At 46.6% G+C, this 139,599-nt stretch overlaps 10 protein-coding genes, 1 long non-coding RNA gene and 5 other non-coding genes across 26 annotated transcripts in view; 6 read left to right on the top strand and 10 right to left on the bottom strand.

Moving 5' to 3' along the window:
- Window positions 1-682, top strand: part of LOC120681204 — a 954-nt gene extending 272 nt beyond the window's left edge. The window contains exon 1 of the mRNA XM_039962726.1: window positions 1-682. This exon is cut by the window's left edge and continues 272 nt beyond it. Coding sequence (XP_039818660.1) covers window positions 1-682 — 682 coding nt within the window.
- Window positions 683-20,678: 19,996 nt separating this feature from the next.
- On the top strand, window positions 20,679-23,344 carry LOC120680594 (myb-related protein MYBAS2-like). Its single transcript, XM_039962092.1, has 3 exons — window positions 20,679-21,029; window positions 22,113-22,242; window positions 22,400-23,344. The coding sequence occupies exons 1-3, from the start codon at window positions 20,885-20,887 to the stop codon at window positions 22,971-22,973; spliced, it is 849 nt and encodes a 282-aa protein (XP_039818026.1). The 5' UTR covers window positions 20,679-20,884; the 3' UTR covers window positions 22,974-23,344.
- Window positions 23,345-45,573: 22,229 nt separating this feature from the next.
- LOC120681851 (glutaredoxin-C6-like) lies at window positions 45,574-47,939 on the bottom strand. The gene is made up of 4 exons (XM_039963486.1): window positions 47,710-47,939; window positions 46,787-46,875; window positions 46,059-46,157; window positions 45,574-45,911 (listed from the first exon to the last, which is right to left on the bottom strand). Exons 1-4 carry the CDS (start codon window positions 47,808-47,810, stop codon window positions 45,814-45,816), a joined length of 387 nt encoding a protein of 128 aa, XP_039819420.1. The 5' UTR covers window positions 47,811-47,939; the 3' UTR covers window positions 45,574-45,813.
- Window positions 47,940-49,168: 1,229 nt separating this feature from the next.
- On the bottom strand, window positions 49,169-54,954 carry LOC120681850 (isocitrate dehydrogenase [NADP]-like). Its single transcript, XM_039963485.1, has 15 exons — window positions 54,573-54,954; window positions 54,417-54,460; window positions 54,191-54,300; window positions 53,422-53,459; window positions 53,270-53,347; window positions 53,082-53,135; window positions 52,905-53,006; window positions 52,729-52,814; window positions 52,557-52,660; window positions 51,190-51,258; window positions 50,996-51,111; window positions 50,786-50,820; window positions 50,421-50,563; window positions 50,163-50,285; window positions 49,169-49,514 (listed from the first exon to the last, which is right to left on the bottom strand). The coding sequence occupies exons 1-15, from the start codon at window positions 54,805-54,807 to the stop codon at window positions 49,421-49,423; spliced, it is 1,431 nt and encodes a 476-aa protein (XP_039819419.1). The 5' UTR covers window positions 54,808-54,954; the 3' UTR covers window positions 49,169-49,420.
- Window positions 54,955-76,547: 21,593 nt separating this feature from the next.
- LOC120684205 lies at window positions 76,548-76,692 on the bottom strand. The gene has a single exon (XR_005679179.1). It is a non-coding gene; the product is annotated as a small nucleolar RNA snoR136 (small nucleolar RNA).
- Window positions 76,693-76,785: 93 nt separating this feature from the next.
- LOC120684097 lies at window positions 76,786-76,881 on the bottom strand. The gene has a single exon (XR_005679080.1). It is a non-coding gene; the product is annotated as a small nucleolar RNA SNORD25 (small nucleolar RNA).
- Window positions 76,882-76,966: 85 nt separating this feature from the next.
- Window positions 76,967-77,055, bottom strand: LOC120684099. The gene has a single exon (XR_005679082.1). It is a non-coding gene; the product is annotated as a small nucleolar RNA SNORD25 (small nucleolar RNA).
- A 72-nt stretch (window positions 77,056-77,127) lies between these two features.
- LOC120684093 lies at window positions 77,128-77,246 on the bottom strand. The gene has a single exon (XR_005679076.1). It is a non-coding gene; the product is annotated as a small nucleolar RNA SNORD14 (small nucleolar RNA).
- A 1,307-nt stretch (window positions 77,247-78,553) lies between these two features.
- Window positions 78,554-78,619, bottom strand: LOC120684098. Its single transcript, XR_005679081.1, has one exon. It is a non-coding gene; the product is annotated as a small nucleolar RNA SNORD25 (small nucleolar RNA).
- A 3,540-nt stretch (window positions 78,620-82,159) lies between these two features.
- LOC120681203 (protein trichome birefringence-like) lies at window positions 82,160-84,934 on the top strand. The gene is made up of 5 exons (XM_039962725.1): window positions 82,160-83,448; window positions 83,545-83,737; window positions 83,815-84,008; window positions 84,092-84,250; window positions 84,327-84,934. The coding sequence occupies exons 1-5, from the start codon at window positions 82,160-82,162 to the stop codon at window positions 84,667-84,669; spliced, it is 2,178 nt and encodes a 725-aa protein (XP_039818659.1). The 3' UTR covers window positions 84,670-84,934.
- Window positions 84,200-92,918, bottom strand: LOC120681462 (diphthine methyltransferase-like). 7 transcript variants are annotated; one of them, XR_005677878.1, is made up of 6 exons: window positions 92,262-92,657; window positions 90,875-91,671; window positions 85,838-86,395; window positions 85,147-85,454; window positions 84,933-85,049; window positions 84,200-84,799 (listed from the first exon to the last, which is right to left on the bottom strand). XR_005677878.1 is itself a non-coding variant. In XM_039962960.1 (2 exons), exons 1-2 carry the CDS (start codon window positions 92,578-92,580, stop codon window positions 90,956-90,958), a joined length of 1,035 nt encoding a protein of 344 aa, XP_039818894.1. In that variant the 5' UTR covers window positions 92,581-92,918; the 3' UTR covers window positions 90,407-90,955. The 7 variants fall into 7 exon arrangements, 1 of the variants encoding a protein (XP_039818894.1); XR_005677877.1 differs by having other exon boundaries at window positions 84,933-85,454; XR_005677876.1 differs by lacking the exons at window positions 84,200-84,799; window positions 84,933-85,049; window positions 85,147-85,454 and having other exon boundaries at window positions 85,582-86,206; window positions 86,316-86,395.
- On the top strand, window positions 92,679-94,962 carry LOC120681463 (2-phytyl-1,4-beta-naphthoquinone methyltransferase, chloroplastic-like). The gene is made up of 9 exons (XM_039962961.1): window positions 92,679-92,901; window positions 93,019-93,083; window positions 93,182-93,272; window positions 93,404-93,492; window positions 93,635-93,768; window positions 93,857-93,918; window positions 94,088-94,187; window positions 94,372-94,501; window positions 94,626-94,962. The coding sequence occupies exons 1-8, from the start codon at window positions 92,734-92,736 to the stop codon at window positions 94,470-94,472; spliced, it is 810 nt and encodes a 269-aa protein (XP_039818895.1). The 5' UTR covers window positions 92,679-92,733; the 3' UTR covers window positions 94,473-94,501; window positions 94,626-94,962.
- Window positions 94,963-95,078: 116 nt separating this feature from the next.
- Window positions 95,079-98,518, bottom strand: LOC120681461 (GDSL esterase/lipase LTL1-like). The gene is made up of 4 exons (XM_039962959.1): window positions 98,052-98,518; window positions 97,679-97,921; window positions 95,743-95,995; window positions 95,079-95,625 (listed from the first exon to the last, which is right to left on the bottom strand). Exons 1-4 carry the CDS (start codon window positions 98,424-98,426, stop codon window positions 95,390-95,392), a joined length of 1,107 nt encoding a protein of 368 aa, XP_039818893.1. The 5' UTR covers window positions 98,427-98,518; the 3' UTR covers window positions 95,079-95,389.
- A 3,898-nt stretch (window positions 98,519-102,416) lies between these two features.
- Window positions 102,417-108,618, bottom strand: LOC120681202. The gene is made up of 4 exons (XM_039962724.1): window positions 108,490-108,618; window positions 108,121-108,194; window positions 107,414-107,595; window positions 102,417-102,469 (listed from the first exon to the last, which is right to left on the bottom strand). The coding sequence occupies exons 1-4, from the start codon at window positions 108,616-108,618 to the stop codon at window positions 102,417-102,419; spliced, it is 438 nt and encodes a 145-aa protein (XP_039818658.1).
- A 6,786-nt stretch (window positions 108,619-115,404) lies between these two features.
- On the top strand, window positions 115,405-124,445 carry LOC120683165. 5 transcript variants are annotated; one of them, XR_005678689.1, is made up of 12 exons: window positions 115,405-116,273; window positions 116,376-116,475; window positions 116,629-116,718; window positions 117,043-117,252; window positions 117,650-117,748; window positions 117,927-118,386; window positions 119,061-120,585; window positions 120,687-120,730; window positions 120,831-120,960; window positions 121,710-121,849; window positions 123,893-123,990; window positions 124,064-124,445. It is a non-coding gene; the product is annotated as an uncharacterized LOC120683165 (long non-coding RNA). The 5 variants fall into 5 exon arrangements; XR_005678690.1 differs by lacking the exon at window positions 117,927-118,386 and having other exon boundaries at window positions 115,406-116,273; window positions 120,867-120,960; XR_005678691.1 differs by lacking the exons at window positions 119,061-120,585; window positions 120,687-120,730; window positions 120,831-120,960; ... (1 more) ...; window positions 123,893-123,990; window positions 124,064-124,445 and having other exon boundaries at window positions 115,424-116,273; window positions 117,945-117,987.
- A 1,982-nt stretch (window positions 124,446-126,427) lies between these two features.
- Window positions 126,428-136,979, top strand: LOC120683060 (CLIP-associated protein-like). The gene is made up of 21 exons (XM_039965075.1): window positions 126,428-126,923; window positions 127,646-127,801; window positions 127,920-127,982; window positions 128,383-128,451; window positions 128,584-128,746; window positions 129,367-129,528; window positions 130,050-130,147; window positions 130,313-130,387; window positions 130,463-130,531; window positions 130,618-130,703; window positions 130,785-130,902; window positions 131,428-131,526; window positions 131,654-132,011; window positions 132,418-134,222; window positions 134,309-134,407; window positions 135,069-135,173; window positions 135,262-135,336; window positions 135,417-135,485; window positions 135,585-135,653; window positions 136,224-136,325; window positions 136,500-136,979. Exons 1-21 carry the CDS (start codon window positions 126,588-126,590, stop codon window positions 136,656-136,658), a joined length of 4,335 nt encoding a protein of 1,444 aa, XP_039821009.1. The 5' UTR covers window positions 126,428-126,587; the 3' UTR covers window positions 136,659-136,979.
- The last annotated feature ends 2,620 nt before the right edge of the window (window positions 136,980-139,599 follow it).

Here is a 139,599-nt window from a genome sequence, read left to right as displayed (position 1 = left end):
GAAATTTATTAAGGCATCATCTAATTTACCGTGGGTCTGTATCGGCGATTTTAATGAGGTCTTGCATAGAGATGAGCACTCAGGGGTGCAAGAACGAAGCCGGGCGCAGATCGAGGGGTTCCGGGAGATGGTTGACATTTTTGGTTTGTACGACCTCGGTTTTGTGGGACGGAAGTGGACTTTCGAGAAGAAAGTGGCGGGAGGAACTTTCTGCCGCGTGAGGCTGGACAGAGCACTAGCGACTGTAGATTGGTGTTCTCGTTTTCCTCTTGCACAGGTGTCGCACCTCATTGCTGCTGCCTCGGACCATGACCCCATCCTCCTCCGCTGGGATAGGGAGGTGGAGCGGGGAAGAAGGAAACACAGGAAGAAGATGTTCATATATGAGGTGATGTGGGAGTCTCACGACGAGTTTGAGGCCATGTTGGCTCGAACTTGGCAGGGCGCTGGGAAGGCGCATACTCTTAGAGAATTGCATGACAAGTTGACATCTTTAGCTGGGAGTCTCAGTTTGTGGGATACACAGACATTTGGCCATGTCCGCCAGGAGTTGAAGGCGCTAAATGAGGAACTCGGCCGTATGAGATCAGTTCCTTCGCGCGTGGGGCCGTCGCATGCAGAGATCAAGGTGGTGGAGAGAATTATGGAGCTGAACTACAGGGAGGAAATCATGTGGAAATAGCGATCCAGAATAATGTGGCTGTCAGTGAGCGACAAGAACACACAATTCTTCCATCTTAGGGCCAGCCAAAGAAGGAGGAAAAATAAAATATCAAAGCTCAAGAAATCAAATGGTCAGTTCACTGAGAATGAGGACGAGATGGGAGCTATGGCGACAGATTTCTATAAGACGCTGTACCGATCAGAAGGCACGACTGATATAGACCGTGTTTTGAACACAGTCCCTGTTAAGGTGACAGCGGCTATGAATGAGGGACTGTTGGCGCCCTTTGAGAAGGAGGAAGTAAAAATAGCTCTTTTCCAAATGTTTCCAACCAAGACGCCTGGGCCAGATGGCATGCCAGCACATTTTTTCCAGCGCCATTGGGAATTATGCGGCGATGAGGTAACTGCGGTTGTCCTCAGAGTACTAAGGGGGGAGGATGATCCATCAATATTTAATAACACCTGTATTGTGCTCATTCCAAAAGTCGATAGCCCGAAGGAGCTAGGCCAGTTTCGACCAATAAGTCTTTGCAACGTGGTGTATAAAATTGCCTCCAAGGTGATGGTCAATAGGCTGAAGAAGGTGCTCCCTGATCTTATTTCAGATGAGCAGTCAGCCTTTGTGCTAGGGCGCTCGATTACTGACAATATAATTACAACTTATGAGTGTATGCATTTCATGAAGAAGAAGAGAGCCCGCGACAGCAGGTTCGCTGGCCTCAAGCTGGATATGAGAAAAGCCTATGACCGGGTAGAGTTGAGCTATTTACAGGCTATTATGTTACTGCTTGGCTTTCATCGTTTGTGGGTCGACACCATTATGAGATTGGTAACCTCGGTTTCTTTCTCTGTTCTTTTTAATGGGGAGTGACAGGAGAGGTTTGTACCTTCTAGAGGGATCCGCCAGGGGGATCCAGTCTCACCCTATTTGTTCTTGCTAGCAGCAGAGGACCTTTCGTGCCTCTTGAAGTCCAGAATCCAGTCATCGAACCTCAGGGGAATCACAGTGGCAGCCTCGGCTCCGATGGTTAGTCACTTACTGTTCGCAGATGACAGTCTGCTGTTTTTTAAGGCAAACAAGGAGAGTGCGGATCAGGTGAAGGATGTGCTACACATCTACTGCCAAGCCTCTGGGCAGCGGATTAATATGGATAAATCTTCGATATATTTTGCAAAAGGTGTCAGCGGGAGCATTCGTGAGGCTGTCATGGACTCCTTACAGGTCCATAATGTTGCATTGAGTGAGAAGTATCTGGGCATGCCCTCGGATGTTGGTGTCTCAACAAATGGGGCGTTCAAGTATCTAAAAGATAGGGTGTGGAAGCGAGTTCAAGTCTGGCTGGAACAGACTCTTTCATCTGGAGGAAAAGAAGTCCTGATCAAGTCTGTAGCGCAAGCGATCCCAACTTTTTCTATGTCATGCTTCAGACTACCACGGGGGGCCATGCCAGCACATTGACAATCTACTCCGGAGTTTCTGGTGGGGAAGCAAGGAGGGTAAAAGGAAGACATGCTGGGTCGCATGGGAGGAGATGGCCAAACCAAAATACATGGGAGGCATGGGTTTCCGAGACATAGAGATTTTCAACCTTGCACTACTGGCACGACAGGCGTGGCGGATCCTGCAAGATCCTAACTCACTTAGCGCAAGGGTTCTCAAAGCAGTGTACTTCCCGAGCAACTTATTTCTGGAGGCAGACCTGGGACCCTCTCCATCTAGAGTTTGGCGGGCTATTGTCGATGGCAAAGAAGTTCTCAAACAAGGCTTAATTCGTAGGATTGGAACCGGGGAAGATACGGAGGTGTGGCACTCAAATTGGCTTCCGAGGGATGGGCAGCTACGACCAATATGCTGCATCAGTGACACACCACCGGGAAAGGTCAGTGAACTGATTAACCCGCTGACGTTTACATGGGACTTACAGGCGGTGGAGACACACTTTCTGTCGATGGATGGCGAGCTGATCAGAAGCATTCCGCTGTCTGGGCAGAGGCAGGAGGATTTCTGGGCCTGGCATTACGAGAAGTCCGGAGTTTTCTTTGTTAGATCGGCTTACCGGATGCTGGTCATGACACGGGAATGGCGGTCGAACTGGATTGAACACAACCCGGGGAGATCAGATGTCGAGGCGGACCAGAAAGACTGGACGGATCTGTGGTCAGTCAAGGTCCTGTCGAAGATCCGGGTGTTCCTATGGAGGCTCGCTAAGCACTCTATTCTGACAGGCAATGTGCGGCATCGCAGAAACATGGCACATACAAGCAATTGCTCTATCTGTGGCGGTCAGGATTCGTGGAAGCACTCGCTGCTGGAATGCAATATGGCCAGGTGCGTTTGGGCTTTACAATGTGATGAACTTGTTGATTTCATCAGTCAGGCACAAGATGACAATGCACGCGGGTGGATCCACGAAGCAATAGCAGGTCTCGCTCATGATAAGTTGGTGAGACTTGTTGTAACTTTGTGGGCAATTTGGCATGCGAGGAGAAAGGCAATTCATGAAAATATTTTTCAGAGCCCGTTGTCCGCTCACAGCTTCATAGAGAGGTTTATTGCAGACTTGGAGACGGCTATGCCGACAGTGGAGAGGAAGGGGGACGCGGGTGCGGGCTGTGCACCTGCTGCAGCTCCCAAATGGATTCCGCCCCCACAAGACCTGATGAAGGTAAATGTCGGCGCCGCGCTTTCGAAGAATTCTGATATTGTGGCGATGGCGGCGGCGGCGAGGGATGGCATCCCCTAGTGATGAAGGGCATATCCGACCCGGAGACGACGGAAGTGCTGGCGTGCCGTGAAGGCCTAGCCCTTGCAGCGGACCTCATGATCAGGAGGGTGCGGATTGCCACAGACTGCGCCTGTGCTATCCGAAGCATGGCAGGGCCTGGAATGGGTCGATACGGCCATGTAATCAGAGAGATGAAGGCTGGTATGGCGAATTTCGAAAGAGCAGAAGTTGTCCATAAAGGGAGGGCTTCGAACACTGATACACATGCTTTAGCTAGAAGCTCGATTTATGAATCATTAGGAAGACATGTTTGGTTTTTTGATCCTCCTGATGGAGTTTGTACTAGCTACGCTGTTTGAGTAAAGTTGGCACACCCCCCTCAAATTTTTTTTTTGCTTACTTGGTGTCAGGAAGACAACCGGGGGCTTGGGGCAACACTCAGCTCTTTGTGAAGTGAGATGCATGCAGCCATGTTTAACAGTTTGATCGATCTCTCCCGACAGCAAGATTCCCTGGCTTCTCTTTACGCTAAAAGCTCGAAGGGCCATGTACTCGTGGAAGGATCAGGCTGCTACGTACAAAATGGAACAGATACCACTAGTTTGTTTTCCACTTTCACGTCGCCTAGCTAGCGGCAAATGCCCCACAACAAGAACTCGGTGCCTCCTGGCCTCAGAATGTCAACCTAGCGGAAATGGTTTTCCTTAGCTCCCCTTGAAAGGCCTATAGATTCGTATCCAAGATAAAGATGTTTCCTACAATCCTGTTTTTTCTTTAAATTGACGCACAGAAGTACACATTCTGCAACTAACCAAGCATATGAAATTATATTATAAGAAGTTAATTATCCAAGATTTATTCACTGTTGGAGAAAGGCACATTAGTGCCGGTCACAGGACGGCTTAGTGCCGGTCCCTGTGGCCGGCACTAAATGGCCGGCACTAACGTGACAGACGTTAGCGCCGGCTACTCTGCCGGCACTAACGTGCGTATGTTAGTGCCGGTCCGTAATACCAGCCGGCACTAACGTGCCCGCCCCCGCCCGAGTTCTGACATCAAGGTTAGTGCCGGCTGATATAAATAGCCGGCACTAAATGTTTTTTTCTTCTTTATGTTTCTTTTCTTTTCGTTTTTATACGTATGGCTATGCGTATTTCTAGCGTATGTGACTACATAGTCGTACTCTTTGCATTGCACAGTATTATTAGAACAGCATATTACACTAACATTATATATATATATATATATATTATATGTCATGTATGGAACACTTAGGAGTTCAAAAGTACATGAGATATTACATCAACTATAATAACGTATCAGCTTCCTCGTCGTCGGATCTTCTTGGGCGACGCTTAGACGGAGATCGCCATGAAATTCGCCCTTAGGATTTATGACTTCATCGAGTAGAAATCCGCATATAGCTTCTTGAATTGCCCTGATCCGAGCGATTTCAATGAGTTCTTCTTTCATCCGCCAACGCTGTCACATTTTTCGATAAAAACATGAGAATAAAAAATAATGAATTAAAATAATGAGCAGATGTGATTGTGCTCACGTACATTGAATGCCTCCACTGTCATTTGCCCTTTTTCACTTGCAAAAGAGTTGATCCACTCGCATACGTAGTATCCACATAAGTTGTTTCCTTGGCCCTGTCTCCAACACTATGGACAAATGTGGGTTACGATATAGAATTTTTTTGATGTTTATTGCGAATGACATTAGTAGCGAGAGTATATTCATACCGGAAAATCAGTCACCCAATGAAGAGGCTCGATTTCACCTATGGGCAAGCCTATGTGTTTGTGGAGGTAGCGACTCCATGCAGTATTTACCACCTCGATGATATCTTGGTACTTTGATTTATCTTGCCTTAACGAGTCGTACACCAAGACCTTGTGCTCCTCAATCCGAATACAAAGCAATATCCAATGAAAGCTGTGCATATACATACGCATAACCAATTAATGTTGATTATAATAGTTATTAAATGGTATTATTAATACGAAGGGATTGAAAAAAAAGTCTAACAAAGAACGACTCACTGATGGTTGTATGGCAATAGAATGAAGGGACACATGCTATTTTTACGCAACCCCCTGTATATAACATTGACTATGTCTCCAGGATTTAGCGCTAGCGATTTCTCGTGTATAATATCGGGGTCGAAGAACCCGACGTTATGAAAGTTCTTCTTTCGGCAAATTTGAATTTTTGACCTACGGGACACAAGAAAAACGGGGATCAATCAACACTCAAGGCTAAAATAATGAAATGAGAGACAATACTTACATGCACCATACACTGACGAGGGACTTGTGAAGGGCATCTTGATGGTATAAATCGTAGAGTGATGCAAACTCGATATATACATCATCTGCCCCCCGCCAGAAATGCTCATCTTTAATCCGAGCTGGGAACATCTCTAATTTACTAGCTTTAGATTGCACGGCATACCATTTGTGTAACTCGGCCATTCTCGTTGGTAGGAATGGTAGCAACTCTGGCCATATCAAAGGTTCACCAAGTACAAACTTTTTCCTGCCGCGGGCATTCTGTAGGGCCTCCCCAAGCAATTGAGCCCTCGTTAGATCAGTTTGCAATATCATCCCAGCCATGGTCAACGGATCTCTTGATTCATCGGGACAGTCTTCATGCGGCACTATCAACGGAGGGATCGATTGTTTGGACTGCTCTCCGAGCTGGGGAACGGTCTTTGCATTAATCAGGCGATTCTTGGGGTTGCTGTAGCACTTTCTGATCTGCCGATCATAATCCGACTCTCTTTCTTTCTCCTTGGTGGGATCTTTAATGAAGTGTTTCACAAAGTGTGCCTTTGCAACCGGATCTATTTCTGGCTTCTTGTTCGCAGCCTCCCTCAGTAGCTTGCGCTTCAGCAAGAAGGTTTGAAACGATTCTTCTGCCTCTTCCTCTTCTGGCGCCTTCTTTTTCTTCTTTCTTTGCTGCTTATGAGATGGCTGGACCGAAGGTACCGTGTATGACTTCTGTCGCTGACTCTGATTCTGTTGTGCGGCTGGTGATGATGCCAGAATTGGCTCGCTTTGTGCGGCTGGTGATGGCGGATCCATGCTGGGGTCCCGTGCAGGCGGTGGAGAAGGTGGGCCAACACTAGGATTCCTATCAGCTGGCGTTGGTGATCTTTGCCTTGAGCACCGAGCGGAATCTGTGTCTGCTTGCACCAATCTTATATCGCGCTTTGGCCACGCGATCCATGTGTGTACGGCATGTTGTAGTTCTGTTTCTTCAGGACTTATAGGGATCGGGAGGTCCATGTCTTCCCAGCGTTCTTCAGTAATTCGGTCAACAAAGACTCTGGCGAATCCTTCAGGAATCGGCTGGCAATGTATTGTCCCGCCCTGTTCTTGGACTTCCGCATAACCCTCAGCACAAACTTTAAGCTTTTTCCCATAAAGAACCAGAAGCTCACATTGGGTCCTAACGGTGATGTCGTCAATGGGGTCCCTCGGCCTGTCGGCACCCAAATTAGGGTGCTCCGTGGAAGCAACACTGCTACGATGCTGAGAAGAGGGGCTGATCTCCACATTGGCAACTGGTTGGTCCGAGCGTTGCCCAACTGCTGCCTCAAGTGACATTATCCGGTTTTCTAGGCTATGAATCTTCTCAGCCACTACTGCCTTGCTTCTGCATCGGCTTCGGTAGGTTTCGAGATCTCCGGAAAAGCCATATTTCCATGGAACTACGCCCACACCTCGGGTCCGTCCAGTGTGTTCCGCATTCCCAAGAGCGTAAGTCAGCTCGTCATTCTCTCTGTTGGGCTGGAAGGTTCCTTCTTCGGTACGCCTCATTGCGTCCTCGAGTCTTTGGGCAGCCTCTCTTAGTACGTCGCTAGTCACAAATATTCCAGTGTCGGGGTCTAGTGTGCCTCCATGAGCATAGAAGTAATACCTTGCTCGTTTGGGCCAACTCAAGGTTTGCGGTACGATTCCTTTTACAATTAAATTATTTTCCATCTTTTCCCATTTCGGAATGGCAACCTTATAACCTCCGGGCCCAAGTCTATGGAAGTTTTTCTTTTTGCTAGCATTCATTTTGCCTTGAATCGAGGCTGCCATGCTGTCAGCACTGTGCTTGTAATTCACGAATTCATTCCACCACTCTCGTTGCTTCTTCCAGACTTTATCAAAATCTGGTGTGAGGCCCTTGTTGACAAAGTTTGCCACCAATTTTTTCTTGAATGAGGCGAACTGAATTGCCATCTTCTTAAATGCCCATCCCTTTATTTTGTCAGCTTTGCCTGGGGGAAAGTTGAAGTGCAACGACACCTCTTTCCATAACAAATCTTTCTCTGAATCTGGCACGATATCTTCAGGTCGATCAGAGACTTTATTTCTCTTCCAAAGCTTATACTTTATGGGGACGGATTCCCTAACAAGATATCCCAATTGATTTACAAATGTTGTCTTAATTTGACCAGGAGCTAGTGGCTCGCCGGTTGCTTCGTTGATCTCCGTGATGGTCGTACATCCTACCATCTTCCTCTTGGAGCCACGTTTCCGTTTAGGCTTCGTCGATCCTGATGCCTGAAAGAATCGCAAATTTATCAAGCGGGTTGCTAGCAACTAGTGGACGTCGCGGCAGGTATGCGTAACCTTCATAACCCGCAAGCAAGGGTTCCAGATCGAAAATTATCATGATATTAGGTAACTTATTGACTGAAACATTCATAAGAATTTTTAGCTGGAGCACGACTCCTTACACAAGGACTGAAATCATCAACAAAGCTAGCAACATAACACAAATAGTTCGCAGCTGGGCCGCATGTGTCACAAACAATATCTTGCTCCTAACATATATATTGACAAAATATTTATCCTGATGCCTGAAAGAATCACTAAACTTTTATACCTCGGCTTCCTCGACATTTCCTTCTTCCTCCCCACTAATATCTTGCTCCTCGTCGCCATGATAATGCAAGTTTAAAAATTGGCTGCCATCGTTCTTGTCCTCATCAAACTCTGGAGCTATGTGCCCAGAACTACCACGAATGAGCTCGTGCATTAACTCGTCTTGGTTGTCCGTAGGATCCATTTCCACTACCTGAAACAATAAAAAACAAAGAGAGTGCATGAGCCCAGTTGTCAACTGCCATGGATAATCTCCCATTATCTGTCACCCTTTGGAGGTCTACTGTTTCAGCACATGGTCTAAATGTTGAAGGAAGCTATAAGTACACTGTTAACAGCATGTGGTCGCTGCAGACAAGTAACTAAAATTGACGCAATCCTTGCAGCAGCAAAGTCTCGAGCGATCGAACTAAATACAGTTGCTTACAACTCAGGCAATGTGAAGCCTACTCATTAGTGGATCATGTAAATTGGGAAAGTATGCAGAATCTGTTAAATTTTTTGAAGAAATGATGGACCTGAAAATTCATTTGACCAAGGAAGTCTACTCGTCTGTCATTTCTTCATATGTCAAACAAGTAAGTATTACTGACATATATGCTGTGAACACATACATCAAAGTAGACCTGAAATAAGGATACTGATAAACCTGAAATCCTTCTCCCTACTACCTGTCCACAGCTACAGATCTGTCCTAGAAAATTTAGAAAGACAGGACACACCTAAGATGATACACTATTGGATGGAAGGGACTGCTAGCTTATATTAGATATGATTATTAGAGTTCAAGTGGATTTCCATTGTTATTAGTTGATGAAATTAGCAGGAATGATGATACTTAACAAGATAGGACCATCTGAGTGGAATGTTTCAGTTCATGTTTTGAGTACATTAATTGTAGGCCCCAAGAAGCTATGACTGTCAACATGCATGCAGCAAGTAGATACTGAGCCATTGGCAATCAAGTTGCTGCCATTAGTTGCTAAGGCCTTTAGATTATTTTGTATGCAATAGCAACATCCAGATTGTGAAATACTAAATGAGATAAGCATATATACTGTGATAATGCCGCAAGATAAAGAAAAGCTCCATTGGAGTGCATGACCAAGCAGCATGGGAGAAATTGGCAGTAGATAGGTTGCATAGCATGGGTATCCTAACACAGTTCAAGTATTTAGCTATAATCCAAATACAGTTCAGGTTATCAATGATTTTTCAGTGATGGTTTTTTTGCTGGATTTGTTAACTCTGCAGAACGTTCAGTCAGATATATCATTGAGCTGTGATTGTGACACTCCGTGCAAAGTTCATACCATTCAATGATCTTTCACAGAAAAGGAGATAGAACACATTACCTCGGTGGAAGCAGGGGCGGCGTGGTCGGGGCCGGGGCGGCGTGGGGGCAGCCGGGCGGCCGCGATGGCGCTGATGACTCGACGGGCGGCTCCACGGACCGGGCGAGGACGCCGAGGTGTGCGGCGGCGCGGGCCGGGCGAGGACGCCGAGGTACGCGGCGGCGCGGGCCGGGCCGGCGAGGACGACGACGAGGCGTGGGGGCGGCCGGCCTAGGGACGACGAGGAGGGACGGCGGGCTGGGGAGGACCTCGAGGGCGGCCACGGTCGAGCGCCGGCCGGGGACCCACGCACGGCCGGGGAAGAACGCGGCGGCGCAAGCAGGCGAGCGAGCCAGGGGCGGCAAGAAGAAGTCGGGGCGGCGGGCAACGTCGATCTGAATTGGGCGGCGAAGGGAGTAATTTGTTGGGGGTGGCTCGGTTAGTGCCGGCTGGTATTACCAGCCGGCACTAATGTGGCTCTGTTAGTGCCGGCTGGTATTACCAGCCGGCACTAACGTGCCCCCGTGACGTCAGATGGGACACATTAGTGCCGGCTGGTAGTTCTAGCCGGCACTAACGTTCTCACATTAGTGCCGGCTAGAACTACCAGCCGGCACTAACGTGTCCCGTCTGGCGGGAATTGTAAATTCGCCACGCCAGTTACCATTTACAATAAATTTTTAATATTCATAAATTTATTCATAATAGGCTTAATAATTAAAATAATAAAACAAAAATTTATATCTTAAGTTTTTTAGCTACACAATAATTATAGTAATTATATCTACACAATAACAATAGCAATTGAAGTAAATTAACAAATATGCTACTATTATCAATTATGTGTAGCTTATAGGGTTTATATGTTAGTATACTTCTATTATTTGTAATAAATCGAAAAAATTTCAGATTGATCCATGCAAAAATATTCAAAAGTCTTTTCAGTAATAGCCAATACAATGATGTAATCAATTCGCAAATTACTTGATTATTTGTTTGTAATTTAATGTTTCAACACTCCTAGTAATGCAAAATTAGTGAAAGTAAATAATAGTTATACCATGCAAAAATATAATATTATTTGAAGATGATATTGTGTCCTAATTGGATGAATAGTATCGAGAATTGAGATAAATACGACGCGGTGCGTTACATTACATCACTTAATGAGAAAATATAATATATAATTTATATAAAAGTACTACTCATCATCATTATCTACTGGAACATTGATAATCTTCCTTTTGATGAAAGTGCCTTGGACGTGATCACGGCGTAAGTAAGGCGTGTCCTCTTTGGATAAGAGGATGCTGGGGTCAACGTTAACTGAGAATGGAGGAAGGTCATCAATCTGGTCATAATCTTCCGAATTGTCCGAAATATTCTCGACTCCAACAACTTTTCTTTTACCTGGAAGAACTATGTGTCGTTTCGGCTCATTTCCAGCCTTGTCTGCTTGAGACGTCTTATCCGACTTTTTCTTCGGTTTGCTCGACATGTCCTTCACATAGAACACTTGTGTCACATCCTTGGCTAGAACGAATGGCTCATCTTTATATCCAATCTTTTTAAAATCGACTATGGTCATCCCATACCGGTCCTTCGTTACGCCTCCTCCAGCCACCCATTCGCAACGAAACAGAGGGACAACTATGGGTCCATATTCAAGTTCCCATATCTCCTCTATGACACCATAGTAGTTGTTTTTTTCTCCATTACTGTTTACTATACACATACGGACACCACTGTTTTGGTTGGTGCTTTTTTTATCTTGAGCTCTCGTGTAAAATGTATACCCATTGATTTCGTACCCTTGGTATTGCTGGACGGTTATTGATGGTCCCCTGGCCAGCCATTGAAGTTCTTGATCAACTGTGTTGTTGCCCGATAATTTTCGTCTGAACCAGCCGTCAAAAGTTTTTATATGTTGGCGTGTAATCCAAGCAAAATTCTTCTGTGGATTTTCGGACCGTATAATATTCATGTGCTCATCAATATAGGGAGCCACCTTGGATGAATTCTGAAGAACCGTGAAGTTTGCTTGGCTGAATTCACTACAAGAGATGTTCATATTACATTTCTTTCCTAGTGTGCCTTTTCCCTTTAGTCGCCCCTCATGGTGTGACACGGGGAGCCCAATCGGATTGAGATCAGGAAGATAGTCAACGCAAAACTCAATGACCTCCTCTGTTCCATAGCCCTTAGCAATGCATCCTTCTGGGCGAGAACGTTTGCGCACGTACTTCTTCAATACGGCCATGAACCTCTCGAAAGGGAACATATTGTGTAGAAAAACAGGACCCAGGATAGTTATTTCTGTCACAATATGAACTAGAAGGTGTGTCATAATATTGAAGAAGGAAGGTGGGAAGACCATCTCGAAGCTGACAAGACATTCGACAATGTCTTTCTGCAGCTTTATTAGATTATTTGGATTAATTGCTTTTTGCGAAATTTCATTCATGAACGCACAAAGCTTTACAACTGCCAATCTCACATTTTCCGGTAGAACACCCCTCAGTATAACCGGAAGTAGTTGTGTCATCAGGACGTGGCAGTCATGTGACTTCAAGTTTTGGATTTTCTTCTCTTTCACATTTATTATGCCCTGTATATTTGAGGAGTACCCAGACGGGACCTTGATACTGTTCAAGCAATCGAACATACTTTCCTTCTCCTCTTTGCTCAGATTATAGCTGGCAGGTTTTAAATAGTGGCATCCTTTGTCTCTCTTTTCGGGTTGCAAGCCTTTTCGTCCAGCTAGCTGTTGCATGTCGCGCCTTGCTTCCAATGTGTCTTTTGACTTACCATACACTCCCAGGAATCCTAGTAGATTTACGCAAAGATTCTTCGACAGATGCATCACATCAATTACGTTGCGAACCTGTAAGACTTGCCAATAAGGTAGGTTCCATAATATAGACTTCTTCTTCCACATTGGAACATGTCCCTGGTCATCCTTGGGAACAGGTTGCCTACCGGGACCCTTTCCAAATACTACCTTCACATCCTTGATCATCGAGAACACACGCTTTCCATTACGAAATAGAGGCTTAGGACGAGTTTCGGGCTCTCCTTTGAAATGCTTCCCTTCGGTTCTTAGGGGGTGATTGGTTGGAAGAAATCGACGATGGCCCATGTATACGCACTTCTTACAGTGTTTCAAATAAATGCTATCGGTCTCATCATAACAGTGGGTGCAGGCCATGTATCCCATGTTCGACTGTCCCGAAAGTTTTGCAAGTGCAGGCCAATCATTGATGCATACAAAAAGCAAAGCTCGGAGGTTGAAGGACTCCTGTTTATACTCATCCCACACACGTACACCTTCTTCTTTCCAGAGTAGTAATAGATCATCCATCAAGGGTTGCAGGAACACATCAATGTCGTTGCCAGGTTCTTTTGGCCCTTCTATAAGCACCGGCATCATGATGAACTTACGCTTCAGGCACAACCAAGGAGGAAGGTTGAACATACATAGGGTCACAGGCCATGTACTATGAGCGCTGCCAAACTCACCGTACGGATTCATTCCATCAGTACTTAGAGCAAATCTTATATTTCTTGGGTTGTTGTCAAATTGAGGATACTCTCGGTTAAGATTTCTCCACTGGGACCCATCTGCTGGGTGTCTGATCATGTGATCCTCCTTACGGTCTTCTTTGTGCCACCGCATCAACTTAGCGTTATCCTTGTTTTTGAAAAAGCGCTTCAGACGTGGTATTATAGGGAAGTACCACACCAACTTTGTGGGAACTCTCTTCTTTACCGGCTGCCCATCAACATCACCTGGATCATCTCGCCTAATCTTATACCGCAATGCGCTGCAAACAGGACAAGCTTCCAAGTTCTCGTATTCACCGCGATACAGGATGCAGTCGTTAGGACATGCGTGAATCTTCTGCACGTCCAATCCAAGAGGGCAAACCATCTTTTTAGCTTCGTATGTTGTTGACGGCAGTTCATTACCCTCAGGAAGTATGTTCTTTACAATCTTTAATAGCTCACCAAATCCCTTATCGGTTACACCATTAGTTGCCTTTTATTTCAGCATCTCCAGCGTGGTACCCAACTTCTTTTGCTCCGGTTTGCAATTAGGGAACAACGGCCTTTTGTGATCCTCCAACATCTTCTCGAACTTTAATGCCTCCTTCACAGTCTCACTGTCTTTCTGTGCATCAAGTAACGCCTGACCTAGCTCGTCAGGTGGCTCCTCTTGTGCAACATTTGCTTCACCCTCGTCCATTGGTTCATCTTGAAAGCCACCTGCTTCATGAACCCATGCCCAATCTGGAAGATTGTTATCACCATCGTCATCTTCTTCATTATCTTCCATCATAACTCCAACTTCGCCGTGCTTAGTCCAAAGACTATAGTTACTCATGAAACCATTCAAGGCTAGGTGATTCCATAGAGTATCTCTTTTTCGGAATTCCTTTTTATTTTCGCAAACACTGCATGGACAACACATTAAACCCTTTGGCGACCTATTTGCCATTGCCGCTTTGAGAAAAGAATCTAAACCCTGAATCCACGCCGAGGTGCTCCGGCTTCCGTGCATCCATTGCCGGTCCATCTGTACAAATTAAAAAAAATCATGCTCATTATCCCTAAAAACAGGTTACTATGAAGTAATTCAAAAAAAATGTAAATGTGTCATAGACCACCTATCTAGTAAATTTAAACTAAATAGCAAAATAAATTGGCACAATAACATATAGACATGTCACCATGAAATAATTCAAAAAAACTCATTCTAAATGTGTGATAGTCAAACTATATAGTAATCATTCTCTAAAAAACAACAAATCAATTCTACCTTGCTCAAATTAATGAACAAATTAATTAATCATGCTCATTTTTCCTCATCCTTAAAATCCTTAGAATTTTGCATAATAACATATACACATGTCCCCGTGAAATAATTCAAAAAAATTACTCTAAATGTGTCATAGTCAAACTATCTAGAAAACCTTCTCTAAAAAGTAACAAATCGATTCTATTTTACTCAAATTAATGAATAAATTGGAAAATTATGCTCATTTTTCCTCAACCTTAATATCACTATTTTCTTTATCTAGAAAGCATGAAACAAAGAATAAACACCGTGAAAGAAGAGTGGAAGAAGCTACTAACCTTTGGTGCACTTGGATGGGTGAAATCCTCACAAATTTGGGGGAAAATGGGCAGCACCTCCCCTCTAACACGCCATGAGAGAGAGGAGGAGCTCGGCCAAATGAAATGGTCGGGCTGGGGAAGAAGGAGTGCCTGGCTTATACGGGGCAAGTTAGTGCCGGCTAGTGGATTTAGCCGGCACTAAGTGTGGACATTTAGTGCCGGCTAGATTTACCAGCCGGCACTAACATGCAATTGACCAAGTTAGTGCCGGCTAGAATCACCAGCCGGCACTAACGTGTATTTTGACCATTGTGGCAGACGGGCTGACCGTTGGGGGATGGCACGTTAGTGCCGGCTGGAGTGTCTAGCCGGCACTAACGTACCCGCTTTGTACGGTTCATGCACGTTAGTGCCGGCTCCTATTTGACCGGCACTAACGTGCTGGTACCAATGTGCGTTTCTCCAACAGTGTATTGAACATTTGCTCAGCATTAGGGGTGGACTAGGACTATGGTTTTCTCGTAAATTTAATTTATGCAAGAACCTTTTGATAGTTTGTATTGTTTGCATTTCTTTTTTTTGTTGAACCAAGCTTTAGAAATGTCATTGTGGATTCCATATAATTTAAAACATGTGAGGAACTTAACAAAGAAAAAATGGGCATAAAAAGATCGCAACATACTAAATTTTTTTAACATAGAAAAACAACAAATTTAAATATTAAAATTTCCTTGTGGTATCTGCATATAGACGAATCATTGTCACCATAGATAATCTACTAAATTGTAGATGGCAAGGATATTCTAGGGAATTGTTTCTGTACTCATAGTGAATCTTTACTGTATTTTTTCTCAATGACCTTATGCCAAGTTCATTTAGCATGCGCACATGTGATGTAGAGCTTGGAATAAATTCTATTCTACTATTGAAAAACAGAAAAAAAAACAAAATTCCATAACTTTAAAAACCATTCCAGAAGCAGCTAAATACTGCTACTCCACTTGCATCTAGAATTGATAATCATTTCCACAAGCAGTAGGTTCTTAAGATCGCTGTCTCTATAGAAACACCACCCCCTAAATGTTGTTGGACTCAATAAGTATCAGCCATATGCACCGTATGTAATGTAAATGTTAGAATAATCTTTTATTCTATTATTGAAAAACAAAAGGAAAAGGTTCTACAGTGTCTTGGAAAAAACATTAATTGCTCCTCACATCACATTGATCACAGTCGTAAGCGAGAAGACAAGTTTTTTGTTTTTGTGAATCAGCCCAAGATAGTGCCAATTTCATTGAATGGTGAAGAGTTTTTGGTGCAACCGTAAGGGCAAGGGGCAAATAATTGTAGAAAAAAATTAGATAAAGGATTATACCAGCCTCTATATCCACCTCGTGGATATACATGGCTAGTACACAAATTAGACAAGACATATATGGGTTAGCATATATGTGGCCTTTACACGTACAATAATAATAAATATATACGGTATAATAATAAAGCATTTTGTTCTTATTTGCAATCATGCACGTAATAAGATATGTACAATTGAAAACATGTACATGACGCATAGCACTACGGTGACCGAGTATAGTAGACAGGGACACATAGATAGTTTTTTTTTCCCTCATTATTACTAGTACTAGCTATAAGAATGGCAACTTAATTTGCAAGCAAAGAAATAAAGTTTGTTCTAGTAACGTAACAATCTGAGGGTAAAAACAACGCACGCGCCGAGAGCGTGGAGGTGAGGAAACGTGCGCTCGTTGGATCTCGAGACCAAATGACCAAACAAAGTTACTCCTCGCTAGTGCAATTTACCTGCTTTGTCCTTGAGCTGTATAAAGCAGGCCACGATCGAGAGCGACCTTTTAGTGTGCCCCTAGGGGCCCCCGGCCCATCACTTTAGCACACGCATCCCACAATTCTCGCGCACCATTTGGCGGTCGTGACTGTTTGCCGCAGAGCTAGCTAGTGCAGGTGCAGCAACTAAGTAGAGACTAGCTAGAGAGCCAGCCGCTTTGTTGTCGGCCGCCGTATCTTGCTTTCTACTTTTAGCTCCCGAGTCCCGTGATCCAGCATGACCGATGGATGATGAGCTTGCTTTGCTTGCTTGGAGTATAAACATACCACCCATCCAGATACACACACATACGCCCAGCTTTTGGGGGGGGGGGGGGGGGGTGATTTGTATACTTATAAACATGGGCTTTTCGAGACCCTTCCGGATGGCAAAGTTGGCCAGGGAGACTTGTCGACCAATGCTGCTTCGTCATCACACCCATCGATCGCATAGAAATATATACGCGGCGGATGCTTCGTTTCACCGCACGCACATTAACATAGTCCCCGGCGTCCGCCAGATCACGCCGCGGAAACCACTAATCAAAGGCCCGAATAATGGGATGCCGCCTACGTGCACCGGCCTAGAGTAAACGACATGCAACCAGACACGGAAAGCAAGCTCACGCCGATCCAATAGGCCGTAGCATGTACTGCAAGGCTTAGCACATATAGCTAGCTAGCTAACCGGAGATGATATATATATATATATATATATATATATATATATATATATATATATATATATATATATATATATATATATATATATATATATATATATATATATATATATATATATATGCGCGCCGGGGGCGGTCGAGCTGGCCTTGTCCCGGTGGTCCGGGCGCCGGGCTTAGCTTTATGCGCTGCCGGAGTTGGCGACGCGACTAAACAAGGGGGGCGGCGTGGTCCTGGGAGCGGGCGCGCGACACCTGTCGCCGGCGTGAGCGGCCAAAGCCGCCGCACCCACGCCAGGCGACGGCGATGCCCGCATAAAATAACCCCCCGGCGGCCCTGCGCGCCGTACGTGCTCGATCGCTTGCCCGAAATAGCAGCCACGTTATTATACGGGCGACGTCGCTGCCCCCGCGCGGCATCCGATCGCCCGGGGCGCCGGCGGGTGGCGCGTCGCCATTGGCGGGGTGCGTTGGGCACACCGTGCCCAACGGCGCGGCGCACCATGTACTGCGGGCACATCAGCAACAAGGACGTCTACTAGTTGTTTAATTAACCAGCCTTGCTGATGCACCGGGTGATGCGATTGTTTGGTGCTAATTTTCGTTGGGTGATTAGTAGCTAGGGTGACGAGGCGATGAGGTCGTCGATCGATGCCAAAGATGGAGCGCTCTATACTACTAGTACTACGGCTGGCTCTACGCGATGGGATGAGGCGTGTACGTGGAGGGGCGGGCGGGGGACCGTGCCAATACTTAAATCTCGGGGGGATCTAATGATGTGCTGAATTAGCATAAGCGCATCATTCTTTGTTGGAAGTCACGACGAGGAGGTCTCTCGAAGGGGGTAAGCCTCCAAAAGGGTTTTGCCTGATTATTCCCCTTGTTAGGTGCGGTCTTCCAGACTTGCCCTCCGGCAGTAGTAGATCTCTGGCATACATATACTGGCGCTGGCGCCCCGCCGCCGGGGACTTTATTTGACGGCTGTACGCCAATATTTTACTTTCACCAAGGGTGCGTTTAGTTCTCAAAAATTTTCACCTCCCCTTTAAACACATGTATGAAGTACTAAATGTAAATAAATAACAAAACTAATTACACAGTTTGGATGTACATGACGAAACGAATCTTTTAAGCCTAATTAGTGCATGATTAGCCATAAGTGCTACAGTAACCCACATGTGCTAATGACGCGATCAAAGGCCTCAAAAGATTCGTCTCGTGGTTTCCAAGTGAGTTCTGAAATTAGTTTTTTAATTAGTGTCCGAAAAGTCCTTCCGACATCCGGTCAAAGTGCTGATTTGACCTCCAAAAAATTTTGCCGGGGGAACTAAACGCGCCCCAAGTTCGCAATAGCTCGTCATCAAACTGTCACTTATTATGGCCTGCTCGGCTGCAGTATACGTACTGCAGGTTGCCCCTGGCTCTATCAAAAATAATCACGTTTCTACCATCTGGCTAATCAGGCCAATTAATTATGCCGTCAGGCAGGCCCATCACGGCATCACCCATGGATATGTTTGACCGGTCAACCGAGCTAGCTGGACGGACGGACTAGACCTGACCAGCGCTGATCCCCGGCCGATAGATATATATGATCTCGATCTGTAAGGGTGTTGTTTGTTTTCTCCACGCTATTCCATTCTTAAAAAAGAATCTTGTATGCATGGTGTACTAAATGAGGTCTATTTGCAAAATTTTTTCAGGGATGGGTGTAACTTTTCGCGACGAATCTAATGACGGTAATTAATCGATGATTCGCTACAGTAACCATCCTCTAATCGCGCGGTCAAAGGCCTCGTTAGATTCTTCAGGGTCACTAGCGCGGGGTTCTGAAGTTGGTTTTGTAAACTGACTTTGTTTGACATCGTAATTAGCGGTCAAACTATCATTATTCACTAACACGCTGCAAACCAAACGAGACCAAGGATTTCTGGCACGCGCGCCGCAGGACATATATGCCCACTACTATCACTAGTTGCTAGCTAATGAGTAATGGATAGGGGTACGTGTATTTAGATACCACTCTGCTACACATGGACAGAGCTGCGCTAGTGTCGTGTGCTACTCTTAATCTGTCGCCTTTTCACCCCGACGGCGACACAGCAGAGATCGACCAGGCGATGATCGGCCGGAGACACAGGAGCAAGCGACATCGATCCGTCCCGGACAGGGCCCTTTCTTTGCACCAAAGAAAGGGGACATGCATGATCGCAGATACATGTATGTGCCATCCTATATATATTAATTATTTGTTCCAATTAACCGCGTGCCAGCTCACCAAAATGTTGATCGTCGAATCGACCAGGTACGGCGCACGCGCGCGCGTCGATCATGTCGCCTGTGTCATCGTGTGCAGATTAGCCTGCTGGGAGAGATTAGTTTAGTCCGTTTGTGCGTCGGAAAGCGTGACCACGATCGCCATCGCCATCGCTGCTACAAGTACGATTGCCATCATAGCTCGAGCGTCAGTTTGTTCGCACTTGATGCAGGTGTGATCCAAGTGCACCACTTGTTGAGTTGTTGGCATGCAGAGAGGCAGTTAGCCACGCGTCGGCTTTCTGGAACCCTCGGCCCGGCCGGAAGATGTGTATTTTGTAGTGTGGTTCTGGCGCCCAGGGGACACAGAGGATAGATCAGGCAGCCAAGCTAGCTAAGATGCTGGATGGAGATGGCAAAGGTGAAGCTGTATGCTAATACCTGGGTATATGTTAGTTTAACTATGCTAATGCCTCTATGTTTTGTAGATGCTTGTTTGGCCTGTGGAAATAGCCAGTTGATTTCGGCTGACTTAATAGTATTCTGTGAAAGAAAATAAACTAAAATAAATCTAAATAAGTCGAAAGCAGATAAGTCGGAATAAGGGCGACTGAGGTGCTTAAGGCACGAATCTTGTAGTTTTGAACCAAGAACTAGAAAGAAAAGGAAATTAAACTAACAATTGTTAAGGAGTTGCGCCAACATACTATACTACAGGGTACACATATTGACATACATACAGTAGAATTTTTCATTCAGGCCTCGATCAGACAGCCGTTTTTCTTTACTACGTACACATCTTTGATTTGTGAATGATCGAAAGAGCACACTAGCTATCTAAAATTCTAAGGCACTCTTTTACTCCTCACTTCTCTTTACACCTGGCCCTAAGGGCGCGCTTTCGCGGCAAGAAATAATTAAGCGCGCGGTAACTCGCCCGTGCCCGAGCCGAGGTCCAAGAATTTACCGCGGGTCCGGGCCGGGGGCAATTGGGGAAACCCGGCTCGACAGCCGGGCTAGTGCCTAGTGGAGCATGGAATTCCCCCTGACAGCGACGCGCGGGGGGTCTTTGGCGAGCGACAGGGGAAGCGGAACGGAGCCCCGCCGCGCCGGTGCCCGATATATACGCGGCAGCGGCTCACTCGCCCCGTGCCCTCTCCTCCTCACTCGCCGCAGGACAGGCAGAATCCGAGCAAAGGGAAAGACTTTGCTAGCTCTGCCCCTCCGGCCAGCGTACGATCGAGCTACCTGCCGCGGGCCTGCCCGCACAAATATCTCCAAGGAAACACCTAAGAACAGCGCCCCTTCGAGGCAAGAATCAGCAGCAAGCTCCCGGCGAGCTGAGCTTTTCGTATTGCGCTAGCTAGCTACCAATGGAGGCGGCGCCGCTGGGCTGGGGACGGCTGGAGGTGGACGGGTGGAGGAAGGGCCCGTGGACCAGCCAGGAGGACACGCTCCTCGTCGAGCACGTCCGGCAGCACGGCGAGGGGCGGTGGAACTCCGTCTCCAAGCTCACAGGTACGCTACTGCCGATTTCAAGAGCAAATTCGCCTCCTCCCTTTTGTTAGTTTAATTTTCTTATTGGTGATCGATCCACTTGATTTCAATTGTGCGGTTTTTTATTTTGGGTTCCCCAAGTACGAATGGAACCCTGGCTCTTTTCACCAACAAACAAGCTAAAAGCAGCTAAACTTATTGCAACTTGCGAATGATTGAGCTCGCAGCAAGTTGCGGCGGCGGCCGTCAACCAGGCACAGTACTACCGGTGTACGGTGTTGTACTTTTGAGCTTGTGTTTTGCCAGGACCCTCAACTGGCAACTTGCAGAGCTGTCCCAGGATTCCACCATGCACGATGCTGTTTGTCCCCTGCAATTTGCTGCTACTGCTATTGCTGCGAGTGTTCAGCTCACTCGCGAGTTAGCAAGAGGGAGCCTGCATGATCTATCTGTGAGCACTGAGCACAACGTAACCAATTATACAAAGTTCTATATGTCCAGTTTTTGGAATTCCGTCCAGTTCCATGAACCAACCAACTAGCTGTAAACATGTACAGTATGCGCCGTGGGCTACTGATCTGAACTGTGGTGTGGAACTGTGGATGCATAGAGTAAAAAGATACCCATCGTCACGACGTCACCGTCGTCTGATTAAGATCGTCAGATTACGGCGATCTTAATAATCATATGATGGGCGCATCTTATGCGTATACTTTCGATTCAGTTATATTCCTGTGCGTACACGTTGCAGACTTAAAAGTCTTATGAGAAGAGTGACGTGAAAGTGAGCGTATAATGGTAGTACAGGGTCGAGTTGTTATTGGATGCCCATCTCCGATCCATAACGACACTGTACCTGGGTTCGTATCAGTCCATTTTCAAGGAAAACTACAGCTATCTCATGCAAATCTTTTTTTCTCAAAAAAAAGTTGTGTTATCCTTCGAGTGATCGAGTTGGTTATTAGAATGATACTTAGATCATGAAAGCCGTCACTTGCTACCACTCAAAGTTAGTAAATTGACCGGCACCTGTCGGTGGACATGGGTGGCTGGAGCTGTTTGTCTGAGATCCTCCATTCTCCTTTTGGCCTTTTTGTGCTGCAGGTCTGAAGAGGAGTGGCAAGAGCTGCAGGCTCCGGTGGGTTAACTACCTGAGACCAGATCTGAAGCGAGGCAAGATCACGCCCCAGGAGGAGAGCATCATAGTCCAGCTCCACGCTTTGTGGGGAAACAGGTATAGTAAATTAGCACACCGATCAGGCGCCATGACTTTATTAGATATTGTGCACTGAACATGAAATAAACAAAGTTCCTCAACTAATTAAACAAGGTTCCTAGCCAGTGTTGATGTACTGAAAATTCTTTGCTTGCCACACGTGTATCGTGAGCAGGTGGTCGACGATCGCGCGCAGCCTGCCGGGCAGGACGGACAACGAGATCAAGAACTACTGGAGGACGCACTTCAAGAAGGGGAAGCCGTCCAAGAACATCGAGCGCGCGAGGGCGCGGTTCCTCAAGCAGCGGCAGGAGATGCAGAGCCAGCAGCAGCAGCTGTTGCAGCTGGCCGCCGGGCAGGTCGCCAAGGACGAGAACCAGGACGGCGGCGGCGCGCGCACCGGGGCCGATGATGACGACCGTGGCAGCGCGGTCGTCGACGACGCGTGCGCGGCGCCGTCATCGCCGGCGTTGGCAGCCGAAGCCGAAACCGCCGCCGGGCACCACCACCACGAGGACCTGATCATGCACGACGCCATGGACTTCATGTGCCCCATGTCGTGCGCCCTCCTCCTCCACGGCGCCGTTCACCAGGGCGGCGGCACCGGCAGCTGCTGCGGCTCCACGGCCAGCGACGAGTACGGATCCGGCGAGGAGGACGGCGCCACGTGGGGCAGCCTGTGGAACCTCGACGACGGCGTGGTCGTCGACGACGTCACCACCGCCGCCGGGGCGTGCACGTTCTGGTAGAGGGAGATTTGCTAACCCTGCTGCCGCATGCCTTCTACCAGAGCTAGAGAAGCTGTGATCGTCGTGTAGCGGTGGTGGCCTGGTGCTGGTGGATAAGGACGGAGCAACCGCTACCGTACGCCCACTTTGCAACAGCGGCACAGCTGCCGGCGCCTCAGCCGATGACACGTAAAAGCTCCCGGACGCTTTCTTTATGGGGAAACGTACACAGAACAAGTTTTTTTTCTCTGTCTCTCGCTACGTATAGCTAGCAATTAGCAAAAGCTCTCTGATCCATACCCTGAAAGACCGAGGGGATAAGAGGGTGACAAATTACCAAATTTGATATTGATTATTTGCAACCACGCATCATGCATGCAGCATTGAGTGTAAAGTGTGTATTACGTGCAGGGGCGGAGACAACACTGGGTCTAGGGGGCTCCAGCCCCCCTAAACCCCAAAAAAACCATGGAGCCCCCTTGAACCCCCCCCCCCCCCCCTCAATTTTTTGAGAAGAAAGGATGAGGAAGAAGAAAGTAAGAGAGAGGAAAAAATTAGCCCCTCTTCAACCATTTCTAGATCCGCCACTGATTACGTGTAATGAACAATATGATCTTCAGTTGTCACTAATGAGTCAGTCGTTATCTAGGAAAATCACTAATGAGTCGGTGTATCTGCATTATTATTCTGTTTTAGCAGTGTGCTTACCTTGCATGTGGAGGAGGTCTTTTCTGCCTTCTGGAGCGTATGACCGCGGCCACGCGTCCGAGTTCCCTCTTTTGTTCCGTTCGTGTGGGCGGCTGAAGCCCATAGCACAGAGCCCACAAGGCGTCAACATTTCAGGAAAGAAGGCTGTCATTTGACACGGCCCAGCTAGAAGAGCAGCCATCTCCTTTTCTCTTTTCATCATCTAAAAAAAAGTGAAGCGTTTGATCGATGAAGAGTTGATGACAAAGATCAACACTCTAGTTTTTTTCCGTTTGAAAAAGAAAACTCTAGTTTTTTGAAAGGGTTTGTAGACCCTTTAAAAAGATAGTAGTTTGCAAAATTTTCACAAGGATAATTTATTTTAGAGAAAACTTTCTATATTTGTATTTTTTTTCTAGACAGCTCATACACATAAAACTTATTAAAAAAAGAAACAACTCGTTCAAGCGGGTCTTGTAAAAATGTTAACTTAAACAAATACCATCAGCTAAATTTTGCATAAAAATTAAGTAATTCAAACACACGAAAAATTTTGTCTAGAAAAAAAAGAGGCTAAATGCATATCCATATGAATAATCTATTTTAAGTAAATATGATGAAGACAACTACAGGTGGCAAAATGGAAAAAATGATGGAAGTGAAAAGGGAAAAAATAAAGATAAGGGAAAAGGAGGTAGGCCCACAGGGTAGACAGATTGGTCTAGACTAGTATATTATCCGTGCTAATATTTTCTCCTAGTATATTGCTTGTCTTAATTGTAAGTATAATGCATTATAATACAATTATTGTGATGGACATATAGAAAAAGAAAAGTTAGGTTGATTTATAGGGGTAGATGTGTCTCATCATTCTTATATTTTCAAATTAAATGTTCAATAAAACCATTCGAGGGAGCGTTGATCAACAAATTCCGGTGCGGCCTTTATGAACACGAATTTATCAACTCGGTGTGAAGAACGAAGGTACACTGAGCTTCACCAATTCAAGATGTGCCATCACTTTCCTTCTTGTTCTATCGAAACGACCTACCATGAGATGCACGGAAACAGGGCACTGACGTTCCGCCTTCTCGCCGTGCAATCCTTCGAGGAGGAGGAGACAACACGATGTTCCTTTGCGCCTGCGTCTTGCCGTCTCCGTCTTCAACAGGGGCGGACACGCGTGGCCCCTGGTGGCTGCGCACGCGCGTCGAGGATGGCGAGAGGATGAGCACACCGGTGTTCAGACAGACGGCTGCTGACGGCCGGGACTGGAGGCGGCGCATCTCCGGCTGCTAGCGTCTTGAGAGAGCATTGTGCGTGCGAGACGCCTGCCATGCCGGCCGTCGCAGCGTCGCGCGGCGCCCAGCACTCGGTCGAGGTCGCCCCTTCTGCCTTCAGGAGCGTGGTGGCGGCTAGATGCAGGAGGGCGAGGCTCCCAGACGCTCACGAGGAAGTGGACGGAAGCAAGGGAGGCCCTGAGTGCTGCGGCGCTCCGACGAGCCGCGGAGGAGGACGCCCAAAGGTGGACGGTGTTTGAGATACCAATCGGGGGGACGGTATTTCATATACCGTCCACCCCCTTGGGCACCTACCGTCCGTCCGATAGGACGTGTGCGGCCAAGATTGGGCGCGTCGCAGGGGCGGCTTCCAAGTCAGGGGCTCGCGCAGCTTGCCGGTGGCCGCGGTGGGTCGGTGGCTCGGAAGAAGGGAGAAACAGTGGCTTGCTCGCTTCTGCGGCGATGACGGCCGGCAGGGTGGTGCGAGCGCGGCCAGACATGTTCGTCGAAACGCCGCACCGGTGTCCGACGAGGCCTGGTGCTTGCCCCGGTGCCGTGCGGCGCGCTCACCGGACGCGCCGCCTGAACTGGAAGGCGACCAGAAGCTGCCCGCGCGCGTGGAGTCGGGCAATCGGCAGCAGCTAGCCGTGAGCCTGTCCACAGCGCGGGCGCGCGGCTCCTACGAGCAGGGCGTGCCGTCGGGGGAGCTCTGTAATCTGTGTGCAGGGAAGACGTACGCGGGCGCGGGTGGGTCCAATTGGCAATCTGCCAAATCCTGAATGCCCTGACGAGTCTCACAGATCTTCCAGCTAATCAAGAACAGGGCGGTGCAGCTCTGCAGCCACGGTGCTCCGTGCAATGCGGCCATGCACTCTGATTTGCGAGGCAGAAAGATGACAAGTGTGAGCAGAGTGCCTTGCACCTTCGATCGGAGAAGCATTGCACCTTCGGTCTGATTTGCGAGGCAGAGAGATAAGGAGGAAGAGGCGACGAAGACAGCTGCAGGATATGGCCGGAACGCGGCGCTGCACCGGGCCCCCGGCCAGCCACGGCAGGCGTGCGGCATGAAGCAGAGCAGGCGGCCTTCGATTTCCCTGCGACCCCCCGCGGTAGTCGTTGTTCGATCACCATCCTCGCGTGCAAGATCCCGCGGCACGAAGCTTCCAGGATCATGGGGAGGGTCGCCAGGGACAGCCAGGGTGCGGCGACGCCCCGGCGAGCGGCGGCGTGAAGCGGCCACGGCGTTTCATGCGACACCGAGGGTGGACGGTATTTGAAATACCGTCCACCCCCCGGGTAGCATTGCAGCCGTCCGATCGTATTTCCGCGGTCCAGATTAGGCGTGGCATCGTCAAGCTCACCTGGTCTGAGGCGCAGGGAAGGCGGTAAGCAGAGGGGCCTGCTCGCCCGATCACTTGGTGGCGGGGGAAGGTTGACGGCGGCGGCGACCCGACGCGTGCTTCTAGAGATAGGTCACAGCCGCTAGCCTCGGCAGGCCTGGTTCTGCCGCCGCCGATGCCGGGAGCTCTGGTCGCCATGGGTGGGGCACGGATGGTGTCCATCCATCCGGTCCAGGTTCGCCGAAATTCTCTGGCTTCTCTACACGAGCGAGCTTTGAAATGCTCCAATCCCTTCTGCACACGAGCGATCAGACCTGGCAGAGCCAGTCTATACGTCTGTTTCCGTGGAAGAAGAAGAATTGGATGCTCTCGTCACCTTCGGCACTCACGCGGGTTCTTCTTCTTGGTTGCTCAGCCCGGGCGTGCCGCGTGCTCAGGTCCAACACCCTCCTCTCGCAGCTGCAGCGGACGGCGGGCATGGCGACCGACAACGACAACCCAGCGGCGACGGGCGACACTCTTCGGGAGCTCGTCACGGCCTGCCGGAAGAGCAGCGCCATCCGCCGCCTCCTCGCAGGGGAAAGGAAACAAAAAGACTTTGTTTATACTTTATTATATGACAAAAAAACAAGAGGTTAAATGCATATCCATATGACTAAATCTGTTTTAAAGCAAATACGATGAAGACGACCACGCGTGGCAAAATGAAAAAAAAAATTGATTGAAATGAAAAGGAAAAATAAATAAAAATAGGGGGAAAGGAAAGAAAAGGAGGTAGGCCCACAGGGTAGACCGGTCTGCACATTCTTCCTAAGAATCGTCTTGTGGAAGGGGCGCAGTCGATCACGTCCCAGAACAGAAGGACGTGTTTCGTGCAGACCAGGTAGAAGTTCTTGTCAGGTGGTGGATCCCAAGTTGAACGTAGAAGGGCGAGTGTAAAATCTGAATTCAGCGGAACAAGTATTACACGTTGTGATCTTTCAAAAAAAAAAAAAACAGCGTGTTCGGTTGGACTGAAATGGGTAGCTGATTTCGCACTGTAGCTACAGTATCCTTGTGTGATAACTGTCACAATCTGGGCCTGTGCAACGGCCATCCGCCCAGCCAACGCCCATCACAAGCTGAAATATGGCACGCTGTATGTCGCATGTTCACTAACCATTTTGTTCACCTAATCATCATGATTTGAATCCTCAACTCCAATTCGGGCGTCTTTTTCTTCTTAATGAAAAAGCCACCTAATTCCTTATATGTTGGACATAGTTTTCCTCTCTCGTGCACCCGGCTACGCTGACAAAAAAAAGAAAACCATCTCGGCGCACGGTCGCATGACAAACTGGCAACCGATACGCATCGGGTCCTCAACTCCTCATGGGATCGCACATTCGCACGTTTGGATGCCACCGCCGCAACGAGATTTGCCTGGCGCGCGCCATGCCAGTTCTGATCTTGTCCCTTCTAAAAAAAAACCTGATCTTGTCCGTCCGGGATACCTTTTGCTTGCGGAGTTCAGAACTCCAGATGACGAGAGTCCCTGACCGATGGAGCCATGGCGGCGGACGCAGTCGCTTCGGCCTCGGCTCAGCCCCTACTCCGATCATGCCTTGCCTTGGCTCCTCAGACGCCTCGGAAACCAGCCTCGCGCGCTCCATGAAACTGTTAGGGATCGAGAAGGGTAGCGGGGAGGAGGAGAAGAACTGGAGTTCGGGAAGGCAGCAAGAATGTCGTGGCGGTGGAGGTCGGATTGATAGAGGAATAGGGTTTAGTTTGTTACATCAATTTCTGTCCATTCTCTCCTCATCTCTCAGTACATATACTAGCCTAGTGTACCCATTCTGGGCCGGTCACCTTGCTATTGGGCCGCCTGGTTCTTGGGCCGGTCTCCTGTGGGCCGGAGCTGCTGACACCCCCCTCTTCTTGAGAGCCGACTTGTCCCCAAGTCGGAGCCAGTGGGAAACGCTGACGTAGGGCTTCCAAATCCTCCCATGTGGCGAGAGACGCCGGCATCCCTGACCACTTGATCAAGCCTTGGAGCACGGGGTGATCACCAGCGGAGACGCGGCGCTGGAGAACACGTTCCGGAATGGAGAACGCTGCTTGTTCGTCAGGGAGGGAAGAAGAAACAACTTGATCGCCAACTGCCTGTTTCAGCTGTGAACACATGGAAAACAGGGTGAATGGTAGCCGAAGCAGGGAGATCCAACCTGTAAGCCACCTTCCCGATGCGCTGCAGGATCGAGTAGGGCCCAAAAAATTTGAAGGCAAGCTTCTGATGTGCTCGTGGCGCCAGTGAGGATTGGACATAGGGTTGGAGCTTGAGGAAGACTCGGTCACCCACTTGGAATTCCCGTTCCGAACGGCCCTTGTCAGCTTGGCGTTTCATGCGGTCCTGAGCGCGGGACAAGTGTTGGCGCAGCAGGCCGTGCATAACTTCCCTTTCTTGTAGCCAGACGGAGAGGTCAGGAGTGGTGCAAGCAGATGCCGCACTCAATCCGAAGTGGCGAGGAGCATGACCGTAGAGAGCCTCAAATGGTGAGCGACCCAACGAAGAATGCTTGCTTGTGTTGTACCAGAACTCCGCGAGAGGCAGCCAGGAAGACCATTTGGTGGGACACGCGTGCACAAAGCAGCGAAGATAAGTTTCCATGCATTGATTGACACGCTCGGTCTATCCATCGGTCTGGGAGTGGTACGCCGAGCTCATACGTAACTGAACACCAGCCAGACTGAACAATTCTCGCCACAGAGTGCTTGTGAAAATGCGGTCACGATCAGATATCAGGGATGATGGCATACCGTGAAGCTTGTACACGTTGTCCATATAGACCTTGGCAACCGTCAGAGCTGTAAACGGATGCTTCATGGGGATAAAGTGAGCGAACTTGGAGAACTTGTCAACCACCACGAGAATACAATTGGCAAATCCAGACCGAGGCAACCCTTCAACGAAATCCAAGGAAACCATATCCCAGGCACCGGCAGGAACAGGCAACGGCTGCAGCAAGCCGGGGTAGCGTGCACGGTCAGGTTTGGCTTGTTGGCACACTGTGCATGCACGGACAAATGCCTGAATAGAAGATTTCATCCCCGACCACGAGAAATACTGCTTGAGGCGACTGTAAGTGACTGGGATGCCTGAGTGGCCCCCCAAGGCTGAACTATGCATAGCTTCAATGATCTGGCGCTGCAGGCTACTGTCATGACCCAGCCAGACTCGGTTCTTGTGACGCAATATACCAGATTTCAGAGAGAAGTTGGGTACAGATCCTGGTTGGACAGCAAGCTTTTCAATCAATTCTGTTGCTATCGGGCCCTGTGCATAGGATGCAAGCACAGCTTCAAGCCACTGCGGGGTGCAGGATGAGACAGCAAGCAATGAGTCGGCAGAGGTACGCCTGGATAGAGCATCGGCGACCCTATTTTCAGAGCCTTGCTTGTACACAATTCTATACTGCAAACCCAATAATTTGGTGAAGACCTTCTGCTGCCATGGAGTATGCAAACGTTGTTCGTTCAGGTGAATGAGGCTCTTTTGGTCAGTATATATAATGAATTCCCCACATTGAAGATAATGGCGCCACTGATCCACTGCAATCAAGATGGCCAGATACTCCTTCTCGTAGACAGACAGACCCATGGTACGGGGGCCTAAGGCCTTGCTGATAAATGCCAAAGGGTGGCCCTGTTGGGTCAGTACTGCGCCCACACCAGAAATGCACGCATCAGTCTCGATGGCAAAAGGAATGGAGAAGTCCGGAATGGCCAACACAGGTGCAGTAGATAAGGCAGTCTTGAGGGTATTGAAAGCGCTGTCATGCTCAGAAGTCCATACAAACAGTGTGTTCTTTTTGAGCAAATTGGTCAGCGGTCGAGATATGATGCCAAAGTGTCGAACAAACTTGCGGTAGTAACCAGCCAAACCGAGGAAGCTACGAAGTTCCTTGACAGAAGTTGGCGGCGGCCAAGAAGTTATCGCGTGGACCTTAGCTGGGTCAGTAGAGACTCCCTGTGCACTCACAATGTGGCCTAAATAAGATATGGAACGCTGCGCGAACTTACACTTGGACAACTTCAACTTCCATTGGTCCTTGGACAGCCACTGGAACACTTGCCGAAGGTGATCCAGATGTTCTTCATAAGAGCGACTGTAAACCAAGATGTCATCGAAGAAAACGACCACAAACTTGCGCAAACCCGGTGCCAAGGTGTCATTCATAGCTCCCTGGAATGTTCCTGGAGCACCAGTGAGGCCAAATGCCATGACACGAAACTCATACTGGCCGAAATGCGTCTGGAAGGCAGTCTTGAATTCTTCCCCGGGCTTAAGTAGGATCTGATGAAATCCTGCCCTCAAATCCAAATTGGAAAACCACGACGCATTGGCTAGTTCGTCAGTCAACTGATCAAATATCGGCACCGGAAACTTGGACTTGGCTGTGAGTGCATTCAAGTGACGAAAATCCACACAGAAGCGATAAGACCCATCTTTCTTCTTGACAAGCAACACCGGGGACGAGAACAGACTGACACTTGGTTGAATTAACCCTTTATCAAGCATCTCGGCCACTTGCTTTTCAATCTCATCACGAAGTGCAGGAGGGTAGCGGTAGGGTCGAATGTTCACGGGTTGGGCACCAGGGAGCAGAGGAATCTCATGGTCACACGCCCGAGAAGGAGGAAGGGAAGTTGGCTCGGCAAACAATGAGGCGAACTGACCAATCAAGTGCTGGACCTCAGCAGGAAGAGTGGGATCAGAGGACTGTAATTGCTGATTAGAATCGCTGACCACACAGAGTTTGAAAGCATCTAGGCCCCTAATTCGAGTTTTGGTAATTAATGACAATGGTTTGTGGATTAACGATTTCATTTGAGAAGATGAGTATAGGTTGATTCACGGATGAAAGATATTTGGTTGTGAACGTATGGAGTTTTGGAGATGATGAGCAAAGCTCGGGCTCAAGGCAAAGGTATAAAATAGGGCTTTTATATTTTACCGGTCACAGGGCGTTTAGTGGATGAAAAGTGACCGGATTTGTTGGATAGTTAGCCGTACTATCAAGAGGGGTTATGTACTCATGCTTGACGGGTCTTTAGTGCCATTTTGCTCAAAATGTCTAGTTGCATGCATGAGGGCTAACGGCGTTTTGAAAAGTTTTGAAATAGACTAAGTTCGAGAGCTTACTGAGTAACGGCGGACAGTCCGCGCCTGTGGGGCGGACAGTCCGCGCCCGTTCCAGAGAGCTTGCAGAGACTCTGGTGGGCTGGCGGACAGTCTGGCCCATAGCGGCGGACAGTCCGCGACCGTTCCAGAGAGCTTGCAGTGTCTCTGGTGGGCTCGCGGACGGTCCGGCCCAGGTGGGCGGACGGTCCGCCACTTTTTTTCAAATATGTACCAGAGAGAATGTTTCTCTGGTTTGGGGTCAAAAGTTAAACTGCGGACGGTCCGCTCCTGAGGCGCGGACGGTCCGCAGGCTAAACTCAAGTTTGTTCCAGAGACGTTGTTAGTCTCTGGTGGGTTGGAACTCTTAACTGCGGACGGTCCGCCACTGGGGCGCGGACGGTCCGCCAGGGCTTAACGGCTAGTTCTGACATGCATTTATTGCACTCTGACTCACTGGTTTATAACGGCGGACAGTCCGGTTTTTGAAACGCGGACGGTCCGCAACTTCGCAGAAAAGAGTGTAACGGCTATTTTTTTGAGGGGTGTCTATATATACCCAATGCCCGGCCATTGGGAGGCTCTCTTGGCCATTTGGATAGCATTCTTGACACATTAGAGCTAAGGCATCCCTCTCTCACACACACTTGCTTAGAGATTGCATTTTTAAGAGTGTGAGAGCTTCCTAGTGCATTGCATCAAGAGTTTGAGCTTTGTGGCATTAGGGAAACTTCAAGCAAGCGTCATCAACTTGTTACTCTTGGGAGTTGCCGCTCCCTAGATGGCTTGGAGAAGTGGATTTCGTGGAGCACCTCCAAGGAGATTGTTGAGGAGCCCCGATTTCGGTTGTGAGAGGTCTTGTGCTCACCTCACCGGAGTGGTGAAGAGCAACTCTAGTGGAATCGAGGTGTGGAGCGGTTCCTTGATTCAAGCCGGCTCAAGATCAAGAGGTTCTTGATAGAGGAGCGGTTGATTCTTGGAATCCACCTCAACGTGGATTAGGGGTGACCGGCAAGTCATCGACACCACGGGATATATTCTTGTGTCAAGCTCGGTTACTACTCTTGCTCTCTTTTATTCTTGTCTTTACTTTGAGCAATTTACTTTACTAGAGCTTGATTTGTGTCTTGCCACCCTAGGTTGCAAACCCATCTAGAGATAGTAATAGCATGACATAGGGCTTTCCTTTGTTACTAATTAAATTTCTCTAGTGTTATTGGTTTTAGATTTTAAACCGCCTATTCACCCCCCTCTAGTCGGTGTTCTTGATCCTACAAGTGGTATCAGAGCTAAGTACTCCTTTAATTGCGGATTTAACCATCTTAGAGTAGAACAATGACTAGTGATCATGGGATTCATGTTGGGAAGCCACCATTCTTTGATGGGAACAACTATGATTATTGGAAGACTAGGATGTCGGCTCATCTCAAAGCCATGAGTAGAAACCTATGGAGAGTAGTAAATGATGGATATGTCATTTTGGACCCAAAGAGTTTGACACCCCTAGATGAGGAAAATGAGACACTAAATGATCAAGGGGTTAATGTGCTCTTTAGTGCTCTTGATGTGAATGAATTTAATAGAGTCAAGAGTCTCACAAATGCAAATGACATATGGAAGAAGCTCATGGAAATTCATGAGGGCACATCAACCGTGAAGGAGGCCAAGTTATATTTGCTCAAAGGGAATTTTAGTGAATTCACCATGAAGAAGGATGAGAGTATAGCCGAGATGTTCAACCGGCTAAATGACATTGTGAATGACCTCAAGGGACTTGGATTTGAGGTACCGGATGGGGATTTCAACCACAAGTTTCTTAGATGTCTTCCGGAAAGATATGACACAATTGTGACCTTACTTGTAAGGTCAAATGTGAAGACCGCAACTCCCACACAAATATTGGGAGAAATTCTCACCCATGACATGTTCAAGAAGTCTCAAGATGAAGCTCATGGTGGAGAAATTGATGTGAAAAAGAAAAGTGTGGCATTCAAAGCTCAAGATAGCAAAAATGAAGAAGAAAGTGGGTGCCAAGAAGAAGAATCGGATGAGGAGATGGCTCTCTTTGTCAAGAGATTCAATAGAATGATGAGCAAGAAGAACTTTGGCAAGAGAGGTCAATCATCAAGAAAAAATCCTTTTGTGGACAAGACTTGCTTCAATTGTGGTGAAGTAGGTCATATCATTGTAAATTGTCCAAACAAGAAAAAGGACAAGAAAAATGATGAAAAGAAGAAGAAGAAGTTCATCAAGAAGAAAAAGAATGGCCAAGCATATTTTGTTGAATGGGATTCCGATGCAAGCTCCGATGATGATGATGATGATGATGATGATGATGATGATGATAAGCCATCTAAGGGAGTTGCCGGGATCGCCATCAAGGAGGCTCCATCACTCTTCTCTACGCCACATTGTCTTATGGCAAAGGGTGGTGCAAAGGTACAACAAGATGGTGAACTTGATGAACTTTCATATGATGATCTTGTTGAAATGCTTAATGATGCCGATGAATTCATGACAAAGGAAAAGGCTAAGTTGAGGGACTTCAAGTTGAAGTTTACTTCTCTTCAAGATTCCTATGAGGAGCTAAAGACTTCTCATGAGAATCTCAAAGAAACTCATGAGAAGCTTGAGGAAGCTCACAATACCTTGCTTAGTCATGAAAGAAAAGCAACATTGAGCATTGGTGTTAGTTGTGATTTAATTGATGATAAATCTTGTGGCTCTAGCTCTACTAGTTCTTTGTGCACCAAACTAGACAACTCATATTGCAATAAATCTCTCATTATGGAAAATGATTTGTTAAAGAAAGAGGTTACTTGCTTGACTAATGATTTGAGAAAATGCTATGATAGTAGAGCAAAATTTAATCATTGTTGGGCAAGCCAAAAGTTCACCTTGAACAAGCAAGGGTTTGGATATATTCCTAAGAAAGGGAAGAAGGCTTTTGTGCAAACCAAAACTACCTTTGTGAAGAGTAGTGGCAAGCCATATTGTGAAAAATGCAAGAAGGTTGGCCATGTTGAGAAGAATTGCACCAACAAGAAAGTCATATCCTTTGATTCAAGTTACATGCTTATGAAAAATTCAAATGGCAATGTTAGTGCAAAATTTGTTGGGATACCTATAAATGGTGCTAAAAAGAATGCCATTTGGGTGCCAAAAGTCTTGGTCACTAATGTGGTCACTAACGTTCAAGGACCCAAAAAAGTTTGGGTACCTAAAAGAGTTACTTCCTCTTTGTAGGTGAATTACAAGTCCGGAGGAAGACATTGGGTGCTTGATAGTGGATGCACTCAACATATGACCGGAGATCAAATGATGTTTTCCTCTCTAGATGAGAATGTGGGTGGCTATAGTGACATCATCTTTGGTGACAATAGCCGGGGCAAAGTCAAAGGAGTTGGTACAATTCCTATCTCAAGCAATCATTCTCTTTCAAAAGTATTGTTGGTTGATTCTCTCAAGTTTAATCTCTTAGCGGTCACTCAACTTTGTGATTTTGGATATAAGTGTAGTTTCACTAAAGATGATGTTGTAGTGACTAGCTTGGATGGAAAAGATCACATCTTTACGGGATTTAGACATGAGGATGTATATCTTGTGGATTTTGCTACTAAAGAGGCAAACTTGTCCACTTGCTTATTCACTCAATCATCCTTGGGTTGGTTATGGCATAGAAGGCTTGGTCATGTTGGCATGAAGCAACTCAACCGTCTTTTGAAGCATGATTTAGTAGTTAGCTTGAAGAATGTGAAATTTGATAAAGATAAACTTTGTAGTGCATGTCAAGCCGGAAAGCAAGTTGCAAATACTCATCCCACTAAGAGTGTCATGTCAACCGAGAGACCATTGGAATTATTGCATATGGATTTATTTGGTCCTACAACATATAGAAGTATTGGTGGAAATTGCTATTGTCTTGTGGTAGTAGATGATTACTCAAGATATACATGGGTTTTCTTTCTTCATGACAAGGCCGATACATATGACACTTTCAAGAAATTCTTTACAAGGGCCGAAAATGAATTTGAGCTTAAGGTGAAGAAAGTAAGGAGTGACAATGGAAGTGAGTTTAGAAACACAAGAGTTGAGGAATGGTGTGATGAGAAAGGAATCAAGCATGAATTCTCAACCAAGTACACTCCGGAACAAAATGGTCTTGTTGAGAGAAAAAATAGAACCTTGATTGATATGGCAAGATCAATGCTCTCCGAGTATAATGTTTCAGATAGCTTTTGGGCCGAAGCAATCAACACGGCTTGTCATGCCTCTAATAGATTGTATTGCCATAGATTTCATAACAAGACCCCATATGAGTTGCTCATTGGAAGGAAGCCAAATATATCATATTTTAGAGTGTTTGGTTGCAAATGCTATATTCTCAAGAAGGGAACTCGGTTATCAAAGTTTCAAAGCAAATGTGATGAGGGTTTTCTTCTTGGATATTCATCTAATAGCAAGGCTTATCGGGTCTACAACAAAACACATGGCATTGTTGAAGAAGCATATGATGTTGAGTTTGATGAAACCAATGGGTCACACAATGAACAAGAAAATCTTGATGATGTGAGAAGTGATGGTTTGAGAAATGCAATGAAAAACATGTCAATTGGTGATGTTAGACCAAGAGAAGAAGATGAAGATGAAGATGGTTCTTCTATCTCTATTAGAGTTAATCCTTCAACTTCAATCTCAAATGATCAAGCACAACAAATTGTACAAGATTCAAGTAATGATGATTCTCAAGTACAAGATCAAGTTGGTTCATCTAGTGCACCTTCTTCATCAACTCAAGAACCCATTGTTCCTCAAAGAATTCATCATGTTCTTGCAAAGGATCATCCGGTGGATCAAATCATGGGTGATATTAGTAAGGGTGTCCAAACTCGATCTCGCATTGCTTCATTTTGTGAACATTATTCTTTTGTATCTTTTCTTGAACCTAACCGTGTAGATGAAGCATTGAAAGATCCGGATTGGGTGAATGCTATGCATGAAGAATTAAATAATTTCACCCGGAATCAAGTTTGGGATTTAGTTGAAAGGCCCAAGAATTATAATGTTATTGGCACTAAATGGGTCTTTAGAAACAAGCAAAATGAAGATGGAATGGTTGTGAGAAACAAGGCAAGATTGGTCGCTCAAGGCTTCACTCAAGTCGAAGGTTTGGATTTCGGTGAAACTTTTGCTCCCGTTGCTAGATTAGAAGCTATTAGAATTTTATTAGCTTATGCTTGCTCTCACAACATAAAACTTTTTCAAATGGATTTGAAAAGTGCTTTTTTAAATGGCAAAATTAGTGAACTTGTTTTTGTTGAGCAACCTCCCGGTTTTGAAGATCCCAAGAAGCCAAATCATGTATACAAGCTCTCTAAAACTCTTTATGGTCTTAAGCAAGCTCCACGAGCTTGGTATGAAAGATTGAGGGATTTTCTTATCTCTAAAGGCTTCAAAATTGGTAAGGTTGATACTACCTTGTTCACTAAAGATATTGGTAAAGACTTGTTTGTTTGTCAAATTTATGTCGATGATATTATCTTTGGTTCAACTAACCCAAGTTTTTGTGAGGAATTTGGTGAAATGATGTCTAGGGAATTTGAGATGTCCATGATTGGTAAATTGAGTTTCTTTCTTGGACTTCAAATCAAGCAACTCAAGGAAGGCACCTTTGTGTGTCAATCAAAATATGTGAAGGATATCTTGAAGAAATTTGGAATGGAAGATGCAAAACCAATCAAGACTCCTATGGCCACAAATGGGCATCTCGACCTAGATGAGGGAGGTAACCCGGTTGACCAAAAGCTTTATCGTTCTATGATTGGTAGTTTGCTTTATTTGACCGCATCTAGGCCCGACATCATGTTTAGTGTTTGCATGTGTGCACGATTTCAAGCCGCACCTAGAGAATGTCATTTGACCGCCGTCAAAAGGATCTTGAGATACTTGAAATATTCTCCTAATATTGGTTTGTGGTATCCCAAGGGTGCTCATTTTGATTTGGTTGGATTCTCGGATTCGGATTATGCGGGGTGCAAGGTTGATAGGAAGAGCACTTCCGGTGGTTGTCAATTTCTTGGAAGATCTCTTGTATCATGGTCATCAAAGAAGCAAAATTCCGTGGCTCTTTCAACCGCCGAAGCGGAATATATCTCGGCCGGAAGTTGTTGTGCTCAATTGTTATGGATGAAGCAAACTCTTCTAGATTATGGTGTGAAATTTGATGAAATTCTATTGTTGTGTGATAATGAAAGTGCCGTGAAGATTGCCTCTAATCCGGTTCAACATTCAAGAACCAAGCATATTGATATCCGCCATCATTTTCTTAGAGATCATGTGAACAAGGGTGATATCAAGATTGATGGTATTGGCACGAATGATCAATTAGCCGATATCTTCACCAAGCCTTTGGATGAATCTCGGTTTTGCAAGTTGAGAAATGAGTTAAATATCATTGACCTCTCAAATGTGGCTTGAAAACTAGCACATGTAGCATATGGTTCTTTAATGCACTTCTTGTTTCATTTTTATGATTTTTTGAGGTATTTTTGAGCCATTTATGAGTTTTCATGATTCTACTCGATTTATTTTTGAATTCTAGTTGAAACTTGCTCATATAAGGTGTTTGAAGGTTTTCATGCAAGATTTGAGATTTTTAGTTTTTTTATATGAGCAATGATCCCAAATTGGAGTTAGAATTGAGAAATTTGGCAGAATTCAGACTTGTCAGATTTTTAGTAGCGCGGACAGTCCGCGAGTTATGGGCGGACAGTCCGCCGTTCATGAGAATTGTTTACCAGAGGCTCTGCAGAGAAGTTGTCAACCGCAAAAATTCATTGCGGACAGTCCGCCAAAAGACCGCGGACGGTCCGCACATGTTGGGCAGAGGCAGTTCCAGTTAGTTACAGTGTAAAAATTTTCAAAGGCGGACGGTCCGCCAGATTACCGCGGACAGTCCGCGACTGGACAGAATTGTGGGGTCGGCCAGACTTACTTATATTGGACGTCCCCCTCACATCCCCCACCAAACCGAACACATACTCCAAAAGTGCCTCTCTCTTTCTCTCTCAAGCTTGTGGGGAAGACGACAAGGTCAAGCCCTTTTGGAGTGATTCCCGGACGGTCCGAGCACATCCCCGGACTCTTCTCAAGATAGTGCATCATGTCCTCGCGGTATTTCAATGAATCCCTAACTCTTGTTCTTGGATTTCTTAATTGGAAAGAGTTAGGGTTAGATGCATGCTCCGATCTATTTTTTGGCCATGGATTCTTGAAAATACTTGGGGGATCTTATTCCTAGTGATGAGGAGATGCTATAGTTTAATTTTGGTTGGTGGATTTGAATCGAAACTCAAAATGTGGGTGAATCAAAGATGAGGGCGATTTTGTGTTCCTGCGCAGAACAGATGGGTCGCGGACAGTCCGCCTGCTGGACGCGGACGGTCCGCCGTGGTAGTTCATGAACCGCGGACGGTCCGCGTTCAGAAGTGCGGACGGTCCGCTAGTATCAGATTTTTCAGATCAGTGCTGAATTGAGTTATATCATTAAGGATTCATTCTATTGCTTTAGTAATTGTTCTTATGGTTAAATCTTGATCTCAGGCCACCCCGGAAGATCATCAAGGTAGCTTCTAAAATCAAGAAGGCTATGTCTTCCAAAAGACAAAGAGACAGTGATGACTCGGATGATGTGGACTATGCTCCAAATGTCAGTGAGATGGCTGCAGCTTCTTCAGTAGGAGATGCAGGTGATGAGTCTTCAGAGGAAGAGACTGAAGGGGTTGATGATGATATTACAGATTTAATGGGGCTAGATCTACCTAGCCGTCAGTGGACTGCAGAGAGCTATGCCAATGCAAGAGCAGTGGATCAATTCAGCTTACCTCGTGACACCAACATTCTTTTCTTCAAAACCGAGGTACAAAAAGATGTTTACTTTGGTCATCTAGTTAAGAAAAATGTATTCAAACATCAGACCATTGACATAGGCTACATGAGACAACAACAAGTCATGACTGATCTAGTAGATAGATTTCAGCAAATGGGGTTAGCTAATTTTCTGCAGCATAGGTGTGATTGGAATGAAACTGTGATACGCCAGTTCTATGCCACCCTAGAGATCAACATGGTTGAGGAAACTTTTAGGTGGACAACTGGGAAAGGAACCTATGGTGCTACATTTGCACAGTTTGCTGAGGCAAATCAATTGGATTATAATTTCATCAATAGTGAGCAAAGCATGAATGTTGTGTTAGAAAACCCACTAGATGAAAATGACTACCCCATGTTCTATGAGCCTGCACATCTTGGAATTGCTAGAACTTTTGGGGGCACTCAGGGTCTGAGGCATCATCCTGCAGTGATCAATAAGATTGCTAGAGTCACATTCATGCCTAAGAGTGGCAACAAGGACAAGATTAGAGGACACTATTGGAATGTGATATCTCATGTCATGAATGGAAATAGAATCAATGTCATTGCTCTTATCATGGATCAGCTTGCAGATTTGAGGCTAAACATGGAAATGAACTTATATTTTGCTCCATATATTATGTCCATCATCAAGGTTAAGACTAGTTTCAGAGGGTTATGCGAAAGCAAACACACACCTTTCAGGCCATTCAAGAATGACAATGCTTTTCTCTTGAGGCCTCTGACTCCTTTCCCTGGAGATGATATGAATGATGAAGCACAGGGGCAAGATGATAGTGATGATGATGCTCATATGGGAGCAGCTGCACCTCAGCATGCCATGCCACCACCGCATCATCCAGCACAGCAGCAGTGGGCTCCTCCAGCTGGCTATTTTGACCCATACTTTGCATCAATGCAGGAGAGCATGTCCTCTCAGATTGCGGGGTTGGCTAGTCAGATGCAGAATCAGATGAACCTCAACTTTCAGAACATGCAGCAGCAAATGTTCCAGCCTATGATGGCTCAGATGCAGGGGTTTCATGAGAGTTTACACTCGGATATAGCAGCTCTTGACTCACGTTTTGAGGATTTGCCCTCTTCTGAGCAGTTTGAGCAGCTTGAGCAGAGACAGGAGCAGCTAGAGCAGCGCTTTGATGTCTTCAGCACAGCTTTCACAGGGTTTACTGACCACTTCTACTCAGTGTTTCCAGCTCCAGTGCCGCCTCCAGAGTTCTATCCGCACCAGCCGTTCTACCCACCGCCACCTCCTCCACCAGCCGTTTGACTTTCTTGGCAATTGATGCCAAAGGGGGAGAAGGAGCTTTGGAGTGCTTGGATCTAGGGGGAGCTCATGGACTTCTTATGGAGATCATTCGTTTTCGGCTTCCGCTTGCCTCTCATGTTTTATTTGTGTCTTTCATAAACTCTATTTGAGACTTGTGTTTGGATTTGAACCTTGGTTTGTAATGTGTGATGAACTATGTTAGTTTGTGCTACTCTTATCTATTTATGTTCATCTTGTGGTTGTGAGGTTGTGCTAACCATGCTAAACTTTCATATCATATATCTATTGTATCTTGTATGCCTCGATTTCCACTTGTAGGGAAAACTCTGTCAAAATTCTCATATATATATATATATGTGTGCTCTTGGTATTCATGAAAATTTATATGCACATATCAAGGGGGAGTTCTCTCTACTCATCGAACTTGGTGAATTTATTCATACCATATTCTGAAGTTTTCAAGAAAATGAGTAAGTTCTTCCAAAGTTCAATTCCAAGTCCACCTTATGCCTAGTGTATAAAGTTGACTTGAAAACTTTTATCACTCCAAAATTTAGTGTTGTCATCAATTACCAAAAAGGGGGAGATTGAAAGCATCTAGGCCCCTAATTCAAGTTTTGGTAATTAATGACAACGGTTTGTGGATTAACGATTTCATTTGAGAAGATGAGTATAGGTTGATTCACGGATGAAAGATATTTGGTTGTGAACGTATGGAGTTTTGGAGATGATGAGCAAAACTCGGGCTCAAGGCAAAGGTATAAAATAGGGCTTTTATATTTTACCGGTCACATGACGTTTAGTGGATGAAAAGTGACCGGACAGTCCGCGACCGTTCCAGAGAGCTTGCAGTGTCTCTGGTGGGCTCGCGGACGGTCCGGCCCAGGTGGGCGGACGGTCCGCCACTTTTTTTCAAATATGTACCAGAGAGAATGTTTCTCTGGTTTGGGGTCAAAAGTTAAACTGCGGACGGTCCGCTCCTGAGGCGCAGACGGTCCGCATGCTAAACTCAAGTTTGTTCCAGAGACGTTGTTAGTCTCTGGTGGGTTGGAACTCTTAACTGCGGACGGTCCGCCACTGGGGCGCGGACGGTCCGCCAGGGCTTAACGGCTAGTTCTGACATGCATTTATTGCACTCTGACTCACTGGTTTATAACGGCGGACAGTCCGGTTTTTGAAACGCGGACGGTCCGTGACTTCGCAGAAAAGAGTGTAACGGCTAGTTTTTTGAGGGGTGTCTATATATACCCAATGCCCGGCCATTGGGAGGCTCTCTTGGCCATTTGGATAGCATTCTTGACACATTAGAGCTAAGGCATCCCTCTCTCACACACACTTGCTTAGAGATTGCATTTTTAAGAGTGTGAGAGCTTCCTAGTGCATTGCATCAAGAGTTTGAGCTTTGTGGCATTAGGGAAACTTCAAGCAAGCGTCATCAACTTGTTACTCTTGGGAGTTGCCGCTCCCTAGACGGCTTGGAGAAGTGGATTTCGTGGAGCACCTCCAAGGAGATTGTTGAGGAGCCCCGATTTCGGTTGTGAGAGGTCTTGTGCTCACCTCACCGGAGTGGTGAAGAGCAACTCTAGTGGAATCGAGGTGTGGAGCGGTTCCTTGATTCAAGCCGGCTCAAGATCAAGAGGTTCTTGATAGAGGAGCGGTTGATTCTTGGAATCCACCTCAACGTGGATTAGGGGTGACCGGCAAGTCATCGACACCACGGGATATATTCTTGTGTCAAGCTCGGTTACTACTCTTGCTCTCTTTTATTCTTGTCTTTACTTTGAGCAATTTACTTTACTAGAGCTTGATTTGTGTCTTGTCACCCTAGGTTGCAAACCCATCTAGAGATAGTAATAGCATAACATAGGGCTTTCCTTTGTTACTAATTAAATTTCTCTAGTGTTATTGGTTTTAGATTTTAAACCGCCTATTCACCCCCCCTCTAGTCGGTGTTCTTGATCCTACAGAGTTGTACTAACACTTGGTCCGGAGTTGGTGGAGTAAGGCCTTGTAGCACCACCATTTGGTCCTCATACTGAATTTTCAGCCATTTCTGTTGCCAATGTACTGTCATCGGGCTGAAGGACTCCAACCAGTCCATGCCAAGGATAATGTCATAGGCTTTAAGAGGTAGCACCTTCAAATCAGTTTGAAAAGCCAGATCACCGATAAACCATAATGCCTGAGGAAGCACAGAGTGACAAGACAAAGTAGAACCACCAGCAACTTGCACAGAAACCGCAGTCGGCAAAGAGCAAATGCCAGATAGACGAGCCGCCAAATGGGCGCTGATAAAGGAAGCAGAGCTGCCAGAATCCACGAGCAAGGTAACAGGCAAATGCTGGATAGAGCCAGAAAGCTTAACTATGCGAGGGGCGTCGGACCCACTGACCGCGGCCTTGGACAGAGCCCGAAACAATTCTTCAGAAGTTGTTGGGCTGGACACTTGATACTCGGGGTGCTCGTCCTCCAACTGGAATAATTCCCACAACTCTTGAACCATGTGTAACTCCACTGTGGATGAACAAGTATGATCGCGGCTCCATTTTGAACCACACTGGTAGCATAGCCCCATGGCGCGACGATGAGCTCGAAGCGCCACAGCCTTGGCTTCGGGTGAGGAAGGGGCCCGAGCAGCATCCATTCCGCGGCGGTCGGTCGCCGGGGCAGGAACTGTCGAAGACGAACGTGGAGGTGGGGGCAGTGGCAAGGGACTTCTGGACGTCGGCTTGGACGCGAACGGCACCTCCGGCCACCTGAAATCCCGTCGGCGGGACTGATCGCCGACCTCTTCCTGCAATTCGGCAAGAACACAAGCAGTATCGAGGTCGTTTGGGCGTTGAACCAGCACGATAGAACGAATATCATCACGAAGACCATCAACAAAGCGTAAAGTGTAATAGCGGGGATTTGTATTGGAGGTGTAGGCTGAAAGCTGGTCCACAAGTTCAGTAAACCGCTGAACATAGTCAGTGACGGTGCTGGTTTGACGGATATGAAAATGCTGGCGGATCAACAATTCCTGCTGATCACGGCCAAAGCGGTCGTGCACAAGCTTACAGAAATCCTCCCACTCAATAGATGACACTTTACTCTCGACTGATTGCAACCATCGTGCGGCTGCATCATCAAAATACATCGTAGCTACTGGTACCCAAACGGATTTATCTATCCCGTGCATGTCAAAGTATCGTTCAGATCTAGACTGCCACAGCTTGGGATTCTCACCAGTGAACTTGGGAAAAGGGACTTTGGGTAGTTTGCCAGAGGCGATGTACATGGACGGCCCAGAGGAACTCTGAAAACGATAGGTGCTAAACTGACGAGGTTCAGGGATACGGGAAGGTAACTCGATGGGTGGAGGACGGGAAGGAGACGTACCCTTGACCGGGAGATGGGTGATGGTCGTGACCGACCCAAACCCAGGCTCCCGGTAGCGGTTCTCAACGCGGTGCCCATCGGGGCCGACGGCCGGGTTGCCGGCAGGTGGATGTGCCGCAGCTGCCACGGGGTTCGGCAGGATGCCCGAACCGGCTGGAAGTAGATCGAGAACCACTCGATCCAACTTGGAGGAGAGGGAGATCAGCTTGTCGGAGATGTCGTCGACGGCGGAGATCTTGGAGGTGAGATCTGCGACGGCGGAGTCGACGCCGGGTTGCCACTCCACGAGATTGTTGGTTGATTCCTCGATCAGCTTGAAGCGGTCGCCCAGGGACGCTTCCATGCTGTCGACGCGCGACTCCACCAGGGCGAATCGGTCGCCCAGCTTCTTCATCTCGTCGAGCAGGAGCTTCGAATTGGGATCCATGGCACCCAGGGATCTCTGGAGCCGGGTGTAGTGGTGGTGCGGATCCAGCCCGAGGCGCAGGACCGAATGTCTGATACCAGGTGTTAGGGATCGAGAAGGGTAGCGGGGAGGAGGAGAAGAACTGGAGTTCGGGAAGGCAGCAAGAATGTCGTGGCGGCGGAGGTCGGATTGATAGAGGAATAGGGTTTAGTTTGTTACATCAATTTCTGTCTATTCTCTCCTCATCTCTCAGTACATATACTAGCCTAGTGTACTCATTCTGGGCCGGTCACCTTGCTATTGGGCCGCCTGGTTCTTGGGCCGGTCTCCTGTGGGCCGGAGCTGCTGACAGAAACCGCACGCCGGCCGCGCGTTCCCGAGGCGATCACATCTCGCTTCGGAACGTTAGAAAGCCAACGTACAGGATACCGTTGAGCCCCAGCGACGCCGAAGAGCCGGCGCGCGCCGGAAGCAATGAAGCAGGCCGCGTCGTCGTCCGCGCCGTCCGCCGGCCCCCGCGAGGATGAGACTGTCGACGACGGCTGGGTCCTCCTCGATGCCGGCGGAAGCAGCGACACGGCGGCCGGGGCCAGGCCACCGCTGCGCGGCGGGAACAGGCCTCCAGCAGGCGCCCCGACGCCGTTCGACCCCGCCCCGGACGACCTCGTCGGACGGTACCTGCCCGCGCGCCGCGCCCTGCGGTGCGGCGACCTGCCGCCGCGGTGGTGCGGCGCCGGCGAACCGAGCACCAGGGTGACGATGGCACGGCGCTCCCGAGGAGGGCGGGTCCTGGGCAGTACGTGCCGGCGGCGCGCTACTGGGGCGTCACGGACGGCGAAGGCCGGGAACTGGGCTACCGGCGCCTGTTCCGGTACCGTGAGGACGACGAGCAGGTGTGGCGAACGTCGCGGACCGTGTGGTCCATGGAAGAATACGGGTTCGGGCCGGACTTCCCGTACGGCGAGCACGGCGGCGACCAGGAGCTGGTCGTGTACAAGGTGTACCAGAGGATGGCCAGACAGCAGGACGCTTGATCCGTAGCAGTTTCGCGCCGGGAACTGCTTTCGATATTCATTTCCATGGGATCAGTTCCGACAGTTCTGCAGGGTCAGAAACACTGAAATACTACAGTCCATGATCAGCATCGATCCAATGGCAGATGCACACATATTTCCAGCAGAAAGACGAACATCAAGAAGACAGGGTTCATGATTAGGAACTCATTACTATTAGCGCAGGCATGCAACTCGACTGATGTCTGAGCGGTTCAACAGGGGGACTAGACAGTCCTGATAGTACTTGACACTTTGACAGCACAAAGTTCAGGACCTGCGAACCATAGCCCCCTTATTTCATACCATACCATGGGAACAGTATAAACATGTCAACCAGGACAACTCTCAGATCGAGCTAAGCAGTGGCGGTTTTCTTGGAAGTAGAACCCTTGATCGCTCCAGCCTCAGTTAGCAGAGACACCAGCTTCCCATCATTGTTCAGTGCCATGGTATCTGCCCGAGAAGACACAACAACATGTCAGGTAACTTCAGACAAAGCAGTTAGTATGTGTGCAGTTTTCACATATATACAACTGCACAGTCACAAACAAATGAAATTAGATGAATTGGTCTGTAATAGCAGAAAGAAAAATGGCTCACCATCGCAGCCACCAATATGCTTCCCATTGATGAAGACATTTGGAACGGTCCTCTGTCCAGTCCACTCCTTGAGAGCATCCTGGAGCTCAGATCCATCACCTAAAGTAAAAAAGATTGATTCAGTAAGAGTTTGTTCTCCAAATCCCATGGTGAACAACGACATGCAGTTTGAAATATGAACTGAGGGGACTCATTTGCAATTGAAGCCTAATATTTCGGTGCGAAATATGTTATGCTCAAACAATTGGAACAACACAACAGAGATATCAATCTGATATGGTTACAAACTTACCACTTACAGCTTTGTTTAACCTGGTTTATATTAGTAGAGAAGACACCACTTAACAGCTAGCATTGTATTTGTCAGGTCATTCATTCTTAGTCATTTGCCAATTGCCATAACCAATGTTTCTCTACCATCTAGCCACACAATCTTATATTCTTATAACATGAAGGACCAGCCACAGCATCAAGTTTCATTAAAAAAAATCAAATGATAGTGCTGCTGTACTACACCCTTCATCTATAAAACCCCACCCCTGATCCCTGTAACCATTTTATAACTCAGCAAAACCATACAAAAGAAACATACCAACTTTCCCAATTATATCCACATGCCAAGCTAGCCTTCAGCAATAAGTAATATACTAATATCCATCATGCTCCCGGTACAACTAAGAATTGCACACTGAACCATGAGAGGAACAAACAAATTTAGGTGCACTCACTTTCCACATCCATCTCCATGGCCTTGAAGCTTGCTCCCAGCTTCTCGAACAGCTGCTTCACACGGACGCAGAAAGGGCAGTAAGACTTGCTGCAGGTAACCGGAAATGAGCATCAGCCACAGAGCAGGGGAAGATAAACTTCTGAAGAACAAAACTAAAAATCATAATTTGCAGAATTACTGACTGAGAATGAGGCATCTATAACACCAAATATAGTACCACTTCATTAACCTAAGAAACGCGTAAACTAAACCCTGTCTTCCATGCAGCATGTCGTGAAGTGCGAAGCTTAATTAATACTTAAAAATCGTATATTACAGGGCCATCAAGATATTTAGGGGATGTTTGGAAGCCGGGGGATGCCTGAGAAGCAGATGCAGTGAATTCAGCTGCATCAGAAGCTTGTAGTTCAAATTTTAACTAAATCATAAGGATCTGGATCACCTCACCCCATTCGAAACAGGCCCTGAGGGGGTGGGGGCAGGAGTTGGCAAGGTAATCTAAGAAATAAACCTGTATCAGTTTTCGAATTCCTTAGCTGAAGAATTTCAAGCTTGCAGGCACATTGGTTCTACACAAATAAGTTGGGTGCGGATTCAAATCCTACATTTTCCACAACGATCGGAGCAGATCTGCCAGGAATTACGTATTAAAATACCCTTAACGAAACTGACATACCTAAAATTATAGATTTAATTAAGTTCCTTGCATCACTCTTCGAAGATAGAGATGAATAACGAATATTCTCGCGGAGAACGAAAAAAAAAAGAGGAATATGCTCAACTCACGGCGGGCAAAGGAGGACTGAAAAAATTTCCAGTTCCCCTTTCCCCTTTTCATTTCCTCAAAATTACTCCTACTTCCGAAGGCTAATTAGCAGCGCGGGTTAGTTAATAGTAGAGACGGGGTAGAAGAGAAGAGACCTGAAGACGACGACGGGCGCGGAGGCGACGATCTCCTTGGCCTTGACGAGCGCCATAGCTCTGGATTCCGGGTTCGAGGACGAAGAGGAGGTGATTCCCATCTGCGCCCCCTTCCGCCTCGCCTCGTATTTATAGGCCCGGGGGGCGACGAAGAGCGGCGCCGGGTAGGAGGAGGTGGTGGTTGGGGTTCGGGAGGAACCCACACGCGAGGACGGTGTGCCGTTTGCGAGTCTCTAAAAATCAAAAAATAAAGAATTATAGTCATCTTTGTTTGAAAATGGGTAAAAAAATGTGTGAAGACGGCCGTCGTGTTTGGAGGGGGATGTCTATTCCTATTCCTAGCGCGCGCGAGGGCCAGCTCTGCTATCGCAGAAGGATTGCAGCACGCTCCCCCACCAGCCACGGAGCCACCTTGGCACCTGCTACATGCACAACATTTTCTTCTTACATACCAGTATTGAAAAATTATGAATACATTATATTTGGATGATTTGTTTAATTGGAGTAACTTGATGGTGAAACTAGAAAAAATTTGGTGTTCCACCCTAAAAAATATAATTTTTTCTAGAACAAATAAAAATGTTCATAAAAAGTAGAAATTGTTTTGAGAAGAAAACAAAATATTCCAAAACAAAACAAGTTGTTCTAGAACAAATAAAAATGTTTTATAAAAAAATATCATCTAAACATAGTCAAGTGTGGTCTAGTTTTGAACATTTTACCGAAAAAAACGTAACGGTGCAATCAGAACTTAATTTGAATAATTGGTTTGTGATGTAGCGCATTTTTTATTTGAGTATTGGTATTGTACGGAGTCCAAGGCACTTCAGCTCTGCGGCAAAGTGCTTTCTGCGATGGATCGGCGCCCGCTCACATATGCGACAAATAGAAATTGCCTGTTTGGAGGGCTAAATACTACCGCATATTAGCACTCATATTTTGGGTAAACTTAGCTCATCCTAATAGCATTTATGTTTATTTACACTTGTCTCTGTTTGGTTAGTTATAACTACTGCTAATTTGTTGTGAGAGAAAAATACTACTGACTAGCTAGTGGCTAATGCTAATTTGATGTGCTGGTTGGCTGATAAGATAGCCAAACAGAGTGGGTAGTTCTAAAGATTATCATTTTTATTTATTAGCACTTGGATCCAAACTTGAAATCGCCCCATCATTTCTCGATGATGAACAAATGAGGAGGCAGTTGGTCTGCACGGCTGCTGTTGACCAGCTTTGCGATGGAATAATTTCGGCTAGTCTACGCACGGGATATGAAACCATCACTGCTTCCTACGGAACTGGCAATGAAATTGTAGTACCAGCTGTTTACCGTATAGTCGGAACCTTTGATGCAAGAAAACGGTATGAATCTTGGACCTACATTGTACCCCTTGCAGACTTGCAGCTCAAGCGCGTATGCAGAAGAACGGAAAGGGACACCAATCCACCAAGCTCATGCTAAGTATATGGTCAGATAAAATTCTGGAAATTGGAAATAACATAGCGGACGGCTAAACTAGCAATATATTGTGTTCAATGCTGCTTTGGATTTGATGATCTTTGGACCGTTACTTACCCAACCATGAAATGTTTCACACTTTCACTTTAACCCACAAAAAAAATGGTTTGAGATCCATCTTGTCTCCCCATTCAAAATGTGCGCCGAATGCACAGCGAAACTGGCTCACTCGGTTTCAGGCTCAGCTCAAGATTACACTGCAGCTGGTGTCTGAATCTTTCCTCGCAGTTGCTGAGCAACAGCATCGATGAACTCCTCGGTGCTCAGGTAGAACTCCCTTGATACCCTAGCAACAACAACATATTCATGCTCACGAAAACAAGGCAAAACAGCGTGGCAGAGGCAACAGCCACAGAACAGACCACACTGCTGTAAACAAATAAGATTATTCAGTCTCAAACCAGGCAAAATAGCAGGATACCCAATGACTAATCATCGACATGGTTACATACTAGTCATTTATTATGCCTTCAAGCATACAAAAAAATAGTCTCATCTCTATTGTTTAGAAATTCAGAAAGAGTAACCATGGTGCTACAATTATTGGCTTAAGCATGTTACAAAGAATCAAAGATGGCACAACCTAGTTAAACAGAAATCATGTAGAAGATTTGGTCCCAAATTCCAAATGATGATCAAGAACAAGCATGGAAAATATAGATCGTTCCTAATAAAAGAATTTCGTTCTCAATGCCATTAGCCCATCGCTTGTTGATGCATACGGCATGCTTTATATTAACTATAATTAACATAAGTAAAGATGTTATTTAACTGCCTAGCTGTTACCAATCAACGTTGTGTCTGTTCATTAACATGCTACCATCTTTTTGTATCCATCTTAAGAGTGTATCAACACGAAATGATATCAGCATTGAACATAGTTTCTGAACAACATGGAAAACTGAAGACATGCATAACAGCATAAGTCGCTTACTTGGGGCCATGAATAAGAAGTGCGAGGTCCTTCGTCATATTGCCAGATTCCACCGTCTCAACACAAGCAGATTCAAGTTTGTGTGTGAAATCCAGCAGCCTATCATTTTTATCCAGCTTTGCTCTAAACAGAAAAAATATACCATTATTAAATTAGCAGGTACACAAACAGATGGACAAACAAAAACAGATCATGATTCTAATAGGTCTTCTAAGCTCATGTGTGAAATTCATCATTTACTCCAACAAGAGTCATTACCTGTGTTCTAGTCCACGAGTCCAAGCAAATATTGAGGCAATACTGTTGGTGCTCGTCTCCTGCCCCTTCTGATGTAGCCTGAAATGTCTAGTGACAGTCCCATGAGCAGCCTCAGCCTCTAATGTTTTCCCATCAGAAGACAGCTGTAGAAAAGAAACTGCTATTTAGTGATCCAATTTAATAAAAAGCAGACTAGGGACATTTATGCATCCTAGTGGTCTAATCATAAGTTAGTGGCATTTGAGGCCGTGGTTTCAAGTCCCAGTCCCATAACTTGAATATAAAAAATGCAGCTCATGCTAATGTGTAATATTGTTTTTTTATGCAATGAGCTCTACAGAGGTGCAAAAGATAACACAACGTACCAGCACTGATGTCATCAGACCCAGAGAACCAAAACCTGAAACAAGCATTCATAAAGAAAAATAAATTGATAAGAAATAGGGGACATGGAAAATTATCACATGGTAAGCAAGGATGCAACCTATTGTCACCATGCGGTTTCATGTAAGCACATCATCTCAATAATGACAGTATATTTGAACATGTAATAGCAGGAGAAAATTGTTGCAAACCTTGGGCCAGGAAATCACTCTGGACGTCTCCATCATAGTTTTTGCACGCCCAAACATACCCACCCTCACTTTTCACAGCATAGGCTACCATGTCATCAATCAACCGGTGCTCATACCTATATGCATCATGTAAAGATTGTCTGTCATTCGAGAAAAAACAATCATAATCAAAATCTTCATAAATTAGCACAAACCATATTGAGTTCTCCTCAAACTTCTCCTTCCAGCTCTCTTCATATACCTCCTGGAAGATGTCTTTGAATCTATAATTCATTTCAAATTTGCAGGTGTCAATATTGGACTGGTCTGGTATCACATGATTAGCTGCGGTGTAGTAAGGCAACCAAACAAAATGAGCAGTCAGAGGACAAATCATGGAAAGACATTCTGGTTCCTGTCTGAACCCTAATGCCCACCAAACTCGGTAGTCTGAAGGTTGCAAAAAGACTAGGGAAAGAACAACATCAGGGATAGATTGACGATAAATATGCAGCAGTGTACACTGTGGGAGAGATCATCGTGGTAGCACGACTGTGAAGGCACAATCTTGCCAGTCAGTTATGTCAGACGAAATGTTGCTCATTCACAGTCCAGACTTAATAAGATAAAACTAATTTTTATATTTGTAGAAGCATCAGAGGGGAAGGTCTTTGGTAGTCCTTGAGGCAGTTACAGAATGCTTAACACTGTTTTCCATACTGGGGTGAACCCCGAATTTCATCACTGAGAAAGAACGAAATTACAACTACAAGTCTTCACAGTTTAAGGCCCAAAGGCCTCTAGTTCACCTACCCTAAGCAAACCAGCCTGGATTGACCACCATAATTGCATAAAGGGCCAGCCAGAAGAGTAGACTGAAACTACCACCCACGACAAAGTTTTAATAGCATTCCCCATCTAACAGCATTACATCACCAGGGAGTTTCAGATTATCCTCCCAGACTACACCAGAAGTGAAAGAGCCAACAAAAAGTAAAAAAGGTAGCACACTGTGACAGACTGACAGCAATACGAGGGGGGAACATGCAACAAATGTCAAAGCATGGCAGTTCCAACCTTCTATCGTATTTTGTTTAGTTTATGCACAAAGATAAAGTTCCATCAGCATTTAAGCTTAAGTAGCGACATAAGCAGCATCCAGAGATGATTGCCTTTTTTTTTTTGGAAAGTGCCATCAATCACAAATCATGGAAAGACATTCTAGCCCCCATCTGAACCCTAAAGTTAAACCAGACTAGGTAGTTTTTACTTTTTATTTTGCAAAGAGTTTAGGGAAAGAAATATTGAAATGAAAGATTGTAATGATAAACATGCAGTAGTAACTGTATTTGAAAGAAAGATTGTAGTGGCAATCAGTTTTCCTACAAATATGCCTTGGCCATCTATGTCAGGATAAATGCTTGCTCAATCCCAATCAGGTTTAGATAGCAAGATGAAACCATGTATACATTCACACAAGCATCACAGAAGGGTCCTTAGTAGTCCTTGAGGCGACAAAAGAATGCATGATAAGAGCAATAAGGGGAACATACTACAAAGAGCAAAGGATGGAAATTCCTACCTGCCATCGTACTTCTTTAGGATTGTGTTCTTGGTGCTGAGATAAAGAGGCCACCTTTTGGAAAGTGCCATAGCCATAGATGACTCGGCAAAAGCCCTAATAGACTAGAAAAGAGAGGACGTTATAATAGCACTCAAAGATAGAAATGAGTCCTATTAATGTTCCACAATACCTCGTCCACATTGTACATCGATAATGCCACACCAGGTCCTTTAAAATCATAGACATCAAACTCCACCGCCTCAGCTCCCTCAGGCACTGATTTTTCAGTAGCAACAAGGAACCAGATGAGAAAATCAACATAGCAGATTTATGATATAACTAAAATAGCGATCAAACTGAACTCACCAAATACCATCTTGAGCTTTCCTGGACCATCAATAATCATATCAGTTGCTCGATACTGGTCACCAAATGCATGCCTTCCTATGCAGATAGGTTTCTTCCAGCCTAAAGAACACAATTTTATTAATTTGACAACTTTACAATGGTTGCATTGAACATGTCATACAGTAATCTGCTTACCAGACAATATACGTGGTATGTTTTTACACAAGATGGGTTCGCGAAAAACAGTGCCTGCATGTTACGGTGAGCAATTGTGGAAAGAAAGAATGACACAATTTAGCTATCATTATCTAGGATATTTCATATAATTTTTCTAGTATGTTAAACCAAAACTTATTAGAAGTCAGAAAGAGCAGGGAGTAAACCATTTAGAATATTTCTTATTGTGCCATTTGGGCTCCGCCACATAGACTTGAGTTTGAACACTTTGACTCTAGTCTCATCTGCATAAAAATAAGTGTACCTTAACACTCAGATATATGATTGAAAACAGGAAATAAAAGTTGAAGAGACTTACCAGGAGTGATTGTTGCACACTTAACAGCTACATTATACCTGTTGAGAGCACAAAACGAGATCTTACAGATATAAATAGAATGTACAAAATGATCTTGCAAAACTAGAATGGCATCATGGTACTTGAAAGCCAAATGGAAGTTAGCAGAAGACCCAGCATGGTACTGGGATGAACTATATTTTTTATAATCAATTCCAGGATATGAAGATTGTTAGGCATGATTACCAGAACAAGTGGAAAAGTTAAAAGTTTACCAATTTAGATAATCAACCAAATATATAGTGATTGGGTGATTGAAACACCAGAACAAATAGACAGGAAACGAGTAATACCAATCCTACGTAACGCAATGAATAGGAAACTAAAAACATTCAAGTCCCTTTAGCTTTGCCAAAAAGCAAAGCCTTGTCCTGCCATAGAGAAAATGCGCCCCACTAAAGATATTTGATACTCTTCACATAAAACTATCAGGGAAAAAAGAGTATTGGAACATTAAACATCACACCTTATGTTACTGTGCACCTTCCTCCGAAGTGCTACTAATTGCCATGGATGAAAGATATTTACATGCTTTGAACAACACATCCATGATTATGGCATCAGTGTGAGGAAATCACTAATGTGCAGCCAGCTATATTGGATGTCCCGTGAAAAACACCTGACCCTTGTTCCTAAATGCTTTGGTGACTAAGTTACTGGCAACTGCAAGTAGCTTCACATGTCAAAACCTGGATCCCCAGGGCCAGGCGAAAGCAGGAATTGATCTTACTTCAATGTAGCCTCTGCACTCTCCACGGTGACCTCATCGTTGGTGGCGTCCCTGTTGAGAATTCCAAGATCATAGTACTTCACATCCAGCTCCAGATACGGGAAGATGAGCTGCGCACAGTCCAATTCCAGCCCATCCAATTCGCATCAGCAAACCACCAAGTGATAAAAACTACAAGTCACTAGTGATCGAGAACAGCAGAAAACAACACGGAAATTCCACAGACCTTATCCTTTATCATACTCCAAATGACCCGCGTCATCTCATCCCCTGAAAACAACACAAGCGAAGCAGCAGAGTGATCAGCCCCTCAGGCCTACGCCCGCGCGACACGAAGGGAAGAGAGAGAGAGGCGCGGGGGGGGGGGGGGTGCAGCGTGTACCGTCCATCTCGACGATGGGGTTCTGGACCTTGATGCGGCCCTGCTCGGCCACCGCGGCGGCGGCGGCTGCATAGCACCGGAGCGAGATGCCGCGGAACGCGCCGCCGCTCCCGGGGGCAGGGAGGCGGCGCGCGGGGAGCAGGGAAGGGAGGGGGCTCCCGCCGCGGGCGGGGTTTAAGGGTAGGAGGGCTGCGGCCGCCGCCGCCGCGGAGCTGGAGACCGAAGCGCGAGCCATGGCGAGGGAGGAGAGGAGGCGGCGGGGCAGGAGCAGGACCAGGTGGCCGCATCCCACAAGCCGAGCACTTCAAGGAGCACGCGGCGCGTGGGAAGCGTGCGTGCCGGTGAGGGGGCACGGAGGACGCCGGCGTGGGTGAGACTGGAGGAGGGGGTATTTAAATATTTGTCATCCCTACGGAGGCCGAGACTGTTCGGCTGAGTACATAAATAGTATAAATAGGCTGAGTACATAAATAGTATAAATAGGCTGAGTACATAAATAATATAAATAGTATAGGACTAGTGAAATAAATAGTATTCTATGAGAGGAAATAAATCGAAACAAGTCGAGACAAGCCAAGACAAGACAAGCCGAACAGCCTCTTCGTTTGCGAGCTTAAGAATGGAGCAAAAATATTTGTCATCTGAACAGTTCCAAGTCCTATATTTTTGTCACTTTTAACCCCGTGGTATGCCAACTCACCTGTCCACCGTGGATGGGGCAGGAGAAAAGACCGCCGTGCCCCTCCTCCCTCTTCCCCTCACCCCGCCCTGACACTTTGACGCAGCTCCCTCTCATTTTCCTTGCCGACCGCCGCGCCGTTCCCCTAGATCCACTCCGTCGCCGCCTACTGCTCCGCTCTCTCCCTCCCACCCAGTTGTTCGGATCCGTTGGTGTCTTGCTCTTGCTTGTTCTCCCCTCCTACTCCTGGTTCGGCTGCTATGCATCGCCGCACAGGGGAATCGTCGGCCTCCAGGAGGAGTGACGCTAGGGCGAATCCCTCGTTGGGCGAGGAGACCGGTTTCCCTCTGATTAAGTGCACAGAGTGCGGGTTGACACGGATGATTGAGCTGCGGGCATGGACTGACAACAATCTTGGTAGGGTATTTTTCAAATGCCCAAGAAACATAAAAGGGGTGAGCTGAGTCTTCATCTAGTTCTTTTATTTTTGTGAAGTTGAATATGCATCTAATGCTAGAATAATTTGTAGGCACCAAATCGATGTCCCTTTTATTTTTGGCAAAAAAACAGTACTTCAACAATCTTGTTAGCATGGGCATCATCAGTATGCATGAAGGAGCGGTAGCTTCAATTGTTGAAAAAGAAGAACAAGAAGAAGAAGGAGAAGCCAACTCAAGACCTGTGTACGGTCCTAGATTGAGATCCAGTAAACTGGAAGCTAAGATCGATATGTTGGTTAGGACAGTGAGGTTGTTGATGTTTATGAGTGTTGTTGCTTGTGCTGTTGGCATCATGTATGTCATGAAGTAACTTGTGAATTTGCCTTTGTAGGCCTGGAACAATGCAATGTCTTTGCTATATTAATGTGAGTTGGCATTGTTCCAACATGTTATCAGCAGAATTTTCAATTTATTTATGTTAAACATTGACAGTCAGACTAGAACCACAGAAATCTGTAGTACTCAATCACATGGATATAGATTGATATATGAAACGGGCAAATTCAGTAGCTTGTTCGTCGCCCAGGATGGATACACACAAATTGTGACCATTTAACAGTTTTGGCCAACAAAAGGTGCCCTTTACAGAGTGTTTGGGCAACCAAATCAAAGCACAAATTGAGGCCATTTAACAGTTTTGGCCAACAAAAGGAGCCCTTTATAGAGTGTTTGGGCAACCAAATCATAGCACAAAATGGGGCAATTTAACAGTTTTGCCCAACAAAAGAACCCCTTTACAAAGGTCATGAGTGGCTACATTATATCATCTTTTTCTTAATTTTTGACGCCACTTGCTTCTTCCTTGGTGTAATCTTCTTAGCAGGAGCATGTCCAACTTCATGGGAGACCTCAGGGTCTGATGGCCCAACTTGGTCGGCTGCCATTGACAACCTCCTGCCAATACAGTAAAATTGTAATGAAATTGGTAGCACAATGTGAACTTTAAACATGAATTTTGTTTAGTTTGTTGATGCTGTACCTCCTAGTGATAGGACCTGTTGGGGTTGTTGGAGCTGGTAGCGCCACTTGTAAAGGATCAGCTTGAGCATCTGGAAGCACCATGTCCAGTTGAAAGGCCCTTGTTTGGTTTTGGTAATTGAGTGACAATTTAGGTGGACTAATAAGTGTTTATGTTGAGATACACAGGAGATTAGTCTACACAAAGACATTATTATGAGCAACATGTGCCATGGAGGAGAAATGACTAAGGGTTGATGCTATGCTCATATAGTGTGATCGAGAATCTCATTGCATATGAGACATGACATGGAGTTATGTGACCAAAGTGGAGAAGATCAAGACAAGGCTTGGCTTGATGGACCGGTTGCAATGGAGAAGGGCAAGTCAAGGCTTTGAAGCGAGGGACCGCGAGGCGGTGAAGCTTGGGCAAGATTTGGCGCCAATGGACCGAGGCAATGGTGAAGAGCGAGCAAGGTCAAGATCCATGAACCAAAGAGGTCATGTGATAATATGGAGTGGATCATATCATTCAAGAAAGATCAAGCCAAGTGTTGAATCATGATGATGATCAAAAGGCTTGATGGAGTTTGGTGCTTGTATGGCATCAACATTTGGGAAGATGAAATAGAATACGCAAGGCAAAGGTATGACTTGTAGGGCTTTCATTTCACCGGTCAAAGGTTGTGTAGTGAAGTGCATGACCGGATTTAGGATATATGGCCGTACTTTCAAGAGGGGCAAACTTGTTTGCATATCGGTCATCTAGTGCCACTTGAGCGATCTAACATTGCGATGTTGCTAGGATCGAGTGGCGTGGTAAGATCAAGTGAAAATCCTTTGAAAACATTTGTGAAATGCTAACACACATGCACATGGTGTTGTTCACGTAGTGTTGTTGGCATTTTTGCAAAGGAGAAAGGGTTGGAGTTGATGTTTATCAACTTGGGGAAGCAAGAAAGGCTTTTCGGTGTTCTTCGGAGATTAGGTTGGCTCTTGGAGTGAAATACTACTTTGATTCATTGTGTTTTGGATCAAATATTCAGTTGGGTTGTGTAGCCCTCTGAATAAGCTTTCCATAGAGTCCAAGATCACCAAATTTGGACATTGGAGCTATGAGTTATGGTCGTTTTATCGAGGTACATTTCTGCTAGAAATAGACCTGCAGACGGTCCGCTCCTTGGGGGCGGACGGTCCGCCGTTATCTCGGATGAGCTCGAATAGAACTATTTTTGGCTCTGTTTGTGGTCCAAAATGAACTGCGGACCGTCCGGACCATGGGGGCGGACGGTCCGCCTTTAAAAACTGAAACGGGCGCAAAAACTTGGTAGTTCTATCTTGGGTGTCCAAAATGTACTGCGGACGGTCCGGCCCTTGGGGGCGGACGGTCCGCCTCCAACTGAAAATTCTGGGACAGAAACACTGCGGGTTTTGTGTGTGCTGACCTTTTGAACGGCGGACGGTCCGCCCCTGGGGTGCGGACAGTCCGCCGGTCACTTCCAGATTTAGTCAGAGATGTTTGCAAATCGGTTGGTTCGAAGTTTTGAACCGCGGACAGTCCGCCCCAGGGGTGCGGACAGTCCGCTCGGGGCTCTAACGGTCGACTCTGACACATAATCATTGCAGTTCTAGCCGTTGGTTTTGAATGGCGGACGGTCCGGTCTCTATGAGGCGGACAGTCCGCGAAAACTCTGTTTTCCAGGGATTTGAGTGTAACGGCTAGTTTGGTGCCTCCCTCTATAAATAGAGGGTGTGGCCGGCCATTTGAGGGTGCTGAGCACCTTGGGGACTTGGTGTCCATGTGTGAGAGTGCTTGAAAGCCCTCTACTCACTCTAACTTGATAGTAATCATCCGATCGAGTGAGAGAGCGATTCTAGTGCGATTGCTTTGAGAGATTGCATTAAGTGGCACTAGGTGATCGTGTTGCAAGCCGGTGTGCTTGTTACTCTTGGAGGTTGCCACCTCCTAGACGGCTTGGTGGCAAGAGGCTCCGTTGAAGCCCGCAAGAAGATTGTGCGGTGCTCCGGAGAAGAGATTGTGAGGGGTATTGTGCTCACCCCGCGGGAGCCGCGAAGAGCAACTCTAGTTGAGCGAGACGTGAAGAGCAACAAGTGGTTCGGCCGGATCATGTGCTAGAGCTCGGTGTGAGCACTCCACGTGGGAGAGTGTGACTTGAGAGTCACCACTAGCAAGAGGATCGGCGGCAACCTTGGAGCTTGTCTCAACGGGGATTAGCTTGGTGGCAACCAAGTAAACCTCGGGATAAAAATCACCGTGTCAATCTTGTTTACTCTTCTCAGTGGTTTGCATTCTCCAAATCATAAGCCTTGTATTTACATTCATCTATATCTTGTGCTTGTGTAGTTGCTCTCTAGTGATTAGTTAGCTTGTGTAGCTTGCTAATCACCTTCTTGCTTGTGTAGCTAGAAGTAGAGATCCTAGTGTAACTAGTTAGCTTGTGTAGCGAAGCAAGTTGAGCTCTTGGATTTGGATTGTGTATCCTTGTCCTTGAGCATCTAGTGTGCTTAGATTTGGCTTTGTGCTTTTGCTCATTAGAATTGTGTAGGAGCTCCCCCGATTTGTGAAGTACTAGTGCTTAGACTTGGGTGGCTTGGCATTAGAATTGTTAGGAGAGCTCTTGCTAGCTTGGCACTCCATTTGCTTTGTGTAGGATCTTTTTGGAGGTGCCTTAGAGTCATAGTTAGAGGGGTGAAGTCTTGGCTAAGTGAATAGTTTCAATTCCGCATAAATTTCGGTTAACCGGCGCAATTAGTTTTAGAAATGACTATTCACCCCCTCTAGTCCGCCATCTCGACCCTACAAGTGGTATCAGAGCTGAGGTCTCTCATTTGTGGTCCTTACCGACCCGAGAGGATGGCGATTTATGGGCTAGATGTTGAGTGTCCACATATTTTTGATGGCACACACTTTGCACGGTGGAAAAATTGAATGATATGTAATTTTAAATTTATTTGCCCTCAAATGTGGTGGATGGTGGATGTAGGTTTTTCTCATGTGTTAGATGAAGAAAATCTAACTCCAACACAAGAAAAATGCCTAGATCTAGACATCCAAGCTACTAACATCTTGTTTAGATCTTTGCATAATTGCATTCTTGGTGAGATCATGGACAAGAAAACCGCCCATGAGATTTGGAGTTATCTAAATGAGAAATATGGGGCGCCCTCCGATGATCATGATGATTATAAGACCAAGGAGAAAGTGCATGAGGATGATGAGCACATCCATAACATGGTGGTTGTGAAAGATTGCTCCACCTCATGGTCAAGTGATGATAATGATAATCAATCTACAACAAGTTCACTTGACATGATTGATGATGATGATTCAAGTGTTGCAAATTATGATTCTACTCCAAGCACACTTGATGATCAAGTTGGCTCATGCACGGATGATATTGCTACGTCAAGCTCATCTCTATCGCCACATTGCTTCATGTCATAAGGTGACACAAAGGTATCAAATTACAATATGATTGATCTTAATTCATATGATGAGCTCTTGAGCAGATATGCTAGCTTGACCAAATTATTTGAGGAAGTGTTAGCCAAAACAATAAAATTTGAAAAAGAAAACTCTTTTCTCAAAGACACATGTAAACAACAAAAGCATCTACTTTATGTCATAAGTTGTTCACATGAGGAGCTAAAATTGACTCACGAGGAGCTTAGTGTTGCTCATGAGAATTTGGTACTAGGTCATGCTTTACTCACTAACAAGCTTTCTAGTAAAGTAATTAAAACTAGTGAGTGCTCATCACATGGATCAAAGGATCAATTGCAAAATGTTGCTAACCCTTGTGGTGTAGGAAAGAAACATGTATCCACCTCATGTGATGATTTATTGTCTATGCCATGTACTTCAAATATAGATGCTTGTTCTTCTTCTACTATGCAATATGAGACTAACCTTGTAGAAGAAAACAAAGAGCTCCAAAGTCAAGTGAAGTATTTGAGTAACAAGATAGAGAGATTGACAAAATCAAAAGTCACCCTTGAAAGCATAATCAAAAATTAAAAAAGTTTCGGTGACATGAGTGGCATTAGTTCCAACAAGAGCAAAGCCAAAGGCAAGAAATGGGGCAAGAATAAATATAATAGGAAGATGAAGAAGTAAGAAGAAATGAAGCTATCTCATTTCTTGTGCTTTCAATGCCATGAGATGGGACACTTTGCAAATGGTTGCCCCAACAAAGAAAAGCTCAAGTTGAAGAAGGAAGAAGAGAAGCTTAAACATGTCAAATGCTTCAAGTGCCGCACTTGAGGTCACCTCACCTCAATGTGCCCAACCAAGCAATTGGTGAAGCAACAAGAACCTCAACCAAAGCCACAAGTTGAGTAAGAGAAGGTACCCCAACCTCAAGTCAAGATCAACCATGATGATCAAGTTGATGACTTAAAGATGATGAAAAAGAGAATAAGAAGGGGTGGCAAGGCAAGAGCTAGGCATCCAACTCACATTCAAAATGTCAAGATGCTGAGCAAGAATAAGATTCAAGAGAAGAATCCACATGCTCACATCAAGTGCCATAGTTGTGCAATATTGGGTCACCTAGCTTCGGGTTGTCCAAACAAGCTTGAGAAGAAGGCTCAAGCAAACTATGAGAAGCAAGGTGTAACGTCCCGCCTCCCCGAGGCCGGGCCCGCTTACATCTGGCTGCTTTCTAGGACATAGACTGTCCTCACAGACCAACACCAGTCTTTTCTGCACACTTTGTCCTCACTCGTGCGCACCCGAGAATTACTTCCCGGTCGGTCACCCATCCCCAAATTTCTCCGGGCCAAGCACGCTTAACCTCGGAGTTCTTTGGAGACTGGCTTCCGGAAAAGAAGTTGCAACTTGTTGGTATGAGTATCCTATTAATCCTATTAAGCCCTGGGCCGGGGTGTCACATGCTCACCCCCTTAAGAGACCGACGTCCCCCAAATTAATCCGGCTCAAGTGCGCTAACCATCACCTTAAAGGTAATCCCGGCTAACACGCACTTCAAACGGAGTAATCCGGCAGGGCTGTCGGGTAAAGTCCCGAAGAATCCACCTGAGCGTCGATCGAACCCAAAGCTTACATGCAACCCACACGAAGGTGAGTCCAGATTGTTGACTGAAGACTCGCTCCTCACTAAAGAGTGAGCTCCCGGAAGTGGTGGCAGGGTCACTCCAGATGTAGTGTCAAGTCCTGAGATACCCTGAACCTCCTGGGGCTCCTCCTCCATGGCCTCAGGCTGGGCCTGCTGAGCCTCCAACATCTCAATGTGATCAAAGGCAGCATTTAGCTGAATCTGTTGGGCGGTGAACTGCTGCTCCAGAAGTGCAAAGTCAGCATCCCTGTTGTTCAAGAGAACATCACGCTCCTCAATTAGACCCTCCAGTTGGCCAACATGGGCATCCAGATCCCTGATCTGCTCATTCTTAGCAATCACTATCTCATGGCTGGTCCGTGCAGAAGCAATGATCTGGCTCATGGCCTTGGCCTGTAAAGTCTGCAAGTGGTAGAGTGCATTCATGCACTTCACTGACATGGAGATAGTTTCTGCAGCTCTGTTGTGCTGAAGGTACCCAGTGTGTCCGACCCGACTAAGCCAGTTAGGGTCATTGGGCTGCTCTGCTGGGAAGAGGCCAATAGGAGCTAGTGTGACAGCTGCATAATTCTTTTCACAAAACTTGTTGAGTGCTGTCATGGCTGCAACTTCCCAAGTGTCAACCAGATGGTGTCCAACTACCTCCAGCTCCAAGGAAGCCCAGTGAGTGGGGAAAGGGTGGGGAGCATGAGTCATGCGCACTCGACAGCGCGCAACCCCATCTCATGGAACTCCTCGCCCACATAGCGCGGGGGACTGGCATACCCAGCATCGCGCATTACTTCCCAAAGAATGGAGAGAAAACCCTGCCAGTGTGTGCACTCGGAGTGTGCACGCCCATCCTCATCAAACACCAGGAGAGCAGGGGCAGCCATCTATACAAAAGATGTACACAAGTGAGTGATGGTTGAAACAGATTTTGGATAGTGCACGAAAACGAGTATAACTGAAAGCACGGAGCTCTAAAAATTCTCAAAATTTACAGGAACATTCCTTAGGTTCTTAGAAACAACTTTGCTAGTCAACTCAAGAGCTAGATCAGAGCCTAAGAAGGTCTTATCCTTATAGTTTTGCTTTCCTGTCAGCCCAGAATTTTCAGTGACCAGAGAGCTAGTAAACTGAGTGCTGAGGACAAACTACTAAGACTAAATTTACCAAATTTTTACATAAGCTTGGTGAGTAAATTTGGCACAAGTTTTGTGTTGAACACACCTGCAGAAACCATCTCTAGAAAGGTCTAAAAATTCGTGCAACACAGGTGCTCAAAGCTGACAGAAAAACAGGGTGTCAAAGTTTCTAGTGTACCCCACTGTATACTAATCGAAAAATTCTCATTTTTACACAGCAGCTAGTAGACAAGTTTTGGGGCAAAATCATCCACTGGCACTTTTACAAAGGGAGTCATGTACCATGTCCAATAATTTCATCTTCTAGGATATAGCAGAAATGACAGATTTCTAGATAGACCTTAATTGAGAGAAGATGAACCGTGCTCACGTGTAAACCTTAACCTTACCGACTACCCCACATCTATTTTCAGTGGCTTTCAAATATATGAGTATGATGCATGCATGACCTAATCGTCCTCCCAAGGAAAACAATTGCCAATTAGTTTTGGACTTACGGGGTTAGCACCGGTGGCATGGCACAATTTACGTCTCTCCCTATATAGATATTGCTAGCCGAGTTCTAACCGTTCTTAACTTACGTAATCGCGGTTAGTGTACCTGCAGAAAAATGATAGATATATATTCATTGAACCTTTCATGCCAGCACACATGAAAGCGTCCTCATACATTACCGCTCACTATAGAAGCGGCATCCATGCGTCCAACACTGCATGGACAGTGCTCATACGCTACCGAGGTGACGTATTCACGGTTTCTTTTACTCCCAATATAATCGACTGATGGTCGGTATATTGGCAGCAGCTCAAGTAGGCCACTGCTTGAGCGCAGCGTTCGGTTCGCATCACCGACGGAAAGGTCAAACTCTCTCAGTTGACTGAGTATACTTTACTCCCAATATAGCCAACTAATAGTTGGTATATTGGCAGCACCTCAAGTAAGCCACTGCTTGAGGGCAGCGTTCGGCTCGCATCACCGACGGGAAGGTCAGACTCCCTCAGCTGACTGAGGATCCTTACCGTCTTACCTTAGCGTAGGTGCGTCGTTATATAATGTAAATACTGAATTTAAAGTACAGAAAGAAACGTGCTGGAAGTCAGTTATAAATAAACCATAAATTAGATAGCCACCTAATAACTCCCATAATTTTCCCTAGGGCTTTACGTACTATGCACGATTCTTAGCGAACCAACGTATTTTCCAAACGCGACTTTATGGCTAAGTTTTTAAGGAAGACTTTTGAAATCTAGTCGTACTCTCGGGTGTGCGCTTTGTTCGGCTCTGATACCAGCTGTGGCAGTACCGCCCAATTAATCCGGCTCAAGTGCGCTAACCATCACCTTAAGGGTAATCCCGGCTAACACGCACTTCAAACGGAGTAATCCGGCAGGGCTGTCGGGTAAAGTCCCGAAGAATCCACCTGAGCGTCGATCGAACCCAAAGCTTACATGCAACCCACACGAAGGTGAGTCCAGAGAGTACAACATTTCACAGATACATTACATTACAGAGTCTTAACTTAATTATTACAAACCAGTTTCGAAACTCCGAAAGGTAATTGAAGTTCGAAAAGAAAGTAGTTCAGAGTTCACTGCAGCGGAAATAAAACGAGTTCTAAACGACGATTCATGATGTCATGATGAAGCCCGTACATGACATCACTCGGCATTGTCATCGTTGGCCGGAGTCGTATCCCACTCCACCGACCAACCAGGAGGCAGAGTACACGGCCAAGTCAAACTAGCAATCATGTCCTCAAAAGTATCACCTGAAACAAAATTGAGCCACAAGCAAGGCTGAGTATACTAATACTCAGCAAGGCTTACCCGACTAGGATATAAATAGCCCTCTAACTAGACATGCAAGGCTTTTGGCTTGAGGGGTTTTGTCTTTGCTGAAAAGCAATAAAGAGTAAGTCCTTATTTTCCGATTTTAGCCTTCAAGTTCTAGTTTGATTAACCATTCTACATTAGCATCTACCCTAAAGCATACATGGTGAAAAACAATTATTTTTCATCATTCAATCATATTTCTAATCATCATTGTTCCACTTCTTACTCTATGTGGCAAAAGGGTTAAGCAGTCTCAATATCCGTGAGAGACGGACGATTCGAATCGAATTTGTTAACCTGGCCAGGCAGACCTAAACACACGCATGGGGAATGCAATCTCCCACGCGACTTTTCCTCTTTTTCCCCGGGCATCAAACAGGCCCACCGTCCTAGGGTGCCCTGCACCCGTGCGTGACCAAAGACCAGACAGTGGGGAGTATGTTCCACGGCCGGTTCCATCAGGTACTTAAGCTTACCGATTACCATATTCTCGACATGTGGTTAGTACGTTCAAACGCTTAACCACCACTACCACACACCGCGGCCTTATCCATTTTCACTAAACAGGCGGGGTATCACGAGTACCACAACCCCGCCCGTAAACCTTATATTGCAGTGTGTAGTAAGCATTCAACTCCTATGAGCTCGCGAGTGACAGGAAATCACTCGACTTCTACCGAACCATTAGCATAGCCACTAGCGACCTACACATACTAGTGTTCAAGCATAGGTACCTAGGATCATGCAACTAAGGTTCCAAACAATTCCTGCAACTTAAATGCACAAATAAATAGGAATATAAATAGTTGCATAAATTTAAAATAGGTAGGACATGCTCCGGGGCTTGCCTTCCTGAGCGGAGCTAGCCTTGGGCTCTTCTAAACCTTGGTTCAGGTCTTCAGTGGCTTCAGTTAGATTCACTTGAGCTTCACGCTGCTCACTCTCGGACTCCGGCACCAACTCGTACGTACCGTCAGGTAGAGTAGTCGAATCTATATGAAATGCATAAGCGTGAATTATTTTAGTGATACGATTTAATCAATTCTTCACTAAAGAGTTGTAATCCAACGCAACTCAAGATGATTTGCAATATATTCTGCTACAACATTTTGGACAATCAATTAGAGTAATAACCATTAACTGACTTCACAAAGTTACTAGGGTGGATTTTACCTATTATCCCTATGCAGCAAAAGAAATGATTTTTCTCATTTATTACTGGGTTAGCACGTCCTTACCATAAATAAAGCTAAACAGAGATTCTAGGTTTGAAATTTTTATGCAAGGTACACCTCTGAGTAACTTACCTACTTTGAAATTTTCAGCCCATTTCATACAGCCTATTAACCATGAAAAATAAAATAAATAGCTACTACTAGAAACAAGAATGAATTTTACAGGTCAAAATATGCAAGTAATGGTAATGAACTTTTAACCGAGTGTTGCCAACCTAAAGATGAGCTTGTCATAAATTTTTCACAATTAAACAAGCATTGTACAGGGCAATAAAAATAGAGCAAAGTACAACTGCCGTAAAGAAAATTAATTTCCACAAGTAGTTCTAATAAGTTTCAGAGGTCAAAATTTTTCCAGCGTGATACAGTACTAAAATAGCAGAACTTCTAAAAACATCAGATTTTTCTAGGTAGAGGAACTATTTTTCTTAGTTTAGTGTATTTATTCATAGCATAAAACACTTGAGCATGTTTTGCTTGGGTAAAAAGGCCCTACATTTTTCTAGAGAATCCAGGTAACAACTCAGAGGCACTGAAAAAGTTTCAGCTTGTGGTTCAAGGTGGAACAACTTGGAAAAACAAAACTATTTATACTAGGCATACAACAAGAGTTAAATAAAATGATAGCTAGGCATGTAAACTGTCAACGAAACTTTTACACAAGGTTGTACATCTAACATGTACCCTACTGACCAAAAATGGCTAACAACTCATGTTTGTAACTTGAGATCTAATATAAAGCATATTTTCTTTGTATTTTAAATGAAGTAAAAACTATTGAGAAAATGAAAAAGTGAATGAAACGAAAGTTGTAGATCTAGCCACAAGGAACTCAGAACAGTTGAGTTTACATTTTTCCGATTTTTCTACGAATTTATATAGATTTTACAAGTTTGCAGTTTTGAAAAAAAAAACCAAAACCGACTCTCGCATATATGCCCCTGGGAGGTTTTGGGGAATTGTAAATAGGTCCCTGCCGGAGTTAACAGGGGAGGGGCGGACCTTGGGGGCCGAAATCCGGCGAGGTCGCTCGCCGGCGGCGAAGGGGAAGTGGGGGATTAGAACCAGGGGTTCAAGAGGAACACGTAGGTGGTCTCGGTGTGCGCTGGGGCGGTCCGTGGCGCACCGGCCACGGTGAGCAGGGGCAGGCGGCGGGCGGCTGTGGCGGCGGCAGCGCTCCGGCAAGGGAGGGGTGGCGAGGTCCGGCCGGGGAGGTTCACTGGGACATGTGGAAGCGGATGGAGCCTTTCTATTGGGGAGGGAGCGGCCGGAGCATAGGCCTCTGCGGAGGGGCGGCGGCCATGGCGCGTCGAGCGGCGACGGCCGCGTTCTGTGCCGAGGAGGGGCGCCGGGCAGCAATGGGTGGTTCGTTGAGCTGCCGGGGAAGGTGTGGAAGCTAGCTAGAGCGTGTGCGCGGGTGGAGGAGGGCCGGGAGCAGGGGCTCCACGGTGAGGTGTTCGCGGCGGCAAGGGCGGCCGCGGCCGGTTTCTGGGCAGGGCGCAGGGGAGCGCTCGGCTCTGGGCATGGGCTTGGGGCAGCGTGGGAGGAAAGGGGAGGGGCAGGGATGGGTGCGCCTATGAAATGGGATAGGGAGAGCAGCAGGGGCGGGCGCAGGGAGAAGAGAAGCCGATGACCGTGCGCATGGTCGTGCGGCAACGGCAGAGGCGAACGGCCGCGCGGCGTGCGCAAGCAGGGCCGTGGCAGCAGCGCGGGGCGGTCGCTGAGGCGAGCGGTGGCGTGTGCGTGCGTGGCATTGATGGCCGGCCGCGGTCAGCGGCTCAGGCAGCGGCATGGCCGGGCTCATTGGGTGCCACGGCGGCGTCGCGGCGCGTCATCGAGCTCCTGTCGTTTGTGGCGTGCTCGTCGCCTGAGCGGAACGCAGCAGGCTCGACGGGACGGGGGAGGGGGAGGTCAGCGGCGGGCGTGCGGGCAGGGTGCTCATGGCCGGGCAGCGAGCAGCAGGGCAGCGGCGTAGTGAGTGCACGCGGGGCGCGCTCGAGTGCCTGCGCTCTCAAGGCAGGGGAGGGTCAGCGAGGGAGAGGGAGAAAAGAGAGAGAAAGGGAGTGGAGAGAGATAAAAGAAAGTCAGCGGTTTGACTCAGTCAAAACTCAAGATTTGCAATTGAAACTCGAAAAATTTTGAACACAAAAGTTGTTCAAAATTAAATTTCCTACAACTTTCCTTTCAGGCAAAAATTCATTTGAGCGATGGTTTGGAAGATTAAAATTCGAATTCAAGTTTAATGATCCCACTTGTCTTTCAGGGTTAACTCCAAATTTCATGTTATAACTTGAAAAACTTTGAACACGAAAGTTGTTTATCTTGTCAAACTCTATAACTTTCGTTTTGGGCAAAAGTTCATTTGAGCCAACTTGTGAGAGTTGACTTTTTGGTTTATTTAAACAGATTTCGGGCTTTTAAGAATTGGGAAAAATTGGGGGGGGGGTTTAACGTGTCATTTTACGTTAATTGCATGTTTTAAACAGTGCTAAACACCGGAGGTGTCACACAAGGCAATGAGAAGCATCAAATGAGTAAGGAAGAAAATGCTCAACAAAAGAGAAGATGCTACTTATGCCGGGAAAGGGGACACATGGCTTATTCATGTCCCTTAGGTAACAATTCTAAGCCTATTTCAATTGATACAAATATTATACTTAGAAAGGATGGTAATGGTACATCATTTGTTACTATTGCAAAACATCCCGCTATTCATACTAAGACATTGCCAAAGTATGTTGCTCCTAACTTGAGAGGACCCAACCTAGTTTGGGTACCATCAAAACATGGATGAATGTGTGTAGGTACCAAAGGCATTGGAAGCTTGATTCAAATTAAATTCTTATTTTTGATCTTATGATTGAATCAAGGAATTGAAGTTTTCTTTGCATATATACAACCCAATGCCAAGTCAAAACAATAAAGTCCAAGTGCTACAACATACAAGTATCTTATTCTAGTTGTGAGAATTTCATTGGAAATATTTGATGACTTGCAAATTTATTTGTGTTAAACCTTGCTTTTGGATGAAAAAATCTTTTTGCAAATTGAAAAATGATCTAAATGTCATTTACTTCTCAAATGTGGCTTAAAACTAGTAAATATGACATTTAGTTCTTATGTGCACTCTTTGCTTCAAAATTCTGATTTTTCAAAGCTTTTATGGGCTATTTATGAGTTTCCATGATTTTACTTGATTTATTTTTGATTTCTCGTTCTTACTCACTCATATGAGTCTTTGGATGGTGTTCATACTAGTTTTGAGATTTTTGGAATTTTATTTGAGCAATGATCCCAATTCAAAATTGAAATTGTGAAAGTTGGCAAAATTTTGGACTGTCTGAATTTTGGTAGCGCGGACGGTCCGCGTGTAAGAGGCGGACGGTCCGCCATTCATGAGTTTTTCACTAGAAGCTCTGATCAGCAGAAAATTACAGCGCGGACAGTCCGCCCATGGACCGCGGACGGTCCCCCAGATGCATCGGTAAGCTTCGGTTACACCGATGATGTGTCCACTATGCAAGCGCGGACGGTCCGCCCAGTATACCGCGGACGGTCCGCCTGAGTTAAGTTGAATCTGCCCAGAAAGTGACAAATATTGGATTGATCTTGAGTCACTTAAATTGAAAGGTCCTCAAGTTGAAATCATCTTTACAAGTGGTTTAGGAACCTAGGTTTGGTTTTGAAATGATCTAGAAGAATGACGAGTATTGGGTACAAGGCCATTTGATTGTATTTTTGGCACACTTTTGGTACTCAAGTTGAGAATCAAGACCAACCTCAAGTAGAAAGAAAAGGACTTAGAGCAGACTCCAAAATTACTCATCATGACAAGTCCATTGTTTGATCAATCAACTAAATTCATTTCAAGTGAGTGTCAAGAATGGTTCTTGGAGAGATCACTTCTCTCTGGAGAGGGGCGAGCCGCCCAAGAATGGGTTTGACAAGCAAGGTGCTTGGAAGGCCAATATGGAAGTGGTGATCTAGAATTATTGGAGATGCTTAGTTTAAGATATCAAATGGGTTGATCAAGAAAAGCAAGTAACACCCAAAGTAGAGATATTCATGAAAATTCAAGTGATTCAAATGGTATTCTCTTATGCAAGCAAGGACCAAAGAGATGAAGCAAGCCAACCACAATAAGATAATGCATTTGATGATAAGTGATATTCATTTCATATGGGTGAAGAATGGTTTTCATATTAGTATTCATTGTCTTCACCAAGCTATTATAATTGGACTTCATGATGCTAGTTGGAGAGCTAAATTGGAATCTAATGACTATCCTCTACTCCAACATAGCAAGGTGAAATTGCTTGACATATGCATTCATACTATGCTAAGGACATGATTAGTGCATATAGTCATATATAGTGATCATTCATGAAAAATAAAATAATTTTAAATGTTTTATGATGCCACTATTGCTTCTATGCTTGATATGATCTAGTGGTAATATATGACATGTTCATGAGCTAGTAAACCCAAGTAGTTGATCTGGAAAATGAGCTTTCAAGTGTTTAACTCAACATTGTCAAGATAACCCTTAGAATGAGGTGTGAAGAAGCTTGTCATTGGTTTAAACCGAGTTGAATTATTTGGGCAAGTAGTCTAGATCAAGTCAAAGAGAAAGAAGCTCATGGAAACAATCTAGTTCAAGAATTGATTATCAATGTCAAATTCAATAAAGTGGTCCATCATGATATTACAAGTGATACTACATTCAACAAAAGGTATATCATTGTATCTCTACAAGTGATATATATGGTCATACAAGTGGTATTCATTCAAGTAGATCTAGTGCAACAATGGTGGTTCCATAAGTGATCCACAACTTTAAGTGATCAATTCAAATCAAGAAAGCTACCATCATCAAGAAGAGCTCAAGATTCCAGTAGATTGACAAACACTTTGACATAGGGGGAGGAGTCCCACTACAAGATATCAAGGTCAAGAATCCTACTAGTGTCCTACATGTGGCATTTCAAGGTGGTCTTCATGGTTCCACATGTTGTTGTTATAAGTGGTGTCAATTCCAATCAAATTGAAAGTGTCCATAAAAAATGAAGATTCAAGACTCAACCATCTACCCAAATCCAACTCTTTGTATCAAACCACAAGTGCTTCATATGATTGGCTACAAGGGGTATTTAAGTTGTAACCCTATAAGTACAAGAGGTACAACTTCAAGTGGTAGCCATTGATCTTCACATGGCAAATTTCATGTGGTTTCGGCCCTTTTATGGTCATTGATGATAAAGGGGGAGATGAATGAACAAAGATATGAATTATCCTTGGATGACTAAGGGGGAGATGAGATGAGAGTGCGAGCATGGACATGGATCAAGAGGAGCAATATTGAGAAGGATCAATATTCTTAGACAAGAGGAGCACACAAGTAGGGGGAGCAAGCTCATGAACTTGGTTGTTTACATTTGATATGTGCATATTCATGTGCTTGCTTACATTTGCATAAGTTTTAAAATTTATATATACATTGATTGTGTGTGATGTATGCTAGTCATAGAACTTGATTGATGATTTAATAACTAGCATGCATAGATTGTAGCTAGACATTTTTTTTATAAGTGAATCAAGAGTCTTGCTAATATTGTTGATCTCATGAGGTATCTTGAGTTTTTGATGAATGTCTAGTTACTCATTGATGCTAAGGAATGAACTTCAAGGATGCAACTCAAATTGGATATCACGCTTCAAAGGTTTATCTTATATACCTTAGCATCACTTAGTAGTGATAACAATCCCACAAATTTCATATTTATGCATGTGTGTGAGTTTAAAACCAAATCTCTTGAGCACACATGTAGGGGGAGTTATCACTACCAAGTCGGATTTTTATGGTACTTATCCAATCTTTTACAAGTGGTCTTGATGGTTGATAAGAAACATAAAATCCAAACCAAGTTAGCTATTTACACGTGTGTGAAGTGCTAGCTTGGAATATGCTTAATTTTCATATCTTTGTAGAGTTGTCATCAATTACCAAAAAGGGGGAGATTGAAAGACCCTTGTTTGGTTTTGGTAATTGAGTGACAACTTAGGTGGACTAATAAGTATTTATGTTGAGATACACAGGAGATTAGTCCACACAAAGACACTAGTATGAGCAACATGTGCCATGGAGGAGAAATGGCTAAGGGTTGATGCTATGCTCATATAGTGTGATCGAGGACCTCATTGCATATGAGACATGACATGGAGTTATGTGACCAAAGTGGAGAAGATCAAGACAAGGCTTGGCTTGATGGACCGGTTGCAATGGAGAAGGGCAAGTCAAGGCTTTGAAGCGAGGGACCACGAGGCGGTGAAGCTTGGGCAAGATTTGGCGCCAATGGACCGAGGCAATGGTGAAGAGCGAGCAAGGTCAAGATCGATGAACCAAAGAGGTCATGTGATAATATGGAGTGGATCATATCATTCAAGAAAGATCAAGCCAAGTGTTGAATCATGATGATGATCAAAAGGCTTGATGGAGTTTGGTGCTTGTATGGCATCAACATTTGGGAAGATGAAATGGAATACGCAAGGCAAAGGTATGACTTGTAGGGCTTTCATTTCACCGGTCAAAGGTTGTGTAGTGAAGTGCATGACCGGATTTAGGATAGATGGCCGTACTATCAAGAGGGGCAAACTTGTTTGCATATCGGTCATCTAGTGCCACTTGAGCAATCTAACATTGCGATGTTGCTAGGATATGGAAACACATCCTTTACTGCTCCTTCTAGTCCTTTGCATGCATCAGTGCAAACTGCCAATCTTGAAATTGGACCAATTGCTTTACTCAGCTACTCCATAAACCATGTCCAACTTTCCTTGGTTTCTGATTCAAACAAACCAAATGCAACTGGAAACATCCAATTATGACCATCTAATGCTACAGCTGCAGGCATTTGTCCATTCCACTCTCCATTTAAATGAGTGGAATAAATACTAATGTATGGCCTACAACCATGTAAGAATCCATCTATACAAGCTCTGAATGCACAAAAAAAGCTTCTAAAATGCACTTTGTCATCTACTATCTCAGTCTGAATTTCAACAATGCTACCAGGCGACCTCAACTCTACTTCAGCTTTGAATCTATACAACCAGTCATAAGAATCACTCCACTTACCAAAAAGTTTGTCAGCTGCTCTTTGTGTCCCATACCATACAGTTTGATAGGCAATTTGAATCTTGTACTTCTCCTCAAGCTCTTCTTTTACTGCAGGTGCACCCATATTTGGCTTCCTCTTCAGTAGAGGAATGGCTCTCTCAACTACCCAGGCAATGCTAGCCATCTTGCCAAGAACTCTGCTTCTTGAGGCACAACTATGTGTATCCTTGTGTATCTGAATCTGCAACACATGACAACTATTAGAAACCTTCAAACTTGCAATTAGTTAATTACATAAAAACAATACAAAACAGCAACACATGAAAAAATAGGTTAAATACACAACAATTAGTTAAAAAATATGTACCCTGACACTCTTATCATGTTGAGTTCTAGCTCTAATAATCCATGGACAACCTGATGCCTTGCAGTATCCCCTGAATCTTGTTTTGTCAGATTTCTCAGTGCCCAGCTCAAATTCATTCACTATGGCATATTGCTTAACTGCCAACCTGAATTCATACATATCAGGATTGTCCCTATCCCAATCAAACAGTGGCTCAGTTGCCTCTGTGTCATCAACAGGAATGGCTGCCTCTGCCGTGTCTCCTTGGACCTCACTACTCATGCCAGGGATGGGAATGTCCTCAGCCCTCTCATCCTTGTCTTTGAATCCCATAGCCTCATAAATAAGCTCCTCATCAACTATTTCCCTGATGTCACCATCATGATCTCCTTCTGCTAGGATAGTTAGTGATTCCCAATCTACTGGAACTGGCTCATCATCTTGGTCTAGTGGAATCTCACCTGGTGGAGATGTGCATGTATCACCTGCCCCTTTTGCATAAGTTCCAGCATAAGAAGCCTCAGCATTTGTGACATCAGACCTAGGAGGAGCACTGTTGCTAGCCTTAGATGCCATTTGTGTATCATATCCATCTTTGTTAACAACCTCCACAATAATGTGTGCCATCCTTTCATCCCATTTGTCCTTTAGCATTTGCAGCCAATGATCATCCCTTCTAATCTTCCACTCAGAACTAGTATCCCTGTCCACAACCCAAAGTGCCAATGTCTGGCTAAGCCCCCATATAATCTTTGTGGCCATATCCTCATAAAACTGAGATAAACTATATCCTCTGCTCCTATCCAGCCATAACTCATGCTCTTGCTCAGCCATTTCTATCAGACCATATTCACCATCAGCGGCATACTTAGCAACCTTAAGGACTACTCTAAACGCATTGCTAGGTTCGATCCTGGCATGAATGTAAACATAAAAAACCACAAAGTTAGCCATTGATTCTGCCCTGTCATTCTGTTACCCAAAGTGTGAAGAGCAGCACTTACCAAGGGGGGCGGCCATCCCCTGGATCCATGGTGACAGTCCCAAATCGAGCGCCAACTAAATCAACATCCTACATTTGAAAACAAATGCTTTCAAGACAACAACACCAATGGCAGCCCAAATCGACCGTGTACCCTAACCCTAGTTCGCCATTAAGGGGTCAGAGCAATGGGTGACTAACCTGTCTTCCACTCCACGGTCCAAGGCAACACCGAGCGAGTTCATGGGCCTCCCTTGCTGCGTGTACCCTAACCCTAGTTCGCCATTAAGGGGTCAGAGCAATGGGTGACTAACCTGTCTTCCACTCCACGGTCCAAGGCAACACCGAGCGAGTTCATGGGCCTCCCTTGCTGCTGGCGTCGAGCAGCTGGGCTGGAAGGAGAGGGCGCAGCAGGCGGCAGCGGAGTGGATCTGGGGGGAGGGGGAACGGCGCGGCGGGCGGCAAAAGGAAAAGAGAGACCTGGGGTTGCGGCAAAGGGTCAGGGCGGGGTGAGGTGAGGTGAAGAGGGAGGAGGGGCACGACGGTCTTTTCCCCTGCCCCATCCACGGTGGACAGGTGAGTTGGCATGCAACGGGTCAAAAGTGGAAAAAATATAGGACTTGGAACTGTTCAGATAGCAAACATTTTAGCTCCATTCTTAAGCTGGCAAACAAAGAGGTGTCATCCGTAGCGATGACAAATATTTAAATTACCCAGAGGAGGGAGGGTGGCGTGGCTGCGGCCGGCGCGTGGGTTTCGGTCGAGCCGAACCACGGGCAAGAGGAAAACGAGCCCGACTCTACAGTTCACGATCCTGGTGCTTGCCTGGCTTGGTGTGTCGTTCGGGTCTCGTGTCGTTCCACATGTCCACACGCAGTTCGTCCGATTTGGAGAGTTCGTATAGCCGGATTGCCTCGGCGTGATGATTTTAGTCAAATGGTGAATTTCGCATAAATTTGCAACTCTTCAGTTTGAAATAAAGCACGACTGACTAATGCAAATGATGTCCAAAATGAAATGGGGAAATCCTTTCATGATATCGAACGGGAGGTTGCTTCCGCAATGAGAGCAGTTCACACGGAATCATTTCTACACAAGCGCTCTGAAAGTGGCAACATTTCTACAGAAACAACATTTTTACACTAGACGGGACAAAGATCACATAGGACCATGTTGATCAATACCAACCAGAACAGTTATCCACAAAGTCAGATAATCAACATAGATATATCTTATCAACATACACGAATGCTGCTTGCCAGTAGTTCGTGTTCCATTTCACAGCACTAGGAGGGGGGACAAGACAAACTGCTCGCTGCTCTGCGCGTCTGATAATCTAGTCACGTGAAACTGATGATACTATACAAAGGTTCCTTCAGTTGAATGTTATCCAATAAAGGATCAGCTCAAGCACGTTTCCTTCAATGGAATTACATCCATAAATAGGACCCAGACGAATACTACAAAAACTATAGAATGATTGCTCGGACAGCATCATCTCGGTGAACCAATGTGCGAGCTTCACCGCTTGAAGTGCTGCAAACAGATAAATGATCAGATATAGCACTAAAAACTAGCAAGCAAGCATGGTAGCAACAAATGACACTGCACTGAGACAGAATAAGGCACAAGGCAAAATTGATCTCACTTACATCATTCTGGCCACGCGCATCCTTTAATTGCTCTGATAGCTCCTCTCTCACTTCCTTAGCTGAAAAGGGAACAATTCATCAGTTTTTTAGATGAATATAATAGCCAGATGACAAAAGCAGATGAACCTAGCAATTTAATACGCAGATTTAGGCCATTTAGCACAGCAACAAAATAAGTACTCAATTGATGTTCACAGTTAGAAACATAATTATTCTGTGCGGACGCAATGGTTAAGAACACTACCTTTAGATGATAGGCTCTCAAGAGTCCTGTTGGTCTTCACTGCAAACCTCTGGAATGCACGGCTGCAAAATATGATGTCTCACTGTAAGTAAAAACAAGTAACCAAACAAACAAACAACCCACAAACAACAGCATGTAGCGACCAAGAAACTACACTAGTACAATCAAAATAGCAAGTACATTACTAAAGAGATAAGTAATACTAAAATATAGTTCCTCGACGTCCAGTAGCATCAAAAGAAAATTCTGCACCGGATAGCGAGAGGAACCATTGAGACTTTTGCTTCACCTTCCAAAGCTCAGGAACCAAAAACAAGCTCATGAGCATGAACCAAGAGAAGCGGCACAAACTAAAACCATATCATAGGAACTGATTACTGAACCAAGAGAAGTGCAACTAACAAATAAACCTACAATAAAAGAATAGAGAGCACAAAATCCATGACAACTCAGTCCCTTAGATGTTCTTTGAATCATGCGATCATTTCCGCAAGAATCATCACAGGTCTGTAACTGTGAAAGGACTCATCACCGTTTTCACAAACACATCACTTCGAATGTGTAACCATCAGAAATAATCTGCTGATCAGTAACCTAAACATCAGAACTTGAATTCAAGTGAATTGCAACTCAGTCCCTTAGATGTTCCTGAGTTCAAGCAATCATATCCACAAGAATCGTTACACGTCCATAAAGACATAACTATTGTTATCAATAAAACATCATGCCAAAGTAAATTAGGACACCTAATCAACATCAGGAAAAAAATGTGGGGAAAATAATCATGGCTCAGACATCCAAGGAAGGATTTAACAGCATTAGCTCTCAAGCCTGGCGGGGCGAAAGCTCTTGGGTGGCTACTGCGAATGTTGAGAAACAAGCCTTAGCTTTAGCATCATCGCCATGGGTTTAACAAAACAAAATCAATTAAAATCATAGTAGTGAATATAATCACAGAGACCAGCACTGTGGACAGATTGAGAAGCAGTCACAAGGTTGATATCAACACGTGAAAACAATAGACGTGTGGCATCAGGCCAAAAGTTCATTCTATTACAGTTGGCAAACTAAAGCTAAATAAATGAGGAACATATCTGGTGCAAACCACAACTTCGTGAAAACCCGTGCAAACCACGGCAAAAAAGTCATCTAAATTCACCAAAAAAATCACACATGTAGATGATATTATGATATACAATCTTGTAAAATATCTTGTCCAAACTCGACTTCGTTTGTGAGATATAAAAATAGCAAATTTCTAACAAATCATCTGGACCATAGTCACAGGATTCGGGGTCGATGCCTCGTCCCTCGACCCGGGAACGTCGTTCCGATTCGAGGGTCGGGGTCGAAGTGGGTCAGTGTCCCATTCAAGGTTGGATCGTGTCCCGGTTTGAAAGGGGTCGCAGCCCCATTGCTAGCAGATTTAATTGGGATAAGGAGGTTAAGGACAGTGGATTGGTGTGGTTTTTGTTAGACAATGAGCTGAGTACGTGTAGCATGGTCTAAATATACTCTTTTATATGTTTCTTATATGCTTGTGCAGATTAATTTCTTCAATTAGTAGCATATATATAGTTTTTGTCTTTATCGACCCGAAGATATCGACCCCGATGAATCAGGGTCGCGTCCCATATAATAATTTATCGTTCCATAGATGTATACCCCCTTCGTACCATAATTTTATAAAGTGACGACCCTCGACCCTCGACCCCGTTCCTCGACCCGGTCGACCCAGGAACTTTGTGACTATGATCTGGACAACTTTCTGGCTTGAAATTTGTTATTTTTATAGCTCACAAACGAAGATATTTTACAAGATTGTGTATCATCATATCATCTACATGTGTGATTTTTTGGTGAATTTAGACGATTTTTTTGTCGTGGTTTGCACGGATTTTCACGAAGACGGTGGTTTGCACTAGATGCGTTCCCAAATAAATGAGCAGGCTGTTCTGTACCAACCCTCAGATACCTGATTTAAACTACACAACACAGCCGAATCAAACATCTGCTGATGGGAGCTCCGTCCCACCGCAAAGCACAAAGGTTATGTTCAACTGCACTTGCTATCAGTAGTCTCAGCATCCTGCCAGAGGAGATAACAGCCTAAATACTTTATGTTCAACTGCACTTGCTATCAGTAGTCTCAGCATCCCGCCAGAGGAGATAACAACCTAAATACTTGTAAAATTTAAGCAAAACTGTGACTCAGTCCCTTAGATGTTCTATGTATCAAGCAATCATAACCGCAAGAATCATTACAAGTCTGTTAGGGTGTGTTTGGTTGAAGAGCGAGATAGAGGAGCGGATCCATTCCTAATTTTAAGGATGGAATGGTTCTGTTCCGTGTTTGGTTGGAGGGTTGGAGCGGTTCTATTTTTATGTTTGGTTGGAGGGACGAGCACATCATAAATTAGACTCCGTCAAGCACCGTTTATGGGGTCCATCTGTCGGTGAGCACAGTGTTTTCTTCCTCGCGTTCGCCTGCTGCTGCTACCTGCACTGCTCGCCTGCTCCTGCCGCCTGCGCCGCGGCCACTCGCCCGGCCCCACACACCTGCTGCCGCCCACACAGCGGGCCGCAGGCGCCTTCTGCCGCACACACCGCTGCAGCCTCGCGGCCGGCTCCGCGCACCGCTGCAGCCTTGCGGCCATCTCCCGCACGCGCTGCGGTGGCCGCGCGGCCAGCTCCTTGGTTGTTGCGGCCGCGCGCTTGCTGCTTGCTGCAGCCAAAGTTCGGGAGCCAGTGAATTGAAGCTCTAGTGGTGTAGCCATAGATAGCACAGCGAGCTAGAGACGGGACCCGCGCCGCCGGACCCCGCGCCATAGCTCTACCCGCGCCGCTGCTGAGCCTTCCCCCGAGCTCCGTCCGCTCCGCCGAGCTACGCGCGCACCGGCCGCGCCTCCGGCCGCGCCGCTCCAAGCTCCGCCCCACACCGCTAGAGCTCCAGCCCGCCCGTGCCGCTCCGAGCTCTGCCTCCGCCTGCTCCACGCCGGCCCGAGCTCCGCGCCTCCACCTCCGCCTGGCCCGAGTGCCGCCTGGCCCGAAATCCATCACCGCCTGCTCCACGCGGGCCCGAGCGCCGCCTGGCCCGCGCTCCGCCTCCACCTGCGCTGGCTGTGCCTCCTGCCCGAGCTCGTTGCAGGGAGAAAGGATGGCGGCGGAGGGAGCAAGAGACGGGAGGAAATGGCGTGGAACGGGAGCGAACTCGTCCGATCGATTTTTCCGAGCGAGTTCATCCCGAATCTAGAGCGAATATTCGCTCCGAGGGATGGCTCCGTTCCTACGCTCGTGAAGCAAACACCGGACGGAGCGGCTCTATCCCACGCCGCTCCTCAACCAACGCACCCTTAGGGCTCATCATCGTTGTGGACACAACTCGACACCAATTCAGGAACAATGATCAAAAAGAGAGAAAACACAACTTGGAAAAAAGTGCAACGAAGTTTTGCATTAAGACATCATAACCGCGAGAATTCTGTTAGGGCTCATCACGACCGTGGAGATAATCAAGAGCAATAAAGGAAAAACAAGTATCAATAGCTCGAAACAAAGTCATGTACACCCTCCGTCCCATAATAAGTGTATTTCTTTGACTTCCAGACATCATGTTTGATCATTAGTCTTATTCAAATTTTTTGTATAAATTATAAAATAAATAACTTATTATTAAAATATCTTTAGTGATATAATAAATCATAACAAAATAAATAATATTTATTTTTAAAAAAATGCACCATGGGACGGAGGGTGTATGTAAGAGCCGTACGGTGCCCCGTTCATGGCTAATCTCCGAGGGCACACGAGAGAGGGTCGGCCCGTGATACAACGGGATGATGTGGCTTCAAGGGAACGAGTCCGTTGGGAACCGACCGGCAAAACCGATCCTCCCAAGGACCAGATGACGAAGCGGAACGAGTTGCATAGAATCCAATCCAATCAATATCGAAATCGAAATCGCGCGAGGCGACAGTAGACGGATCTAACGATAGGACGGGAACGGGGGAGGGCGGAGAGGGTGGCGTGCTTACCTGTTGGCGAGGCCCTCGACGAGGAACTCGTTGACGACGTAGCTCAGCGCCCGCCCCAACAAGTTGCCGCCGGCCATGGCGTGCCCTGGGGGTGGAGGAGGCGGAAGAAGCTTCCGGAAACGGGGAGGCGGCGGCGGGTCAAAAGGAAAGGTGGGAGATGGTCGAGCCTAATAGGAGAAGGGTCACTTTGCTGCCGTTAGATTACGCAGTCTCTTGGCGAAGTTTGGGGATTGAACGGTTGGGATTCGTCAATCTTTTTTTTTTGAAGCCTGGGATTCGTCAATCAGTGGGAACCCTAGAGAGCGATGGGGTGGGGGGGCAGGGGGGCGGGGGGGAGGCGTGTGGGAGATCGATTGGGCTGATGGGCCAAAGATTTACGTGGGTTCAACAATGCGCCTTTTCCAATGGGGCCGAGATCACGAAGATTCCTTTGTCCTCATCGCAATGCGTGTCAAAATTCGAAGTGCGATCCTGTGGGGCTATAAGGTTTTTTTTCAATTGCAACTAAAAGCTCCAAATCAAAGTTGAATTTTCCCTCTAATTTGAAGTTGAAAGTGCCAAAACTTGCATTGAACAATGTTCTTTTATCAGTTCAAAAGGCTATTGTAAGTTTAAAATTTGACACGGAACTAGTGAAGTTTCTATGACTACTAGCCCACTCTGTCAAAATCAAAATCAAGTTGAACGAATCAAATAGACGTGAAAAGCTATCCAAACAATACGGTCATGTTAAGGGATGTGAGTCAAATTCTGCATTCGTGGCCAATACTGGTTTCGGCACACATCTATGTCGCTCAATTCAAAATCAGGTTTTGCTATGTCCGTGTTTGGTTCTTTGTGACCAACATGCCATGCCAAATTAATAATCGAAGATCCATGTTGGCCACATCTCAACTCTAAAAAAAAATAGGGAAAATTCGATTCATGCCACCACAACTCCGTGAAATTGAGTGTCATGTTGAAAATCATGCCACTCAATGGCATGATTTTCAACATGAGATCCAATTTCAAGAAATTGGAGTGGCATGGATCCAACTGACCCAAAAAAATAATGAAATGCAGGTAGGGTGGTAAATGGCCTTAATTTTCAGCCTAAATAATTTAAGAGCCGAGCCCTAAAAGGGTTGGCTCTAATCTTATTCAATTTTGAGATAAAAGAATTAAGGGCTAAGTTGGATTATGAAGATAGTATTAGGGCCATGGCCATTACCACCCCTAAATGCAGGTTCCGTGTTCCATACTCATAGTTTGGTCAAAATTTTGGCTTGCTTTTCCACTGAAGTGCGCATAAATTGGCATATTACCCTGAATTTATTCATGGACTTACAAATTTTAGTTATGCTCTCTTGGGTATGCTGTATGCAACCCAAGTTAGTTTCCTCCAAGAAAATGTTTATTGCTCCACCTACAGAAATGAACACAAGTAACTTTGCGACGCTTGTTCCCAACTTCAACTTCAAAACTGCATGCCCTCTGCATGCGCGAACAGGCCTCGACCTCGATCCGGATCCACGCGTCCTTGACCGCAACTGAACCTCCCTGTTCCTACTCCCGCCGGCGTCCTAGTCCTGCTCGCCACCATGCTCTGAGGAGGAGTGGAGACCCGATCCATCCGGCCGGGCTCAGTTGATCCATTCTCCTCTGTTGGTTACATGCGGTTGCTTGGACAGGCTGCTCGTCTCGTCCGTTCCGGCCTCGACGCCAATCTCCTCTTCTTTCTTCGCCGAGAACGGTTGCGCTGCGCACTGATCGATCACTCGCGCTGATCGCTGCGTGCCCAGCAATGCCAGGGTGGAGGAAGGCGTGGCTGTCGATGCTGGACCGAGCCGGTAGCGGCGGCGGCGGCAGCAGCGGCTCCCTGCAGGCGCGCCTGCAGGGCCACCACTCCCCGTCCTCCTCGTCGTCCTCCCTCGCCAGCTACAAGCGGGGCGGCAAGTACGGCGCCGGCCACGTGAGCGGCAAGGCGGTGGTGGGCTGCTTCTCCGCCGCGCTCGCGCTCGCCTTCTTCTACGTCTCCGTCGCCGGCGGGCCGGCCGCCGACGGCTCCTTCCCCTCCCCGACCGCATCGTCGTCCGGGACCCTCCTGTCGTGGCTGTCGTCGAACTCGTCCACGGCGGCGCCGAGGAAATCTCTCCTCCCCCGCCCTCCCGTTCCTCCTGCGGTGACCGCGGGCGGCGCTGCTGAGCAGAGCGACGCGCGGAACGCGACAGCGGCGTCGCGCCGCGTGCACCAGAGCAGCGCGGTGGGAGACTCGCCGGCTTCGGAAGTCAGCTCGGGGCAAGTGACATCGGTGACCGCGCAGGATGCCGGAAACGCCACCCTCGGCTCCGATGCCGAACCCGCCGGTAACGGCACCAGGGAAGAAGAGCCCCAAGTGGAAGCCGCGACGCCGATCCTGCGATGGCGAAGGAAAGACGGAGCAAGGCCTTCCAACAACGCCGTCGTCGGTGCCCCCGGTCAGACGGCGACGAGCACTGACATCGCCACTGGCAACCCTACAGACAGCGTGGCTTCGAGCACGAGCAGAGAGGAGGTAACCGAGAACGCCGCCGGCGACAACGTGCAGACCTCGGCACGGCAGGCGGCTCTGCCATCGCGGCCGGAGCGGAAGGAGGACAGGCACAGGCAAAGGAGAGCCGTGAGGCACAGGCACCCGAGGCGACGGAAGGAGATCGTCCTCCCGTCGCACGATCTCCTCGCTGATCAGAACGACGGCGACACGGCTGGCGTCAGGGCAGCCATGGCCGTCGGGCCAGGCAACGACATGGCCGGCGTGAAAACCAGCATGGTCGTCGGGCCAGGGAACGGCGTGGCCGCAGGCGTGAACGCCAGCATGGGCGTCGCCGGCGCCGGCAACAACCGGGTCGTGTGGACGTCGGGCGTGCAGGACCTGGTTTCCTTCGCCAAGTGCGACGTGTTCAACGGGAGGTGGGTGAGGGACGAGAGCTACGGGTTCTACCCGCCCAAGTCGTGCACGCTCATCGACGACGACTTCAACTGCCACAAGAACGGCCGGCCGGACAGCGACTACCTCAAGTGGCGGTGGCAGCCGCACAGCTGCGACATTCCCAGGTAGAGTATGTGTGTGACATTTCTGAACATGCGATCTCTGCAGAAGATTAATTTGTTAGAAATCTTACGGGATTTCTCGTCGCCTTCTTGCTCCAGGCTGAACGCGACTGAATTCCTGGAGAGGCTGAGGGGGCAGAGGATCATATTCGTCGGCGACTCGCTGAACCGGAACATGTGGGAGTCACTGGTCTGCATCCTTCGCCATGCCGTCAGGGACAAGAGGAGCGTGTACGAGGCATCAGGGAAGAACCAGTTCAAGATCAGAGGATACTACTCCTTCAAATTCAGGGTATACTTGAGGTTTGATTACATGAGAAGTCTGAATTTCGTCAGTTCTTTCAATCATTAATTGTTACTTCACTGCAGGAGTACAACTGCTCGGTTGATTTCATAAGATCGATATTCCTCGTCAAGGAGATGATCCGTGAGGGCACAAACGGTACTGAAGACGCAAAGCTGAAACTGGACGAGCTAGATGCGACGACTCCGGCGTACCGGAGTGCGGACATCGTCGTCTTCAACACCGGTCACTGGTGGACTCACTACAAAACGTCAAGAGGGTACATCGCACTACTTTCTGAACTGAATGCCATCAATTGGTTCCCATCATTCAACCATCGCTGAAGCACTTGCTTGTCCGCAGGCTGAACTACTACCAAGAGGGCAACCATGTGTACCGCAGCCTAGAGGTTTTGGATGCATACAAGAGAGCTCTGACCACCTGGGCTAGATGGGTCGACAAGAACATCGATTCGAGAAGAACCCAGGTTGTATTCAGAGGATATTCACTATCACATTTCAGGTAAGAAATCGCCATTACGCTGGCAGATTGTTGATACCATATCTTCTTCATCTGACAATGATGCATTTTTCCCCAGGGGAGGGCAGTGGAATTCAGGAGGAAGATGCCACACGGAGACAGAGCCAATCTTCAACCAGACATACCTTACTGAGTACCCTGAGAAGATGGTGATCCTGGAGCAGGTCCTGAGGCAGATGAAAACTCCCGTGATATACCTCAACATCAGCACACTCACTGATTACCGAAAAGATGGCCATCCATCAGCGTACCGAAGATGGTACGGCACAGAGGAGGAACGGATAGCGGCGGTGAAAAAGCAGGACTGCAGCCACTGGTGCTTGCCTGGCGTGCCAGATACGTGGAACGAACTACTGTATGCTTCGCTGCTCCAGGCAGGCAAAGGTTCCTGGAAGTTGTGAGATGATGGTTCCAGACATTGTTAGGCTTCATCTCTCTACATGCCAATGCAGAGAAAACAATCACGAAGCTCCGGAGCTGTAGTTATAATTGGATAGAATTGCAAATCTTGCGTTTGCAGTAGACCCATTGCTAGGACAAAATAATCATCAGAAGAAGGATAATCCTTTAGAAATTTTTTGGTAGTTCATGTACTGATGTACATATGAGACGTCAATAACTGATGTAACATGTCAAATAGATACTGGAAGTTGGGAATTCGTACCATAGGACTAGCTTCGCATATCTTCCTTGCATGAATTTGATTAGCAGCAGATGATGTCAGCTCTTTTTTCGTCAAGGTATTCCAGTTCTTTGACTAGAGCAGCTGGTTTCGAAAGCACTAAAACAAAGCCCAAAATGCATGGTCTAAGGTTCCTACTTTCAGAAGGCAGTAAAATACAGGTATGATAGGTCATTTCTTCTAAGTGGAGAAATACTTTGTTGCTTTCCATGCAGAAGATATGCTCCTAAGACAGGCCAAAAGAAGTACGTATCAACCTTTCTTGCTTCTCTTTTCATTGCTTATAACATCATATTTCAGATAACAGTTATCTTTATATCAACCAGAAGAGATTTTCCCTTGGTAGTAGTGTATGTATATAGCTGAACTACAAATCCACAATTTACAAACACAAGCAACGAAAGTGTGTTAAAAGAATCTGAAACAGCATATAATAACAAAAAATACAAATAAAAAATAGGAATGTCTCTAGTTGCAGCACAGACCCATATACCATCAACATATCTGCAACAGAACAAAAAGAATTAAAACAATACATGCTCATTTTTTTCCCACTCCCAACAAAAACAAAGCTGATAAGGTGTAGGGAGCCTGGGATGGGGGGATTCACAGACAGACAAAGATAACAACGAGCAACAAGTATTTTAATATCTTTCATTCATTTTTTTAATAAGTATCTTTCATTCATGAGTATCGTGTTTCTAGAGTACATATGAGAGAAACATGGGCTCAGCAGTGTATACATGGATCCAACACAAACACACACACCACGAATATGGTTATCAATTCCGCTTCCCCCTGACATAACTAGGAGGTGAAAGAAAAAACGGGACGACTCCAGATGGAGTTCGCCTTTGCCATCTTGTGACTTGCCGGTTTATGCGTACCTCAGCTAACCACCACCATATAACTGAATGCTTCTGTTCTCAAGGCGGTAAGGCGGACGCCTAGCAAGGTGGGGCGGCTGGACGCCTAGGCGAGCAAGGCGCAAATCGGTGGACGGCGCATGGACGCCTAGGCGTCGCCTAGGCGACGCCTTGAGAACAGATTTGCTTCTTGAGGAGGAGCTCAGCTTTCGCCCTCCATCTTCATTCTCTTTAGCTCTCAAGAACCATGTAGATGCTCAAGCCATGCATCTGCCATGGTTATGGGGGCTGAGAACAAGGGGAGGGGAGAGGGGTACTTTATATACCCTGGTGAGCTTGATGATGTCTGCAGGTGACTGTCCAGCTAAATACATTGCAAGAACTGAGAATCTGCATGGTGGTATTTTGTATTGGTCAGCACATTATGTTTTAGTGGAGAAAGGGCAATAAAAGTGGAACCAAATTTTACTGTTGTAAGTGCTCATTTGCTGGAACTCACAACAATGCTGTTCTTGCCTCAGCTCACGTCAATTCTGACAATATTCCTTCTCCAGATTAATTCTCATTCCACTTGCAAACCTAATGTTATCAAGAAGTATATTACTCAAGAGAACAATGCATAACATAAAATATAATAAGCTGGACATCTGCAAGCACTACCGATATAGTGCTATCCAGTTCCAGTTCTGAGGGTATACCAGTATAACTATTAAGTAACTCTTTTACAACTGAGTGTATACTAGTATAACTATTGGCACCTCTTTTACATTGTACAAAATTTACCTTGTCATCTTTGCCGTTTGATTTTCATTCATTGTTTCGTTGGTTTTTGTACTTTCTGTTTCTCCAATAGCAGTTAGTAACAAATTTTCAGTAATGTAGGAGTAAACCTGGTGCACAAGTGTCATTAAGTGGTAATTTATCAACAAATAATATTCAGTAAGTGATATGGAACTAAATCTACTGATAAACAATAGGGGGAAATGGTTGCCTTTACAAAAAGCTAAAGGAGCACTTTCCGCCTTTAGAGCAATGTGGCCTTCCTGGTCAGCCACTAGCTCATGCTTATCCAATGCGTTGCACTTCCTAATTTTGAAGTGTAATTGTGTAAAGTAGATGTCCCTCCATCTACTTAAATCAGCTCCTGATACGATGCTATTGAAGTTGACAAGATCTCAGTTTCATGCAAGTAGCAGTGTAGCACTCTCGAGTCTCAACTAAACCATCCTTAAATATGCATAAATAAATTCAAAAGACCATCTACGTGTACTTGTAGGAGAAAATAGAGATGCGTAATGGATTGATTGTATTAGTCTGAGCCTTGGGGCTGAATATATAGGGGTACATGACTTGGAGGGCAAGAAGCCTCTCCTACAGATCTGGTAGGATACGGATACAATCCTAATCTACCTAATATAGAGATATCCCTAATATACTCTAACATCCCCCCGCAGTCACAGCGGGAGCGTCGCAGACGATGAGACTGGAGAGAAGTCGATAAACTGACATCCCCCCGCAGTCACAACGATCAGTGCGCCGCAGATGCTGTGGCTGGAGTGGAAAACCACAAGGTTGCTCAAGCAGATGATAGCCCTTTGTGCCGATGTCGAGGTAGATGAGGTGAGGACGAGTAGCCATGGTCGATGATGCCGTACGTAGAGTAGCCGTGGTCGACGTAGCTATGTCGAGGTTGCCGAAGACAAGGTAGCCGCACATGAAGCCGCGGGCGCACGAGGAGGCGCCATGGTGGTGGCGTAATGGAGAAGACGCCGGAGACGAAGATGGCGACGCATCGAGGCAGTCGTAGAGGGAGCGATGCCGAAGTCGAAGCAGTCAGGCCATCGGGCGACACATACCCGAGTTTGCCAGGCTCGAGAACGCATCGGGGACGATGGGCACGCACCAGTGTTGCCAATACCGGACGTGCAGGGGAGGATGCACAACCAGACGCCGTCGCCGGGGGGACCAGCAGAGAAGGCCTCCATGGCAGTCGCAGGCGCAGAAGAAGGCGAGGTAGAAGATGCCAACGCCTGCTGTTGCTGGAGTAGACGAAGTAGTCGGGGACGAGTTGGCGACGCTAGCGACGTGGTTATGCTAGACGAAGCGAGGAGGGGAACCCAGATTTTCCAGCACAAGACTGAATGATCCGGATGACGCGGCGGCGGCGCTCGAAAGAGACGGCGAAGAACTCGTACAGCTTGACGAAGACCATGCGCGGGGCGCACAGCGACGAGTCCATGATGAGGTCGGGGACGTGGTCGATGGCGGTGAAGAAGCAACGGCGGAGAAGACCACGGGGTGACGCCATTGCTGCCCGAAGAGGCGATGCAACGGCAGCCCTCCGTGCTCGGTGAAGGGCGCGCTCGACGAGGACGGACGTCACGGGAGCCGGGTGGATCACGCACATCAGCTGATCAGACCGAGTAGCGTGAGGCGAGACGACGGTGGGCGAAGTTGGTGAAGGCGTCCCGATCGGTGAAGGCGACGACGAGCCGGCGAAGGTCGACGTGCGGGCGAGGCGGCGATGTAGGCGGCGGCGCAAACAAGCGCCCCCTAGGGTGCCGGCCATCTCGCCATGCCGCATGGTCGAAGAGGAAGAAGAGGCCGGTGAAGTCGACGCCGACGTCGAAGTAGAGGCGTGAGGTCGACAGGCGGTGGGCGACTCAATCCCGATCTCTGATCGGGCAAAAGAAAATGATGCAACAAGCAGCTTCTCTGGTAGTACCTCTGGGGTGCACGTAGCTGGAACCCTTATCCTCTCTTTCCTCTCTGCCCGCAGCCCACCATGGCCAAAGACCAAAAGCAGAGCACGAGTGAGAAAAGGAAAAACAGAGGCGAGGGAGCACTCGGACGAAGGCTGGCGTGGACGGAGCTCCTAGCCGGCGGCGGCGAGGATCGTGTCGGGATGGGCGGCGCATGGGCTGGCCGTTAGCAACAGGAGCCCACACGAGGCAGAGTCGGCGGGGCGGAGCTGCACCGAAGAGCCATCCTAGAGGATTCCGCCGGTCGAGCGGCGCGGATCCATCCCGCAAGGCAGAGGAGGCGGGGCGGAGCCGTCCCGGAGGAGTCCGCTGGTCGGGCGGCGCGGGTCCCCCCCCCCCCCCCGCGAGGCAAAGGAGGCGGGGCGGAGCAGGGGCGCCGCCATGTAACCAGCCGACGACAAGGTGAACGCACCACGCCGAGGCCCCTGCTGCCACCACGGCAGCACGGGGTAGGACGCAGGTGCTGCATGAGCCCGCGGCTGCCACCACGGCAGCGCGGAACGGAGGTGTCGTCGACGATTTCCATGGCGGGTGATGAGGTACGACCGGATCTGCTGCTGCTTGACGCGATCTGGCGGCGGATTAAACTGATCCGCCGCGAAGAGGGGCGCTGCCCCCGGCGGAGGTCATGGGCGACCTCCCCGGGGGCGCGCTAGGAGGCCGTCGAGGGGGCGGTTTGGAGGTGCGCCGTGGAGGACGGCCGGCGGCGCGCGGAGGGCGGGGTGCGAGAGGGGCAGCGGAAGATTAGCCTAGAATCTCAAACCCTAATCTCGTGATACCATGTAGGAGAAAATAGAGATGCGTAATGGATTGATTGTATTAGTCTGAGCCTTGGGGCTGAATATATAGGGGTACATGACTTGGAGGGCAAGAAGCCTCTCCTACAGATCTGGTAGGATACGGATACAATCCTAATCTACCTAATATAGAGATATCCCTAATATACTCTAACAGTACTTGGTGGATGACTGTTTCCACTAGGACTGAGAGGAAATAACTACCACCTATTGTGGCATGCACAGGTGGACCACAAACAGAATTTCTGAACTATGGGTCCTTTTAATAGATGGCTCAGGTGTGAAGATAGTGAAGAACCTCACAGAAATGCACTTAATCAGTGATAAGGACCAAGGTTCCAAGTCCCTGTCAGTAGCTACTGGTTGCCACTAGTAACTGAATATGAATACTGTTGATTTCAATACCATCCAATGTAGGCACTAGAAACCAAAGTTTGTATTTAACTCAAATTGGAGGTCTCCATCAGATGCAGCTGAATTTTTTTATGAAAAATAAAGAAAACATTTGCAAAGCTTGACTGAAGATCAGTTCAACATATCCACTGCACTTCCAGCTAAGAGAGCTAATTTTACCAGCAAAACTTATGAAGCTAGTGCATGTTTTTTTTAGCCATGCTATGAATACACTGAATGGCAGAAGTCAAATAGACTCATAGCTTAAATTTAGTTGTAAATTCATAATATTAGCAGACTTATATGATGCTGTACAATCTCCTAATTTATACGTGATGTTTCATGTTTGTGCACAAACTAGTAAACTGGTTCGTTTTTGCTGGTATGCAGGCTTTTTTTTTCTTGAACAATATTAGCAAGCTCATATGATGATGTGCAATCTCCTAATTTATGCGTGATGTTTCATGTTTGTGCACAAACTAGTAAACTGGTTTGTTTTTGCTGGTACAGAATGTTCATGATAATTCATTTTTTTCAAACCACAGCCATTTCTAATTCATTTTTTTTTCAATTCTAGTTTCTGAAATGATAAGTTGATTCAGAGCTTCCAACTGAGGAATGACCACACCAACATATAATGAGAAAATGAAAAATTAAGCTACTAAGGAGATCCTCATCTCAAGTTTGAAAAACCGGTACCATACAGAGAGAGCATTCGTGATGTTACATTAGTTGCCAACCATAAAAAAACTGTGTCTGTTCATACTGACAAGCATTTAGAGACTGCCATGTCTGTTATCTTGAGCATGAATACACTTGTGGTAACGCAATGAGCATTTCCCTTCTTAGTCATAAGCAGGATAAAGAACAGACATAACTGAGCCAGTTGGACCAGAGTCTGGTCAAATACCATTCCCCGATATCTAGACCAACACAAATCAAATTCCAAGATAGCTTCTCACCGATTAACATCAATGGAAAACTTTATGGTTTTGCAGTGAGGAAGCTGACAACCAATGCTAATATCAATGAGCCTAGTTGAAAACACACATAATGTCTGGATAAGCTCATGATTATAGGAAGCAAGCATAGGTTCAAAGAGATACCTGAATGAAATTATATTGGTTCATTCAGGAAATAGCTTCATGGCATAGTCATGCTTGAATTGAGTAAGATGAAGCTTAGCCTTAAAGCTCGGCTAGGTTCTCTGGTTGCCACACACGGAGAAGGCGGTCATAAAATGAACAAGTAGCAACAACTGAAGAATTTCCATTCTGCTCTGCTCCTTCACTTTTCTGCCAATCCGCACCGTATGCTAGGGATTCATGCTTGCAATATGTTTCCATTGTCGTAGCATCTCCCGAACCCACTTTAACAATGGCAAACCCATTGTGCATGCATGCAGCCAATACAACATCTGCAATACTTGGATGATACTTCATCCTCCACACACCACCTCCTAGATTTATCAACTTTTCGTTAACAGGTTTTGCCATTAATCTCATGTCCCAAACTCTGAGACATTCATCATAACTTCCAGTAAGTAGCATGTTCTCCTCAAATGGATTCTGAGCAAAACAACAAACACCCATACTATGAGACTTTTTGTTTTGAAAAACAATGTTAGATGGGCTTTCTCTCAAGTCCCAGCAACTGAAACAGCAGTCGTCTGATCCACTGTACAGCAAGTGTGGCCTTGTGCGATCAAAATAACATGTCCAGACTTCGAATTGATGTGCAGCCCACTGTTCTGATATCTCCAATCGGTCCTCTCTCACTGAGACCACAGATAGGGAGCCATCTGATAATCCGACAGACAGAGACTCAGCAGTTTGGTTCCAGTCCACGTACAGGCACATTGAAGAAGAAATATCTTCAGCACACACATCCGTGAAGACAATGCCTGTGTAATTTGGTTACAGAAAGCACTTGAGTTATCTCTGAAGATATGCAATAATACATGTTGGACTACAGATATGACAAATACTAAGTGTTTAAGCTCTTAAATATGCATGAGTTGTCCTGAACCCACTTATTTCGGCGATCAATATAGACCAATTCTGTTTTCAAGGACACGCATAAAGGCCAGTTCTGATCCAGCAAGAAATTATTTAAGATAAGCTGTGCAAGAGCCCTAGGTTTGCTTTTATCACCAATTATCTGAAAGTTACCCCTCTTTTCTATGAGACAAAGACAAGCTACCTACAACAGCAGAGTAGAAAAAACAAGTTCTGCATCTAGATTAATCTTTGTAACGATTTTAGAGTCAAACTATAATCCAAGCAGACCTTCGAATGAACACTCCAGACGACAAAATGATGCAAATGTTTCTGCAAGCATGGATCAACCCCCCCCCCCCCCCCCAAGCGAACACAGTGTGAAACCTAAGTACCTGAGATTGCCTAGTCATGATGAGTCATGAACCAACTTTGACGGCACAAAACTTTTGCTAAATTAAAAGTATTGATGTAGGTATATACAAACAATTGTAACCTGCATCCGAGCCGTCGTCCTGCTCCAGGCGCCGTAGCTCGAGGCGGCCGTGGGCATCGGCCTGTGCAAGCAGCGGCGACGCGGGGCTCCACTTCATATCAAAGACGCCGGCGGTCTCTACAGTATGCAGCAGCCGGAGCCGCTGGGACTCGTCCTCCGCGGCGGCGTCGACGGAGAAGAGGGAGATGCTGCCCGCGCGGTCCTGCTCCTGCTCCTGCAGCGTGTAGGTGGCCGCGGCGAGCACGTGGCGGAACGGGCGGTGCGGGCAGAACTCCACCGCGTCAGCGTTGCCGCCGAGGTAGCACGAGCCCAAATCCATCCCCAAATCCGGAGGCGGCGGCGGCAAAGAGTGCCCGAAATCGTTTCACAACTTCAGCGGCAGGGGCAAAAATGTCCAAACCTTTTCCACGAGTCGCCGTAGCGGCATCAAACATTATCCTAATCACTATTCGGGGGCGAGCGAACTGACACGATGGGCACCGTGACCGCGGCGATTTCCGTATCCGCCGCCGCCGCGGCGGTGGTGTCCCGCCCAGCCGACCGCCGACGCCACCGCGGCCCCGCCGCCTTTCGCTGCTCGGCCTCCGCGGCCAGCGAGCGGCAGGCTCTCTTCAGCCGCATCGCCCCCGTCTACGACCATGTCCGTGCCTCCTGCTCTCCCCCATCCCCCCTCGCTGCTCCTACGAAATTAGTGCTACAGATAGCAATGCCAGGCTTAGTTGCTGACGACGGCACGTTACATGTTCCTTCCTTGCAGCTGAACGACGTGCTCAGCCTGGGGCAGCACCGGACGTGGAAGCGCATCTGCGTCTCGTGGTCGAGGTACAGCGCTAGTGGTAATTGCAGTAGATAAGCAATGTGGATCCAAACGACCCTGCTCTACCATCGGTTGATGCAAAAGTTTGCTCTTCTGGGGTTAGGGCGAAGATGGGGGATCGGGTTCTTGATCTCTGCTGCGGGAGCGGGGATTTGGCGTTCCTGCTGTCTCAGAAGGTCGGCTTAGATGGAGAGGTTGGTGTTGGATTCACTGTTAGCGTTCAGACTTCAGACTAGCCACAGCCATTTTTCCCCCTCACTGAAAGTCTTTTTTTTTTTGGAAAGGTAACCTCACTGAAAGTCTCATTTGCACCCAACTGACACAGGTGATGGCCGTCGATTTCTCGAGGCAGCAACTGCAGACTGCTGCTGAACGTCAGGAGCAACGCTGGAAGCTGTGCTACAAGAACATCAAGTGAGCATCTCAATGTGAGGGTTTATTGCAGATTAAAAACATCATGTCGTTCCAAACTTCCAGTTGAATGTTCTGTGTGCTTGGCTAACATATGTGCTATGGCGCTATGTGCTATGCCTGCATCTGACTTTGTCACATGCAGATGGATAGAGGGTGATGCACTTGATTTACCGTTCACAGACTGCTACTTTGATGCTGTAACGGTTGGCTACGGATTGCGTAATGTGGTTGACAAGTCCAGAGCGATGCAAGAAATATTTAGGGTCCTGAAACCAGGTTCGGTACAGGTTCCAAATTTTGTTCCAGATTACACATGCTAGCAATCCAGATAAATGTTTACAGCTAGTCTTTTACTGGACCGCAGGATCAAGAGCATCTATTCTTGATTTTAACAAGAGCTCATCACTTTTCACGGCATCATTACAGGTAAAATGTCAGCCCATCCTGTGTACTTTATTTGAAGCGGCACCGTCTTAATGTGGCCTATTTGATTTCCCGGGCAAAGATCAATTCTTATTTTTTAGAATGACATTGTAGCAAAATCAGACAATATGTCTCACAAACCAAATTGATGTTTCCATTTTCTCTCGGACAGAGTTGGGCAATCGACAATGTTGTGGTTCCTTTGGCTAGTGGCTATGGACTCACTGAAGAATACAAGTACTTGAAGAGCTCCATATCACAGTATCTAACAGGTTTGTGTGTTTATTTCCTTCTCCGAGAACGCTTCCATGAAAGAGCAGGATTGTCTTTGTGGGCGAAGGTTGCATTTCCTGCTCTGAAGAATGGAAGTGTTTGGTTCCATTTTGTTAGTACCCCCCCCCCCCCAATACTCATGTATGAAATTACATAGCTTGTGTTTGTTTCTCTTCGTTGTAGGAGAAGAGTTGGAGAAATTAGGCAGAGAAGCTGGTTTCACTGTAGCCAAGCACTACGAGCTTGGCGGAGGGCTCATGGGGAACCTAATAGCAACTCGATGAGCAGAATATCGCGAGAAACTTTTCAAAGTGCGAGTCCCCTGGATGTTTAACTGATTTTTACATGCCCCATGTCTATCGAAATGTCATGTTGTGCCGATCTCAAATTAAAAAGTCGTGGACATCAAAGACTGATTCCCCTCCTGTTTGAGCCAGCACTTCTGCGGCCACGGTTGGGTCACGTTCAGACGGATTGCTTTGAGACGTATTCGACGGGCATGATGTTCCGAAGCACGGGAGCGATCTGACTGGAGACCAAGCAAAAGAGTCTCAGGCGCACGCGTTGCTCTGCGTGAGAGCATGTGGGCATTCCAGGTCCTCGTTACTGCGTTGCTCACTACATTTGCTCTGAATCCTTTTTGCCTCCGAGAGATGGGATGCAGGTCTCTGGCTCTCTGCACCCCTCCGTTTACTGCTCGGTCCCCATTTACGAGTTTATTTACGACGGGTAGCATCTGTACTGTGGATTCTTAAGCCGTGGTTGTTTCCTCTCTCTCTCTCTCTTCATAGCTCCTACCGACTCCGCTGCCACTGTACAAATGTATAGAGAACTTTGCCAACGAACGAACCGCCCAAATATACACCCGCAATGAATTCACGGTACCCAAGTTCACGATCCGCTACCAGTACTTCACTGCAGCAAATTCTTGAATTATTCGGACGGACTAGTGACAATTTAATCTGGACCAATATAGGTAAAAATCCACTCTAGTAGGCTCGAACTTTCACCATTGATTTTCACCTCACCTCGACCACGCAAAAAAAAAAAATCGAAAGAACACCAAAACCTCTAATAATGATCCACCACCAGCTTCATTCGTGAACATACAGCGTGGCATGTAGCTATGTGTGTCGCCGCCGCCGGCCGTTGCATCAGCTTGTCGGCGGCGCTGCAGATCGATCGAGCTCCTCCTAGCCAGCTAGCCCCTGTTGGTGTCCATGGCGAGGATGGTGCTGATGTTCAGGGGGCTGATGTGGTCGGTGGAGCCGTGCATGAACTGGCCGACGATGATCCGGTTGGCGCGCTCCGTGGGGTGGAACGCGTCCCAGTAGGCGTACACGTCCCGGTTGGGGCACACGTTGGACGCCGGTGTGCACAGCCCGATCCCGTTGTACGGGCCCTGCCCGCAGCACGCCACCTTGGACGTCACGAACCCTGCACGACATCGATCAAAGCTTCAATTTCAAATAAATTTTCAGACCATGGTGTCTGGCAAGGTGGTCCCATGCACCCAGCAGGTAGATAGAGACGCGTGCGTGCGTGCGTGCGTACCGTAGTCCTGGGGGTTGAACATGAAGTCGAAGCTGACCCGGTTGGTGTTGGCGGCGATGAAGACGTCGCTGCCGATCTCGGCGTTGAGGCCGGCGAGCATCCGCACCAGCTGCGGGTTGAAGAGGTCGGCCGCCTCCGTGAGGTCGCGCGCGCACTCGCCGTCGACGCTGTGCATGGCCAGCTCCGCCGGCACGCACCCGATCATCCCCGTGCCCGTCACCACCACGCGCCGGGCGCCGAGCTCGTACAGCCGCTGCACGTCGCCGCGTTGTCAGCCCGGCCGGTACACTGTAGTGCAATGCAAGTGCTAGGCCGCACGACGGCTAGCTGACTGTTCATGCACGTGGCGGGAGTAAATACCGCCCGACCACCGGCCGGGCTCACCAGTAAATAAATGTGATCGACGCCTTTGGCGCGTGCCCGTCCGTGTGTCAATTTTTCCCGTTGATGACAGCTGTTTTAATTTCACGTTGATGACAGCCCCCGCCAGCTGATTTTAACAGCGGAGAGCCGGAGATAGATCAGGCCAAGGCCAGTGTTGTTTCTTCAAGGCCGGCTACTACCTACTGACTGACTGACTGACCTCCCAGTAGTCCAGTGTGCAGCCTGCGGTGTGCGACAGCACGCTGAACGAACGCGGCCGCCGACACATCGCAGAGGCGCACGGACCGCCGCCGCTCCCCGGCCAGCTGGGGACTTCGGCCGGCGCCGGCCGGGGATTCCTTTTGAGCTGCGAGTTACCAGTAGGCCGGTAAAAAAGCTGTCGTTTCAACAGGGCCTATTGCCAATGGACCCATGAGCGGATGAGCCGCCATTAATGTGAACGGAGCGTTGCATCATACCGGCGGCACGGAGATCAGGTACGGCGACGATCTGCTCCCCCCCTCCTCCTCTTCGTTTCAATACGAGATGCGCGTCGGTGTGGGGCTGGAATTTGAAAAATCCGTGTACGGTTTTCGGGTGCTATTTGCGGGGCGTCTCGCGTTGCCGGTTAAGCGAGATGACTGATGAACAGCTGCGCCTTTTGCAGTTTGCACTGCTCGGAGAAGAGTAGAAAGTCCTGAGCTCTCATGCAACAAGAGCACAGGACTACTGGCGACTAGCATAGGACATGATGTCTACAGAAGATTGGCCTGTAATAATCCAAATCACCTAGGCAGTTAAACACCATGCTCAATTTGCTGTCCTCTAGGCTTAAGGAGAAAACGGGTTTTGTGTGTCGTGTACGTTCTTCCTATTTCTGCAGTACTACTTGTATGATGAAGATGAAGCTCCAATACGAATACAGTAGTTGGTTGTTGTGGTGAACAGCATTCGGAATCGGAGTGACTGACTGCGTGAGCACTGAGCCACTGATGAGCACCTTGCCGGCACTGGTGGCTGCAATTGCGAGCTGAATTGCAGGCAGGTTTGGAGTCTTGCCTCCTAGGGAACATATCAGACTGCTGCCACGCACTCAAACTGCCCATGAAGGGTTTTGTTGTCACCTTCCACGGGATGGTGCCTAGAACTGCTGAAAACTGTGGGTGCAGAAACTGTCTAGCAGTGCTTCGGCATGGAGCAACTATACAGGCCTTGTCAGTTAGTTACTCGTAGCACGCAGAACGTACTGCCCAAAAATTACTAAACACCGAGAGGTGATCACCTACTACTGTTGGTGTCCCTTCCCGGAATCCAACGCCAACAGTCAGGTAGCTACCGACCCATGTCTTGCTGCTTCTGTTCCAGCCAGTTTGCAGCATTTCCTACTTCCATTTTTTTTAAATTTTGGCAGCAGAAGCATAATAGCTATAGTCAATTTTGTACTGGAAACCTTAGCTGCCATGTTTAATTGTTTGATTTTGCTCCTAGAATATCTTTGAGTTGCGTGATTCTAAGGCTAAATTAATGTTGGTGGAAGAGTAGTTGGAATTTGAAGAAAGCTGAAGGAAATGACCGTGAGGATTTTCCTGTACTCGGAGATGAGGTAGGGGACGTAGTCTTGGATGGCGAACTGGCGGGAGCGGACGGAGAAGGGCACCAGGTAGTAGTTGTTGACGAAGTCGTTGCCGCCGAGCGTGATGAGCACGAGCGCGTTGTTCACGACCTGCGCCGCCGCGTCCTCGCCGACGAACGCCGCCAGCTTCTGCTGGTACTCCTGGAAGTTCTCCAGCTGCTGCCCGATCCTGATGATGTTCACCTGCAGACAATGCGTTAAATTGGGGGGCACCAAAGAAACACCTACACTCGGCAGACCGACGAAAATGCCGGTGACAACTGACAAGTGCTGGCACCAAGAACTTGTAGAGCTCGGGAATTGGGTTTCTTACGAATTGTATGCCGGTGTCGTCGAGGATGCCGACGCCGGCGGACGCGAAGTTGGCTCCGACGAGCAGCTTGTCGCCGCGGAGGTAGGGGCTGAGGTACGGCAGCGCGGGCTCGGAGCCGAGGTGCTCGCTGATGATGTCCGGGATGTTGAGCCCGTTGGAGAACCTCCCCGTGGGCATGTGCGTCGGGAAGTCGATCCCGTAGGGCGGCGCGTCGGCGCGCGCCGTGGTCATGAGGTAGTTGTTGTTGCCGTTGTCGACGAGGGAGTCCCCGAACACGAAGAAGGCGCGCGGCGCCGCGGAGGCGCCCGGGGCGGCCCCGAGGAGCGCCGCCGCCGCGGCGACGACGGCGTAGCTGGTCACGAGCAGAGCGTCCATCGCGGGCTCACACCTTCACTCGCACTGAGACTCTGAGAGAGACGCGGGGGGGGGGGGGGGGGGGGGGGGGGGGGGCGAGGCGAGCGGCCAAGTGGCGGGGGCGTGGCGCACGGGGACGGAAAGGTGGCGTGGCGGTGTCCCTCTTATAGACGGGAGATGGATGGAGATGAGAGAGAGGCCGCCCGGCCGCCCGCGGCCGCGGGGCACCTCGAGGGCGCGCTGCCGAGTTAAAGCCGGGGGTGCCAGTTGGGCGGGCTGTTCGGCTGATTTTGGCATGGATTGTCTTGTCTTATTTCGACTTATCTCATTTCACATAAGAGTAAGAATTATAGTTCTCGCCGACTGCCGGCTGAGAGACGCTGGCTCGGCGGTGGGCTCCGCGTGCATTTAATGCACGGCAGTGAGAGTGGCGTGCCTCTTAGCCGGCTTTAAGCGGGCGGATAGCGAGGCGTCCACTCGCCTCTCTCTCCACTGCCACGGAGGATCCAGCCGGCTCTCCGCCGGCCCACAATACTTGTTTTAATACTATTCATTCTACCAGCCGAACACTGTTCATTCTACCAGCCGAACAGTCTTTTAGTGGGCGGAAGGCGGAGCAATTTCCACGCTTCACTTTGGCTCTCCGCTCTCGCCCCGGCAGGGCGCGAGGACCACGCCGGGACGGGCACGGGAGCGCAAGCTAGCATCGCGGGCTCGCCCTCCGGCTCCGGGTGCAGTGCACAGTGGTGGTTGGCAGCTTCGCTTTGAGGCGGCCGTGACATGGCTGACTGGGCGTCTCGGATCATGTGCGCTGTGCGGCCAGCAGGGGATGGGATGGGAGGCAGGCGCGCGCTGGCGGCGCCGCGGCGGCAGAGGGTCGCTGTGGCCTGTGGGCATCAAAGGCAGGCGCCAGGAGTGGGGACCCCCATCTCCGGGTGCGGCGCGGGTGGCGGGGTGGGTTCACAGGGAGGGAAGGGGTTTCTGAAGCACGGGGCGTCGACGTCGGAGCGTGTGATGGCGGCATGGCGCCACTACACGACCTCGGCGGCTCGGCCCCGTGGAAGAAATGGTGTGGTGTGATCATGTGGATTGACAGTTCATGCAAGGAAATCGGCCTCTCTTTCGAGCGAGTTTCTGATGATCCAAACGGGGGATTTTCTAATCAGCGCGCGCATCAGGAAGCTTCCCAACAATCCATTTCAGTTGCTCAAAAAAAAAAACAATCCATTTCAGACATACCCCGCCGCGGGCCTGTACTAGGACATTCTGTACCTTTCCCTTTTAGGAAACACACACCCGATTTTTTACGAGTGCAATAGCTGGGATTTCATTCTCTTTCGGGATTTTGTCGTTTGATTGGCGATAAAATACAGTTCAAACAAACTTTGAAAACAAAATGTTTGTACAAAAGATTTACATAACAAAATTTGAAGCACAAGTTTGTAAAAAAAATGTCTAACAAAATTTTGAAGCAAAAGTTTGCACAGAAAATAATGAGTAACATATTTTGAAGGAAAAGTTTGAATCAAAAAATATTACGTACAATATTTTGGACCAATAATTTGTACGAACAAATTGTGTACAAAAACATCCACACAAAAAATTTGTACGACAAAAATTGGAAATCAAAATCAAAGAGAAGAGACAAGCCATTACCAAACAAAATTTAAGACACCAAATATCAATTTTATACAACAAAACTTGTGTGAAAAAATTTTGTGCAACAAAACTTGTGTAACAAAAATTGTACAGCAAAATTTTGAGAGAAACAATGACTTGCTCACCAGCGCCGAGCTCTGCGAGCTGCGCGCAAGCCCTCGAGGAACGCTGGGATCCATCGCTGCCACCATCCCCACCACCTAGCAAGCAGCTTACGGCAATTTCCCCACCGGCCCCTCGAGAGTTGTTCGCCACCAATCTCTATCGCCTCTTGGAGCGGCAGACCACTAGGCTTCAAGTTCAAGCATGAGCATCGTCGAGCTGTTAACTCGCTCAGATCTACAAAGGGTAGGGGTGAGAAAATGCACAAATTAGTACAGATGATGCCGCACGCTACCGTGCATGCGAGCTCCGACCATCGTCTACAGCTCACTGTGGGCCCTGTCACCGCTGACTGCCGCTTGCATCTGAGAGGAGCAACGGAGCAAAGAGAAAAAAAAACAAGGGGAAAAAGAATGGAGAGTGTGCGTGTGTCAACCACGGGGAAGAAGGTTTATCGGTTCTCCGCTGAAAAATATATGTGTGGGTCTCACACAAGACACGAACCGGAGCATCGATTGTTGGTTCGGAAACCAATGCCCGTGCGAAAGCGCGATGGTAAGCGCCCCGTCGTGGAGCCGCCCGCCCAGGTTCGATTCCTGTCTGGGATGTGCACGGGTGTCGCATCAGGTGCTGAGGCGGGCATGCGTGGTGGGTGTGAGTGTGTGTGGTGGTGTGAGTGCTTCAGTATGGCGTGTTCCGAGACTACTCGGACAGCCTCGTCTACATTGAGTCCGGTCAATACGAGTGCCTAAAAATTTTACATCACTGCCCAGTACTCCTTATGCTTAAAAAAAACCAACGCCCGATCGTGGAATTAGATTTGCGTCCAAACGGGCCCGTGAAGGAAAGGGGATTTGGTGCTCCACGTACTCCAACGCAGGGAGGACGCGCACGCCCCTGAGAGCTGAGGCTGAAACTGAATCGTACTACTACAAAGGAAGCAAAGCAGGGCAGCGCAGGAAAGGAAGCATGGGGAGCTCCGTACGTGATTCTGACGAGAGGACGAGGGGGTAGCACGATGCCAGCCGAGCTTAAAACCGGAGTTAATGGCCATTTAATCTTGAGCCGAGCAAGGCTACGTACCCTACCAAAAATCATAGGCCTTGCGATGACGAAGATCGGCGTAATCCGTGCCGAGCCTCCGTAACACGGTGTCAACCAGCCATGCAAGCAGAGCATACTCCACTGTTCAGCAACCATCAGCCGCGCAAGCGGAGTACATTGCTTCGCTCTAGCTCTCCACTGTTCAGCAAGTACTCCCTTACAAACAAACTGAACCCTCGCATGCCGGATCACTGGGTTCAGGTCCAGCTCACCGTGGAAAGCTCTACCAGCAGGCGAACCCTTCGCTGGTCTCACCGAACGAACAGTTCCTCCTGCTAGCTCGTCCCATTGTGGCACTGTCCCAGCCACCACCCGCTGCAGTGCACCCACCCCCCGGCTTAATTCCGGCGAGAGGCCTACAGGTAAAACGGAGCGTTGCTGTACCCTGGTAACTCCCATCAGAAAGGTTCAAAAGCTCCTCCTCCGGTAACAGTGCAGCAGACAGCAGTGGTGCGTCGTACTGCAGCCGTGCTGGTGCCCGGTGGTACTGGCCAACTGCATCGCCGCCATGTGTGCCGCTGCATGCATCATCCACCATCCAGTGGCGTGGCTGTACCCGCGGCACCGGAAAAGGGTACGTGCTCCGATCCGGCCAGGAAACTAGCCGAAAATGCACGAGGCAGAGGCACCAATTCTATCTACCGCCGGCCGGTCGAATCCGCAACCAACTGGCAGTTCCCATTCACTGCCGGACGATCCGATCATACGCCCCTACAGTGGCCGGGTTGGGTCGAAAGCAACCTGCAGGCAGCAGCGCATGTGAAACCCGTAAAGGCCAGTGGGGTAGGAAATTTTCAATGAGCTCCTCTACCCAGCCACGCAGCCACCCCCACTCTGTAGCTAGCTACCGCGGCAACAAGCCGGCCGGGCATGCGCCGATGCACGCGCCCCTCCCTCTCCCTGGGGTAAAACTTGAAGAGACCGACGACGCCGGCGGCCGGCCAGTGCCCAGTGGCCACGGTGAGATGACACAATGAGACCCGAACGAGATGCAGGTGCCTCATCATACTCTTCTGGTAATAATTTTATTGGTCTTCGTTATCTTGCCATGACAGAGTACATGACACAAAACAAGAGCTGATCACATTGTTATTCTTCCGTTTCACGATTCTTCCTTGGATGCCGCGCGCTCTCCTTGACAAACTCTCATGGATGCGCACTCTGCGAGGGTGGCGATAGTGGGGGTGGAACCGTCCAAGCTGAGGATTAAAAAAATGTCATTGTATCATCTTATGCATGCAAATCTCCTCACTCCTTTGTTCGGTTGATCTCCACCGGTTGGAGGGACAACTGGGCCTTTGACTCGCGCTCTGATCGGGAGCGCCCAGCCCAATGCGAGGCTGGTGGGCCCCGTCGCGCAGTGCCATAAATAGGAGATTGGGTCAGTGGCTAGGGTTACAAGATTCACCACAGCCGCCACTGCTCCACTGTCCATAACCGCGATCCGATCTGCGGGGTGCCGAAGCGACGGGAAGCCGCCACCAGCGCAGCCACTGCACCACGCCGGCATCAGCTCCACCGGCGCCCTCTACACCAGCCACTGCACTGCGCGTCGCTGCCCTAGCGCAGATCCTCACCGACGAACCCGCGGTGGCCCCTGGAGAAAGAAAGTAACCTTCCGGTCTACACCTAGTCGATCCTAATTCTATCAATGACATCAGAGCCAATCTAGAGTGTGGATTGAGATTGAGAAGGATCCGGACTCGGATCGAAAGAAACAGAAAGACCTTGATTTTGGATCGAGGAACACATCAAAGAAAAGACCACTGATCTCGGATCGGGAAAGTTAAAGGAAACGATTTCGAATGAAATCAAAGAACAGAGAGAATCGAAAAGCACAAAGGAATCGCCAAACCTAACCACATAGAACAAAAAGAAAGGTGGTGGCGCTCACCTGGATGTCGCCGGCCACTGCCTCAGCGAGGGCTCCGGCTCAAGCACTACCGCACGGCCGCTGACTGCCGCTCCGCTCGGTTTGGCGCTGAGAAAGCAGGGGAAAGAATCAAAGAGAAAGAATGAATACATCGATCTTGGATCGAAAACGACGTCAAACCCTAACCCTAGAGCAAAGGGCGGCGGGTACTCACCGTCCGCCGCCAACACCGCCGGCCACCGCCGCGCGGAAAAGTCCCGCGCCGCCGCTCGCCGGGACGCGGCCCAGAGGGGCTCCGCCGCTCGCCGTCCGGGACGCCGGAGGTACGAGCACGCGCGGGCTCAGGGCACCGCCGCCAAGCCACTCGACGGCGGCGCGCTCCCGCATGGGCGGAGCGCGCGCGCCGGCGAGGGGGTCGATGGCGGCGCCAGCCACGCCTCCTCCGCGGTCGCCATGGCCGTCGTCTCCGTGGCCGCCGCCGTTTCGCGTGGAGAGAGAAAGGGGAGGGTGGAAATGGGCTAGGGTTTCCAGAGAAACCGGCGCTGACCGGTTTTCTCCTGCCGGGGGGAGCGGATGGCCGTCGGATCAGATCCGACGGCCGAGAGCTCGCCGAGGCCTCGTGGCATCATTTCGCCAATTGAAGTGACCATTTCAGAGAATAGCTAAAGAACTGCTCTCAAACTAGAGAAATGTATTTTCTAGTTTGCGCTGCAATAAAGTTGATTATCCTCTAATTAAATTCGAACCAACGGGAGAATTTGATTTTGAGGAGCAGATATATGGTTTTAAGGTTTATTAAGTTTTCCATACATTAATTCCATTTCTGCCCAACGGTGATACAGAATTAATGTAAAAGATTATTCTATTTCTGCCCAACGGTGATATAGAATAGAACTTAAAGTATTGATTATTGACTTTTCAGACAAAGAGTTCTATGTTGTCCTTGAAGGACGAAAGACAATGAACTGGGTACTTGTGACTCAGAAAGAAAGAAGGTCATTACATAAGAGAATATATTCTCTGTAAAGAACAGCTTGACAGGAAAAGTACTCAGGATATTTATCCAAGAAGAGTAGATAAAGCAATAAGAGTTCATTTTGAGAAATGTCTCTTATGTACTCTCTATCAAAAAGAATTCATTTTGAGTTCATTCAAAATTGTGATAAGTCAATACATGTTTAATTTGACTAACGTCGGATTAAGCATGTGTGTCATGGAATATTCAGATTTATTTCTGAATTTGATATGAACCGATCCTGACATTTTTGTTTGGAAAAGTATGAAATAATCCGCATGACGGGATAAAGTTGGCATAGTGCTAATCCTGCATGGCGGGAGAAAGTTGTGATGACTCATGTACTGGTTTATCCCACACTGGGAGAAAAGTTTGGAGTAGTTTTGCTATTCTAGAATTGATCGGGCACTTCTATTGTGTCACAGAGATTAAGCACTCATTGAGTTTAATGAAGAATGGAAAGTTACATATGAACCTCAAGATAAGAAAGATTTGAGAGCGTGACTTGCTAAAGTACTGGTAATAGACTCTGTTGAGTTCGTGAAGTGAAATGAGGAAAAAGTACTGTCATATCGAATAAAGGACTCTATTGAGTTATCAAAATAAAGTGAATAAAAGGTACTCCCATACGAATTAAGAAAATACTTTGTTCTGCATAACATAATCAGGTGGATGAAGTAATAAAAGTTTTCTCATTCACAAAGTTGTGAATAGTTTTCGAAATTGTGGCAGAAAAGTTCAAGCCACATTTCGAGGGGGAGAAATATGAGACAGTTAAGAAAGGTACTCTCCTGTAATGTGCATTGAAAGCAAGAGATGATCTATTAAAGAATGAATGTGTCCGTCAGGGGGAGTACAACGGTCACTATAGTGATACCCCTATGTAAAGAAATGGCTAAATTCCGGCATTCATGCTGGACGACCCTCCAAGATAGTAAGATGGTGCTTACAGAGCACATATAAAGTTTTTAATAGATATAAAGTTTTTAATAGATATAAAGTTTTTAACAGATAGAACCCAAACAAAGAGATTTATTGATACGCCATCTTTACAAAAGATGGCAAAGTCTGGGGGAGCATGGTATGTAGAGACCTAAGACTTGAAGAGGAGTAGGAATACGTGTCCACTTCAATGATTCAAGAACAACAAGTATCTCATACGTGCTGATGTTGTATACAACACATGTTGTTAGCTCTCAAAGAAAATGAATAAAGTAAAGAAGGATCTTGTTATGCAGAATCTAATTAGACCATTGTCATTTGGCGAAAAGGAGCAACAGCATCCCTATACAGAGTAAAGAAAAACAAATGGAGGTTGTTCACCTCATTTGAGGAAGTCACAAGAATTCCATGGGTTAAGACCATGGAAAAAGAAATGATTCCTAAAAGAGACATCACAGTAGGTTATAATGGACATACAAACGCAATGTGACTCCAGAGGGAATGTTGAAAGATATAAAGCAAAATTTGTGACAAAAGTTTTAGTCAAAGAGAAGAAAGAACATACGATTTACCACAATAGTAAATCCATCTATGGATTGAAGTAAGCCATGAAACGGTGGTATCTAAAGTTTCAATAAAACAGTATGAAATTTTGGGTGTTTAAAAAGAGATTGAGGAGGGCAATAGCTTTTAAGGAAAAGTAAAAGAATGGGAAATATGATTTCCACATCTTAAGTGAAGATAACATCCTACTTTCTAGTGGTGGTGTTAAAATATTGTTATAGATAAAGAATTCTTGTCCTCAAATTTTGATCTCGATGATGGGTTTTCATTCTACGAATTGAAACTCATCAAGATAAAAGGAAGGGGTATTATGGTTACAACAAAGGCATACTTGGAAAAGATTCTAAAGAAATGAAGTATGCATATGAATAAACTTATGCATGTTCCTATCGTCAAGGGTAATAGTTTTGGGAACCTTAGTGTTCCAGGAACCAATGTGAAATGGAAATAGTTCCAAATGCTTCAGCTGTTGGAAGCTTTATAGGCGCGCAAGTAAAGAACTTACCCTGACATATTTTGTGTATCCGGGTTATTTTGGCAAAAGTTCAATCCAGATATAGATCACTGGAACAAAATTGAGAATGTCGGCCTCATGCTAAGTTGGAAAGATCAAGTACTCTCAAAAAATTGTGAGTACAAAAGTAGAACATGTGAAATGTGTAGCGAAATCCACAATTGTCGCTAACTTTCACACTTGGAGGTTTTGTGTGGAAAAGCTCCAAAACAAAGCAATTATGATCAATGTGATGCAAAGATATAGTATAGCATGATACGAGGCTGAGGGACAGGCAAAATGCTTAATGGAACTTGTACCCGGAGTTGATAATGGTTGACAGCAGTGATAACCATTAAACTAGTTTGCTCCTATGACAACGAGTCAACTGTGGTGCCAAACACGTTGACACAAAGTTATACGTTGTAAAGGAGAAAATCCGGAATCATGATTGGAATGCATTGCGAGTTTAAATGACAGTCAAGTGTTTGTGGATCCACTCATTAAAAGCTTACCGCCCAGTGTGTACAGAGAACGCACAGTCGACATGGGTTTATGGTATAGCCTATGTTTTCCGGACAATAAAGGGCCCAAAAGCTAAAGAATCTATTTCAGAACAGAGACGTGTATTGTAGTTGTTGAATCTATCGGCAACTGACCGTGACGATGAAGCTACTCTATGCATTAATCTGTGATGAAATAAGAAAAGAAGTAAAATGTATGAAGTTAAAAGTAAAGATGAGATCAAGGGGGAGAATGTTGGGTTGATCTCCACCAGTTGGCCCAACGGGCAACTGGGCCTTTGACTCGCGCTCTGAACGGGAGCGCCCAGCCCAATGCGAGGCTGGTGGACCCCCATCGCGCAGTGCCATAAATAGGAGGTGGGGGTCAGTGGCTAGGGTTACAAGATTCACCACAGCCGCCACTGCTCCACTGTCCATAACCGCGATCCGATCTGCGGGGTGCCGAAGCGACGGGAAGCCGCCACCAACGCAGCCACTGCACCACGCCGGCATCAGCTCCCACCGGCGCCCTCTACACCAGCCACTGCACTGCGCGTCGCTGCCCTAGCGCAGATCCTCACCGACGAACCCGCGGTGGCCCCTGGAGAAAGAAAGTAACCTTCCGGTCTACACCTAGTCGATCCTAATTCTATCATCCTTATCTATTTATAACTACTTATTAACAAATATATAGAAGATATATAGGTCTAAAAAGTTTTTTCAAAAAAATCAATAGTATTAATTCGTACTTACTTCCGCATTTGCTTCCAACTAGCACCGGCTTGCCACATTGACGTGCAAGTTGACGTGCAAGCCGAACTAGTTTAACGACACTTATTTTACGCTGTTCGCTTTTGGAGATGACATGACAAACACAAGCCATGTCAGATTCTTGCACAGTTGCACGACATATGTTGCTCGGATCAACGTAATCACTGGTGTGGCAATATGAAAGTAATGGTATTTACTCGACGCAATCTCTGTATGCGGTTATTAATTTTAGAGGAGTTCAACTTGTTTTTGTCCCTGTTGTGTGGAACATTAAGGTACCTCCAAAAATCCAAGTCTTTCTCTGGTTACTTTCAAATAATAAGCTGATGACTGTTGATAACCTAGCAAAACGAGGGGTGGATAAACCAAAAAACTGCAGGTTTTGTGATGAGATTGAGACTATTAATCACCTCTTCTTCCAGTGTGTGGTGGCCAGAAAAACCTGGGCTTATTTTGAACAGTTCATTAACATTCATGTAGGCTCTTATACTTATATGGCTACTAAGTGGTTGGATTCCAAAAAATTTTGCACGGCCAACAGCCTCTCTGCAGGGGTGTGCTGGGGGTTATGGCTGGCTCGAAATAATATGGTTTTTCGTGATCAGCAGTGGCGGGATATAAAACAAGTGTTGAAGATAATATGGAGCTGTACAAGGATGTGGGAGCCGATCTTCCGGGAGCCGGAGCACCTGAAGGTCTCAATAGATGCATGGTGCGCCTTTCTAGAGGGGGTCCTCGCGGCCCCTTTGGAGATTGGCCATACCTGAAGAAAATGAAGACCGGCGCATTCAAGCTGGAATGATGCCTACCTTTTGCTGAAGTTTCATACTCTTGCTCAGGTTAAGATGTAATAAGTATTCTCTAAGCTCTTTGTACTGTGCTGCTTGGCTCTGCCTATCTTCTGTGGGATAGTAGGTTCTCCTAGCAGCTGCGTGTGTCGCTAAACTGAGCTAAAAACCGCTGTAACTGGTGCCTTGTTTTCGTAATGAAAATGGGGCAGGGAGATCTGCCTGTCTTTCTAAAAAATCAACGTAATCACCAATAAATATGATGGTTACCATGCATTTGCGTATAACTGCATCTTTCTCATCATAACAGTCTTGCTCACCCCAACCTGGATGCGTTGCGAGCATGATAAAAACTAGAGCAAAGACCATGACTTGAATGGCTACTTTTGTGGCCATCATGTACTAGAACAAGGATACGGATGAGATTGCTAGGCCAAGTGCTTCCTCTGTGCTAACCTACAAACAATGCTTGCACTAGCTCTTCTATTTATAGGATACGAGGAGAGCGAGTCTCACTATTAAGTTGAAGTCAGGGAATCTGTTTCCATGAAATATCCAAGTCCATTGTTAAATTTCTCAAATAATACATGTCCATACACCTTTGAACGAACCAACAATATACTACATTAAATGTGAGTCATGAAAAAGATTATTGTTGAGAAATCTTGTGATGACAGGCAGGCAACATGGATATGATTCATTTAAAGCAAAAAAGGCATGCCTAGAAGCCTCTGAGCAAATCAATAGTACTATATTCAAATGTATATCATAATACAAAGCTTTATGCTAAGATTTCGATGCGACTGCTGATAGGCAGAAAACACAGGTACGATTCATTTATTTTACTATCTTACTGATAAAATTCAAAATTTGCCGCACCAACTATTACACTAGCGGATGGGCTTATAGCCTAGGCCTTTGGACACACGGGATAATTCTTATCCCCCACCTTTTAGCCCTATATTATCCCTCATGCATCCAAACAGGTAGGATAATTTTGGACTAAAGTGAATTAATCCCCCAAATCTTTAGCCCTTCCAAAGGGTGCTAAGGGCTCCTCCAACAGCCTTGGCGAAATCGCCAGCCGAGGTGGAGCTCAGAGCGACTAAAAAAATACAAAAGCAGTTCCTAGCATTCTTTGATCTCTGTGCCTCCTCTCATTGTTTTGGGAAACAAGCTAGAAGCTAGCGGCGAGATAAGAGCTAGCGTCGTACTTTTTTCAATTTCTCTCTCCACCGTCTCACTTGACATCAGCTATGTCTCCCCTTGTTGGAGGAGGTCTAATGGGGCTAATTTACATGGACCCCATAAAAAAGGAGAGTCTGCACTATGGGAATGAGAGAGAGGGTGGACATTAGCCCATGAATCCAATCAGCTGACTTAGGATAATTTTTAGCCTACCAATTCAAGACTAAACATTAGCCCTCAAAATTATCGCTAAGCTAATGTTCCAAACATAACCTTAATGCAAAGCTCCTTGGTGTAGTCGAGCTAGCGTGATTTTGATCCCCCGGTCTTCCACCTAAGTCCTCAATGCATGGTCCTTCTCTTAACAAAGCTCATAATTGGATCAGCCAAAATATACATTGGAATTATGTTTTATCATAGTTAGACAAAGTAAATATAATACGGAATGATAAAAATTTGTTGGTCGCAACAACCAAAAAAGGACTATAGAACAGCATTTTTTTACTACTGTAATTATACACGGTATGCCATAGAACAATAATCTTTCACAACTAGACCAATCGAAAATATATCATGGGGTGGATTTTTAATACTAGAACAAAACAAAATACATCATTGAATAATAAAAATCTCTTACTAGACCAATTCAACATGTAGTCCATAACAAGCATGTCCAAATTGTGAATAAATGAATTAATTACAGTGTGGATAAATAATATCTACAAGAAATTATAAGGTAGGTAAAGTTAATAAAAAATGAAAAGGGAGAAGGAAATGGATAGGAAAGGAGAAAAAAAAGAAAAGGAAAAAGAAAAGGAAAACAGCCTTAACTAGTAAGGCCCAAAACACCTATTGGCCAGCTGGTGTTCTCCCGGGCTTAAACTTACGCAGTCCGCAGGCGGCAGGCCGCGTTGGCGTTGGTGTTGGTGTTGGGTTGTGTGTGCTCTAGGGCCCTCCAGGAGGGAGAGTTAGGGCCACGGTCTTGCACACTGGTCGCAAACGGGCCGGAGTTGTGGGTTGTTTTTCATTTTGACATGCAAACCAATCAGACTCAGCCAAATAGCCGCCACGGGGCTTCTACCTCTCTCTGGACTCTTCCCAACAGCAGCGAGAGGGCGATTCCAAAGCAATCCGTCTTCCTCCTCTGGATCCGCCGGGTTCCTCCGGCCTCTGGTGGCCTATGTGTCGCCGGTGTGCTAGGGGAACTGGGGATCTAGGGGAGCATGTACATAACCCCTACTAATAGGTTAGTATTAGGGTTGGTTTTCTTTTTGGTGAGAGATTCATCAGGATTTTTCTGTCTCTTCCATTCCTTTTCTGGTGATGTTCTTAGGTGGTGGTGGGCGGAGCTTGGTGTTGCTCCAGGGACACGTGGTGCACAAAATTGGTGTTTTATGTGGGGGATTTGATATCGACGATGTTCTTTTTTTGCTTTCTTATACGTTGGTACTCGATTCCTCTATGAGCTTCTTTTCGCCAGTTGTGCCTATGTTGTCCATGGTGTCACTGGGCCACTGGCATCGCAACCAACAACAGGGTTGCCGGAGGATGGAAGATTGTATCTACCGGTGGATTAGCGTTTGCGCTGCTGGTTCTTTTGTCCCTCCAGAGCATCTTCGGCGTCGGCGTTGGTGGTGGCGCGGGTGTCGAAACTGCTTTTGTGAGGTATATATCTTACTCCTACCTTGAGAAATCGGGTTGGAGTTCTTCTGCTGGTGTCACTTTGCTACTTGGTGATTCGGAGTCGCCAACAGTTCTTGGGGCGCCAGATCTCCTTTCGTCTCGGCGATGGAATTGGACGTTCAATGATTCAAGCGTACATCGATTTCTTCGGTGTGCCACTTGCTGCCAAGGATGGTTTCAAAAAACTAGATGTGGCTTCTTCTGAAGCTTCTTTGTCGAGCTGGAGTTCGGCTTCAAGTCGCAAGTTCGGCATTCCTTTCTTTCAGGGAGAGAGCGGCGGGCGGCGGCTCCGGTCACCAACAGCGAGGATCACCGGGGATATGTTACATGGACTTGTTTGTAATTGTTTTTCTTTCAGGGTTGTTCTTGTAACTTCTGAATGTAAACTGTTATATTAATAAAATTATGTAACTCGGTTTCTCAAAAAAAAAGTTCCTGATTTTTTAGTAACTGATGAATCATCATCAGATTGTCACGTGCAGGCGTTGCGCCGCTCCTGCCGTCCTGCGAGGTCCCAGACTGTGCCCCCTCGTGCTCTGCTCTCGCCTCTCGGGCGCGAAAGCGGAAAAGGAGACGGGCAGCCGATGGACGGCGTGCGGCGGCACGAGTGCCCCACTATTAGCAAAAGGGAATCACTGACGACAGAGAGCAGATGATGGCCAATCCTCTTGCTGTCAGGCTCCCAAAAAAGATCATTATCATTGTCCCCGGACAAGGCTACTAGGCCAGGCACGCCTACGCGACGAGAGGAAAGCGTCTCCGCGGCTCGCGCGCCAGCCTGTGAGCCCAACCGGCCTCTCTCTGGCTTCCGTCCAGCCGTCGCAAGCTTCCCGCAACGGATTCGGATGATGTACCGAACATCTGAAGAGTCATTCTGCGCGACTCGCGCGAGAGCATCCGGCGAGCGGAATTCGTGTTACGGTCTACGGAGGCCGAGACGGCGAGACGGGGAAGGTTCGGTTGGGGCGTTCACGTCGCCGCGGTTGGTGCGGGCCGCGAGCGCGCGGCAAGGTTTTTTTATCCGACCGATTGCACCGAACTGCCGGCCACCGGTTCCGGTTAACCGGTCCGGTTTGACCGGTTACCGGTAAAAACCGGTCAAACTCAAATTTGAATTCAAAACCCGCAATTATACCGGTTTCAAACGGCTAACCGTCCGGTTTGACCGGTTACCGGTCGGTTTGACCGGTAACCGGTCGGTTTAGGTTAAATTCAATTTTTTTTCTTTTTTAGTTTAAATTCAAATGCCCGCAAAGTATACTAAATGAATGTTTGTATAATATGTTTTAGCCTAAATGAACCCTCCAACCCTCTTTTGTACTACTTTTACATTGTATTTGTATACTTTTGTATGCACTTTTTTTGTTTAACTTCAAATGCTCGCAAAGTATACTAAATGAACGAATATTTGAAAAAATTTGACACCATTAGATTCGTCGCAATTTAAAATATTTTTAAGAATTTTTTGGAATTCAAATTTAAAATTTGAATTTGGCCCGGTTTGAAACCGGCCGGAACCGGAACCGGTCCGGGCCGGTTAGACCGGTAACCGGACCGGTTCCGGCCGGTTTTTTTAACCCTGGCGCGCGGATCATCCGGCTGGCGTCGGCGTCGCTTCGCTCCTACAGCAACAGGCAGCGGCCCGCTGGCACATCCGCCGGAGCTGAGAATATCAAGTTAGTATGGTATTAGTTAATTAATATACTCTACTAACGCGCCAAGAATCGGCGCAAGCTCACGAGTCGTGACCCCACGTGGGGTTAGTGCACTGTTCACACAGCTGGTGCACTGTTCATACAAGGCTCATGTGGGTCTCACATACTATTTAGGTGGGACCCATGTACTGTTTACGTGTGACCCACATGGACCCCACATGAACAGTATGTGGGCCCCACGTGGGACCAACATACTATTTAATTAGGCCTGCACATAAAATATATTTAACTATTTTTTATACGAAAATAATAAAATAATTTTGTATACAGCGTACACGTGGTAACTCTACTATTTATTGAATTTTGTTTTCAATTCATAAACTTACAAAATATAATTGAATCATTCATTCATTTCTAATTTTATTTTTTTCTACCAAAATCAATATTTAGTGTAAACTAATCCATCAACTATACCTACTAATGTAAAAAAAAATCCCTACATGTAGTATTTATACAAGACCCACGTGGGTCTTGCGTGCTATTCAGGTGGTACTCACGTAATATTCAGTTTGAATCCACCCACAAAATATATTTAATTATTAATCTCGCAAAGTATAATTAAATCATCATTTCTATTATGTAATAGTTATGTTTGCGACTTGGACTTCATATGTATCAGCCATATACAAAATAACTTGAACGGCGCAGCGTAGCGCGCCTACCTGTTTAGTTGCTTCTGTCCGGGCTCCCCCGTGCTAAATGAACCCTTCCCCGTTGTCCCCTGGCCCCTGCCCGAGCTTTTCTTCCGGTCCGTGAACCGTGATGATGGCCGCTGATGAATCGGAGGCTCGGAGCGCAATTTTGTAACGAGTATGGCCCTATTTAGGCCATTTCGAGTGATTTTGGTGATCGAGTGACAACGCAATCAATGGGACTAACGAGGTTGCAAGATCATATTTGTAGGATTCTTTAGGTCCCTTGAATGGAGTCCAAACCATATCCAAGACGCCTAATGCACCGTCGAGACGAAGTGCCCAACTCACCGTAGAGATATCAAGTCGCAGTGAAAAAGCAGAGATAGAACATATTTGGAGTGTCCAAATGACCGCTGCGACGAATTGGACAAGTGCAACGAAGAAACAGAAAAATCACAGTGGGGTCGGATAATCCGAATACCCTAGGGTCGGACTATCTGACCAAAGCACTCGGTTAATCCGACGCGTTGAAGACCAGAAGTAATGATCAGAGACGTTGCATTTGAATTGGAAACCAGTCTACTGCACCGGATGATCCGATGCTACGTTGCAAGAAGGTCGGACAAAGGCGTCGTCCAAATGACGTCAGCAATTGGTTTGAAACTCAACGGCTACCGTAAAGATGCCAGTGGGGTCGGATGATCCGACGCCCTTCTCAGAGCCACGTCGGATTATCCGACGCATACGTAGAAAAAACAGTAACGGCTCAAAACGACTAGTTCGACTTGGTGGCCTATATAAGCGCCTCACCCCGGTCATTTTGGTGTTGCTGGAGTTCAAAGAGACCCTAGACACATTGAAGAACATCTCCAAACCAACCAAAAAGAAAATTGATCACATCTTTAGGTTTAGCACTAGTTTAGCTCTTGAGTGAGTGAGTGAGTGAGTAAGGTTGTGTGCCTAGTGCCCTGATTTTTGAGTGAACAAAAGTGTATCTCGGTGAGCCGGCCATCCTTGGAGTGTTGGTGACTCGACGGCACGTCTTCGACCCTCCGGCTTGGTGTGGAGCGGCGACGACAAGCTTTGTGCGGGGGACGTGGAGACCCCTTTTCTTGGTGGAGAAGCTCTTTAGTGGAATCCGGAATCAAGGTGACCGTGGACTTGGTGTCCTTGGAAAAGATTTGATTGCCGAGAAGCAATACTCTTTGTGAGTGCTTCAACAATGTGGATGTAGGTGTGTCTTTGTGGCTAACCGAACCACGGGATAAATCCTCGTGTCACAAGAGTTTGCGTCCTCTCATCCCTCTTTAAGCTTCCGTATTTATTTATTGCAATCTTGTGTGACTTTATTTTTATAGAGTAAAATCTTGATAGGATTGGCTATAGGTTGTATAATTCTTTTGGGATGAGGATTTTCACATTAGAAGAACACTAGTTGCACATCTAGATAGTATGCTTTAGTTTAATTTATGTGCAAATAGTTGGAGCTTGAGATTAAAAATTTTAGTTCGCCTAATTCACTCCTTCTCCCTCTTAGACTACTAATACCCGATTTCTTTCAAATTTGTCCCTACTCACTGCCGTTTTCCGATGCAATGACCTGGACGTCCAGTTAACAGTGTCCTGCACAGCGTGCACGAGAAGATCCAAGTCATATTATTTTTTATTTCAGTTTATATATATTATCTTATCCCTCCCCTAAAGCACCGATTAAATTTGGCTTGGGCCACCCAGTTTTGTGTCCCCCCCTGAGAACAAAAACTGTATTGCACCCAGCAAATTGTACACAGGAAAGCAACTCCTTCAAAAATCAATGGCTGACAAACTCCTGATGAGTGGCTCAACCCATCCAACGGCTGATCTGCGCCGGATCATCCCACCCCTTCAGTCCCCGCCCACGCATGGGCGCGCATCCGCCTCCCGCCGAACCGTCCAACAGGTACCGGGTTCGATTCCCAAGTCCGGCGATTTCATTTTTTCTCCCCTCTCTTCTCTCTTTTCTCTCCCCAAGATCCAGCGCCCGTGCTATCGGTAGCGGTCCGCCCGGCGGCCGCGCCCTAGGGTCCCGGCGGCGCCCCGCCCCGAGGCCGCGCCCAGGGGGCCGGCGGCGAACCGCCCCGAGGCCGCGCCCCAAGGGCCCGACGGCTACCCGCCAGGTGGACGCGCCCAGGGGCCCGCGGAGCTCGATTTGGAGGTGGCGGAGGTCGATCGGGCAGCGGCGGAGCTCGATTTGGAGGCGGGTGAGGTCGATTCGGCAGCGGCGGAGGTCGATTCGGCAGCGGTGGAGCTCGATTTGGAGGCGGCGGAGCTCAATTTGCAGCCGGCCGAGGCAAGGCCCTTCACGGCGCGCCCGCGGCGGAGGTCGATTGGCCCGCAGCGGCGGCCGAGCTGCGGCACGCCCGCGGAGGCTGTCGAGCTTCGGCCCGCGCGGTGCCCGCGGAGGCGGCCGAGCTCCGGCACACCCACGGTGGCCCAGCTCCGGCGCGCTCGCTGCGGCGGCGGCCGAGCTCAGGCGCGCCCGCGGCGGCAGCGGCCGATCTCCGCCCCGTCCTGACTCCTGAGGGAGCCGGCGTGGGGTATGTGGCGACGCCGCCGGGCGAACATGGCGCGGGCGTGGGCAGCATGAGGACCGCACCAAGGTCGGGTAGCACGCGATGCCGGCGGCCACGGGGACGCCTGCAGCGGCGGCCGAGCTCAGCCCGCGCGGCACAGGAGCTCCTGCTGACAGCGAGGAGAGAGGAGAAGACAAGCAGAGGAGACCCTCTACCAGTCAACTGTTGATGGCAAGAAGATTGTAGACATTCTTGTTGAGCCCGGTATCAAGGTCGACAAGGTATGTAGTCTGCTCAAACTGACACATGACATTTGCTGTGAATTCCACTCTATTTCAAGATGGAAGACAACTTCATCCCTCTAAATTTATGCTCAATCTCAGGGTCTTGTGCCACTTGCTGGCTCCAACGACGAGTCATGTTGACTTCCAGTGACTGAAGAATCTGAACACAAATGATTGCTGCTGAAAGGCAACGCTCGTGGTAAATATAAATTCCTGCATCGCAGAGCTTATGCAAGTTCTGAACCAACCTTCTCTCATCTGAGTTTTTGCATTTTTATTACAGCTCAGTTCTAATGTATTCCTTCTGTGTGTCCATATCTCATCCAAGTTTTTGCATTCACGGATTACATAGGTATCCTTATGAAGATTCTTGCCTCAAATATCAGCTTCTGTGTATGCGATGAAGACTCTGGGGCTGCGGGGTAAAACCATCCTTCTAGAGGTATGGAAGTTTTTTCACATGGAACTTGCACTATGGACACACATTCTAACTGCTTACATATGAAAAAGTCACAATCTTTTTCCCTTCCTATTGAATTATAGCAGGATTTTTGTAGTTATATGTAAACATCACCTCCTTCTCATTTTCTGTTAGCAGCCGATTACCATTATGAATAGAACTGGTTATGGGCTATGATTCTCCTGATTTCTTATAAAGCAGTGCTCCTGAATATTGTTGGTTTAATTGTTGGAGAATCCACTTGTTTCTTATGATCTTTGTTGCAAATTAATTGATTCCTATCTCTACTATTTTAATTTCATGCAGATCAGAGAACTCTGGACAGAATGATGTATTTTTGTGATGATGGGCAAATGTCTACTGTGCTTATTTGGGTTATCTTAAAGTTATCTAGAGTCCTATTCATGAAAATTTCCCTTTACTGAAATTTCTGGGACTTGCTGAGTGGTAGAAGAAGGCGCCACCAAACCTCTTTTCAAGTACACATCAACACCTACCACAATGCTAAAATAAAATGTAAGGAACATATATCTCCTATTCGAATATTAGTAAAGCTTAAAATATCATGTGCTTCTCATGCTATATTTATTATTGTGGTAGGACATTTTTTCCCTTATTAGCTCCAAAAATGATGTCCTTGCATTTGCAACATGTGCTCTTTTGACTTTGAATTAATGCAAAGAGAGCTCCTACGGAACATCTTTTGTTGGAGCAGAAGTGAAAGTAGCATTGCTTGTTTTATTCATTGATGATTACTTAGCATTTTGCTTCAATATAATTCAGTCATTGGATGGTTTGACCTGCATGATTCTTGTTACTGTTCAAGCACTGCCATAGTGTCATTACAATCTATTGTTGATAGCTACAATTTCTTAATGGCCCTCCTCAAGCATAATTTGTTTCTATGTAGCAGGTATATATCAATTCTTCTCAACAGGTTGCTATGAGATTTCTGCCGAACTCGAGTCTTCCAGCACTTTGATGTTTTTAGTCCACTGCTTGAATGGATCAGGTGCTTTTCAGTTGACATTTTTTTTGTAATGGCTCAGCTTGTTGTTGGCGCTCCTTAAGTACCCATTTTATTATATAATTAGGAGTGGTTTTGGTAATTTCTTCGGGATGATTCATGTACTAACCCACCACTTGGCACCCGAACTTGACCGTTTTCGATTTTGTCTTGGATTTTGGAGCATGTTGCATTTTGGCAGGAAATTGGACATTTTCGGAGATGTTTTGACGCAGGGTCACAACTGGGCTAAGATGAAGAATAAGGAGAAGAGCCCGCACGCGAAAGATGGAGCCGAAAGGGGCCAGAAGGAGCCCAGGCCGGCCGGCCTGGAGCCTTTAAGCCGGTCGGCCTAGCCCATTCCAGGGCCCAATCGGCCTCAACTTTCTTCAGCGCGAAGTACTCGTCAACCCTAGCCGGTGTTTTACCAAAACCATCGACCAGAGCCGTCTACATATGCCCCGAAGCCGCCGTCAAGAAAGAGAGAGCATCCAGAGACCCATTCGAGTTAGACACAAGAGAAAGGCGACACCAAAGGCCTCATCGTCCCTCGGCGCCGCTGCAAGTTGGAGGACAGCAAGGGATCCATCCCTTGTCGGAGATTTCGTCACCATGATCGACTACGCTTCGCCTAGCTTCATGGGGTAAAGTCCTCGTTTGTTCATGGGGTTGTAAGGGGTTTGTTCATGGGGTTGTAAGGAGACCCTGAGTTGTAATTGCCGAATCCTTTATGAGATTGATCTATCATGATTCTTGTTGATGATGCTTAATAGGTCGCGACTTGGCTTTAGGTTTGTTTTGCTCTTCCATGGTTTACTTAGATTACATCAACTATCGTGTTCTTGTTTATCGTTACCGATTATCCTCGTGCAGTGACAGTATGCGGGAGGGAAATGTTTTGATCTTGGAACACACATTTGGTAGATTAGATCCGTTCTTTGTTGTTCGGCGATTACATCTCTAGTGATTCTAGACCCTATGGACAAATGCTCTTCATATCTTGTGCACACACCTATCATTGCTCACTAGTCTAAATTAGATTAGATTGGTTAGATTAGATCTATTTCACACTCAATCACTCAATATAGATCTTTTACCAACATCATTAGTGCTTAGTTAAGCATAGTAGAACGCTTGTTCCGTGGATTGATAAACCTTGGGGGAATACTCTAAGGGAAAAGTTACACGATCCGTGCGCTTGCGGTACGTAAATTGGGGTTCTAAGGAGCGTCAACACTTGTTCAGTATCTGTAAGTTTTCGTCCAGTGATTTTGTAAAGTGGAGTAAATGCTTTAAAACTGTTCTATTCTTCTTGCAGGTGTTTTGAGTTGTAGGTCCTGTGTTGATATGGGTATGAGCCACAAATCCGGTAAGCTGATTTTGCCATCAGATTTCAAGAGGCTGTTTGAGACATTTGGAAGTTAGGCCCTGTTTAGTTCTCAAAAAAATTTACACAGTATCTGTCACATCGAATCTTAGGACACATGTATGGAGCATTAAATGCAGTTGAAAAAATAACTAATTACACGGTCTAACTGATTAGCATGAGCTGTATCTTTTAAACCTAATTAGTTCATAATTGGATATTATTTGTCAAGTAACAACGGAATGTGCTACATTAACAAAACTCTAACTTTTTCACCAACTAAACACACCCTTATCCAAAAGAAATGAGAGTCCTGAAGTTCGTGGTGCAGCTGGAGAGGCATGGAGCAACGTGACTATGCAGTATGGTTTCAGTTTTCAGTTACATGTCTGTCAGAACAACGTGACTATGCAGTATGGTTTCAGTTTTCAGTTACTCAAATGAGATGGTTTATGCTTTTTGTCTAGCATTTCTTAAAATGAAATATATATTTATTAGTTTGGACTATGGACCATATGTTATTTGGTGTACGTCTGAAATTTACCTGTGGCGTTAGCACGGGCACCTTACTAGTAATATATACAATAGATAAATTGGGTACTCTCGGTATGGAATAAGGTGTTCCATACCCGAGCCCATCCATCCGGCGTCCGACCGCAGACCGCTCCATGCACCCGGTTTTTCCTGTCCGGTCTCGCGGTCTCGCCCCGGTTTGCATTGCGCGCCGCCCACCCCACCACATCCCCCACGATGGGATTTTACCCAGCCCGTTCCCGGCGCTGCCGCATCAATTAAAAAAACCGCCCAGCTCCAATCCGATCCCGGCGGCGCCGCACCACCGTACCGTCGTCGCGTGACGCGGCACCCCCTCCTCGTGACGGCACGCTCATCCTACCGGCGCGCCCGGCGCCACACTCATCCTCCCGGCACGCCCGGCGCCTCATCCTCCTCCCGACTCCGCACTCTCCTCGCTCGGGGCTCCCTCCTACCGGCGCCCCTCCCTCCTCCCGACGGGACATCGTCCTCCCGCGTAGCTCGACACCGCACCATCCTCGCCATACCGCTCTTCTTCCGGCACGCTTGGCTGTCGCCGCCTACCCCACCCTCGCGCCGTCCAGGGTAGGCCTTGCACCGCCGGATCCCGTGGGAAGCCCCTGCGCCGCCGGCTCCCATACCACCCCGACGAGGACATCCGCCCCCACGAGCTGCGGCGCGGCAGCTCGGAGCTACCCCACTCCCGATCTTCCCCATCGGGTCCACCCTGTTGGCCTGGTCCGCGTCAGTTCCCGATCGGATTTCGGTTCAGCGCCAAACCACCCTACAGTCGTTGCTCCCTCCCCCAGACACGGCCCCCAGCCCCGCGCCGCACCACCCTGTCGTCACCGCTCCCTCCCCCAGATGCCCCCCGATCCTGGTGCCGCACCACCCTCCCGACGTCCGCCCCCACGAGCTGCTGCGCGGCGGTGTGCGAACGCTGGTATGTGTAAATCTCATCTACTGCATCACCTAGGGTTCTTGAAATTGATTGATCTGTTTTCAAGCGATCTAATTTGTTCGAGTTCAAATTGTTCCATGCAGCTCTGCTCATGCGTGCAGACACAGATGCATAGTTTTGCTATCAGGTCCACAACTTCCTCCTCGCGAATTAAACCCAGTGTCTCCTTAATTCGAGCATAGATTTTGGTTGCAGTAAAAAAAAAAGTACACACTATATTCTTGCAGATGAATGAATGCTAAAGGATTGTGGAAGTCATGCAGGTGACAGGCTGCTCGGCATCCATGGGGCTTGCTACCAATCCACATGCATCAGGAAAGCCATTTGCTGCATTAGAACATGTTGTTAACATTTCAGGTATTTATGTGATGCATGAGTAGCTGTGAGATTGTGAATGTTCATGTGATAGGTAGCACTATTGTTGTTGACAGTCTATAGATTTGTCTTTCTTTCTCTAATCACTTGTTTTAATGGTTGTCCTGTTTAAATTGTTGATTATTCCTTTGACGAAGGTATCTGTGACCTGTTCGCTCAATCTTGAACTTTCAGTGGTTCTACATTTATGACTAATTTCTTACCAAATTGTTATGACCTGTTAGTATGCTGATGTTTTGTACCATTATAAATGAAAATATTGTTTAGTGGCTTCAGGCCAAGGTTATTGATTCCATAGTGGAGATTAGTTTTTTTTGACAGTGTCACACTGGCCGTGCAACACACATTTAACTGAACAATCATGGCTCTGCCTGATTTAATAATAGTGTACGGCAATTTTTATATGCAATAACTGTTAGGTTCTGCTTAAAATTTTTCCTGGTTTTGATGAAGTTATGTGCGATCTAAGAAAAGAGTTTACAATAGTTAGTACTTAGTAGTTACTAATTAATTAGCTAATCATATAAACGATTAATAAACACACATTTGCTCTCTACCGGCACAAGTGTTGAGGATCTTTGTTTATGAATATTTTTGCAGATTTCATATCCCCCTTTCGAATCACTAGTGGCACTATAATAAAATACTTCTTTGTCAATCAGGATGCCTGTGATGCCTGTTTATGGATATGAAATCAGCATCCCTGATGCAGTCAGTTGGCCCCTCTGTAGGGTGTTGGGATTGATTCTGCTGTGGATGCCCATGTTTTACCAACAAGCTGGTAGCGATGAGCTGATGCATGACAATGTGCAGCGATGCAGGATCAAGCTCCCAGCGGAGAGGGCAAAGTGTGGCAGCCCCTCCTTTTCAGGTGCTCTGCCCCTTAATCCCTTTGTTCTTTTTTCTATTGTCGACTAGCATCATGTTCATTGTGTGAAACTCCACTGTTACATGTGTTTGGCCATTTGGGAGGTGACCTTTTACTTTTGCTTTTTAACTCTCGATTTCAACTTCTGTCAGTGGTTGTAGATCACCGTCATCATCCTTTTGCCAGAGTTATGGTCACTCGATCAACTAGCAAATTATTAGGCTGATTTTGCTGAATTTGTTGATTATTAGTTCAATTTATTTTTATTTGACAATTGACAGGTTATTACTGCATTATTGTGGTTGTGAACTGTTATCTTGTAGCCTGCTAGACTAGTTGTTATGATATGCTAGTTCCCGGTATTTTTTATTGGGTAAAGTCCATTTTTGACCATCCAACTCTTGCCTCGGTCTGGTTTTTGCCATTGAACTCTAAAACCGGGTATCTTCGGCCACTCAACTATGAAAACCGTTCATTTTTTACCATCGGGCTATTTTGGGGGCTGGTTTCGCTGACGTGGACGCCACATGGCAGTGGGGCCCACTTGTCAGCACTATCTCCCTCTCCTCTCTATTTTCTCCTCTGCTCCCTCCCGCCGGCGCTCCGCACCCTCCCCTGCTCGCTCCCACCGGCGAGCCGCGGGGCCACGCCGCCCCTTCCCTGCTCCCTCCTGCCGACGCTGGCTGCGCCGCTTCCTCCCCTGCTTCCTCCTGCCGACGCTGGCTGTGCCGCCCCCTCCCTGCTTCCTCCACGCACGACATGGCGTGCGGCGGCCATGGAGCTTGGGCTCACCGGCGACGGCGAGGGCGGCGGCTGGGTGGCTAAGGGCGCCAGCTAGGGAGCTTCAGCAAGGCTGGGCGCATCATGTGCGCCCCGTCGGCGTCCAGGCACACGGTCTGCAGGTGGCCGGCAACGAGCTCGGCGGCTCATCCATGGCGGCCGCGGTGGGTGGATGGCCGGTGGGTGGCGGCTCAGCGCATGGCCGGCCGGGATGAGTCAGGGACGAGGTCGGGGAGGCCACGAGGAAGCTCCACGCGCGAGTAATTGGAAGAGGGCGAGGTGGTTTAGGCGAATTTGGCCGGAGGGCGGCGGGGTGCGATTGTGGCGGCGGCGGCGCTCGCATGCGTGTGCTCGACGGGGTGAGGCGACGAGGCTTGCTCCCCCACCTCCGAGTGCGGGCCGGAGCAGGGCGCTGCCACGGGCAGCAGGCGGCGGCCGACAGCAGGCGTGTCGCGGTCTCGCTCCGGCTCCGCACGGGCAGTGGCGGCGCAACCTTCTTCCCCACCGCCGGCCGCCCTCAATTCGTCGTCTCCGGTGAGGCTCCCTTCAATTCCGTGCGCAAGGAGCTTACCCGTCCTCTCCTCGACCGATTCCGGTCCTCACCCGGTCGATTCCCCTTCCGCAGGTCCTCCTCGGCGAAGCTCCATCGCCACCGCCGCCGGATGTCGTCGCCCCGCCTCCTCGCCGCAGCTCCCCACGCTGCGCTTGGCCGGTGAGCTTCGCCGCGCCCTTGGCCAGCTGGTGCGCGCACGCCCGACCTCCACTTGGCTCCTGGCCGCCTACCCCCGCCAGCCGCCGCGCCGAGTCACGGGCCAGCGTCGGTAGGAGGGAGCAGGGGAGGGGGCGGCGCAGCCAGCATCGGCAGGAGGGAGCAGGGGAGGAGGTGGCATGGCCCCGCGGCTCGCCGGCGGGAGCGAGCAGGGGAGGGTGCGGAGCGCCGGCGGGAGGAAGCAGAGGAGAGGGAGAGGAGAAAAGAGAGAGGAGAGGGAGATGGTGCTGACAGTGGGCCCCACTGCCACGTGGCATCCACGTCAGCAAAACCGGCCCCCAAAACAGTCCGATGGTAAAAAATGAACGGTTTTCATAGTTGAGTGGCCGAAGATACCCGGTTTTAGAGTTCTATGGCTAAAACCAGACCGAGGCAAGAGTTGGATGGTCAAAAATGAACTTTACCCTTTTTATTTGCCTGCAGCTAGTACCATTGAATACTGGATCATATGCCTGATTTTGTACTTTTATTAACTACTACTTATTTGTGAACATTAGATGTGTTACCACCCCCATTGAATTTTTGCCTACAAAGTATGCTTTGATCTCAACTGTAGTCATCTGCCTGCACCTCCAAATCGCACCACTGCAAACAGGTCAGAACAAACAAGTCTGCCCTCATTTGCATTATGGCAAAGGCTCCAAAAATGTACAACTACTCTATTGCAGGCAGCAGTGACTAGGATGAGATCACAAGGAAACTGCAAGAGTGAATACACGAGTACAGATTGCAATGAGCTCAGCATGATATGTCCCTGACCACGAGGTGTACACATTCAGCATTTTGTTTTCCTAAAAAGACTTCAGTCTACAAACGGCAATGTGTATGAGGTCAGAAGCTAGCTGAAAGAACCGCTACAAGGGACAAGATGAGATTTCAGACAGATAGAGAATAAATTAGATTTATTGTTCATGAATCTATATTCCTTGACTCACTTGGTTGCCCAATCGATAACAAATCTATTTGCCAAATACGTATGACAGTCATTGGAAATATTGTAGCGGCACTGCTCTATGGATTGGGAATAAGAAACTTAATTTGTTGAGTAAAGCACCAGCACACAAGTAATAAACAATTGAGTTTTGAGGGAACGAGGCATACCGATAGATTTTATATCCTCCATCCTCCATTTAGATCATCTGCTTTGCTCTGTCACACATCCGTGCAACCAGCTGTATACATACGCAGAATAAAAAAACAAGAAACAAAAAAACAAACCACACAACAAAAAAAAGTTAACGAGAAGTGAGCGCTCTGGTAAGAACCAGGTGGGTCCCTCAGAAAAATCAAGGTGGGAAAAGTGCGCCAGAAAAACCAAGATGGGGAAAGTGGGCCGGTTAATCAAGGTGGGAAAAGTGCGCCAGAAAAACCAAAATGGGGAAAGTGGGTCGGTTAAAAACCAGAGTGGGACAGAGGCTTGCCGCACGATGGGCAGGCGTTGGGGACGGGGCGCGTCGGGGGTGGCTGGATCGGGTATGGAATAGTTGTTTCATTATATATATATATATATATATATATATATATATATATATATATATATATATATATATATATATATATATAATCGGCCCACATCATCTGTGGCTGAAAGGCCCTTGCCAGGCACTCGAGACCGGAATGATGCCTGCGCTCGAACGGATCAGCCGAAGGGGACAGGCAGAGGCAGGCCGCGCGCATCGTGGGGCCCGGTGGGAATGATATCGAATGGATTGCAAATCTCCTCCCTCCCTCCCACGCTTTGTTACCTTCAATGTTAATGGTATGTACAATAATTAGACGACTGCCGTCTGTATGTGTTTAAAATAATGCATACAGACGACATAACAACCTATACAATGATGTGTCTATGTGGCTGTCTGCAAGCTATTTAATACATTTCAAAGCACATGAAATGTGGTGATCAACATGTGAAATTGATCTTTATGTATTGGTTTGTGGCGTACATGAAAGAATCATTTGTGAATGCAAATAAATCACATAGATATTTTTAAAAGATCTGAAATTTCTGTGAAGACAATTTAAAAATATTTCTGCAAAAGATCTGAAATTTCTATGAAAAAAAGATCAATTGTTCCCGTGCCTTATCTCTAACTGTCTCTATCCTGAAATCTTGTGGCTCTCGTATCTCCTCCGTCTCTATCCTCTCTCTCTTGGTTCTCGTTTCTGGTCCCTTTAGCACTCGCCCGGAACACCTGTAGCGACGACGCCCAGCACCGGCGTGAGCAGGGGGCTTGGAGCTGCGGCGGCTCCCTCGTCCCCGCGCCGTCTATCGACCGCGCTGCCCTTGCTCCCCCCGCCGGCGCCGTAAGCCTGCTCTGCCTCCGCAATGCGGCGCGGGTGGCGGCGCAGGCCACCTCCGGAGAGGGGCAGGTGCGAGCGGCAGCGCAGGCCACCTCCGGCGAGCAGGCGCGAGCACACCGTAGGGGATCCGTTGCTGCCGTCGTCGACTCGCAGCTGCTGCTACAGCGGGGGCGTCGAGCCATCGTTTTCGCTCGGGCAACGGGCCGAGGTCGTCGCCTCGTGAGAGGACGACCGAGGCCGTCGCCTCCCGATTTATCCTCGATAATCCCAATTAACCGCTAATAGACGGCGTAATAATTGTTGTTGTACATGCCCTAAGGGTCTGCTGAAAACGGATTTGTTTGGGTCGTGCCAGCGTTGTCGCCAAGCCGAAACGAAACAGAGCGGCTCCAAAAGAGAATTCGGAAAATACCCATTCATTCCTCTGCGCTCTGCTCTGCTTGCCCCCCGGTTCCCCGAACTGTGGCTTTTGAAAAAAGGAAGGGAAAATACCGTTTAAAATTCGGCCAAATTTCGACGCGGCACCGGCGTTTGCCTCGATTTCCTTCTTCGTCGGAGGGGCCCACCGCTCCGGTCTCCCGGAGTCCAGTTCAGGCTGTTCGGTTTCATACGGAGGCTTGTACGCAAGGCCCCCAGGTGCGAAGGATACAAAATGTCAGGGGGGTAAGCGAACAAAGGCCACCTAAAGCCCCCCAACCACCCTAGCATCTGGTGTTCGTCTCGCTGTGGGCGCTCCCTGTCACTCCCCCCACCTCCCCCCGTCCCCTCCCTCCTCAGATCCGGCCACTCTCGCCGTCCCCCCTCGCCGCCGGTCCATCCCCCCCGGCAGGGAACCCTAGAGCTCTCCCCACCCGTGGCGGGGCCGCCGGAGCCCCCGAGCGCGCGGGGACAATGGAGGCGGCGCTGGAGGCGGCGCGCGCCAAGGACACCAAGGAGCGCCTGGCGGGGGTCGAGCGGCTGCACGAGGCGCTCGACGCCGCGGCGCGCCGCGGGCTCACGGGGGCCGAGGTCACCGCGCTGGTGGACACCTGCATGGATCTGACGCGGGACGCCAACTTCCGCATCGCCCAGGGCGGCCTCCAGGCGCTCTCCGCCGCCGCCGTCGTCGCCGGCGAGCACTTCAAGATCCACCTCAACGCCCTCGTCCCGGCCGCCGTCGAGCGCCTCGGGGACGGCAAGCAGCCCGTCCGCGATGCCGCGCGCCAGCTCCTCATCACGCTCATGGAGGTGAGCTCCCTTCGACGGTGCTCTCGGTAGCCTGTAAGCTCTCCTGGGGAATGCGTGTGGTTTGGAAGCTCGATTACGTTGCGAATTCGAGCTGATAGGTTGAGCAGCCGGAGATGCAGGGTTTGCTTTTTTGGGTAGGTCAGGTGGGGCACGGTACACATCGAAGTTGCAGAGCTGCGCTGAACTGAGAAATGCAAAGTTCTGCTTGGCGGACCGTAATAGGTTGGCAATGTAACATTTAAATGAATCAATAGGTTAACTTTTGCAGGAACCCTTTGCTCTTGAGCTTGTGAATTGTTCTGAAGTTCGACTTCCAGGGGTGCATCTTATTCTTTGATGAATTTGGTTGTAACAAAGATAATTCTGGGGTTTGATTGAAGTACTTACCTGTTTTCCTGTGTACAGTTTGATACTAGAGCATGTAAAGTTCATTCTTTATAATTTACCACTTAGCATTGGAACTAGAATGCCTATTAAAGATGTGATTTTTCATTAAATATCTCAGCACTTCAGTCTTTGGCTCTTGCAATGTAAATAACTTCTGAATCCTGATACTATTTCTTACTAGTCACAGCTCAATTACAGTGCTATAAGATACTGTTGTATATCTACTTTTGTCCTTGGATTATCAAACATTCAAGCCAATCATTCTTGACTACTAACTAGTTCTAAAGTTCTAGACCACTGTGGTGAGCTATATTTCGGTTTTGTCTAAATCTCAGGTTTCTTCGCCAACAATAATCGTTGAAAGAGCTGGAAATTATGCATGGACACATAAAAGTTGGAGGGTGCGAGAAGAGTTTGTACGTACGGTTGCCACTGCAGTTGGGCTATTTGCATCTACAGAGATTTCCTTGCAACGAGTTTTGCTTTCACCTGTATGTCAATACTTTGAGATGGTTGATGTTTATTCCATTTATTTATAGAATCATAGATCGAAATTTATATCCTTCTGCACGCTATAGCCAGTGGCCCTAAGATTTTCTGTCTCTGCAGGTCCTGCAATTGATGAATGATTCAAACCAAAGTGTTAGAGATGCTGCAATATCTTGTATTGAGGTTGGTAGATTCCATATTTAATACTGTGTAGACCTGCACTGACACTTTTTTTTTGTACCAGTGATTTTATGCTCTATGCTTGACTGTACGTCAGTTTTTCTTTTAATTCTTCACGCAGTTTAATTTCTCAATAGTTCCATCCCATTTTTTGCAAGCTGGAGACTGAATCATTTCTTGCATCTTACACTGAATGTAGCTCCAAGCCCCTTTGCTTCTAGAGTTCTAGTTGATTCATTTTAGTCCCTTGCACCCAGTTTCATCTATTTTTATTTGATCTAAGCATTAGTTATATTCTTTGGTTAACTGTGGAAATCGGTCACACCGATTAGTTGGGACATTGCCTGTTATCTAGGCAGTACAAATTTATGTAGTAACCCATACCATTTGTTTTTCACTACAGGAGATGTACAAGCATATGGGTTCACAATTTCATGAAGAGTTGCAGCGCCATAATCTGCCTTCTTACATGGTACTTTTATTGCTAGTTTTAGTAGTTGAACTAGGAAACTCCTGATTAAGATGATTATATCCTCATGTTTACTTTTTATCTGCAAATCAGCACAGCTAGAGTACTCTAATCTTTATTGTTTGGTGCCTGCAGCTAAAAGAAATAAATTATAGGTTGGATAAAATAGAACCAAAGGTTCGATCATCTGATACTGCAATGCAATACAAGGCAGCAGAGTCTAGATCTGTTAGTGCTAATCCGAAAAGAGGCAGCCCAAGGACAAAAAGCATACCAAGGGAAAGTACGCTATTTGGAGGTAATTTCTATATATCGCTGAGTTTTTTTGTATTTTGCACATGAGGATTAAATGTATTTTTTTGTGGACTGTAAGTGCAAGCTTGGACATAGTTGAAGCATGTTTTTTTTTTCTCTTGCTGCGTGCTCGTGGCATATTTCATGTCCAAATGCTTTCAGCCTGTCATGATTATATGTGTAGTCAACCAAGAAGAGACTAATTTTTCCAAGCAGCACCAGGCATACAGGCAACATTGTGCTGCATATCCTGTACTAGTTCTGAATTTTGTTAACAATCACAATTATAATTTGGTTTCTGATACTAAATAAAATTCACCTTTTCACCGTCGTTATTTTGTTCCAATAATTGCATCCCCATAACATTTGTATATTGTTAATTTATAAACATAGCATCAGCGTGTCTTCATCAGTTGGGCTGTCTTTCCTGAAACTGTACACGCATCCTATGACAAGATAGGTGATATTTTCGAATAAGTTAGATTTTTGGTTAAACTAGATCTGTTACAGTCTGCATCTTAAGTCATGGTTTGCCAGTGTGTATGAGTATTCTGGTCTTTACTCCCTGCCACACATACAAGTATACATATATTTTCTCACATGTAATTTCTCGTGTCATTTAAGGTGACACTGACATAACAGAAAAACCTGTGGAGCCAATAAAAGTTCATTCTGAGAAAGAATTACTTCGGGAGTTTGAGAAGATTGCAGCTACCCTTGTTCCAGAAAAGGATTGGTCTTTACGTATTGCTGCCATACAAAGGATTGAAGCCCTCGTTTATGGAGGTTGATTTTCTGTGTACATACCATTATTCCTAAATAATGCATTATGCAGTTTTACTAGGCCATAAGTATCTCTGTAAATAGTGTGTTGCAGTATGTCTTGTCTGCAAAGTTTAGAAAATATTTATATATCCAGGAAAGGAAAATTGCTAGGCAGGCTAGAATGAAAAAATGTAGTGTCATTTTCCTTATTTATTTACAAATGTGTGCCTTTCCTGATTTATTTCAAGTTTTTAAAATTAGAACCAAGGTGAAATAAATAGGAATTCCATATTTAGAATCAATGTGATGTTAAATATCCTTTTTGTAATTTGGTGAATAAGATATATTCATACTTCATAGTTGAACTTACAGTTTTGAGGATTTAATTGAAGTTACCTGCAAAGAGGATGTGATTTAATTTGCCACTCTGAATCTTCACCATGAGAGATACACGCTATTCATTGCTAATATGATCTTGCATGCATTATTTGTTTTCCTAAAAGAAATTCAAGTTTTATCTTTCTGTATTGTGATTTTGTCAGGTGCAATTGATTATCCCTCATTTCTTATGCTCTTGAAGCAACTGATTCCTCCATTGTCCACTCAGCTGTCTGATCGACGTTCTAGCATTGTAAAACAGGTATCTTTGGTTAACATTTGTTCAATTATTCTTCTTTCATTTTCTGAAGAATATTTTTCTAGAAATCTGTTACTTTTCCTTTTCTGTTACACAATACGAATTTACTTGACATTTTGAGTTTTCTTCAAGTTGGAAACTTTCTCACTCTCGTGTTTCTATACCCAGGCATGCCATCTACTTAATATACTATCCAAAGAACTCCTTGGTGATTTTGAGCCATGTGCTGAACTATTTATCCCGGTAACTGCATGCCCAATCTTCTATTCTCCCATATAACTTTTGAAACAAAACCTAACATTTGTTTGAATCTTTCAGATGCTTTTTAAGCTTGTTGTCATAACAGTGCTTGTAATCGCTGAATCTGCAGACACATGTATTAAAACTGTGAGTTACTTTTTTGTTTGTCTACATGTTGTACTTAATGAATGTCATTTGTTTTCACCTATTTGCTAATATGGAATATTTTGCAGATCCTGCGGAATTGCAAAGTTGCAAGGATTCTTCCTCGCATAGTTGACACTGCAAAGAATGACCGGAGTGCAATCCTCCGTGCAAGGTACACATGTTTGACTGTTTTTCACATTGTTCATTGGCAATTTTCCTGCAAGGTTTTCAAATTTACTTACCCCTATTCCAGATGCTGTGAGTATGCACTTCTGGTACTGGAGTATTGGGCTGATGCCCCAGAGATACAACGGTCAGCTGATTTATATGAAGATATGATAAAATGCTGTGTAGCAGATGCGATGAGTGAGGTAGGATCACTTTTCTGCACTTTGTTGCTACCATGGCATGTTTCTTTTTGCACAGAAATGAGCCATTTATAAAAAAAAGAAGTATTTTTCACTAACCCCTGGCTGATCTCTCTTTCTATTGTGTCCTTGGTTGCAATCTGCCTGCAGATTGCTTATGGATTCCACTATAAAATAATTTGATTTCCTTGGCCCAGCAACAAGCAATACATGTTGGTTTCTGTTCACACTTCACAATTTGTAATAAACAAACACAATGATCTGATGCTCAAAGTATGGTTAAAAATATTTGCAGCCACATACATGTGAGCATTATTTCCTTCTGTCCTACTTTACCAGACTGGTGTGCTGGCATTGCATGTCACAAGAAAGGCAAATGTAGATGTGGCAAAATGGAGTTCTAATTCCATGTTTGTGCTTTATGTAATTGGTCTTGTGAGAAAGTGCATATTCCTTGGATCATCGATTTAGTTCATACTTTTTCCTTGATTACCCCTTTAGTGTTTCATTGTGTTTTCTCAATTCTAGGTTCGCGCAACTGCAAGAACTTGCTATAGAATGTTCGCAAAGACATGGCCCGAGCGCTCACGCCGGCTTTTTATGTCATTCGATCCTGCGATACAGAGGGTATGCCATTCTGCTCCATTTTGCACCCTTCCTCTTAAATTCATTTTTTTTCTCTCGAACTCCTCTTAGATTCATATTCTAGAGAAACAAATACTTGCTTTGCATTCTTTAATTGGAAAAATTGCAGATAATTAATGATGAAGATGGTGGTGTGCACAAAAGGTATGCTTCTCCCTCATTGCGTGATAGGGTTGCACAGCCTTCTCGTGCTCCACCTCATGCCAGTGGTACACATGTACCTGGATATGGCACTTCAGCTATTGTTGCAATGGACAAGAGTGCAGCTATTTCTTCAGATTCATCTTTTTCATCAAACAGTCTTCGGTTATCACAGTCCAAGACAATTGGCAGAAGTTCTGAAAGAAGCCTTGAGAGTGTGCTTAACTCAAGTAAAGAAAAAGTTTCTGCCATTGAGAGTTTGCTGAAAGGTGTCAGTATATCAGGGCAAAATTTCTCCACTGCACGCTCCACAAGCTTGGATCTTGGTATAGTTAAACTGCTTAGTCGTAAATTGCTATCAAGAAATTATCTTTTGATGTTATACTTCCTCTGTTTTCAGTACGTGCATGGGTTAGCCAAAAGGTTTTATGAAAACCAAGACAATGAGATAAAATGAGTATACTACCCTATTTTACTGTGTCATAATTAGGAGGAAGAATAGTTAGTGTGAACATTTCTTTTGAATGTATAGGGATATGGTGCGATAAATAAGGGCAAACAAGGAATAAGGACCTAAATAAATATGCAATAAAATGAGAATATGCCTTTCCGAAAATGAACAAAAAACAGAGGGGGTGTTTTTTCTGCAACACAGAACAACTTTATTGTTTCTGTTTTCCCAATGATACTATAGAAATTTCATTTTCTTATTTGCTTTTAATCCTAGTGCAGGAGTTGATCCTCCATCATCTCGTGATCCTCCTGTGCCACTTGCAGCACCAGCATCAAATGTTTTATCATTGCAGAACTCAGCATTGCTGGATTCATCCCTTCCTGCCATCACTGCTGCTAGTTCACGAAATGGAGGTTCCCGCTTATTGGATACAATGACACCACAATTGGCCACCAAAGAGCGATCAAGATCACCGTATTTGAGTAGTATGTCATCTGAGTCCATGTCTGGCTTGTCATTGCCTTACTCAAGAAGATCTTCGGATAGGCTTCAAGAAGGCGGCCGCATCGATGAGAGTTATGATATTCGTTCAGCTAGACGAATCCCTCAAATGCACTTAGAGAAAAACTATATTGATATGCCTTATAGGGATGCCACCCACAGAGATTCACATAATAGCCATGTCCCAAATTTCCAAAGACCTCTTCTGCGCAAGCAAGTAATGTCAAGGGCTTCTGCCAGTGGCAGACACAGCTTTGATGACAACCATGTACCATCTGGTGATGTGTCTGGCTATACAGATTCTCTGGCTTCTCTAAATGACGCACTTTCTGAGGGTCTCAGCCCTAGTTCCGACTGGGTAGCAAGAGTTTCAGCTTTTGATTTTATTCGGAATTTATTGCAACAAGGCCAGAAAGGAATTCAAGAAATCACCCAAAATTTTGAGAAGGTCATGAAGCTCTTCTTCCGTCATTTGGATGATCCTCATCATAAGGTTGCACAGGCAGCTTTCACTACACTTGCAGAGATTATCCCAGCTTGCAAGAAGCCATTTGAAAGTTATGTTGAGCGGATATTGCCATATGTATTTTCACGGCTTATTGATCCAAAAGAGTTGGTGAAAAAACCATGTTCCTCAACATTGGATATTGTTGGTCGGACATATGCTATTGATATGTTGCTACCTGCGCTAGTGCGCTCATTAGATGAACAGAGATCCCCGAAGGCAAAATTGGCTGTTCTTGAGTTCGCAAACAAATCATTCAGCAAGTACACTGTAGATTCTGATGGTTATAGTAACAGCGGCTTCCTCAAACTATGGCTTTCGAAATTGGCACCTTTAGTAAATGAAAAGAATGCAAAATTGAAGGAGGCATCTATTTCTGGTATCATAGCTGTTTATTCCCACTTCGATTCAACTGCAGTGCTAAATTTTATTCTCAGTTTATCAGTTGAAGATCAAAACCTCTTGAGGCGAGCCCTGAAAATCAAAACACCTCGTATTGAGGTTGATCTGGTGAACTACTTGCAGAGCAAGAAAGAACGTCCACGCCCCAAATCTTATGACCAGGCAGATTTTGGTACTTCTTCGGAAGATGGCTATGCACTCACATCCAAGAAGAGCTATCCTTTTGGGCGGTATTCTTCTAGTTCCCTTGACGCTGAAGGGGGAAAGAAGACCAGTAGTACAATGCAAGAATCTACTCCGCACAATTTCTCTATAGGTCGAACAACTTCTGATATGAGCATGGATCATGCTGTTCAAAGCTTAGAACCATCAACAGGAACTGAAGCTCATTTAACTAGGAGCAGAGAGCTGAAGAATAACAGTAGTTCAGTTGTGGAAGCTGCTCGCACTTGGACAAACTACCCTGAAAAAACTGATGCCTCCTTAGATGGTGAAACTGCTAGCGGTACTCCTCGGTTAGATTTCAGCCGGTTTCTTACTTCTGATGGGCATAATACTGTTGGCTCAACTACTGAAGAAAGTGTTCAAGAGGGAGACATGATTGTGAGTCTTAGTTCTATAAAGACCAGCCTGCACACTGACAATGGTCTAAGCATACCACAACTTCTTCATCAGGTACCAGTAACTTTCACTGACAATCCACCCTGACCCGTGATTGTGTTTCTTTTCTTACCTGTAACTTATGAGTATCAACTTTATAGGTAAGCAACGATACTGAAGTTTCAAGCTCGGAAAAGCGGGAAGCGCTGCAACGGTTGGTTGATGCTTCCCTCGATAACAACAGCTCCATTTGGGCAAAGGTTTGCAACCTGATGATTAATTATCTTACAAAATGTTTCTTATGTTAACTAAACTCATTTTCCTATTGATTTCTCAGTTTGTTCATTCTCCTGGATCGCTTCTGTTTTAATTCCATGATGAAACCTTTTAATCTTCTTTAAGAAAACTTTCGGGGAAGAATGGAAGATCCTGCAAAATATGATGGAATCAATAAATATTTCAACAGTTTGCATGTAGCTTAGTATCTAAAAATGTGTTTACTTCTGAAGCTTAGATTAGGTGAAGCTTGGTTTTCCTTTGAAAACATTGTTTAGTTTTGGTGAACATATTTGGTTTGTATTTATACCGCCCTTTGATCTGATTCTCATGTACAAGCCCAACTTTTCAGTACTCTCATTGCTTGTTCATTAGTGAAGTTTGATCTGTTGTCCGAAAACCTTACCATACGTCGCATGACCTAGGCCGATGGCTACTGAGAGTTTGAACCTAGAAACTGAAGTCCTTGAAAGAATTTTGCACCCTCCTTCTTTCATTGTTTTGTTTTTTATTCTCTTTGTCTAGTGCGCTCAGTGTTTAATGTACTAGATATTTTAAATTACATAGGTTAAGTACAAAGTAATCTAGATGTGGGTCTCAGTCTATTCTTTGCTTTCTAATGCCAGCCTTTCAATCTTGCAACAGTACTTCAATCAAATCTTAACGACTGTGCTTGAGGTATTGGATGACTCTGATTCATCCACGAGGGAGCTTGCTCTGTCCCTAATTACTGAGATGCTCAACAATCAGGTCCGATTTTCACATTTTGTGAACATGAACAGGATTGGCTAGTTGATTGACTCCCCCTTTTTACATTACTAACAAATATTTCTGCCAGAAAGATGCAATTGAAGACTCTATTGAGATTGTTCTCGAGAAGCTCCTTCATGTAACCAAAGATGTTGTGGCTAAGGTATTACCTTCCTTCATTTTACCCATTATAATTCGCAGACTCGATCGCTTTGTGTTAAAAGTTTCTTTGTTGCTGTGCAGATTTCAAATGAGGCAAACCAATGCTTAAATGTTCTGTTGGCAAAATATGATCCTTTCAGATGTCTTGCTGTACGTACAAATATTTGACCTTATGTACTGTATTTGCTTCCTTTCTACTGATTGCAATTTACTATACTTTTGGTTTGATGGTATTTGGTTCTAATACAGGTTATAGTACCTTTATTAGTCAGTGATGATGAGAAGATACTTGTTGTGTGTATCAACTGTTTGACAAAGGTATCTCATATATGCATTTGGTATTGCTATTTTATTATTTCCCTGTAATTTGAATGACATAACATAAATGTCATGGAAATCTAACGAAAGAAGTTCCCAAGTCTGGTGCATCTTTGATTTTGTGGAGAGAGCATCATGTGATAGTGTATTCAATCTCGATTATAAATTTGAGGTCATAGTATTGCTTTGTCTTAAAATGGACCTGACAGTCCTACCTCTTTGCTTCACCAAAAACCAATACTGCACTCATTTCATTTTAGTTACCCTAGTCGCTTGTGTCATGTTTTCTTGCCAGTTCCACAACTAATGTTCTTCGCATGGAAGCTTTAGCCACAATTGTTGTTAATTCTAGCATATGTGACATTGAAGAGTGCATCACATTTGCTGATTGGAGGTAAATGAACTAATAGTCTGATAAATCATGTTAATTTATAAATCATGTTAATTTAAAATCAGTCCCATTGAAGGAATAATATGTATCAAAATGTACTTAAGGTTAGTTTTGTCATTGTTAAAGTTGCTCTGGCTTGTGCACACATTGTTGACAGTTTTCTTGTGACAATTGTGCAGCTTGTTGGACGCCTTTCCCAAGAGGAATTGATCGATCAATTACCTACATTTTTGCCCGCGCTGTTTGATGCTTTTAACAACCAAAGTCCAGATGTTCGAAAGGTAGGTACCATCGAGGCCCTAGATAAGATGTGATATATTTTTCCTCTTCTCTGTACATGGCATTTTTATTGCTTACAGACCTTTTCATCTGCCTTGATTCCCTAAATCTGTTCATAATTCATTTCTCCTGTCATCCATACCTGATCATTTGAAATATTTTCTTTTTCACTCTAGACTGTTGTGTTCTGCCTGGTGGATATCTACATCATGCTTGGGAAAGCATTCGCTCCGTACTTGGAAGGGCTTAGCAGCACGCAGCTGCGCCTAGTAACCATCTATGCTAACCGGATTTCACAGGCGAGGTCTGGCAAACCGATTGATTCTAACCAATGAGACGTGGCATTTGTTATTATTTGTGGTCTATATAAGCATTTCTTTGGTAGGCTGTTTTCCTCGTCATTTGTTTGTGTATGTGTATAGTATAAACAAGCGCCTCCCTTCTGTGGGAGCTCCTGGTTTTTGCCCCGTGTGATTATGTATTCCCTGTTTATTCTTTTTCTTTCTTTCTTTTTCATTTGGTAGCTTGTGGAGAATTTTTATGAGTGTGGGCTTCATTTGTACTACTTGGTACATACACTGTACAAAGAAAGGAAAGTGTAGCTTCGTGGAGAACCGTTGTGTGAAGTGATTTTCTGGCCCATTTTCCTTGGTTAATTGACTGTTGCTGATCCGTTCTGGTGAAACTTTTGGTTTGAGTTCTCAGCTGTCCACTTGATTGTCATCGTTCCTTGAGGTTGCTTGTCCTGTCAAGAGTCGAAGGACTTTTATTGATGATTTTATTGAATCATTCTTTACAATAATGGTCTACGATGTTTTCAGTGTCACCTTTTGCTGGACTCCTGCACAAGTTAACCTTTTGTTTAAGAGGCCTTGGAGGCATATTGTGGGTCTGTGGGTGATATGAAAACGATTTTAAATGATTTTTGGAGATTGGACAGTTATTTTGCCATATTGTTTCAGTCTTGAAAAGATTCCATGTTTAGTCATCCGAACAGGATATGTAATTTAATCCATGGAAAAAGGATTCCATATTATCCAAACAAAAACATTAGTATTGAATCACATTCCATCAGATTCATTTCCAGTTGGAAATTGAAATGGAATCTGATTACTAGAATCAAATTCATTTGTAAGCATCCAAACGGTGGGTCCGCAGAAGCAAATACATCATTTCCATCTGATATTCCATTGCTTGCATTGTGACACGCTGAATGCCTGCTCACCCGGTGCTGTGGCGTACGGTGCTGCCTCGCGCCCGACGCACACCAAAATCTTGTGTTAGCTGAAAGCCTGAAACTGCTTAGCACACTGTAATCCGGTTTCCTAGCAAGGCAAGAAAGCCCTGTAAACTCGAACTACTGATCAGATTTTTTTTAGGATAAAAGTAAGGCTAGGATCCGTTACCACTTTTCAATTTCATGCGTGGTAAAGTGCAGGTGAGTAACTCACTTATTTCAGATGCAAAGCTGCAGCTACATATGGCGCTTGAGATTATTTTAAGGCTCGACATAGCACAAGAACACCGCCAACTGTCCGAAGAAGAACTACAGTTGAGAAAGAAACTGAAGGTCCGGGTCTTGGGCCTAGCGGCAGTTGAAAGAGCTAGGAAAAAGCAAGTGTCAAGAATAACAAATCTCAAACTAGGTGATGCCAACACAAAATTTTTTCATAGGAGGGCAAATGCAAGAAGAAGGAAAAATTATATACAGAGACTGCAAAATGGAATAGGCTGGGCAGTTACGCATGATGAGAAGGTCGCGGTGGCCCAAACACACTTCGGCGAAATAATGGGCCGACCACCTCAACGATCCACTGATTTGAACTGGGACACCATCGACATTACGCAGCATGATCTGAGAGGATTAGACACACCCTTCACGGAAGAAGAGCTAAAAAATGCAATCAACCAAATGCCATCCGACAAAGCACCGGGGCCGGATGGATTTACAGGGGCCTTCCTAAAGTCGTGCTGGGACATCATAAAAGGTGACATCGTTGCTGCAGCAAACTCTTTCCACTCCCTCCGATGCTCCAGCCTGCAAATTATCAACTCCGCCAACATTGTTTTGCTGCCAAAAAAAAAGAGGGTGCAGCTGCTATAACAGACTTCCGGCCAATTAGTTTGATTCATTCCTTTGTCAAGATAATCACAAAGGCACTTGCTCTGCGCCTTGCCCCTTTCATGAACAGCATCGTCTCAACGAATCAAAGCGCTTTTATCAAGAAAAGAAGTATACATGACAACTACCTGGCAGTGAGGAATATGGCAAGGCGTTTTCATAGAAATCGAAGCCCAACCTTTTTCTTCAAGCTTGATATTGCCAAGGCTTTCGACTCCGTACGCTGGGATTATTTGCTAACCTTGCTGCAGAAACTGGGTTTCCCTGATAGATGGAGAGAAATGATTGCACGCCTACTCTCAACTTCGTGCTCACGAATCCTACTCAATGGGGTTCCAACCCGGCCAATTCAGCATGGCCGCGGCCTGCGTCAAGGCGACCCCCTCTCACCGCTTTTATTCGTCATTGCTATTGACCCCTTGCAAAAGCTCCTCAACCTCGCAACAGAAAGGGGGATTTTCAGCAAAGTAAGAGGCCGTGCACCAGGAATTCGAGTCTCCTTGTATGCAGATGATGCCGCACTCTTCCTGGCCCCAGCTAAAAAGGAAGTATCCTCCCTTGCCGCGCTGCTGACTTTGTTTGGAGAGGCAACTGGACTGAAGACTAATTTTCACAAATCTACAGTGGTGCCCATACATTGTGTCGTGGCGTGGTAAACCACAGCCGGGTGGCGGAATGCACCCGCCTAAGCCCAGAGGGTGAGTACTCGGGGGTTAGCTAGCGCCTAGTTCGATCTCGCTCAAGAACACGATGAACACAGCCGGTTTAGAGTGGTTCGGGCCGCCGGGGCGTAATACCCTACGTCCACTGTGTGTTGTATTGCTTGAGTCTGGAAGAGCTTGGAGCTGATCCAGCGTGCGTCTGAGTGTGCTTGCGCTCTCAAGAGGTTGAGAGTCTTGGCGTGTCTAGTGCTGAGTCTCCAGAGAGTCTTGGAGTCTCCGTGTTCTAGCGGGCGTGCTCTCCCTTTTATATGTCCAAGGGGAGCACGTACACTGAGCGGGGCCCCGACATGTGGACCCGGCGATGTATTATAAACTACACTTTGGCCTTCAATGCCTCAGATCCGGAGATCTTGTCATCGGCTTCCGTGCGTAGCTTCTGACCAGAGATGGTCTTGAGCTGTCCTGTCAGAGTAGAGTCTAGCCTCTGCAGCC

The sequence above is a fragment of the Panicum virgatum genome, chromosome 7N (genome assembly GCF_016808335.1).
Source record: "Panicum virgatum strain AP13 chromosome 7N, P.virgatum_v5, whole genome shotgun sequence".
Lineage (NCBI taxonomy): Eukaryota > Viridiplantae > Streptophyta > Magnoliopsida > Poales > Poaceae > Panicum > Panicum virgatum.
This window is presented reverse-complemented; position numbering and strand designations above follow the sequence as displayed.

Excerpts from the sequence above, each read along its gene's own strand:
- LOC120681203 (XM_039962725.1), top strand. The coding sequence starts at position 82,160 with ATGCCAGGGTGGAGGAAGGCGTGGCTGTCGATGCTGGACCGAGCCGGT. Across the intron at positions 83,449-83,544 it reads CACAGCTGCGACATTCCCAG|GCTGAACGCGACTGAATTCC; the intron begins GTAGAGTATGTG and ends TTCTTGCTCCAG. Across the intron at positions 84,251-84,326 it reads TATTCACTATCACATTTCAG|GGGAGGGCAGTGGAATTCAG; the intron begins GTAAGAAATCGC and ends ATTTTTCCCCAG.
- LOC120681461 (XM_039962959.1), bottom strand. The coding sequence starts at position 98,426 with ATGGACGCTCTGCTCGTGACCAGCTACGCCGTCGTCGCCGCGGCGGCG. Across the intron at positions 97,922-98,051 it reads ACGACACCGGCATACAATTC|GTGAACATCATCAGGATCGG; the intron begins GTAAGAAACCCA and ends CATTGTCTGCAG. Across the intron at positions 95,626-95,742 it reads GTTCAACCCCCAGGACTACG|GGTTCGTGACGTCCAAGGTG; the intron begins GTACGCACGCAC and ends GATGTCGTGCAG.
- LOC120681851 (XM_039963486.1), bottom strand. The coding sequence starts at position 47,810 with ATGGGAATCACCTCCTCTTCGTCCTCGAACCCGGAATCCAGAGCTATG. Across the intron at positions 46,158-46,786 it reads CATGGAGATGGATGTGGAAA|GTGATGGATCTGAGCTCCAG; the intron begins GTGAGTGCACCT and ends TTTTTACTTTAG. Across the intron at positions 45,912-46,058 it reads GCATATTGGTGGCTGCGATG|ATACCATGGCACTGAACAAT; the intron begins GTGAGCCATTTT and ends CTTCTCGGGCAG.
- LOC120681202 (XM_039962724.1), bottom strand. The coding sequence starts at position 108,618 with ATGATGGCCACAAAAGTAGCCATTCAAGTCATGGTCTTTGCTCTAGTT. Across the intron at positions 108,195-108,489 it reads CAGTTATACGCAAATGCATG|GTATGGCCAATCTCCAAAGG; the intron begins GTAACCATCATA and ends CATTTTCTTCAG. Across the intron at positions 102,470-107,413 it reads AGTTGGAAGCAAATGCGGAA|CTTGGACGGTTCCACCCCCA; the intron begins GTAAGTACGAAT and ends TTTAATCCTCAG.
- LOC120683060 (XM_039965075.1), top strand. The coding sequence starts at position 126,588 with ATGGAGGCGGCGCTGGAGGCGGCGCGCGCCAAGGACACCAAGGAGCGC. Across the intron at positions 127,983-128,382 it reads CTGCAATATCTTGTATTGAG|GAGATGTACAAGCATATGGG; the intron begins GTTGGTAGATTC and ends TTTTCACTACAG. Across the intron at positions 130,148-130,312 it reads GTTCTAGCATTGTAAAACAG|GCATGCCATCTACTTAATAT; the intron begins GTATCTTTGGTT and ends TTCTATACCCAG.
- LOC120681850 (XM_039963485.1), bottom strand. The coding sequence starts at position 54,807 with ATGGCTCGCGCTTCGGTCTCCAGCTCCGCGGCGGCGGCGGCCGCAGCC. Across the intron at positions 54,301-54,416 it reads GGAGTATGATAAAGGATAAG|CTCATCTTCCCGTATCTGGA; the intron begins GTCTGTGGAATT and ends GACTGTGCGCAG. Across the intron at positions 51,259-52,556 it reads CTAAAGAAGTACGATGGCAG|ATTCAAAGACATCTTCCAGG; the intron begins GTAGGAATTTCC and ends AATGAATTATAG.
- LOC120681463 (XM_039962961.1), top strand. The coding sequence starts at position 92,734 with ATGGGCACCGTGACCGCGGCGATTTCCGTATCCGCCGCCGCCGCGGCG. Across the intron at positions 93,084-93,181 it reads ATCTGCGTCTCGTGGTCGAG|GGCGAAGATGGGGGATCGGG; the intron begins GTACAGCGCTAG and ends TTCTGGGGTTAG. Across the intron at positions 93,493-93,634 it reads CTGTGCTACAAGAACATCAA|ATGGATAGAGGGTGATGCAC; the intron begins GTGAGCATCTCA and ends TGTCACATGCAG.
- LOC120681462 (XM_039962960.1), bottom strand. The coding sequence starts at position 92,580 with ATGGATTTGGGCTCGTGCTACCTCGGCGGCAACGCTGACGCGGTGGAG. Across the intron at positions 91,672-92,261 it reads GGACGACGGCTCGGATGCAG|GCATTGTCTTCACGGATGTG; the intron begins GTTACAATTGTT and ends CAAATTACACAG.
- LOC120680594 (XM_039962092.1), top strand. The coding sequence starts at position 20,885 with ATGGAGGCGGCGCCGCTGGGCTGGGGACGGCTGGAGGTGGACGGGTGG. Across the intron at positions 21,030-22,112 it reads CTCCGTCTCCAAGCTCACAG|GTCTGAAGAGGAGTGGCAAG; the intron begins GTACGCTACTGC and ends TTTGTGCTGCAG. Across the intron at positions 22,243-22,399 it reads CACGCTTTGTGGGGAAACAG|GTGGTCGACGATCGCGCGCA; the intron begins GTATAGTAAATT and ends TATCGTGAGCAG.